This window comes from Hyperolius riggenbachi, chromosome 9 (assembly GCF_040937935.1).
Source record: "Hyperolius riggenbachi isolate aHypRig1 chromosome 9, aHypRig1.pri, whole genome shotgun sequence".
In the NCBI taxonomy this organism is placed as follows: domain Eukaryota; kingdom Metazoa; phylum Chordata; class Amphibia; order Anura; family Hyperoliidae; genus Hyperolius; species Hyperolius riggenbachi.
This window is the reverse complement of record NC_090654.1, coordinates 18,764,754-18,908,932: the sequence shown is the minus strand read 5'-3', so window position 1 is coordinate 18,908,932 and position 144,179 is coordinate 18,764,754. Positions and strand designations below refer to the sequence as shown.

The 144,179-nt window shown below is 46.0% G+C and overlaps 1 protein-coding gene across 5 annotated transcripts; it reads right to left on the bottom strand.

Annotated features, from left to right (window-relative positions):
- Window positions 1-72,120: 72,120 nt before the first annotated feature.
- On the bottom strand, window positions 72,121-119,028 carry GALR3 (galanin receptor 3). Of its 5 annotated transcripts, none has more exons than XM_068251398.1 (3): window positions 118,973-119,028; window positions 114,622-114,990; window positions 72,121-74,519 (listed from the first exon to the last, which is right to left on the bottom strand). In XM_068251398.1, the coding sequence occupies exons 2-3, from the start codon at window positions 114,966-114,968 to the stop codon at window positions 73,712-73,714; spliced, it is 1,155 nt and encodes a 384-aa protein (XP_068107499.1). In that variant the 5' UTR covers window positions 114,969-114,990; window positions 118,973-119,028; the 3' UTR covers window positions 72,121-73,711. The 5 variants fall into 5 exon arrangements, with proteins under 5 accessions (XP_068107499.1, XP_068107498.1, XP_068107500.1 ...); XM_068251397.1 differs by lacking the exon at window positions 118,973-119,028 and adding an exon at window positions 118,721-118,966; XM_068251399.1 differs by lacking the exon at window positions 118,973-119,028 and adding an exon at window positions 118,616-118,703.
- Between the last annotated feature and the right edge of the window lie 25,151 nt (window positions 119,029-144,179).

Here is a 144,179-nt window from a genome sequence, read left to right as displayed (position 1 = left end):
ATGGTAGCAGTAGTGGGTTGTATGGTATTACCATGGTAGCAGTAGTGGGTTGTATGGTCTTACCATGGTAGCAGTAGTGGGTTGTATGGTCTTACCATGGTAGCAGTAGTGGGTTGTATTGTATTACCGTGGTAGCAGTAGTGGGTTGTATGGTATTACCATGGTAGCAGTAGTGGGTTGTATTGTATTACCATGGTAGCAGTAGTGGGTTGTATGGTATTACCATGGTAGCAGTAGTGGGTTGTATTGTATTACCGTGGTAGCAGTAGTGGGTTGTATGGTATTACCGTGGTAGCAGTAGTGGGTTGTATTGTATTACCATGGTAGCAGTAGTGGGTTGTATGGTATTACCGTGGTAGCAGTTGTGGGTTGTATGGTATTACCGTGGTAGCAGTAGTGGGTTGTATGGTATTACTGTGGTAGCAGTAGTGGGTTGTATGGTATTACCATGGTAGCAGTAGTGGGTTGTATGGTATTACCATGGTAGCAGTAGTGGGTTGTATGGTATTACCATGGTAGCAGTAGTGGGTTGTATGGTATTACCCTGGTAGCAGTTGTGGGTTGTATGGTATTACCATGGTAGCAGTAGTGGTTGTATGGTATTACCATGGTAGCAGTTGTGGGTTGTATGGTATTACCATGGTAGCAGTAAGTGGGTTGTATGGTATTACCATGGTAGCAGTAGTGGGTTGTATGGTATTACCATGGTAGCAGTAGTGGGTTGTATGGTATTACTATGGTAGCAGTAGTGGGTTGTATGGTATTACATGGTAGCAGTAGTGGGTTGTATGGTATTACCATGGTAGCAGTAGTGGGTTGTATGGTATTACCATGGTAGCAGTAGTGGGTTGTATGGTATTACCATGGTAGCAGTAGTGGGTTGTATGGTATTACCATGGTAGCAGTAGTGGGTTGTATGGTCTTACCATGGTAGCAGTAGTGGGTTGTATGGTCTTACCATGGTAGCAATAGTGGGTTGTATTGTATTACCGTGGTAGCAGTAGTGGGTTGTATGGTATTACCATGGTAGCAGTAGTGGGTTGTATTGTATTACCATGGTAGCAGTAGTGGGTTGTATGGTATTACCATGGTAGCAGTAGTGGGTTGTATTGTATTACCGTGGTAGCAGTAGTGGGTTGTATGGTATTACCGTGGTAGCAGTAGTGGGTTGTATTGTATTACCATGGTAGCAGTAGTGGGTTGTATGGTATTACCGTGGTAGCAGTTGTGGGTTGTATGGTATTACCGTGGTAGCAGTAGTGGGTTGTATGGTATTACTGTGGTAGCAGTAGTGGGTTGTATGGTATTACCATGGTAGCAGTAGTGGGTTGTATGGTATTACCATGGTAGCAGTAGTGGGTTGTATGGTATTACCATGGTAGCAGTAGTGGGTTGTATGGTATTACCATGGTAGCAGTAGTGGGTTGTATGGTATTACCATGGTAGCAGTAGTGGGTTGTATGGTATTACCCTGGTAGCAGTTGTGGGTTGTATGGTATTACCATGGTAGCAGTAAGTGGGTTGTATGGTATTACCATGGTAGCAGTAAGTGGGTTGTATGGTATTACCATGGTAGCAGTAGTGGTTGTATGGTATTACCATGGTAGCAGTAGTGGGTTGTATGGTATTACCATGGTAGCAGTAGTGGGTTGTATGGTATTACCATGGTAGCAGTAGTGGGTTGTATGGTATTACCATGGTAGCAGTAAGTGGGTTGTATGGTATTACCATGGTAGCAGTAGTGGTTGTATGGTATTACCATGGTAGCAGTAGTGGGTTGTATGGTATTACCATGGTAGCAGTAGTGGGTTGTATGGTATTACCCTTGTAGCAGTTGTGGGTTGTATGGTATTACCATGGTAGCAGTAGTGGTTGTATGGTATTACCATGGTAGCAATAGTGGGTTGTATGGTATTACCATGGTAGCAGTAGTGGGTTGTATGGTATTACTATGGTAGCAGTAGTGGGTTGTATGGTATTACATGGTAGCAGTAGTGGGTTGTATGGTATTACCATGGTAGCAGTAGTGGGTTGTATGGTATTACCATGGTAGCAGTAGTGGGTTGTATGGTATTACCATGGTAGCAGTAGTGGGTTGTATGGTATTACCATGGTAGCAGTAGTGGGTTGTATGGTCTTACCATGGTAGCAGTAGTGGGTTGTATGGTCTTACCCTGGTAGCAGTTGTGGGTTGTATGGTATTACCATGGTAGCAGTAAGTGGGTTGTATGGTATTACCATGGTAGCAGTAGTGGTTGTATGGTATTACCATGGTAGCAGTAAGTGGGTTGTATGGTATTACCATGGTAGCAGTAGTGGTTGTATGGTATTACCATGGTAGCAGTAGTGGGTTGTATGGTATTACCATGGTAGCAGTAGTGGGTTGTATGGTATTACCCTTGTAGCAGTTGTGGGTTGTATGGTATTACCATGGTAGCAGTAGTGGTTGTATGGTATTACCATGGTAGCAATAGTGGGTTGTATGGTATTACCATGGTAGCAGTAGTGGGTTGTATGGTATTACTATGGTAGCAGTAGTGGGTTGTATGGTATTACATGGTAGCAGTAGTGGGTTGTATGGTATTACCATGGTAGCAGTAGTGGGTTGTATGGTATTACCATGGTAGCAGTAGTGGGTTGTATGGTATTACCATGGTAGCAGTAGTGGGTTGTATGGTATTACCATGGTAGCAGTAGTGGGTTGTATGGTCTTACCATGGTAGCAGTAGTGGGTTGTATGGTCTTACCCTGGTAGCAGTTGTGGGTTGTATGGTATTACCATGGTAGCAGTAAGTGGGTTGTATGGTATTACCATGGTAGCAGTAGTGGTTGTATGGTATTACCATGGTAGCAGTAAGTGGGTTGTATGGTATTACCATGGTAGCAGTAGTGGTTGTATGGTATTACCATGGTAGCAGTAGTGGGTTGTATGGTATTACCATGGTAGCAGTAGTGGGTTGTATGGTATTACCCTTGTAGCAGTTGTGGGTTGTATGGTATTACCATGGTAGCAGTAGTGGTTGTATGGTATTACCATGGTAGCAATAGTGGGTTGTATGGTATTACCATGGTAGCAGTAGTGGGTTGTATGGTATTACTATGGTAGCAGTAGTGGGTTGTATGGTATTACATGGTAGCAGTAGTGGGTTGTATGGTATTACCATGGTAGCAGTAGTGGGTTGTATGGTATTACCATGGTAGCAGTAGTGGGTTGTATGGTATTACCATGGTAGCAGTAGTGGGTTGTATGGTATTACCATGGTAGCAGTAGTGGGTTGTATGGTCTTACCATGGTAGCAGTAGTGGGTTGTATGGTCTTACCATCGTAGCAGTAGTGGGTTGTATTGTATTACCGTGGTAGCAGTAGTGGGTTGTATGGTATTACCGTGGTAGCAGTAGTGGGTTGTATTGTATTACCATGGTAGCAGTAGTGGGTTGTATGGTATTACCGTGGTAGCAGTTGTGGGTTGTATGGTATTACCGTGGTAGCAGTAGTGGGTTGTATGGTATTACTGTGGTAGCAGTAGTGGGTTGTATGGTATTACCATGGTAGCAGTAGTGGGTTGTATGGTATTACCATGGTAGCAGTAGTGGGTTGTATGGTATTACCATGGCAGCAGTAGTGGGTTGTATGGTATTACATGGTAGCAGTAGTGGGTTGTATGGTATTACCATGGTAGCAGTAGTGGGTTGTATGGTATTACCATGGCAGCAGTAGTGGGTTGTATGGTATTACCGTGGTAGCAGTAGTGGGTTGTATGGTATTACCGTGGTAGCAGTAGTGGGTTGTATGGTATTACCGTGGTAGCAGTAGTGGGTTGTATGGTATTACCGTGGTAGCAGTAGTGGGTTGTATGGTATTACCATGGTAGCAGTAGCGGTTGTATGGTATTACCGTGGTAGCAGTAGTGGGTTGTGCTATATATACGACTCGCCCTGCTCACCCCGAAAGTAAGCCCTAGCTGCAGTAAGGGGGAAAAGAATGGCAACTTGTGTTATTACTGGAGCCGATGGTCTCACAAGCTGGACCATAGCTCCATCATTGTGCCAATCACTGCACTCCCTGCTACTCAGCCCAATAACAGAACCATGGTCCCGCCTGCGAGACCATCGGCTCCAGTAGAGACACAAGTTGCCATACTCCTTCCCCATAGGCTGAAGATCGGGGACACAGCAGCATGGAGCTGGGGGAAGAGGAGGATGCAGGGGGACATGGGGGACAGACAGTGGTGTAGATAAGGAGCTACGGGCCCCCGGTGCAAGTTCTACATGGGGCCCCCACCAAGTACTCCATACATAACAAATGATACGGCGCACCAAAACCTGCCAAGGACAACCACAGTGTCAGGTGCAAGAAGGGGGTGGGGAACAGCTTGTTAATGATTATTGTCATTCAAAGCATTTTATAGCCGTGATCATTACAAACGCAAGACCAATAAAAATCTAATACTGCGGTTGAGGGAGGGCCCTACGGGGCCCCGGTGCGGTCAAGACCTCTGCAACCCCTGTTGCTACGCCACTGCGGACAGCGTGGCATGGAGCTGGGTGTAAGAGGAAGATTCAGGGGGAGGATGCAGAGGATACAGAGAACTTATGGGAACACGGGCACACAAGAGGTGGAGCTGGAGCCAGCAGAGGTAGAGGCGGCACAGTGGGGTAGGCAGGGGGACACGCAGCACAGGAAGTTGTGTGTTCATAGAAATATAAGACATCCCCTGAAAATAAGCCCTAGCGCATCTTTTGATGCAAACATTTTTGTACAAGACACTGTCTTATTTTCAGGGAAACACAGGGTACTTATAAAATCTAAATGCTCTTGTTGGACTTGATGAACAAATGTCTTTTTTCAACCAAACGAACTATGTAACTATGTAAGACTGACATCTCTAACAGTTCCATCACCGGCTCCACCATAGTCACTGAGTAGTGTGTGGAGTGCTTCGGAGTGTAGCTAATCTGGCAGATACGGTGTGCTGTGGTTGGGCGTCGGGGAACAATGCAATCACCCCCGGAAAATGCTTCAAACTGTGACTCACTGACTTGGCAGAAGCAATCTGAAGACAATTACACTTAATCTGACGTGACGGCATTGGCAGATACGGGCATCACTCCTGTGTCCTATAAGTGGTTCTGCTGGGATTTCGCTATACAGTAATTGGTGCAATGCCTACATTAAGCACGAATATTATGGTCATTTATATGGATTATTTTACCTCCGTCTGTAACTGGCTGTGTTGAGACGCGTAAAAGATTGTTTATCTGCTCAGAAAGTTTTGGTAGAACAAGATTTGTATTCAGAAAAGAAGTCTCTGAAATGCAGTCAGACATATTGATCGTTCTCTCACTCTGTTTCTTTCTCTGCTTATCTTTTTTTTTCTCTTGCTGATTCTCTCTCAAGTCATATCAAAAATGGTTTTATTGGAATGACCAAGATAAATGCAGGCATTGCTGAAGCAGGAATAAATGGGGTACATGAAAGGGGTGGGGGTGGGAATTAGGGTGGCCATCCGTCCGGATTTCCGCCGGACAGTCCGTTTTTTTGACCTGTGGTCCTCCGTCCGGCGGAAGGCAAGGGAGGATAGCCAGAAGTCCTCCTTTTCGGCCAGATCTCCTCCATCTCCCTTAGTTCTAATCTCCCTAACGCTGGCGCTGCCTGTAACGCAGCAGCAGTGATGTCACACGTTACGTGTGACACGTAGACGTCGGTGCAGTGGGATCAGAGGCAGCCCGTCCATCATGCTTGGCGAGGGGAGGAGCCAACCCAGCCACGTGCGACCCAGAGGCAGCCGCACCCATAGCTATGTAGCCACTTGCCACTAGCCACTGCCAGTCGCTCCGCCAGACTACTAGGCCCGCTAGTGCCTAAGCCAGCAGCAGCGAGTAAGAGCCTGCCGTACTGCCGTGGTCACTTCAGGTCAGTCCAGTCCACTCTGGTCAGTTGCATTTGTGAGGAAATCGTCTGCCAATAACAATGCATTTTGTGTGGAAATCTGCCAATTAGATTGCATTTGTGGGGAAATCTGCCAGTGAGATTGCATTTGTGGGGAAATCTGCCAATGAGATTGCATTTGTGGGGAAATCTGCCAATGAGATTGCATTTGTGGGAAAATCTTCTGCCAATAAGATTGCATTTGTGGGGAAATCTTCCAGTAACATTGCATTTGTGGAGAAATCTGCCAATAACATTGCATTTGTGGGGAAATCTGCCAACGAGATTGCATTTTGTGGGGAAATCTTCTGCCAACGAGATTGCATTTTGTGGGGAAATCTTCTGCCAATGAGATTGCATTTTGTGGGGAAATCTGCCAACGAGATTGCATTTGTGGGGAAATCTGCCAACGAGATTGCATTTTGTGGGAAAATCTTCTGCCAATGAGATTGCATTTTGTGGGGAAATCTTCTGCCAACGAGATTGCATTTTGTGGTCGGCCGGCCGGCCCTCCACCATGTGGACTATTGTACGCCACTGTCCTCGGTAAGATGTCCTCCTTTTTAGGGCGTGATGTCCTCCTTTTTTGGGTTCTGCAAGTGGCCACCCTAGGTGGGATAGAGGTGTAATAGGTAAGCAGTCTGGGAACATTTATAGGTTTACAGTTCATTTATACTCATCTCAGTCTGTGGAATGTTGTGACATAGTGTGCAGCGATTGTTGCTGTGGATTCCTCCTCTCAGTCTGTGGCATGCCATGACATAGTGTGCAGCGATTGTCGTTGTCGATTCCTCTCTTTTTTTTTGTTGCTGCGGCTCGCCACATATTGGTTATCCCTTGGTGCCCAGATGTGCCCCGGATCTCCCAGGATCCTAGCAACGCCTCTGATTGTGCAACATGGCTTTGTAGTGGGGTGAGTCGGACCTGCTGCTCTGTAGGTGGGCCCAGTAGGACAGCACTCTCTTCTGTATCTCAAGCAGTAATGGGAATCTTCCCAGCTCGGCAGGCATTGTTTGAGGTATTCTGCTGGATATGCAGATGGTGTTTGCAGAATTCCAGGTGTAATATTTCTGTTGGTCTACATTCCCGTCTCTCTCCCTTGATGATTCTCTCTGCCTTTCTCAGGGTTCATGAAAGTTCAATCATTTCAATTAGCAAGACATACAGGCACAGAACATGCATATTGCCCTTTTCTCCTGGAGGGCTCAAAGCTAATTTGCAGCCATCCTTTTCTCCCTCAGGACACAATTAAAATGTTAGTACATTCCCTAATTATATCTCGCCTGGACTTGTAATATACTACTTTGTGGACTACCAGCTAACAGACTGGCACCGCTCCAATCTGTACTGAACTCTGAGCTGCTCGTCTCACTCATCTCTCCTCTCGCTCTTCCTCTGCTGCTCCTCTCTATCAAGCTCTTCATTGGCTGCCAATTAACCAGAGGATCCAGTTCACACTCCTAACCCTAACCTACAAAGCTCTCCACAATCTCTCTCCCCTGTACATCTCCTCACTAGTTTCCAGATACCAACCCAATCGCAATCTCAGATCTGACCTTTTGTCCTCCTCTAGAACGCTCCCTCAAAACTCACATTTTCCCGGCAAGCATGCGCTCTACCTTAGGGCATTCCCCCTTCGACCTCTTGCCAAGTTGCACTCCTACTAGACGACCTAAAATCACACTGCCTCTAGGTGTATTTTTTGTATACTTCCCCACCTCTTGTTCCCCCCGATTCCTTTAGATTGTAAGCTCACAAGGGCAGGATTCTCTCACCTTTTTGTGTCTTGGATTTTGTCATACATTTTTTTCATCGTATTACTTTTGTCACTGTATTTACCAATTCTGTATTTTTTTACCAACTCATTCTTTTGTATATTGGTGTAAACCATTGTCTGTATAATTACGTACCCTATGTTTGTTTCTTACTTTGTACAACACCAGGGAATATGTTGGTGCTTTACAAAATCAACTATAATAATAAAATGTACGCATATTAGTAACTGTCTGAACTATACAGGTCTCTGACGGCCTATCAACACCTATCCCGAAACATAAATGACATGTTCAGCATTTATTGGTTTATCAATCCCTATACTCCTCCAAGCTTAACTGCTCCAATAAAGTGTTGAATAATTTATTTTTACACAGTGGTACCACAGCTATGGGATTGTTAAAGGAGAAATAGACTACACCATGTTGCTACCTCCGGGAGTCCTACTGTCTGTCGATGGCTTCAACGGCAAAATTAGCTTCCTCTTCTCAGACCAAAGATGATCTCAATATTACTCTTTACTGACAGCCGCTGTCTACAGAATCTATAGATAGCCTAGGCTAAGGTTCCTCGGGTTCATCAGTCTTCCTCTAGTAATTGCATCAGATAGCCCCTCGAGGAGATATTGATTCTGAGCAGAAGGCTTCTCCTCTCAGTAGGGCACCAATAGCTTTTTTAATCATCTTCCAAACCTACATATACCTCTGACAGATGGACAGACGATATGTGTGACCTCGAAGGTCACCTATAGACAATAATACTAACTATATTACATCTGGTAATGGGTAGGATGGAGGTGCTCAATGTGTGTTCTATTTTAGTGTTTTCAAATATAAATGTAAATAAAAAAGAGCTAATCACTTACCTCTCCAGAAGATATAGACTCCAGTTCAACTGGATTAATGTGAAACGCGTTGTCTTTTTCCACTTTAAATGGTGTCTATATATACTGGAGAGGTAAGTGATAACCTCTCTTCTTTATTTTTATTTATATTTGAAAACACTAAAATAGAACGCACATTGGACGCCTCCATCCTACACATTACCAGTCAGACCTCCTTTGGAAGAAATAGCTTTGCAGTTTTTCCGGAAAGTCTATCGTACTACAGGAGAGCGAACCAGCCAGTGTCCAGCAGGACCTGGAGTACCGAGCAGGACTACAGGAGAGCGACCATCCAGTATCCAGCAGGACCTGGAGTACCGAGCAGGGGCTACAGGAGAGCGACCATCCAGTATCCAGCAGGACCTGGAGTACTGAGCAGTGCTACAGGACAGCGACCATCCAGTATCCAGGAGGACCTGGAGTACCGAGCAGGGGCTACAGGAGAGCGACCATCCAGTATCCAGCAGGACCTGGAGTACTGAGCAGTGCTACAGGACAGCGACCATCCAGTATCCAGGAGGACCTGGAGTACCGAGCAGGGGCTACAGGAGAGCGACCATCCAGTATCCAGCAAGACCTGGAGTACCGAGCGGAGCTACAGGAGAGCGACCATCCAATATCCAGCAGGACCTGGAGTACCAAGCAGGACTACAGGAGAGCCACCATCCAGTATCCAGCAGGACCTGGAGTACCGAGCAGGGCTACAGGAGAGCGACTATCCAGTATCCAGCAGGACTTGTAGTACCGAGCAGGGCTACAGGAGAGCGACTATCCAGTATCCAGCAGGACTTGTAGTACCGAGCAGTGCTACAGGACAGCGACCATCCAGTATCCAGCAGGACCTGGAGTACCGAGCGGAGCTACCGGAGAGCGACCATCCAGTATCCAGCAGGACCTGGAGTACCGAGCGGAGCTACCGGAGAGCGACCATCCAGTATCCAGCAGGACCTGGAGTACCGAGCAGGGCTACAGGAGAGCGACTATCCAGTATCCAGCAGGACTTGTAGTACCGAGCAGGACTACAGGAGAGCGACTATCCAGTATCCAGCAGGACCTGGAGTACCGAGCTGGGCTACAGGAGTGCGACCATCAGTATTCAGCAGGGCCTGGAGTACCGAGCAGGGCTACAGGAGAGCCACCATCCAGCATCCAGCAGGACCTGGAGTACCGAGCAGGGGCTACAGGAGAGCCACCATCCAGTATCCAGCAGGACCTGGAGTACCGAGCAGAGCTACAGGAGAGCGAACATCCAGTATCCAGCAGGACCTGGAGTACTGAGCAGGGCTACAGGAGAGCGACCATCAGTATTCAGCAGGACCTGGAGTACCGAGCAGGACTACAGGAGAGCGACTATCCAGTATCCAGCAGGACCTGGAGTACTGAGCAGGGCTACAGGAGAGCGACCATCAGAATTCAGCAGGACCTGGAGTACCGAGCAGGACTACAGGAGAGCGACTATCCAGTATCCAGCAGGACCTGGAGTACTGAGCGGGGCTACAGGAGAGGGACCATCAGTATTCAGCAGGGCCTGGAGTACTGAGCAGGGCTACAGGAGAGCCACCATCCAGTATCCAGCAGGACCTGGAGTACCGAGCAGGACTACAGGAGAGCTACCATCCAGTATCCAGCAGGACCTGGAGTACCGAGCAGGGGCTACAGGAGAGCGACCATCCAGTATCCAGCAGGACCTGGAGTACCGAGCAGGACTACAGGAGAGCCACCATCCAGCAGGACCTGGAGTACTGAGCAGGGCTACAGGAGAGTGACCGTCCAGCATACAGCAGGACCTGGAGTACCGAGCAGGGCTACAGGAGAGCAACCATCCAGTATCCAGCAGGACCTGGAGTACCGAGCAGGACTACAGGAGAGGGACCATCCAGTATCTAGCAGGACCTGGAGTACCGAGCAGGACTACAGGAGAGCGACCATCCAGTATCCAGCAGGACCTGGAGTACCAAGCAGGACTACAGGAGAGCGACTTTCCAGCATCCAGTAGGACCTGGAGTACCGAGTGCTGCCTATTAATTCCCTGCAGGCCTATACTGTGGTTGCAGGAACTGCAACCCACCATTGTGAGTATATGTCTATATAATATTATCCTCCCTATACCTGAGGATACTGCACCATTGGACTCCTGGTCTCTCCCTACTTCCCACCTAGGTATCCTTGGTCCCTACAAGAATCGCCAAAGTAAAAAGCCCTATATATTACATCTGATATATACAGTGGCTTGCAAAAGTATTCAGCCTCCTTGAAGTTTTCCACATTTTGTCATATTACTGCCACAAACATGAATCAATTGTATTGAAATTCCACGTGAAAGACCAATACAAAGTGGTGCACACGTGAGAAGTGGAACGAAAATCATACATGATTCCAAACATTTTTTACAAATAAATAACTGCAAAGTGGGGTGTGCGTAATTATTCAGCCACCTGAGTCAATACTTTGTAGAACCACCTTTTGCTGCAATTACAGCTGCCAGTCTTTTAGGGTATGTCTCTACCAGCTTTGCACATCTAGAGACTGAAATCCTTGCCCATTCTTCTTTGCAAAACAGCTCCAGCTCAGTCAGATTAGATGGACAGCGTTTGTGAACAGCAGTTTTCAGATCTTGCCACAGATTCTCGATTGGATTTAGATCTGGACTTTGACTGGGCCATTCTAACACATAGATATGTTTTGTTTTAAACCATTCCATTGTTGCCCTGGCTTAATGTTTAGGGTCGTTGTCCTGCTGGAAGGTGAACCTCCACCCCAGTCTCAAGTCTTTTGCAGACTCCAAGAGGTTTTCTTCCAAGATTGCCCTGTATTTGGCTCCATCCATCTTCCCATCAACTCTGACCAGCTTCCCTGTCCCTGCTGAAGAGAAGCACTACCAGAGTGTTCAAAGTGATGTGCAGTGTTAGTTTTCCGCCACACATAGCGTTTTGCATTTTGGCCAAAAAGTTCCATTTTGGTCTCATCTGACCAGAGCACCTTCTTCCACATGTTTGCTGTGTTCCCCACATGGCTTGTGGCAAACTGCAAACAGGACTTCTTATGCTTTTCTGTTAACAATGGCTTTCTTCTTGCCACTCTTCCATAAAGGCCAACTTTGTACAGTGCACGACTAATAGTTGTCCCATGGACAGATTCCCCCACCTGAGCTGTAGATCTCTGCAGCTCGCCCAGAGTCACCAACTCACCATAGGCCTCTTGACTGCATTTTTGATCAGCGCTCTCCTTGTTCGGCCTGTGAGTTTAGGTGGACGGCCTTGTCTTGGTAGGTTTACAGTTGTGCCATACTCCTTCCATTTCTGAATGATCACTTTAACAGTGCTCTGTAGGATGTTCAAGGCTTTGGAAATCTTTTTGCAGCCTAAGCCTGCTTTAAGTTTCTCAATAACTTTATCCCTGACCTGTCTGGTGTGTTCTTTGGACTTCATGGTGTTGTTGCTCCCAATATTCTCTTAGACAACCTCTGATGCAGTCACAGAGCAGCTATATTTGTACTGACATTAGATTACACACAGGTGCACTCTATTTAGTCATTAGCACTCATCAGGCAATGTCTATGGGCAACTGACTGCACTCAGACCAAAGGGGGCTGAATAATTACGCACACCCCACTTTGCAGTTCTTTATTTGTAAAAAAATGTTTGGAATGATGTATGATTTTCGCTCCACTTCTCACGTGTACACCACTTTGTATTGGTCTTTCCTCGTAATATGGCAAAATGTGGAAAACTTCAAGGGGGCCGAATACTTTTGCAAGCCACTGTATATGGTACAAAGCAATCCTATGACAGAGGCTGGAAGAACCTGTGTCATGTACGTGTGAAAAAGGCACCTGGAAATTTGGGTGCTGTGATATATATACCCAAAAGAATATCGGTAACAAAATAGATATACCTGAAAGAATATCGGTACTGTTATTCTACTATTTTTGTTTTTTTTATTAGTGAAATGTTCGCAAATATTTCTGATATTTTACTACAGCTAAACCTAACCCTACTCTCACACAGAACCCTCCAATGCCAATGCCCCATTGCCTAACTTTAACCCCCCCCCCCCTTCCTAGTACCTAACCTTTCCTGCCCCCTGCGGAAGCCCACCAGTCACACCAGCGGTTCCGCTGCGGGAATTCTTGCGCTGGTGTCACACTCGGCGGATGGATGAAACTGGTGTCCATCTGCCCGTGTATGCAGACCCGGATTTACATCACAAGAAGCCTATAGGCACAGATGTCCTGGCACCTTAGACTTCACCCTCCATGTACAAACCCCACCGAACTGCACCGCAAGCTGGCTGGCCCAGCTGTCACCTCTCCCTTACATACCTCCCAACTTTTTGAGATGAGAAACCGGGACACTTAAGCCACACCCCCTGACACACCCCCTGACACACCCCTAGTCAAAAAATATATATATATATAACTGGTGGGGAGAAGGGTGGGGGTGCCCATGGCCCTGGGTGTGGAGGTGAAAAAAGGATCGAGGCGCCAGCCGGCGGCTTTGGTGTGTGGGATGCGGTCTGGGATAATAGTGTCCCTCCCTCCCTCCCTCCGAATGTGCCCCCCACAGTGTCCCCCTGTATGCAGAGATACGAGTGCAGCAGAGCGGGCAGTCTTACCATTCCTCATCGCGTACGGGCATCTCGTCTTCTCCGCTTCCTGTGACGTCACAGGAAGTAGATGGAAGCAAGAGATGCCAGGTACGCGAGGAAGATGGTAAGACTGCCGCTCTGCTGCGCTCGTATCTCGCCATACAGGGGGACACTGTGGGGGGCACATTCGGAGGGAGGGGGGGACATTCTTATCCCAGACCCGCATCCCACACACCAAAGCCGCCGGCTGGTGCCTCGATCCTTTTTTTACCTCTGCTGCCTCCCGGCCTGCCGGGACACAAGGGGGGGTATCCCGGGACAGCGGGACCCCTCCCCCAACCTGTGACAGTACCGGCGAAAACGGGACGGTTGGGGCCCCTGCCCTTACTTCCCTTGCCCATCATAGGTAGCTACAGGTGCCCCCATGTATTAGATAGCCAGAGGTAGCCTCAGTATTAAGTAACTAGAAGTGTCCTGAAGTATTACGCAGCTAGAGGAACCTCAGTATTAAATAGCTTAAAGTGCCCCTGACTGTAGGGAGATCTCGTCAGTGGAATGCAGAGAGCTGGGTGAGTAACCTCTCATTTACACTCTCATCAGGACTCTGCATATGGAAGGAGGGAGGGAGGCACTAGGGGAGGGGAGTGAGCCGCCTTTCCTTCATCAGGCGCCTGTAGGCTTGTGCCTACACTGCCTTCTGGTACATCCAGCACTGTGTGTATCGGCACCTTTATTATCATCTACATAAAAAAGAAAGTGTGTACAAATATAGCACAGTAAACAAAGACGCCTCGCTGCTGCTGTGTACATACTCTGTGATTAGGGAAGAAATGAGATTCCCGCCAGCAGAAAATTAAAAGAAAATTGAAAAGCAGTAATTAAGTGGTGCTCATAAAATAATTTAGATCAGTACTGAAAGGTGCCTTTTCTGTGTTCCAAGACACACGTAATTATTCCAGGCGGCAGTCACTCAGCCGATAACAACATTTTAATTGAGTTGAGCTTAAATAAATATAGTCTTTTATATTTGCATCATGCGCAATGGCGCAAATGTGTGAAAAATACATTTCATGTTTCCCCCCTTCCCCCATCTCATGGGGCCCCAATGCAACAAAGAGACTAAAGATCAGAGACGGACAGGAATGCTAATAATTCTGACTTTAATGTTAAAGGGGAACTTCAGCCTAAACAAACATACTGTCATTAAGTTACATTAGTTATGTTGATTAGAATAGATAGGTAATATAATTTTTTACCCACTCTGTTTTAAAAGAGCAGGCAAATGTTCATGATGTCATGGGGGCTGCCATCTTTTTGGTTGAAAGGAGGTGACAGGGAGCAGGAGACACAGTTCCAACTGTCCTGTGTCCTGATTACCCCTCCCAGCTGCACGCGTTAGGCTTCAAATGTTAAATTAAAAATGTAAAAAAACAAAACAAATTGCACCAAAACAGCAGAACGAGAACAACAACATCAGAAATCCCATCATGCTTTGCACAGCATCAGGGGAAAAATGCCCGGGCAGTTTTCTTCTGTGCAGCTAAAAATGAGGCTTGTATAAGAGAAACAAAGTTCTGATGCTGTGAAACTGTTAAAGAAACACCAGGCCTTTTCAGTGCTGCTGAGTAGATTTTTAGTCTGGAGGTTCACTTTAATTTATTTGAACATGGGATTTGGTTCGAGGCAGCGATTCTTGGTGCACGCCGCATGCCACGTAGCACCAATGCTGTAGCAGCAATGCTGCAGACCGCGGCTCCTGCACAGGTAATTCATGGATCTGAGATTGCCGGACCACAAATTACTTCTCCCTCCAAGTTGCTACGATTCAGAGGAGGAGGAGTAGTAGTTGATGCCGGAATCCCATCACACAAGGGATGCAGCTGCAGGGGGGCCCAGAAGCCACAAAAACTTTCTGCTCTCTGCACAATTGTTTGAATGACTGCATCTGCTCGGCTACTGATAAGGAATCATACAAAGTTTTGTAGACATAGATTTGTAGACAGTCTCTATTCAGTGTACAGAAGGGTCTTGTGTACAGCACTGCTCAGCCCCCAGCCACTCTACCCCTCCTCAAGAGCTCTCCTCTGTACTGTAGTGATGCTGGAGAAGTCTGCAGAGCCAGTTCTGCTCCATTAGAGGTGGACAGAGCGCAGGGGCGTAACAATAGGGGATGCAACCTCTGCACCCCCTATTGAAGGGGCGAGGGGCAGGAGGGGTCGCAGCATGAGGGGAGAGCATTGCACATCAGCAGGGAGGGGGAACAGTCCCCCTCTTCCTCACCGCGGGCTCTCCTTTCGGGGCTCCCCCTCCAGCAGCGGGGGCAGGCAAAACACATACCTCCATCCATCGCGGAGGTCCATCTCTAAGTGCTTCATGCTACTTCCTGTTTAAACAGGAAGTAGCGTGAAGCACTTAGAGATCGGAACTTCCGGCGGTAGATGGAGGTATGTGTCCTGCCTGCCACCGTTGCTGCCAGTGATGGATGCTGGAGGGGGAGCGTTGAGGGAAGAGCCCGAGGTGAAGGGGGGGCTGTCCCCCCTCCCCGCTGATGTGCAACGCTCTCCCCTCATGCTGTGACCCCTCCTGCCCCCCCAAAACGGCCCTGAGTGGGCCCCGGGGGGGGGGGCATCCAAATTCTTGCATGGGGGGCCCGGTGACTTCTAGTTACACCCCTGACAGAGTGAGTGTAATAAGCTTGGGGTACACTTGTGTGTCAGTTTTATGCACACCATGTGTGTCTGTATGTGTGATAACATGCATGATCTATCACAGAAGCTAATGTAATTGACAGAAAAAAATGCCTGCAGTGCTTCCCTGCTGTCTGTTTTTATCTGCATGGGGAAAAGACATTCAAGTGTTCACTAACCAATTAAAGTGGGATGAAACCCAGCAATTCTTCTTTGCTCTAAAACATTTTTTACAGCATAGTATATACTACCAGCATTTTTTTCCACTAGAACAGCATTCAAAGGGTTAAACACAAGGCAGAAAAGCTCAACGCCGGGAAAGCTGGACGCATCCGAGCTGGAGATAATGTTATCTTGTGTTTAATTGTATCAAGTGAGGAATGTAAACAAACACTTCTCTGACACTGCAGGCTCCTACTTTCTGCTTATATTTCAAGATGAAAAAAAAAACAGTTATGAATAAAATGCAAAGTCAGCTTTCAGTGCAAAAAAGTGTACTTTGGAAACTTGTATTTTCTAAATGAATAATAATAGTTATGCACAAAAGCAAATATGATAACCGTATGGCATATAAAAAGTAGGAAAACATGTTTTTATTGAATATTATGTCAGGGTTTTATACCACTTTAACCTCCTTGCCGGTTATCCCGAGCTCAGTTCGGGGTAACCTGCGCAGGAGGATTTCTCAGGCCCCGCTGGGCTGATTTGGATAATTTTTTTTTTACATGCAGCTAGCACTTTGCTAGCTGCTTGTAACATTCGATCGCCGCCGCTACCCGCCAATTCGCCGCCGAGCCGCCGCCCCAGACCCCTGCGCAGCCTGGCCAATCAGTGCCAGGCAGCACTGAGGGGTGGATCGGGATTCCCTGTGAAGTCCCGACGTCCATGATGTCAGTGACGTCATCCCGCCCTGTCGCAATGGCGACCGGGGAAGCCCTGCAGGAAATCCCGTTCTCAACGGGATTTCCTGCTTACTCTGATCGCCGAAAGCGATCGGAGTGGGTGGGGGGATGCCGCCGCTCAGCGGCTATCATGTAGCGAGCCCTGGGCTCGCTACATGATTTAAAAAAAGAAATTAAAAAGTTCTACGCTGCCTCCTTGCCGTCTGGAATTAGACCGGCAAGGAGGTTAAATGACATTGGTTTTCAGTTTACCTGTGCAGAAAGCAGAGGGAAGAAGGGTGTTTGGCGGGAGGGGGCCCCATCCAAATTTTTGCAGGGGGGCCCATGCATTTCTAGTTACGCCCCTGGGCTCACCCTGCGCCAAAGTCACTGGCGGTGAAACCAAATGTACACACGTGATTGGTCCAATTTCAAGCTGAATACAATTCCAGGAGGAATCGTTCTGTTGGGCTGGATTCCCATTTTGATTGGTCTGTGTGGGTGATGGAGCCGCATACTGTAACTTAACTTCCATAGAGTAGGATTGAGGTGAGGATGCTGTCCAAGACTTTCAGCCAGACCTTTACCGGTGGTTTGGTGGTGGTACAGCTCCTTCCTGATGGCATACAAAGTTTGGCATGTTTTGGCTTTTAGGGGCTCTAGGGCTGGCTTAAAGTACACCTGAAGTGGAAAAAGTGCCCCCTGGGGGGTACTTACCTCAGGAGGGGGAAGCCTCTGGATCCTAAAGAGGGATTCCCCATCCTCCTCAACAAAGAGGATCCAGCGCTGGCTCCCTCACAAATCCCCTTGTCAGTGCTTGTTGCTGGTGGGTGCAGGCGCCGTTGCGGCTTTCCCCTCAGGCACCGGTGGAAATAGCCGAGCCTAATAAGGTCCACTGTACTGCAGTAAAGCGTACATGGTCGGGCTCAGCTAGCGCTCGGCACAGGCAGTAGACAGGCAGCCACCCCACGTAGTTGCGTTTGAGCACGGCTCAGATGCAACATGAGACCTTTTTTCGCTGCCGGGTTAATCCGCCACATGTTAAACGTGTCACGTGCAATGCTGCCAATCGGTTGCATGTAATTGCAGCTGAACGGCGCTTGTGGCCGGCAACAAGGCAGCTGAACTGCTCGACAAATGAGCAGTTCAGCCATCCGTGTAAGAGAAGCCTTAATCTTTCCATCGCTCTTATTCTCTCCCTCTCTCTTATTCTCTCCCTCTCTCTCATTTTCTCCCTCTCTGTTATTCTCTCCCTTTCTCTTATTCTCTTTCTCTCTCTTTCTCTCTCTTATTCTCTTTATTTCATTCTTTCTCTCTTATTCTCTCCCTCTCTTGTTCTTTCTCTCTCTCTTATTCTCTTCCATTCTCTCTCTCTCTTATTCTCTTCCGTTCTCTCTCTCTCTTATTCTCTCCCTCTCTTGTTTATTCTCTCTCTCTCTTGTTCTTTCTCTCTCTCTTATTTCCCCCCCCCCCCCTCTCTTTCTCTCTTATTCTCTCCCTCTCTTGTTCTTTCTCTCTCTCTTATTCTCTCCCTCTTGTTCTTTCTCTCTCTCTTATTCTCTTCCATTCTCTCTCTCTCTTATTCTCTTCCGTTCTCTCTCTCTCTTATTCTCTCCCTCTCTTGTGCTTTCTCTCTCTCTTATTCTCTTCCGTTCTCTCTCTTATTCTCTTCCGTTCTCTCTCTCTTATTCTCTCCCCCCCCCCCCTCTCTCTCTCTCTCTCTTATTCTCTTCCGTTCTCTCTCTTATTCTCTTCCGTTCTCTCTCTCTTATTCTCTCCCCCCCACCCTCTCTCTCTCTCTCTCTTATTCTCTTTCTCTCGTTCTCTCTTTCTTATTCCAAATCCAAATCCAAAAAGCTTTATTGGCAGGACCAAATACATTTAGCATTGCCAAAGCAAAACATTAACATGGGGGGGGGGGGGGGTTGTGGGAGTAAGGGAACGATATAGGTATACAGTCCATAGGAGTGTGGAGGATGTAAGGGATGGTATGGGGGGGATGAGATATACAGTCCATAGGGGAGGGGAGTATAGATATACAGTCCATGGGGGAGGGGAGTATAGATATACAGTCCATAGGGGAGGGGAGTATAGATATACAGTCCATGGGGGAGGGGAGTATGGGGTTATACAGTCCATGTGGTATCATGTTCCTCTCAGTTGGTGGCAGGCAGTGATATATCGGGCTGCTATTTGCACGGTTGTTTCCTCTTCCCCCAGTAGGATGTAGAGTTTCCTCTCCTCATCTGTGGAGGTGAAATCTGGGATGTGGGCGGAGAGTCTCTGGAAGTGGGCGGTCCTCACAGGTGCGTATTTGCTGAGTGGGCCTCATCCTCCAGGACCTCCAGGACCCCCTGGTCACATTGCCTGCACAGTCTCTCCTCCCGGGGCTTCCATGTCTGTCTGTGTCGTACTGTCTCTATCTCCAGGTTGTGGGCACTCAGACGGTACAGGCTCAAGGCCTGTCTATCTTTGTGGTGGTGTAGCCTCTCCAGATACAGGGTCATTCTCTCTCTCTCTCTTATTCTCTGCCTCTCTTGTTCTTTTTCTCTTTCTTATTCTCTCCCTCTGCTGTTCTTTCTCTCTCTCTTATTCTCTCCCCCCCCCCCCTCTCTCTTATTCTCTTCCTCTTGTTCTCTCTCTCTAGTTCTCCCCATCTCTCTCTCTCTTAAAGCGGTTTAACACCCAGCATTACAACTTTGCTTTAAAAGATTGCTTACAGCTTACAAACTATTATGCCAGATTTTTTTTTAAGCAGAAATTCACTGAATGGGTTAAACATGACATTTTAGTGTTGGATTTAACTAGGAATCCGCATCCCTTCTTATCTTTTAGTTACAAATGCATCTTTATTTGGAATACAAATAGACCTTTGAAAAGCCTGCCGGGGAAGCCCTCTTTGTTCTCTCAGAGCAGTGTTTGTTTGTTACATTGTAGATAGATACATTTGTAACTAAACGAGCAAGCACGAGGAGCATTTCTAGCTAAATGCAGCACTAAAATGTCATGTTTAATCCATTCAGTGAATTTCTGCTGAAAAAAAAAATCTGGCATAATAGTTTATAAGCTGTAAGCAATCTTTTAAAGCAAAGTTGAAATGCTGGGTGTTAGACCACTTTAAGGCCTATACGCACGGCGTACAAATGTCTGTACAGACATGTGTTGCGCGACAGTTCGTACGTGTGTATAGGCTCAGCGACAAAGACAGTCTGCGAACAAAGTCTTGTCTGAGCGATTCAACTGGTGAATCTCTCGTGACTTTTGTCGCACGAACCGTTGCTTAGTCTGTTGGTGTCCTGTCATGTGTAGGAAAGTCTTCTACAGACAGCAGAGTCGCTACCAACAGAAGTCTAACATCCGATGAGGGGGTCAGCTCTACGTAGTCCGTGGCAGACAGCTTCCACCGTGTCTTCACCTTGTTTGTTGGTTGCATGTGTACAATTGTGGCGAGCTTGAATTGTCACTTTAAATGTACACTGTTGTCTCTTGTCTGTTTATCACTACAGGCAAATGTATGCCGTGTGTATTAGACTTTAGCTGTGTTTCTCTTATTCTCTCTCTTTCTTATTCTTTCTCTCTCTCTCTCTCTCTCTCATTCTCTCTCTCTCTCATTCTCTCTCTCTCTCATTCTCTCTCTCTCTCTCTCTCTCTCTCTCTCTCTCGTTCTCTCTCTCTCTCTCTCTCTTTCTCTTCTTTCTCTCTCTCTCTCTCTCTCTCTCATTCTCTCTCTCTCTCATTCTCTCTCTCTCTCATTCTCTCTCTCTCTCTCTCTCTCTCTCTCTCTCTCTCTCTCTCTCTCTCTCTCTCTCTCTTTTTCTCTATCTCTCTCCCTCTCTCTCTCTCTCTCTTTTTCTCTATCTCTCTCCCTCTCTCTCTCTCTCTCTCTCTCTCTCTCTCTCTCTCTCTCTCTCTTTCTCTTTTCCTCTCTCTCTCTCTTTTTTCTCTCTCTTTTTCTCTCTCTCTCTCTCTCCTCTCTCTCTCTCTCTCTCTCTGGGCCATATGCAATTCACATTTTCCTGAGTTTTCTCCCAGGTGATATTTTTACAACTTGAAAATAAAATGCTTTTTAAACTCCCACAAAGCAAACTAATACTCAAAATAATTTTTTATTATTTTATCTCCTAGTAGAAAACTCAGGAGAAAAAGTTAATTGCATACGGGCATCTTTCTCTTGTTTTCTCTCTCTATTTTCTCTCTGTCTCTCTAGGTCTCTCTCTCTCTCTCTCTCTCTCTTATTCTCTCTCTCTCTCTCTCTCTCTCCCTCTCTCTCTTATTCTCTCATTCCCTCTCTCCTCCCTGGTACTCATTGCCAAGCAGGGAACCATTGCACAAGTGCAATTGCTTTTTATGCAACATTAAAGCATGACTGAAGTGAAAGAAAAACTTATGACATAATGAATTGTATGGGTAGTACGGATAATGAATAGAACATTAGTAAGCAAGGTAAAGAGTCTCATATTTTTATTTTCAGTTATATAGCTTTTTTTATAACATCGCATGATTCTGTCATATTTGCAGTTTAGAAACCACACACTGTATTTTTTTAAGCATTAAAACAAAGCAGAAATAATGACCCTTTGAACTTCCCTGCAGTAAAATCTTATCTCAAGCTTTCTTTGCTACTAATGTTCTGTTTCTTACCTGTACTACACATACTACAATTCATTATCTCATACTTTTGTTTTGCTTCAACCACTTCGGTACCAGCAGCCTCTGCCCCCTTAAGGACCAGAGTCTGCTGATACAGTCAAACACCCCTTTCCCAACGAATCGCCGCAAAAGTCCGCCGGTCACACCATTCTGTCCCCGCCGCAGGCTCCTCTCTCTGCCCTCTCTATGACGACAGAGTGCTGTGCAGCGGTCAGGAGCCGCTTTTATTGGCTCCTGACCCTGTCAATCAATGTAAGCCAATGGGAGTGGCTTACAGTGATGACAGGGCCAGGAGCCAATGAAAATTGCTCCTGATCTGCTCACAGAGCTCTGCCGTCATAGAGACAGCAGGAGAACGAATTGCGGTGAGGTCAAAGTGGCGAGATTGGCTGTAACGGTTGGGACACGCAGTCAATGCGACGTAGAGTCTATGTCCAGTCAGGGCCGCAGCACCACCTGCTGGACGTAGATTCGTACTGCGTCAGCCCAGGAAAGGTTAATGAAGGGTGAATTAACATTTTGTTGACATAGTGAGGTTGGCCTTCTTCATGCCTTCGAGGTCTTGGCATGTGCAAGAGGGGCACACATTGCCATCTGCCTAACAACTGAGGGGGCGTCAACAAGAGGAAAACTTGAGAAATCCAGGATTTATCCTTGGCAGATCACCGTAGAGAAGAGGTTCTATTACCAGCTGACAAAAATAGACACAGCATTACCCTACCTTATGCCGCGCTGGCAGGCCTTCAAATAATGCACAGAATATGCAACGTTCACCTCTAGAAATATCTCCTCAATCTGCCCAGATTCTCTTTTACTCAGGGGCGTAGCAATAGGGGGTGCAGAGGTAGCAACCGCATCGGGGCCCTTGGGCCAGAGGGGCCCCGAAGGGCCCTCCCTCAACTACAGTATTAGCTCTCTATTGGTCCTGTGCTCATAATAATCACTTCTATAGATACTTTGAATAGTGGTAATCACTAACAAACTGTTCCCCCATCCCCTTATTACACCTCTGACACTGTAGTTGCCATTGGAAGGTTTTGGTGCGCCGTATTAATTGCTATGTATAGAGGGCTTGGGGGGCCCCATTGTAAAACTTGCATCGGGGCCCAGAGTTCCTTAGCTACGCCACTGCTTTTACTCCTTTAGAAAGAGGAATATCGTTCGACAATAATTCACCTTAATTTCTCTCACTTATTATCACAACTTCAAGGACACTTTGCTTGATTCATAATTTTCTCGCAAGGGATAGAGAAAGAAATGATGGCCGAGCCTTTTCCTAATGTCATGGTAACTCTAAAGGTGGCCACACACGATACAATAAAATGATCAGATTTTACGGCAATTCGATAAAAACAGAAAGCTTTTTTTTTATTCAACTGAAAAATCCAATCGGATTTCCCGTTTTCTTCGATTTTGATCGACCCGGAATGCCAGATATTTTTCTTCAATCTTTCTAAAGATTGTATGGTGTGTGTTAGATTGTCAATTTATTAATATACACACCCTAGCAATTTTGTCAGAGTTTCCAATCATTTTTATCATAATTGGGGAAAAATTGATCACAGGTGTGTGTGGTACATTGGTCATATTTTTGAAATGTTACAATCAGTCAGAAAAATTGATTGCAATTCTTAAATTGAACAGATATTTAAAAATTGTACGGTGTGTGGCCACCTCTAGGCCTAGGACCCACCAGGATTCGCTGCAGCACTTTACAATTACATCAGCACTGTGTGCAGCGATTGCGCTCACGTTTCCCCAGCAATTAGAAGCACCCATAGGCAAACACAGGGGGGGATTACAGCTACCCAGAATCCCCCTCAGACCAGGGCCCGGCGCAGTGTCTGGGGACCGGCACAAGTTGAGATACCAGAGAATCTGCAGGTATCCTGCAGCTCACAGCACCGCCCCCTTTCTTCCCCTGCTACAGTTGCCTTTGGATGGATCAGTAGTGTGTGTACAGAGCATGGAGCAGCAGCATGTGTACAGAGCATGGAGCAGCAGTGTGTGTACAGAGCATGGAGCAGCAGCGTGTGTACAGAGCATGGAGCAGCAGTGTGTATACAGAGCATGGAGCAGCAGAGTGTGTACAGAGCATGGAGCAGCAGTGTGTGTACAGAGCATGGAGCAGCAGTGTGTGTACAGAACATGGAGCAGCAGCGTGTGTACAGAGCATGGAGCGGCAGCGTGTGTACAGAGCATGGAGCGGCAGCGTGTGTACAGAGCATGGAGCAGCAGCGTGTGTACAGAGCATGGAGCAGCAGCATGTGTACAGAGCATGGAGCAGCAGTGTGTGTACAGAGCATGGAGCAGCAGTGTGTGTACAGAGCATGGAGCAGCAGCTTGTGTACAGAGCATGGAGCAGCAGCGTGTGTACAGAGCATGGAGCGGCAGCGTGTGTACAGAGCATGGAGCAGCAGCATGTGTACAGAGCATGGAGCAGCAGTGTGTGTACAGAGCATGGAGCAGCAGTGTGTGTACAGAGCATGGAGCAGCAGCATGTGTACAGAGCATGGAGCGGCAGCGTGTGTACAGAGCATGGAGCAGCAGCGTGTGTACAGAGCATGGAGCAGCAGTGTGTGTACAGAGCATGGAGCAGCAGCATGTGTACAGAGCATGGAGCAGCAGTGTGTGTACAGAGCATGGAGCAGCAGTGTGTGTACCAGAGCATGGAGCAGCAGCATGTGTACAGAGCATGGAGCAGCAGTGTGTGTACAGAGCATGGAGCAGCAGTGTGTGTACAGAGCATGGAGCAGCAGCATGTGTACAGAGCATGGAGCAGCAGTGTGTGTACAGAGCAGGAGCAGCAGTGTGTGTACAGAGCATGGAGCAGCAGCATGTGTACAGAGCATGGAGCGGCAGCATGAGTACAGAGCATGGAGCAGCAGTGTGTGTACAGAGCATGGAGCAGCAGTGTGTGTACAGAGCATGGAGCAGCAGTGTGTGTACAGAGCATGGAGCAGCAGCGTGTGTACAGAGCATGGAGAAGCAGCGTGTGTACAGAGCATGGAGCAGCAGTGTGTGTACATAGCATGGAGCAGCAGTGTGTGTACAGAGCATGGAGCGGCAGCATGAGTACAGAGCATGGAGCAGCAGTGTGTGTACAGAGCATGGAGCAGCAGTGTGTGTACAGAGTATGGAGCAGCAGTGTGTGTACAGAGCATGGAGCAGCAGTGTGTGTACAGAGCATGGAGCAGCAGCGTGTGTACAGAGCATGGAGCAGCAGCGTGTGTACAGAGCATGGAGCAGCAGTGTGTGTACAGAGCATGGAGCAGCAGTGTGTGTAAAGAGCATGGAGCAGCAGTGTGTGTACAGAGCATGGAGCAGCAGCGTGTGTACAGAGCATGGAGCAGCAGTGTGTGTACAGAGCATGGAGCAGCAGTGTGTGTACAGAGCATGGAGCAGCAGTGTGTGTACAGAGGTATGGAGCAGCAGTGTGTGTACAGAGCATGGAGCAGCAGCGTGTGTACAGAGCATGGAGCAGCAGTGTGTGTACAGAGCATGGAGCAGCTCTGGGGTACTTAAAAAGAGTCGGGTAGAAGCACAGCTCTGTGCCCTGCTGTGTGAATGCTTCACTTTCCCCTTCATTACCAATGTCAGCTGTCCTCATTATTATCTGTATTTAAACTGCTCCTGATCGATCCCGTTGTCGATCGGGAGCAAAACAGACAATTAGGAAATAATTGTCAGATCCTGTCATTCGGAGGGGAAATTGCATTATGTGTATCCAGCATGATGTCCTACCATATTATTATAGTGAATAGTGCCTGGCTGAGGGAGACCTTTCAGGAATCCCCCCCCCCCCCCTTGAAAATCCTGGGTTTGCCCCTGGCACTGTACAGTAAACTGTGCAGCGCTTCCGATTAGCGGTTTGCTTTTTTTCTTCAATAAACCTTATTGTACTTACCTGGTGTCCCAATGCTGTACGTAGCCCCACCCCCTAAAGGAAGAGGTCATAGGTGGGTTCGCTCTAGTGGGTTCCAGCCCTCAGATAGATAGATACGGCGGATGCTACGACGCGGGTCGGCTAGTACATAATTATACTAATAATTGTGCAGCCTATAATAGCTGTTTCTTTACTCCTCCCGTTACATCGGTATACATTGCGGTTTGGCTTCAGGCGGTTGCGGTTTGACCTCAGTTTCAGGCGGAGTTGCTCCTATCTTTGTTTGTGTTTTCTTTCTATCACAATATAACGATGTAGAAGGTCTTCTGGGGGGGTCCATGCTGCTGGAACATGAAAAGCTTCATGAATTGAGTGATGAGATGAAGAGATGTTGTTAAGCCACCTCCACACAGAGGATATGAGATTAAAATACCAGATTCAGCGGGATAGTTGAGGATGAAGTGGACTCTACAAGGCAAGCTCCACGTGAAGTAGTATATCTAGCGGGAGGCTTGATGAGAAGGTGTCCGGCATGTGACAGATAACGTCTTTATGAAGAGATGGATGGTCTTGTCAGTACATTAGAGCCTGGAGGGGTTTGGGAGAGATTATCCTGTAGGCCGGAGCTGTTTTCTGCAGTTTAGTATTCTGAGGCGTTCTTGGCAAAGAGAAGAAACCTCTAATTTATTCATGTGGAAGACGCCTGAGAAGAAGGTGGAAGCTCAGTAGCAACTACATAGCCGGGATGTGTTACGAGACGCGACACCTGACAGGACCTCCAACCCGCCGAGTCTGAGACGGGATTAATATAGACAGCAGTGCTTTTTACTCAGAGCATCTGTGTAACCTTGCCGAGTCCCCGAGGACGAAACCAGGCGCTCTGCAGTGTATTGAGTATTCCTTATACTGAATATTCATGCTGTGGGGCCAGTTTATAATGTTTGTTATAGATGTCACGTCACTCTATGTGTGCGGCAGCGAAAGAGTCCCGGGATCAAGAATCCGAAGCAGTGTTTTTCCGGCACACAACACCGAATGTAGGCGCCAACTTGGAAGGGGAATAGTATTTAACACTGCCGAGGATACAACAAGCAAATATTTATTTATTTATTTATTTAAAGAGAATCTGTACTCTAAAATTCTTACAATAAAAAGCATACCATTCTCTTCATTATGTTCTCCTGGGCCCCTCTGTGCTGTTTCTGCCTCTCCCTGCTGCATGATAGGCTGAGAACAGCTCACTGTGTGACTCATGCAGAGCTTGGAGGGGGTGTGTAAAGCTTCTGCCAATGACAAGAGCCGACAGAGGAAAGAAGATAAGATTTATTACAGAGACAGTGCAACTAGGAAAGGCTGCAGTAAGACAGACCACATTAGAACAGGCATAGGAACTTATAGGATAGAAGAAATAAGATTCAAAATTTTGTTACAGAGTCTCTTTAAGTAATTATATAATGCCGACATCTTCCGCAGCTCTGTAGAGTATATTGTCTTGTCACTAACTGTGACTCACAATCTAGTCCCTACCATAGTCATATGTCTATGTATGTATCGTGTAGTGTATGTATTCTAAACTTGGGTCAATTTAGGGGAAGCCAATTAACTTATCTTTATGTTTTTGGGATGTTGCAGGAAACCAGAGTGCCCAGAGGAAACCCACGCAGACACGTGGAGAACATACAAGCTCTGTGCAGATGTTGACCTAGCTGGTATTCGAACTGGGGACCACTGGTGTCACAAGGGTGGGGCAGGAGTAAGAGCAGCACCTGTATGTTATAGCTGAAAGGGTGAAAACCAACAGAGGCATTTTCCGAGTAGCGTGTGAAGGTGCGGAGCTACGACTGAAGGGGCGGAGCTGGGGGAAAGAGGTGGAGCTGTAGGAGAAGGGGCGGAGCTGCAGGTGTGAATGAGATGCAATGGCCAGCCGGGCGAAAAAGCGAAGCAACAGCCGGGAGCGCCTTTGTGCAGGGTGCAGTGCACATCTTAGGGGGAAGTCACTTCTCCAGGATCCACTTCCTCTGGATGATGCAGATGACAGAGGAGAGCCTAGGATGAGGAAGATGGATCCTGGAGAGGTGAATTCTCCCACTGCTGCAAACTCTGGGGTTGGAGGCACCCTCTGTACTTGGTGGGGGTCACCTGGCTAGCTATACTGGGGGGAGGGGGTCATCTGATTACCTATACTAGGACTGGAGGAGGAGTCATCTGGCAAACTATAATGGGGAGGTCATCAAGCTACTTATACTGACACCCAATGTCACCCTCCCCACCCAGTGTCACCCTCCTCCCTCGCAGTGTCACCCTCCTATCACACTTAGTCTCACCCTGCTCCCACTCAGTGTCACCCTCCTCCCACACCCAGAGTCACCCTCCTCACACAGTGTCACTCTCCCGACTCAGTGTCACCCTCCCCCAGTAGTGTCACCCTCCTCCCACCTAGTGTCATCCTCCACACCCACCGTCACCCTTCTCCCACTCAATATCCCTCCACCTAGTGTCACCCTCCCCACTCAGTGTCACCCACCTCCCACCCAGTGCCACTCTCCCCAGTCAGTATCACCCTCCCCACCCAGTGCCACCTTCCACACTCAGTGCCACTCACTCCCTACCAAGTGTCATCATCCCCACCCAGTGTCACCCACCTACCAGCCAGTGTCACCCACCTCCCACCCAGTGTCAACCTCCCACCTCAGTGTCACCTTCCACACTCAGTGTCACCTTCCACTCACCTAGTGTCAACCACCTCCGACCTAGTGTCACACTCCCCACCTAGTGTCACCCTCCTCTCACCAAGTGTCACCCACCTCTCACCCAGTGTCACCTTTCCCACTCAATGTCACCTTCCCCACCCAATGTCATCTTCCCAGCAGCACCCAGTGTCCAACCCCCACCCCATTCAGCAACTCTATCTCACTCCACTAGCACCCAGTGGGGTAAACATTTGATGGATTTTTTTGTCTAAGGTAAAATTTACTGCATTTCATATAAGTGGGGTAAAATATGTGCATTTCATGTGTTGGGTGTAACATTTGCCTCATTGTGTGGGAGGTAAAGTTTGCTGTATTTCATGTAATAGAGGTAGCGTTTGCCTCATTGCATGTATCGGAGGTATCGTGTGCTGAATTTCATGTTTCAGAGGTAACCTTTGCCTCATTGCATGTGTAGGAGGGAAAGTTTGCTGCATTTCATGTGTTGGAGGTATTGGTTGCCTCATTGCATGCGACCGAAGTAACGTTTAGTTCATTGCATGTGTCGGAGGTAACGTTTGCCTCATTGCATGTGTCGGAGGCGAGGTACTGTTGCGCTGTGTGGACAGCTATGAAGAATCCTGATTGGTTGGAGAGGACGCGGGGCATGGTGGGATGGGCGGTTGGTGACGTCAAGACGCAGCGCTTCTATACAAATCTGAGACATGTAATGGCGCAGTCACCGGCCTCCCTGCACCCTCCGTGATGCCTCTGATGAAACAACTGACGTTGTGAAACAGCTGTAAGGTGGGGGGGGGGGGGGGTGGCGAATCCATCTGCCTAGAATTAAAGTTTTATGGTATATACACATTGGTGCCCGCCCTCTCTCTCTTTTTTGCTGTTGTACATGGACACTATGCTTTGGCGGCGGCACAATGACTGTGAAACCATATAATGTGAGTGAAATCCGATCGAATCACTTGCTGATGTGCTGGTCATTCTCTCTTATGATCAGAGGGAATGTTTGCTGCATTTATTATTTGATGGTCATAATGGCTGCATTTGCTACTTTGTAGTTATTGTTGCAGCATTTGGCATTTTGGGGCTCATGATTACTAAATTGTAGGCTAATAAATGAACGAAAAGAGATACATTGACAGGAAAATTGATATATTTTGTTGGCCACTTTATTGGGTGCTTCTTGCTAGTATGGAGTTTGACACCTTTTTTGCCTTTCGAACTGCCTTATTCTTCATGGCATTCCTCAGAGATGTTGGTCCGCATGACGCCGTTTCTGCAGATTTATTGTCTACTCATCCATGATGAGAATCTCCAGCTTCACCACGTAATAGTGGAAACGCCTCTTTCTTATTTGTTTGGGTAACGTTGTCCAGTTACCTTTACGATCACTTTGCCCAACTGTGTTTTGGGCGTTAGCTCCACCCTGTTATGTCATGGCGACACCCATTTTTCCACTGTGGTGTGCTTTATGTGTCGCGTTCACTCCTTTCCCTTTTTTTGGGGGGGGGGGGGGGGGTGGGTGTCTGTAAATGACCCACATCGGGTGTCAAATACCCTAACTACACCACTGCCGGGGACCCAGAGCTGCAAGGCGAAAGCGCTAACCACTACACCACCATGCTGCCTATTCTGCAGTGATGCACCTGTACAGATGTCTCCACCTGTGATACATTTAACAGAAGCATAACAATAGCCCCTGCCATCGCGGAGGAGGAGGGGCCAAAGAGCCCGAATGCAGAGCATGGCAGCGGAAGGCTCAGCAACCCATCCGCTTTATGCCTCTCTGCAGCCACACCGAACAGTGTAACTGCTTGTGGCGCCTAATGATCACATGACATGCGGGAACGTGAGACCAGGGCCAGTTCAAGTAACAATTGGGCCCTAGCGCAAAATTAGCCTGGGGGCCCCCCAACAGACACCACAACCAAAAAGCGTCATTAGAGGCCCTTTGTTGCAGCCAAACTTCCCTCATGGGCCCCTGAGCTGGCTGCTGACCCTCCCCCAATCACCTCCCAACTTAACAGACTCTGCAGAGTCCCTGGGGAGCAACAGTTAAGCTGGGGGAGGGACAACTTGGGGGCCCCTACAGGCTCTGGGGCCCTGGGGCAATTGCCCATTTTTCCTATGGTAGCTCCGGCCCTGCGTGAGACACAAGGAGTTACACTATACGCTGTGGCTTGTACAGGAGGACCGGACACAAATTTGATCCTGGAAAGGGGGGGGGGGGGCAGGGTTTTGTAGGGTGGCCCATTTGGCTCAGTTTTGCTGGGGGCCTACAAAGTCATAGTTTCTCCAGACATTTAAAGGACAACTGACGTGAGAGGGATATGGAGGCTGCAGTGATGGACAAAGTCAAGAGTGGGCTCCTGTGCAGAATAAATGAAGGGGCCCAATGTGATTATCAGATCACGGTTGGAACCAAATAATGTCGATAACATAAAAGTACATGAACCTAGGTCACATTCTGAAGGCACTCCGGGGGACATTTATCAAGAGTGTCTGAGACCTAGTGCAGATTCCTTCTAAAACTGTTGTAGAATAGGAGGAGCTAGGAAGGTCTCTCAGGCAGTGCAGTGTGTGAGGGGAATTGCTGTTGCTGAGGTAACCAACACACCTGCTGTATTGATAGCAGCAGGCTCTAAAAGAAGGAATTCAGCAGGGGGGAGGAGCACCTCACATATCATGCCTAGCCTGCACTATCTGTAGAACTGCTACTAAGCACTTCTTATTCTGCGGCAGTTTAGGGATGGATTTGCACTTTTCTTAACTGTAGTGCAGTTCTAGAAATCCACGCTAAACTGCCACTATTACCTAGGATTTAAGAAGGTTCTTATTATCATGCAGAACTGTTCTCCCTGCTGGTTAGAACAGATTAAGAAGAAAAAACTGTCGGTAATGCTTTGATAAATCTCCCCCTGTGTTTCATACTTGTGTATGACAGGGTCACCAGCAAATATCACTGTTCCTCTGGAGAGAAATACAAAGCGAAGAGCCTACAAAATAATCATACCCTAACTGTGGTGCAGCTGCAGGGGCCCTAGAGGACATGGAGGCCCTGTGCCGCTACACGGCCTTGCTGGGGTTATGTCCACCTCTGGGAGGCTGCCATGTTTATTTCCTTTCCAATACCAGTTGCCTGGCTGTCCTCCTGATCCTCTGCCTCTAATACTTCTAGCCCTAGCCCCTGAACAAGCATGCAGCAGATCAGATGTTTCTGACATTATTGTCAGATCTGAGAAAGTTGCCTGTATACTTGTTTCTGGTGTGATTCAGACACTACTGCAGCCAAATAGATCAGCATGGCTGCCAGGCAACTGGCATTGTTTAAAATGAAATAAATATGGCAGCCTCCATATCCCTCTCACTACAGTTGTCCTTTAAGAATACAACTGTGAAGAAAGATTTTACAATGACCAAACACTGGCTAAATCCTCCCTAAAGCTCTGGGATCTGTGTCCACAGGCTGCATCCGTGTCAGGCGCAAAGTGCGCAGGCGTGGAGTTGCGCTGGCGGTCATTCTAGCGCCCGTTTTTGAAAAAAGGCCTAATAAACTAGTAATCTATAAATGATAATTGGAAAATCTAAGCACTTTTAATCATTACGTTGAAGCGGTCCTTCCTCTCTGCTCTAAAAGATAAGCAACAGCATAAAAACCTTTAGGGCTTTTTCACACTACAAGAGCTTTTCTAAGCGCTTTGTGATTTTAAAAGCTCTTGCTAATGTTATCCTATGTGTGTGTGCACACTGGAGCAATGTGATTTTGTAAAAATACCCCATAACCAGGGGCGTAACAAACAATAAACCCTGCAAGGGATGCCTCCGCAGGGGGGCCCAGAAGCCACAGGGGGCCCATGGGGGGAAAAGTTCGAGAGACTGACAACTAATGGCATGGAGAGAAAAAACTTATTCTGCTCTCACACCATTGTTATATTGACTGCATGTGTCCACCACACAGATAAGGAATTATACACACTTTGGAATTTGTACACTGTCCCTGCTCCCTAGGGTTGTAAAAAAACATCTGTCTCACACTGCAGCAATGTTCTGATGACTTCATGTCCAACATTACAAACAAAGGAGTCACATTTTGAAAAAAAGTTGTAGACTGTCCCTTATTCAGCAATCACTCCGAAGAGATTCCTAGATTCTTATCACACACAGGCTAATGACCTTATGGTCACAATGGAGTGGGTAAGATTGATGTCTGACTGTCTCTGCCTCATTGAGAGCTTGTGTCTCATACTGAGTTTAAGATCCTGTAATAACAGTATCAATCAGTGACATTCTGAATGTTTTGCCAAAGTTACAGATCTTATCTACTATATGAGCATGTAATTGTTGTTCCTCCATATAGCATGTGCTCTCATGTAGTAAAATAATATGGCTGTGTGTGTATGTATGTACTGGGAACAGAGCTGCAACGAGGGACTTGTCGGCTACAAGGGGCTGGAGGAAGCCCCGGGTAAGTAGATCTGGGTGGGGGTAGCATAGATTGCCTGACATTTCCTTTAAAGGGAAGGTTCAGGGAGGGTGGCTAAAAAATAAAAATCAATTTCCACTTACCTGGGGCTTCCTCCAGCCCGTGGCAGGCAGGAGGTGCCCTCGCCGCCGCTCCGCAGGCTCCCGGTGGTCTCCGGTGGCCGACCCGACCTGGCCAGGCCGGCTGCCAGGTCGGGCTCTTCTGCGCTCCAAGGCCCGGCACTTCTGCGTCCCACGCCGGCGCGCTGACGTCATCGGACGTCCGGCGGGCTCTACTGCGCAGGCGCAGAACTACTGCGCTTGCGCAGTACAGCCGGAGGACGTCCGATGACGTCAGCGCGCCCGCGTGGGACGCAGAAGTGCCGGGCCTTGGAGCGCAGAAGAGCCCGACCTGGCAGCCGGCCTGGCCAGGTCGGGTCGGCCACCGGAGACCACCGGGAGCCTGCGGAGCGGCGGCGAGGGCACCTCCTGCCTGCCACGGGCTGGAGGAAGCCCCAGGTAAGTGGAAATTGATTTTTATTTTTTAGCCACCCTCCCTGAACCTTCCCTTTAAGTGTAAGTGTATTTATCTGCATGGGGAAAAAACATTGGTCCTCAGTTTTCCTGTGCAGAAAGCGAGGGGGGTGGGGGCCCCATCCAAAGTTTCGCAGGGGGCCCAGTGATGTCTAGTTATGCCCCTGCCCATAACATTGCATTAGCAAGAGGTTTTTTTTTAAATCACTAGCGCTTAAAAAGCTCTTGTAGTGTGAACAAACCCTTAAAGAAAACATTTATTTGTTATAGTTGATACAAATCCTGCAATAAATCTGCAGTTTGTCTACTTCCTGCTTTCACGGAAGCAGACAAAGGGCTCTGTGTTTACAAATGAGCTGCTCTGCCGAGGCAGCCAGTTGACACAGCTGAGAGATCAAATTACACTGGTGATTAGACACAGATGAGGTAGAATTAGACAAGCTAAACTCTATAAATACATACAAGGTGCATTTCTCTAGGTTTACCTTTTGTCCTATGCGAGAGTTCAGGTCCATGAAGTTCCTCTTTAACTAGTCTTTTGTTTTTTATTATTAGTTCACTCAATACCTTTGTTTTGTGATGTCACATGCGTGTGATAATCAGGGTAATGTTAACGTGAATACAGCGTTTTCTCTGAAGGGCGTCTCGGTTCATCGGTGGCGGCTGTGCTGAGAATTATCCGCGCCGCAGTGAAGAATGGTTAATGGTTTTATGCGCGGGTTCAGGTATCGTTTCCCGTCCACGCCACCCACGCGCTCAGCATCCCCTCTAAGCCTTCATCACTGTAACATTCGGTTTAATCTGCTGAACAGGCTGTGCTTCCCTTGCCGGCCGGCAGAATCCTGTTATACTTCAATGACTCCGCAGCGTCCGCCTGCATTACTGATACCCTCCGTTATTAAAAGCGCAATTCAGCTCTCTGCCCGGATTCATCTAACTGGGGAAACCACCCGCGCTCCACTGCTCCGACAGATCGCCTCGGATTTCAGAGCTCGGCAATTGCCACGTGGCGGTGTGATTACCGCCTGCGCTTTCTCCACTCTGATAAAAGGCTCCGGTAAAGTAAACAAGACCTGCTCCAGGCGATTAGGCACAGAGATGGTTTACACTTTCATGGACTACACTCAGCTTCTCACTACATACCTATATATTAGTGATGATCCAAACAGCTTATTACGATTACGCAACATTTCACGTACATTTTTGCACTCACGCCCATGCGTAATTACGATTTGTAAATTCAATTGATTTTGTGTAATCATCTGTAATTTCGTGCCAAATTTAGTGGTGAATAGCAAAGCAAATATGTTAACCTCCTTGCCTGTTATCCCGAGCTCAGCTCGGGGTAACCTGCGCAGGAGGATTTCTCAGGCCCCGCTGTGCCGATTTGCATACATTTTTTTTGTTACATGCAGCTAGCACTTTGCTAGCTGCTTGTAACATTCGATCGTCGCCGCTATCCGCTGCACCGCCCCCCCCCCCCCTCCAGACCCCTTGCGCAGCCTGGCCTGGTTCTGAACGGGATTTCCTGCTTACTCCGATCGCTTCCGGCTGCTGCTCAGCGACTATCATGTAGCGAACCCTGTGCTCGCTACATGATTTGAACCACTTCAGGATTCTGCATATGCTTAAGTACGCCCCTGAATCCTGAAGTGGATTCCATGGAAACGGCCGCTCGTATGAGCGGACGTTCCATGTCAGTTCACAGAGGGTGTCTCCGTGAACACCCTGCGAGCCGATCGGCTGCTCGCAGGGTAAATGTAAACACACGGGGAAGATCTTCCCCGGTGTTTACATATTTACGGCGCTGCTGCGTAGCAGCGCCGTAGAGGAGATCGGCGATCCCCGGCCTCTGATTGGCCGGGGATCGCCGACATCTGATAGGCAGAAGCCTATCCTATCAGGCGCAGGACGGAATTCCGTCCTGCGCCGCTCACAGGGGGAGGGAGAGGGAGGGAAGGAGGCCAGGAAGCGCTGCGGAGGGGGGCTTTGAAGAGCCCCCCCCCGCAAGCGCAAGCAGCCGGCGGCGATCAGACCCCCCCCCCCCCCCAAGCAGGACATCCCCCTAGTGGGGAAAAAAGGGGGTAAGTCTGATCGCCCTGGCTGCTAGCTGATCGGTGCTGCGGGCTGGAGAGCCCACGCAGCACCGATCAGCAAAATACCCCCCTGGCACAGAAGTGGTTAAAAACATTTTTTTTAAAAAAGTGCTGCGCTGCCCCCTTGCTGGCGGGAATTGGAACGGCAAGGGGGTTAAGGAAAATAGGGGGTACAAGTTAAGTTTTTTGAGAAAAATCGATTTTAGAAATATAAAGGAAAAATGGTTTTCAAACTTTTTCTTTGCATTTTAAAATCGATTTTTCTCAAAAACTACATCATTTAGAAAATGTGTTGGACTTGTATCCACTATTCTTAACACGTGTAGCAATGTTGGTGGCAATAGCATGTATGGGGGACTTGGCTATTAAAGTTGGCACAAAATGACGTTAAGGTTATGCAAAAAATTTTACAGTTACAGACAAAATAAATTACGATTTTTCTCTACATTTTGCATTTTTGATTTCGCATTACAATAGCAGAGTTCAATGTGAAATTACGTCTTTGTGAAATTTGTGCTCATCGCTACTATAATATATGTCATGCAAAGATTCCTGGGGGGTTATATATAGCCAAAATATGGGAAAGGAATAGTCTATTTTCTTTTTTTGAGGAAATCTTTAGAAGATGCAGGTATAGGATACACTATTGCATCAGAGAGATATTTATTATAGCACTGTTGCTGTTTCTTATGGTGTAAAAATTTCCATCCAGCCAGCTGAAAAAAATGTTGAAACCTATCCATTGTGTGGTCACATCTGCAGCTCTCCTCTCTGCTAACCTCCTCCTCACCCCTCCCTTCTGATGAGTCATGCTGTCTGCTCTTCTCTCTGCTAACCTCCTCCTTACCCCTCCCTTCTGATGAGTCATGCTGTCTGCTCTCCTCTCTGCTAACTCTCTCCTCACCCCTCCCTTCTGATGAGTCATGCTGTCTGCTCTCCTCTCTGCTAACTCTCTCCTCACCCCTCCCTTCTGATGAGTCATGCTGTCTGCTCTCCTCTCTGCTAACCTCCTCTTCACCCCTCCCTTCTGATGAGTCGTGCTGTCTGCTCTCCTCTCTGCTAACTCCCTCCTCACCCCTCCCTTCTGATGAGTCATGCTGTCTGCTCTCCTCTCTGCTAACTCCCTCCTCATCCCTCCCTTCTGATGAGTCATGCTGTCTGCTCTTCTCTCTGCTAACCTCCTCCTTACCCCTCCCTTCTGATGAGTCATGCTGTCTGCTCTCCTCTCTGCTAACTCTCTCCTCACCCCTCCCTTCTGATGAGTCATGCTGTCTGCTCTCCTCTCTGCTAACTCTCTCCTCACCCCTCCCTTCTGATGAGTCATGCTGTCTGCTCTCCTCTCTGCTAACCTCCTCTTCACCCCTCCCTTCTGATGAGTCGTGCTGTCTGCTCTCCTCTCTGCTAACTCCCTCCTCACCCCTCCCTTCTGATGAGTCATGCTGTCTGCTCTCCTCTCTGCTAACTCCCTCCTCATCCCTCCCTTCTGATGAGTCATGCTGTCTGCTTTCCTCTCTGCTAACTCTCTCCTCACCCCTCCCTTCTGATGAGTCATGCTGTCTGCTTTCCTCTCTGCTAACTCACTCCTCACCCCTCCCTTCTGATGAGTCATGCTGTCTGCTTTCCTCTCTGCTAACTCCCTCCTCACCCCTCCCTTCTGATGAGTCATGCTGTCTGCTCTCCTGTCTGCTAACTCTCTCCTCACCCCTCCCTTCTGATGAGTCATGCTGTCTGTTCTCCTCTCTGCTAACTCCTTCCTTATAGCCACTCTTCTGATGAGTCATTCTGTCTACTCTTCTCTCTGCTAACATCCTCCTCACCTCCAGCACAATTGCCCCAGTGCCTCAAGAGCTGCTGTGTCCCCCTCAACCCTTCCCATCCTCCCTCTAACTTTATTTTGGTCTCTGGGGCCCCTGCAGAGTTTTTTGCAGCAGAGTGACTCACCTGTCCTAACTTGCATGTGTTCCCGTGGCCCCTGTGACAAATGCAGGTGCATACTCAAAGTGCCATCGCAAGTGCCTACACCAAGTGCCACTGCAAGTGCCTACCCCAAGTGCCACTGCAAGTGCCTACCCCAAGTGCCAGCGCAAGTGCACATCCGAAGTGCAAGTGCATCAGCCCAGTGCTTGTGCAGATACAGGCTCTAGAGCAGGAGTTTGTTCATTTGGACACTGTGCTGGTATGAACACTATGGGAAGATGTTACAGGGGAAACAATGCAGGACATCACCTAATGCCTACTTATTCTGGTGCCTAAAAGCTCTAACTCACACACAGGGATACAGAAACCATTCACCGCCTGGTAACGAGAATCGTGCTGACATTGGCGCGCACATCATTTATCTGCAGCACTTATTAGATGGTGGAATTGTTCACAAAAAATGGCCACTTTGAAACAGCCTTGAAACAATCACAAGCAAATAACAGATAATATGTAAGTTTCCACATAAGCCATTCATAAACTATAAACGATGATAAAATAAGTGGCAATGATGAGAAGTGTTTCCAGGTAGAGGAGGCATATTAGGTGAACGCATTATCGCGTGACCTTCCTGAGCGATAATGCGTCTGACCGCTACAAACGGTAATGCGTTATAATTACTGCATCACATAAATACTTTGTTGCCATGTCTACGAGTCCCACAAAATACATGAATTATCCTCAGCTTGGAGTAATGAGGTGCCAATCAATGCAATTAATGTTTCCTCACTCCCTCCGGCCCGGAGATCATAAATACATTCGTGCAAATCTCTAACTGCTTCTAAACATATGTGAGTATAGAGGGTGTACGAGTGAGCCAGATTGCCAAACTCCATTTCACAGCGCATCAGTCCCAACCTTGCTTAAAGGGAACCCCAGGTGAGAAGGATATGGAGGCTGCCATAATGATTTAGGTCTCTGGGTCCCCTGCAGAGTTTTTGGCAGCAGAGCGACTCACCTGTCCTAACTGGCAGGCTCCTCTGATAGTCCATGCGTTCCCGTGGCAGGTGCATCACCCAAGTGCCAGCACAATGCATCACCCCCCCCCCAGTGGCACCGCAAGTGCATCACCCAAGTGCCAGTGTTAGTGCACACCACACGTGGTCCTGCAGGTACAGGCTATATTAGCTGAACCAGGCTAATAGTGCAGCAGTTTGTTTATTTTAACACTGCACTAGTATGATAACTATGGAAAGAGGATACAGGGAAACAATGCAGAACATCAGATTAAAGATGCCTATTCTGGTGCCTCAAAGGCCTCCAACACACACACAGGGAGATGCAGAAACCGTCCACCGCCCAGTAACGAGAATCGTGCTGACATTGACGAGTGCATTGTGTAACTGCCGCACTTATTAGGCAGTAGAATTGTTCATAGAACATGGGCACTTGGAAACAGCCTTGGAACGATTGCGAGCCGCAAGTTTCACAAGTAAATAAAAGATAATATGTAGGTTTATATAAATAATATGTAAGATTCCACATAAGCCATTCATAAACTATAAACGATGATAAAATAAGTGGCAATGATGAGAAGTGTTTCCAGGTAGAGGAGGCATATTAAGTGAACGCGTTATCGCGTGACCTTCCTGAGCGATAATGCGTCTAACCGCCAAACGGTAAAGCTCTATAATTACTGCATCACACACATACTTTGTTGCCATGTCTACGAGGTCTACAAAATACGTTAATTATCCTCAGATTTGAGTAATGACATTCTAATCAATGCAATTAAAGTTTCCTTACTCCCCCCCGGCCCAGAAATCATAAATACATTCTAAAAATCTCTAACTGCATCTAAACATATGTGACTATAGAGGAGGTATGAGAGAGCGAGATTGTCTTACTCACTTTCACAGTGAATCAGCCCCAGTCTTGCTTAAAGAACAAGTGACACCCATGCTAACCTAGAAATAAAAAAAAAACAGATATATAAATACGTAAAGCGGTCTAACACCCAGCATTTCAACTTTGCTTTAAAAGATTGCTTACAGCTTAGAAACTATCATGCCAGATTTTTTTAAGCAGAAATTCACTGAATGGGTTAAACATGACATTTTAGTTTTTCATTTAGCTAGAAATCAGCATCTGTGCTGAGGTTTAGATACAAATGTATCTTAGTTTGGAATGCAAATAGACCTCTGAAAAGCCTGTAGGGAAGCCCTCTGTGCTCTCTCAGAGAGATGTTTGTTTATTTACATTGTAAATAGATACATTTGTATCTAAACCTCAGCACGCACATGGATTTCTAGCTAAATGCAACACTACAATGTCATGTTTAACCCATTCAGTGAATTTCTGCAAAAAAAAAATCTGGCACAATAGTTCCTAAGCTATAAGCAATCTTTTAAAGCAAAGTTGAAATGCTGGGTGTTAGACCTCTTTAAGTTCTAGTTCTACTGACATAATGTATTGCACTGTCCACGTTATGATTCCTCTGAATTTTAAAAAGGAAAAGCAGAGAATCCTATTCTAGGCAGTTTCCATCTTTGTTACCTTTGGCCTCCTGACATAATTTCCTCTCCTCTTGTGTATTCATTACCTGCCCTCCTCCCAGAGTCTTCACACACTCCCACTGAGGTCTATACTAGGAAGTAGACTGTCTTATGTCATTAGAAGGAGGGAGAACTAAAGGGAAGAGGAGGAATGTATTATAGATAAAAAGACCCCCAGCATGCAACTGTTTGGCAATGGCACTTAAAGGGCCAGTGCTCCGAAGGTATGTGATAACTCCAAACCATAACAGCAGAAACAGTTTTGCAAGTTTTGAATGCAGGATTAGCATCTTTATCACTTAATACACTCAGACCAGTTGCTGTTGAAATGTGATGTTTGTGGTGACAATCCCGCTTTAAAGGGAACCCGAGGTGAGAAGAATATGGAGGCTGCCATATTGATTTCTTCTTAAAGTGGACCTGAACTCTTGCACAGGACAGAAGGAAAACATAGAGAAATGCACCCTGTATGTATTTAGAGAGTTTTGCCTGTCTAATTCCCCCTCATCTGTGACTAATCACAAGTTTTAATTTGATCACTCAGCTGTGCCAGCTGGCTGCCTCGGCAGAGAGCTATTTGGTAAACACAGGATGATAACAATGTGTCTGCTTCCATGAAAGCAGGAAGTAGACACGTTGCAGATTAAGGCTTTGTTCACATCTAAAATCGTTGTGCAGGGCTGGATTTAGCATAAGGCAGTGTAGGCACGTGCCTACAGGCGCCTGATGATGGGAAGGCGGCTCACTGCCCTCCCCAAGCACCTCCCTCCTTCCTTCCCTATGCAGAGTGCTGGTGAGAGTGTAAATAAGAGGTTACTCATCCTGCTCTCAGCATTCCACCGACCAGATCTCCCCTCAGTCAGGGACACCTCTGGCTACTTAATACTGAGGTTCCTCTAGCTAACTAATACTTGGGGGCACCTCTAGCTACCTATGACAGGCAAGGGTAGTAAGGGAGAAGTGACAGATGGGCCAGCCAGCTTGCGGTGCAGTTTGGTGGGGTTTGTAGGCTCATGGAGGGTGAAGTCTAGGGTGCCAGGACATCTGTGCCTATAGGCTCCTCTGATGTAAATCCCAGTGCTGGGCCGAAATTACGCATGAGCGTAATTACGCATCATAATTCAATGTAAATTTACGCGTAACTTACGGTCTTACGCGTAATTATTTACGTGTAAGCAGTCAAGTGGTATTGTAATTACGCTGTCTACCGTAATTGCTAGGTATGCATAATTTTACGAAGACTTACGCGTAATTTTACGTGTAATTACTAACGTAAAAACTCCCCTTTTCTAAGAGTAGCCAATCAGTCAACATCCTAAGCAACCAATAGTATCTTCTCCCGCCCTTCAGCATATAAGCGTACGTTTTGACGCATTCGAATGATGTGTACGCAATAGCTGTCACATTGACGGCTTTTGCGTACACATCGTCCGTATGCGAAAAAAATACGTATTAATGGGTATTACGGCACTACGTGTAACATCGTAGTGTAAGCGCCTACATTACGGTATCCTTACGCGTAACTGCGTAAGTTAACGCGTACTTACAGTGATGAACCGTAGATAATTTCCTACGCCGTAACCGTAATTGCGTAATGCGTAATAGCGTAAAATTACGCGTAATGATCCGTAAGCGTAGATTTTTCCATTACGACCAGCACTGGTAAATCCGGGCCTGCCTAGCCTACGTGTCCTCTGCACCTTCTCTAACACGTCTGCTGAGCGGCCAATCCCCGATATCTGAGCGTTATCTCATTACTAGCTCTCCAGAAATCTCATTTATCACCTCACCTAGCTGCCTGTCTCTCCATCCATCTCAATAAATATCTGTATCCTAAATCAATGCACCTGTACAGAAGGCAATGTCGATGCCAATTCTCGCCGTCCAATAACCTCATCAATCTTCAGGGAATGGAGATAGATCTCGTTTGTAGCTGGTGCTTTGTGTTTATTCTGGCACCAGTCTTTCCGTAAATAGGATTCTGTGTTATATTTATATTCCCACTGGCTCCTTGCTTTACTGACGCGTAAAGTCGAGAATTCAAACTGAAGATTAAAGCTAAGAAATAGGATTGAGATGTACACAGGGCGGTATGTATTTATCAGAGCTATGCTGGCAGCCAAGACTACATCTATCATCAAGGAACTGATGGGCTGATGCCAAAAGCGGCAGAATAAGAGACAGCTACACCGAAAAGCACTAATTACACCTCGATTCCTGGAAAAATCGTTACTTTACTGGGAAAGCGCTGGAGCACCGTTTCGGATTTTTATTATTGTTCTGTATTCCCATCTGTGTAAATTTCCACCGCTTTTTAACTAAAACAGGAAAACCAGAAGGGTCTCTGGGAGTGACAGAGAATGCAACAAAGACAACATTCTTTGTAGGTAGAATCTCTGTCTAGTGAACCACTTCACCCTACAGGCTATTTTACTCTTACCGCCAAGAGCTATTTTCACCTGTCAGCGCTCCTCCCATTTATTTGACCATAACTTTGTCACTGCTTATCACACCTAAATGATGTATATTTTTTTTTTTCTTCCCATGAATTAGCCTTGCCTTGGGCAATACATGTTTTCAGTAATTACTGTATTTTCTATGCATTTTATAGGGAGAAACAAGGAAAAATTAAAAAATACACTATTTCTTCAATTCAACCCTCTATAGCTTTACTAACTTAAAGGGAACCAGAGATCCTGTAAAGAAAAGAAGTTATACATACCTGGGGCTACCTCCAGCCCCATACGCACTGATCGATCTTACGCCGCCGTCCAGCGCTGCCCGAATCTAGGAGAACCGGCTCCCGTCAGTGACGTCACCGGAGCTGCGCTACGCAGGAGGAGTGCGCCCTCTACGTATCTCTCCATACAGTGCTGCAAAGAGCGCACTTCTGCTACGCTAGACTGGCTCCGATTTGCGGCAGAGCGGGGTTCCGGTTCTCATAGCTGCGGGCAGCGTTGGACGGCGGGGTGGGATCGATCAGCGCGTATGGGGCTGGAGGAAGCCCCAGGTATGTATAACTTCTTTTCTTTACAGGATCTCTGGTTCTCTTTAAAGGAGAACTGTCGAGAGAGGTGTATGGAGGCTGCCATAATTATTTCCATTTAAGCTATACCAGTTACCTGGCTATCCTGCTGATCCTCTGCCTCTAATACCTTCAGCCATAGACCCTGAACAAGCATGCAGCAGATCAGGTGTTTCTGACAATTTTAATAGATATGACAAGGTTATCTGCATGCTTGTTTCTGGCGTGATTCAGCCAAATAGATCAGCAGGGCTGCCAAAAAATAAATATGGCAGCCTCCATATACCTCTCACTACAGTTCTCCTTTAAGGACCTTAGTGATTGAAATCTACGCCCTGTTTTGATGGCTATCTGGCTGCTAGAGCGTAGATTTAAATCCACCGACGCCGCACATTCTCGCCGCTCCCGTCGATCTCGCCTCTGTCTCCCCACCGCAGCTCACTCACTCTGCCTGTCTCTATGACGACAGAGCCATGTGAGTCAGTCAGGAGCCGATTTCATTGGCTCCTGGCCGTGTCTATCAATCTAAGCCACTCCCATTGGCTTATATTGATAGGCAGGGTCGGGAGCCAATGAAAGCAGCTCCTGAGCGGCTCACAGGAACTCTGCCGTCATAGAGATGGCAGAGTGGGTGGCCCAGGTTCCCGACGTACGGCGGTGATGGCAATTGCGGCAGGTATGTGCGGCTATTCATCGCTATTCCGCCGTTTCTTGTATCAGTGGTCTCTGGTCCTTAAAGGGACACTTAAGTCAAACAAAAAAAATGAGTTTTACTCACCTGGGGCTCAGGGACGGATCAAGACCAAGTTGTGCCTGGGGCAAGGTCAGGTTTTAGCGCCTAAAGGTCAGGTTTTGGCGCCTAAACTGCTCTTCATTTTGCCGCCTTTTTAATAATTCAGCAAACTGCGCCTGGGGCAAGATACCCGCTTGCCCCCCCCTAGATCCGTCCCTGCTGGGGCTTCCAATAGCCCCCTGCAGCTGTCCGGTGCCCTCGCCATCTCCCTCCGATCCTCCTGGCCCCGCCGGCAGCCACTTCCTGTTTCGGTGACAGGAGCTGACAGGCTGGGGACGCGAGTGATTCTTCGCGTTCCCAGACACATTAGCACCCTCTATGCTGCTATATGGTATATGATATATGCTATAGCAGCATAGATGGCACTATTGTGGCCAGGAACGTGAAGAATCACTCGCGTCCCCAGCCTGTCAGCTCCTGTCACCGAAACAGGAAGTGGCTGCTGGCGGGGCCAGGAGGATAAGAGGGAGACGGCGAGGGCACCGGACAGCTGCAGGGGGCTATTGGAAGCCCTAGGTGAGTAAAACTCATTTTTTTTGTTTGACTTAAGTGTCCCTTTAAGGGGGCAGAGACCGCTGGTACTTAAGTGGTTAAAATAATACTACTATAGATAAAACCTACACATTTTATTTGCCCATTGTCCTGGCTATCACAACATTTAAATCATGTTCCTAGTGAAATGTTAAGAGAGGACCTTATTATTTGTAAATAAAGGTGTATGTTTTCTGGGGTTTTTTGTTGTACCCTATCAATAATTACAAGCCCTTATTTGCTAAAATACAAGTAATATACCCTTATGACATACCGTATTTTTCAGACTATAGGACGCACTTTTTCTCCCCCAAAAGTGGGGAGAAAAAGTTACTGCGTCTTATAGTCCGAATGTGGCAAGTCATTACCTATCCAGGCGCTGAGTGATCTGGAATTCCTGTGCAGCATCTAGTTTGTCCCCGGTAAGGCAGCAGCAGCAGCAGCAGCATTCTGGAATTCCTGTGCAGCATCTAGCTTGTTCCCGCGGTGAGGCAGCAGCAGCTGTGCGATCTGGAATTCCTGTGCAGCATCTAGCTTGTCCCGGTAAGGCAGCAGCAGTGCGATCTTGAATCGCTGTGTGGCATACTTGTCCCCCAGTAAAGGCAGAAGCTTATCTGGAATTCCTGTGCGGCATCCAACTTGTCCCAGCAGTAAGGCAGCAGCGTGATCCAAAGTTTGCCAAACTCCCATCCCCGAGCTGCATAGCAGCAGCCGCTGTAAGATTTGCATTGCTGGTCTCCTCTTCTCATCGGGGTTATGTGTCTACATTAGCCGCGTGACAGTGTTATGTGGGCAGAGTGGGACATCTTCACCCACTATGCTTGCAGCTTACCCCATGACCCCGGCTTACGTGCGCCGCAGGTCATGAGAGGGCGCCAATAGACACGGCAGCACGGAGGCCTCTGGAGGACACAGCGAGGATAGTGGGTCCCGTGCTGCCCGGATAACACTGCCACAGGGCATGCGCTGCTGCCTTTACTGGGGGACAAGTATGCCACATGGGGATTCCACATCGCGCTGCTGCTGCCTTACTGGGGACAAGCTAGATGCTGCACAGGAATTCTAGGTCGCACAGCTGCTGCTGCCTCACCGCGGGGACAAGCTAGATGTCACACTGGAACTTCGGAGAAGCTGCCACCTACGCTGGAGTGTAACTTAGAGACATCTTGGGGGGAGGTTAAAAGACCATAGGACACTCCTGGACCATGGGCACACCTAGATTTAGTTTTTGGTTTTTTTCCCTAGTTTTTGTCCTGTAAACCTAGGTGCGTCTTATAGTCCGAAAAATACGGTACATATTAATTTTACAGGGGAAAAAAAGGAAAAATTAAAAAATACACTGCAGCTGAAACTTGAAAAATTTGAATATTGTGCAAAAGTCCATTTATTTCAGTAATTCAACTTAAAAGGTGAAACTAATATATGAAAAAGACTAATTCCATGCAAAGCGAGATATTTGTTATAAGTTTGATGATTATGGCTTACAGCTTATAAAAACCCCACAATCGAAATCTCAGAAAATTAGAATATTACATGGAATCAATAAATCAAAGATTTGAAATTAAAAATCATGCACATGCATTCAATACATGGTTTGGGTCCCTTTTGTATCAATTACTGCCTCAATTCGTCCAGATTGATTTACCGCGGCTTAAACTAGACACATATATGCGCCAAGTTTGTGTTAAGTGGTTAAATGGGGTTGTAACATCTAAAATAAAAAATTGGCAATAAAATATCCAGTGTACCCAAAGTATGTGAAAACCCTTTTTTAATCTAATATAGGTCCCTATATGTCCCTCAATTTTTTTTTATTATTTTTACCTAATCTGGGTACCCTTGCCTAACTTTCAGGAACTATGCAGTGGCAGCGGGATAGTGTAAAGTTTTTTTTCTCAGCAACAGTATCAAGCTTATCTCATCATGCAAATAATAGAAAGCTTCCTATTTCAGATAAGATAAGGACCAATAGAAGGTAATTGAATCCTCTCTAGACCTTTGAAAGACGAGCTGTCCGCCATACTATCTCAGAAAAAAAAACACATATATAAGTAGATAAACACTTTCTCTACTTACATAACATTTGTATTGCACTGCCCACATTTGATTTTAGTGATTTTTCTACAGTAAAAAAAAAAGAGAAAATCCTTCTTAGCATTTCCCATTTGAACTGGGGCTATCTTGAAGCCAATCCTGATGTCATTTCCTCCCTTACTCTCCTCTGCCTGATTTGCCTGCCCTTCACTATAGAAAGTGCATTGTCTCAGCATGAGAAATATTGGCCAATCAGAGAGGAACAGAGGTGTGGGAGGGGAAAAGAGGAGGGAAAAAGGCTTCAGCCAATCAGGCTGCATTAGTTAAGTCTGAGGGGAAGAAGAGAAGAAAAAAGGACAACCCAGCATGCCCTGCAACTTCCTTTTTGCGTAATAAATGTGTACCAAATAAGAATCAGGTAAACTGGGGAATGATTATTTATCAACAAGAAAAGTAATAGTGATTTTAACTTTTGGATTGCCTGATTAGCATCCTTATTACTTGTTTACTAGATAAAAATAAAGAATAGATTTTGTATTTTATGCCCGACAGTTACACTTGAAAAGCTTACACAGTGATGCAAGCCTGTTGTCTAGGTGATGTTTGCTGGGGAAGGGACAGTAAGCTGTGTTATTAGGGAGGTAAAATTAACACTGAGCTGGGTTGGAAAAATAAAAAGGAAAGAAAAGAAAGGGCAGAATTGATGTCACTTTTGGCATCACAGATAAACAGTAAAGATAGAAACCACCAGAAATATATTTTTCCTTTTTCATATCATATCACATTTATCCTAAATATGACAGTGAATACTAAAAACATCAGGATAGGTAAGATAAATAAGTGATTTCTTATAGGATGATCTCCCATTTCCTGTTTAAGAGACTAATAGTATTCTTACTAAACCTACTGAGGTCCTACTGACAGAATGTGAAAAAAAGTGTCCACTTAGGACATTGAAAGCATGGAAGCTGCTGTACATGGATGTTACACATGGAAGAGGGGGCTGCACATGGAATGGGAGGGGGCTGCTGTACATGGATGATACACATGGAAGAGGGGGCTGCACATGGAATGAGAGGGGCTGCTGTACATGGATGATATACATGGAAGAGGGGGCTGCACATGGAATGGGAGGGGGCTGCAGTACATGGATGATACACATAGGAGAAGGGGCTGCATTTGGAATGGGAGGGGGCTGCAGTACATTGATGATAAACATGGGAGATGAGGCTGCATTTGAAATGGGAGGGGGCTGCAGTACATGGATGATACACATGGAAGAGGGGGCTGTACATGGAATGGGAGGGGGCTGCTGCACATAAATGGTACACATGGAAGAGGGGGCTGCACATGGAATGGGAGGGGGCTGCAGTACATGGATAATACACATGGAAGAGGGGGCTGTACATGGAATGGGAGGGGGCTGCTGCACATAAATGGAACACATGGAAGAGGGGGCTGCTTATAGAGTGGGAAGGGGCTGATGTATATGGATGTTACACATGGAGGAGGGGGGGGGGAGGCTGCACATGGAATGGGAGGGGGCTTCTCTATATGGATGTTATGCATGTAAGAGAGAGCGGCAGCACATTGCACATGAAGGGGGACCACTAGATAGCTAGCCAAGGGTGGAAATGATATGCTTCTGCCTCTGGCTGCTAGTTGGCAATGGTAGAGCTATTCTAGCATTGCCAACTAGCAGCCAGAGGCAGAAGCAGCATAAACTCCTTCTGTGAATGTTTCTCTCAGTGTGAGGTCTCAGAGAGGGCGATAGGGAAGCCACAAGCTGCTTTCAGAGTGAGTGAACACTACAAGTACATAAACTCACTAAAATAATGATGCTGCTGGTAACGCGAACATTTATAAGAAAAGTGTGCAGGAGGCTCAGCTGACTCTGCCTACAAACAAGAGAGAGATCAAAGGAGTGCAAATCTTACTTATCTCAGCCAGCGATGTAGATGTAGCTTAGGAACTGTAAAGGGAATACGTGATGAAGGAGAGGCAGGACACGAAAGCAAATCTCAGCCAACAACTGCACGAAACCCCCTCCTGCGCCAGACTACACACGATGCATCGCAGGAATGATGGAAAGCCTGTGAGATGCACCGCGGCGAAAGGAACAGAACATGGCATGTAACGGCACTGCCATTCACCGGGCTCCAGCCAGCTGTGACAGCCGCGTCACTTGTCCTTGACACTCAGCGAGATGATGTGCGACCGCTGGAAGGCATTCAACAGGAAAAACGCTGCAACAAATAAAATGCTCTGATGCAGATATTTAATGCAAACAAAGCAGTCTAATGAAGAGATTATTATTTTTCTGCGCAGAAATATGGGCCACTAAGGGCTCGTTCCCACTGGCGTCTGCGCGGCGGTAAACGTGACGTTCTCGGCAGGCGGTGAAAATGGCATTTAAAAGTGATCAACCGACGGGTACATCCCGGAACTGATGCCGGACACTTTTCTGCTCGGTAGCAGATAAGGGTTTGCATCGGCTAAATGAGCCACTGCAAGTCGTCCTGCCAGCTGCCTGTTTGAACTGAGCCTTAAAGTGGCTAGAACTCAATAGACCCCCAGGAAATACAACATGTGACCGCTCCCTAGGACCCAACCCCACCCCCCAAGTTATAACACTACCACCCCCCTTCCCGCAAATGTTGTCTGTAAAACACTGCCCCCCCTTTCTACATATCCCCTCCCCCACCATGCAACGCAGTTGCGGCGCAGCAGAACAGTGAGTAGAGTAATATTTCCCTGCTGCAGCCAGGGCCGGGCCAAGGCAGAGGCTGGAGAGGCTCCAGCCTCAGGGCGCAGTGTAGGAGGGGGCGCACAATTCATTCAGCTGTCATTCCCAATTGTGTTTGAAGTAGAAAGAAATAAGAAAAGGGGATACATGACAGTGACTGCAAGCCAGATAACTAGAGATTAAGGTGTTGGGGAGGTTGGGGGCCCTGTGGCGCCTCTTAGTCTAATAGCAATCAGTGTCTGACGGCTGGGGTGGGAGGGATGGGGGGGCGCACTTTGGTGTCTCAGCCTTGGGTGCTGAAGGACCTTGTCCCACCTCTAGCTGCAGCACTGCATTGGGTCTCCTCACTTCTTCCCAGCAGCCTCTGTGTGCATCTCTCAATCACCCAGAAGCGATTTGGATCAGACCCAGCACCGTCATTGAAAAGTTATTTCATTTTACGGTATTTGGCAAAAAGTCCGTAGGTCAAATAAAACAATGAATCAAAGCGGTACATCTTTGTCAATGTCAAGTCTCTTCAGCCTGAACAGGTGAGACCAAGAGAAGATGTACCTCTCGAAATGTTGCTTTGGTCCAACATCGACCTTATAACTGGATGTTATTTGAACTATGGATTTTTTTTTTGTCAAATAAAACAAAATAACTTTTCAATGACAGTGCTGGGTGTGATGCAAGTTGCTTCAATTGGTATTCTCTGTGGTCAAGTAGACCTTTGACCTTTAACACGTCCTTATATCTGGTGGGTGTTGCCAATTCCTTTTCTTGCTATCTCAGGCACAGGATGATAATCAGAGGTGCAGCTAAGTTTTTTGTGGCCCCAAGCGGACTGTAGGAAGTGGCCCTATCCTGCGCCGCGGCAAAAATGGGTGTGGCTATCCCACATAAGTGGGCGTGGCCATGACATGTGGGTGGAGCGGGAGGGTGGATTGGGGTGGGGCTGTTTGCAGGGAAAAATAGATGTGGGAGTGATTGCTGCGCGCGCCGCACGATGGGCGTGGCCATGACATTGTATAGGCGGAGCTTAACCATAGCACAGCAAATATAGCCAACTATGACCATTAAATAATAAATGCAGAAACAGTTACCCCAGACACCAGAAAATAAAAACGCAATTTGTGCAACATTTCAGCAGAAAACAAACGCAATTTGTGCAACATTTCAACAGAAAACAAACGGAATTTGGGCCACATTTCAGCAGAAATCAAATGCAAATTGGCCTACATTTCAGCAGAAATCAAACGCAATTTGGTCCACATTTCAGCAGAAAACAAACGCAATTAGGGCACATTTTCAGCAGAAATCAAAAGCAATTAGGGCACATTTTCAGCAGAAATCAAACGCAATTTGGGCACATTTTCAGCAGAAATCAAATGCAATTTGGGCCACATTTCAGCAGAAATCAAACGCAATTTGGGCCACATTTCAGCAGAAATCAAACGCAATTTGGGCACATTTTCAGCAGAAAACAAATGCAATTAGGGCACAGTTCAGCAGAAATCAAACGCAATTTGGGCACATTTTCAGCAGAAATCAAACGCAATTAGGGCACATTTTCAGCAGAAATCAAATGCAATTTGGGCACATTTTCAGCAGAAATCAAACGCAATTTGGGCCACATTTCAGCAGAAATCAAACGCAATTAGGGCACATTTTCAGCAGAAATCAAACGCAATTAGGGCACATTTTCAGCAGAAATCAAACGCAATTAGGGCACATTTTCAGCAGAAATCAAACGCAATTTGGGCACATTTTCAGCAGATATCAAACGCAATTAGGGCTGCAAAAAGAAAAGAATTTACTCACCTGGCACTGGCAGAAGTCTTCTTTCCCCGTCTCCCGGCCAGCTCCTCAGGCGCGCAGTTCCCATGGAGCTCCCTCCCTCCTCCAGTCTTCCGCGCTGATTGAATGCAGGGCTACGGAAAGATGGCCACCCGAAGCCCTGTACTGGAGACATAAACAGTCTCCAGAGCAGGGCTTCGGCGGCGGCCATCTTCCCGTAGCCCTGCTCTGCTCGGCTCTGCCAGCCCTGCGGGGCTGCGGTAAAACAGTAACGTCACGCCGACGTCATGGAGCCGCCGAGGCCCCTAAGACCTTGTGGCCCCAAGCGGCCGCTTTGTCTGCTTGGTGCCTCGCGGTGCCCCTGATGATAATGATGATAATAATAATAATATTTTTAAAGTGCTTTTCTCCCTGGGGAGTGGGGACTCAAAGCGATGTGACCTGCGTTATGCAGTCTCAAAGTCTCGGGAGAAGTGGTTTTTAGCGTTTTCTTAAAACTGTCCAGAGAAGGAGCCTATCGCACTGAAGGAAGTGAGTTCCATAGAGTAGGGGCTGTGTAGGAAAAGGCAGAGAACTAAATGTTTTTAAGTGAATCCTGGGAATAACCAAATTCATCTTGTGCGGATAGTATGTGGAGAGGCATAAAGTTCCAGTAGATCTGATACGTGGGTCTCATGTGGTGTAGAGCCTTGAATGTCAGCAGGCAGATCAGCTGGTAGCGAGCATCAGCGGCGGGAACTTACTTCCTCCTCGCTCCAAGTGCTGGAAGAAGTTCTGCGTGCCGCTGCCCTGGTCTAGACCAGACCAGACTAGCGCAATTGCAGAGCTCCCTCTCACGCCGGAACAAGGAAGAGGTAAGTCCTCGACTCCTCGCCCGCTGATACCCGCTGCCAGCCGCCCGCAAATTTAAGTTCTGGAGGGGAGAGTGAGGAAGGGGGAGCCCCAAGATGAGGGAAGGGGGGAGGCGTCCCCCCTTCCCTGCCGCTGTGCCCACAGCTCCCCTTTATTGCGCTGCTCCCCTCCTGCTTGGGGACACTGAAGTCCTGGCTACCTATTCAGGGGACATGTAAACACCTCCCTACCTATTCTGGAGACATTTATACACCTGCCTACCTATTCTGGGGACTTCCTTACACCTGCCTACCTATTCTGGGGGACATCTATACACCTGGCCACCTATTCAGGGGACAACTATATACCTATATTCAGGGGACATCTGTACACCTGGCTGGCTGCCTATTCAGCAGACATCTATATGCCTGGCTACCTATTCAGGGGCGGATCAGTGAATAATGGCGCACAGCGCCTATGCATAAGAATGGCGCCACATTAAAAAGATACTCTTATCGCTATTTATCGTTAGTACTGCATAATAATGGCGCACAGGGAAAAAAGAAGAAAAACTGCACACACTAACGTTATTTGTCAATAGTGGCACACACTAACGTTATTTATCAATAGCGCCCTACATAAGCCAAACTGCAGACGTTATTTAACTGCAAAACGATGAATGGATTTAATGTAACACTGTCAAGGTTAGGGTTAGGCACCACCGGGGGTCTTAGGGTTAGGCACCATCAGGGGGGTCTTAGGGTTAGGCACCACCAGGGGGTCTTAGGGTTAGGCAACACCAGGGGGGGGGTCTTAGGGTTAGGCACCACCAGGGGGGTCTTAGGGTTCGGCACCACCAGGGGGTCTTAGGGTTAGGCACCACCAGGGGGGGGGGGTCTTAGGGTTAGGCACCACCAGGGGGGTCTTAGGGTTAGGCACCACCAGGGGGGTCTTAGGGTTAGGCACCACCAGGGGGGGGGTCTTAGGGTTAGGCACCACCAGGGGGGTCTTAGGGTTAGGCACCACCAGGGGGGGTCTTAGGGTTAGGGATGGGTAAAGGGAGGGTTCTGTGTGAGAGTAGGGTTAGGTATAGTTACAGCACAATATTCACCACCGGGGGGTGGTTAGGGTTAGGCACCACCAGGGAGGTGGTTAGGGTTAGACACCACCAGGGGGGTGATTAGGGTTAGGCACCACCAGGGGGGGGTTTATGGGTTAGGGGTATGTACAGAGAGGGTTCTGTGTGTTAACGCTAAATAACGATAAGGCTTTAACGTTAAATAGCGATAAGCGGCAAACGGATTAGCGGCAACACTGTGCGCCAATATTCTCAGGTGCCATTTTCAGATGTAAGCATTCAGGGGACACCTATATACCTATATTCAGGGGACATCTATACGCCTGGCTACTTATACTGGGGACACCTATAGACCTGGCTACCTATACTGGGGGTACCTATTTTAAGGGGAACTGCTGTCAGATTATCTTTTTTTGGGGGGAACTGCTGCTGCCAGATTACGTGTATTTTGGGGAACTGCTGCCAGATTACGTGTATTTTGGGGGACCACTGCTGCCAGATTACATGTATTTTGGGTGTTACATGTATTTTGGGTGATCCGCTGTCAGGTTACGCGTATTTTGGGTAACTGCTTCCAGATTATGTGTATGTTGGGGAAACTGCTGCTGCCAGATTATGTCTATTTTGGGGGAACCACTGCCATATTATCTGTATTTTGGAGGAACCTCTGCCAGATTACATGTATTTTTGGTGAAATGCTGTCAGATTACATCTATTTTGGGGGGATACACTACGGCAGAGCTCAAACTTCCCCTGGCAGACCTTTTACACCACTGCTAAGGTCATGTATATTTGGCCCCACCCACGAGCACGCCAACATTCTGCTGCATGACCATGCCCATTTTTCGGTGCGAGTGAAGCGATGCGCAGGGGATTTTAGGATGAGTCCACTCACCTCTTTTCTCAGGACTAGACCCCTGAATATACCCTCTTAGCCCCAGATCCAATGGCGAGGATTACGGGGGGCTATGGGAGAAAAGCGCTTTACAAATGTCATTGTATTGTATTATAATATTGTTACGCTCCTGGTTATTTCATTATTTCTTTGATGACTTCTTGCTATTGTGTAAAGGAACTGCTTTATAAGATGATGGAGGCCGAACCAGGAAAACAGGGCTCAGGAGGCCTTATGGATAAAATGGCACCACCATAGGTGCCTATTATAACAGATGTGATTACCGACAACAAATGGAAATTTGGGTGCTGAAATTTACATTATTTGCTGCGTATCGCTTCTTTTATAATTGCACCAAGCAAAATAAATTTCAGTCTCCTTCTTATCCTTTCTGCCGTATATCAGGTTAGACGCCTCCGGGCGGAGGGATTAGGCACCCCCGGGGGAGGGGGGGAAGAGCCTTAGGCACCACCAATCAGGGTAGGCCTTAGAGTTAGGCACCATCGGAAGGGGGGGGGGCGTAGGGTTAGGTACAACCAAGGGGGTCTTAGAGTTAGGGATCGGTAGAGGGAGGTTCTGTGTTAGAGTAGGGTTAGGGTTAAAGATTTTTAGCACAAATTTGGCCATATACACTATTACCTCTCAGTTGTAAAAGTGATACTTTATTGAACATACAAATCTGCCTGTAAACACCTTACACGGCCAAAACACAGACAGTAATAAAATCCATTTCTGCGCAGAAATAAAACATAAAACCAAGGAGCCAACCCACACTTCCCCTAGTAGCCTTCTCTAGGCTTCTGTGCATGGAGTCCGTCAATGACTGTCTGCTCCATGCACACAAGCCCAGCCCGCCCACAACTCACACACCGCCTGGCACCATACATTCAGCAGCTGCCTCCCCCTAATGGGGATAAGTCCTTTGTTGTTAAGCAAAAGCAAGCAAGCCTTTAGTAAGCGTGAAGAGGTGCAAGCCAAAACGCTATTATGTGGAGCATTAGCAGCCAGGCATCATTCTCCCATAGCTCATCAATTACATGCAAAGGTTGTAATATACTTGCAGTGCCCCACGACTTGGAGTGGCTCGGGTTCTCCGCTCTGTTCCACTCCTCTCCAATTGTCCACAGTTTCGCCCACCACTAAAGTGATCCGTCAAGCTTAAGTCACTCTCTGGTTCCCTCCACTCCGGGTATCATTCCCGTGTTCCCCGGAGGAGTAGTGTGCAGGACATTCCCATCTACAGTCCTAGGGGGGATGGCTAGACATCTCCAAGCCTCTGCACGTGTAGGAGTCTCTAGGTGCTGCCCCCACGCTGGCTCAACCGCTCAGCTATGGATATGGCAGATATCAGTGCACTTGGTATGTGCCTCCATATCGCCTAGTCGGGTCAGGATGCCGTTAGCAGGCGTTTTTGGGCTGCAATGCCGTGGGCAGTGGGGAACGCTGAATCCGCGTTGTGTGGCGATAGGCTCCTCCCACCGACGTTTCGCGTCACATGACGCTTCCTCAGGGCGTTAGGGTTAACCATGGTAAAATATTGGTGAACATTACCGTTATTTTACTATCGTAATCTAGCAGTAGAATATTGCTAATTTTAGCGATATTCTACTAGCATACATCAAATGTCAGCGCAGGTTTAGAAAGTCATTATATGTAGGGAATGGTACATTCTTCACCACAATACATCATATGCTCAGAGGTAGATATCCGCCAAACATCAAAACTAGAAAAGGCTTACCAGCTCCCAACGAGTCTCCTCTGATGACGCAAGACTGCGAAACCGGTCGGGAAGGTAACAGGCGGCACCATTGTCTATTGATCTACGATTGACCATTACATGCGCACTAATCTTCCGGGGTTCCCTGTTTATGGGCCCTGTATGTGAGTTATCGTTTTTATGTCTACTGCCTTTTAAAGAAATTTTATCTAAATAAACGGGTTACCCTTAGATATTGCCGATTTTGTTTTCCTATATAAATTCCTGAAACTTTACCTCCATACGGATGTCCACTGGATCTTCACAACGTCTGATGTTCCCTGGACGTTATCTGTGACCTGAGCCATTTTACAACCTTATAAGCCTTTTCTAGTTTTGATGTTTGGCGGATATCTACCTCTGAGCATTTGATATATTGTGGTGAAGAATTTACCATTCCCTACATACAATGACTTTCTAAACCTGCGCTGACCTTTGATGTATGCCTGACTTCTGAACTTTTGGACATTGTTCTTCTCAGCGGCGGTTCCATTGTCCCTTGGCGCCGATATATTTGCTACTAGATATTCTACTAGCGTCGATCTCCTGCGACCTTTTTTCCAGGCACCTTTTTTCATGTATTCGATGGAGGGAGTTGATAGGGCCCCCAGCAAATGATTATGTTTACATCTGAAATATCTACCACATGGGTGACTTATCTACATGTCACAATTTAAGGTAGAGCATTATGTATAAAACCTACCGATTGGAACAATTTACTCAGTTATGACAACTTTCACAATTGCAATGTCCTCAGAGCTATTCTGGTGGGGCTCATAACTTCATCTTGCGAGGATTATGAGAACTCAACAGATGAATTATTTAACAGGTTTTTGACTAAAGGTTAGAATTGAATATGATTTATGAAAGGTTGGAAAGTAGACAGTTTTGATGAATTATCATGATTAAGCTGCAAGAAGAACAGAACATAGAATCACATTTTTAATAACGTTCAGTAGGAATTTAAATATCAGAGGAAATGCTGGTCTTATACTTTACCCACTTCCCCACCACAGGTTAAAAACCAGAACATTTTTCACGTTTTATGCTCCTCCCATTCATATGCCAATAATTTTATCGCTACTTATCACTCTTAAATGACCTATATATTGTGGTTTTTTTGCGTGACAAACTAGGATTTCTTTGCGTGGTACTGTTTGCTAAGAATAATTTTATTTTGTAAACATTATAAAGGGAATGAAAAGAAAATGATTGAAAGTAAAAAGTGCTACTGTAGATAAAAACCACTCATTTTATTTGTCTACTTGTCCTGGTTATTACAACATTTATAAGTGTGTCTAGTACAATGTATGGTGGCAATATATATATATATATATATATATATATATATATATATATATATATATATATAGAGCGACAATATATTATTTCAAAATAAAGGTGTTTGGTTTCTGTTTTTTTTGTACTCTCGATAATTACAAGCCCTTATTGGCAAAAATAACAGTACTAAACCCCCATGACATACATATTAACGACTTAACTTAATCTAGAAGTACAGGTACATCCACATTGAGCCTCAGTAACATAAACAGGACTTACAGTACGCTCCCGCTGCTCATTCGGGATTTACACATCGAGGATCAGTGAACGGGAACATGTGTTTCCTGAGTCAATCGAAGTACCTGTGAATGAATGAACATGACTCCAATTAGGAGCCATATTCATTTATTCATAAAAATGAAAATAAAAAGTAGGGTTAATCAAGCACTTCCAGGTAACCCAGTAAAGTGTATAGTGCTATCTTGTGGCCAAAAATAAATATACAATTAAAAAAAAATTATTATAGTTATTAACCACTTCTAACCTGTTCTTCGCCTGACTCGGACTGGATTTCCTCATAATGAACATCTGGTTTATTCTGGACTACGTCTTCTGTCTGTAGTACCTGCACCTCACGTCGGGTCATCCAGTCGCACTCAGCAGTCGCCTTCAGGCACGCACATCTGGTCTCCGGGGCTCCACCCATCCAGCCACACAGAGGATTCACGCTCCCCAGGTACGTGATAAGTGGTAAGCCAACCACTGCCCATTCTTTTTAAACTTTTTTTAGGATTTTTTGGGTACCTCCATCCTCCAGTTGCTCCTCTGAACAGAGGGCTCTGATGTTATACCTGGAATTTGCTGGAAGTCAAGACCCGATTTTGGCAAAGGCCACATCGGCAGGTGTCAAGGGTGGCTTCACCCCAAAGACACAGCTGGTTATGTAAGAAGGGTTGCTGCTTATAGAAGAGGAGGCTTAGAATGTAATAACTGCACATGGGGGATCACCTGATTGGAGAGGGGGGGGGGGGGGTACTGCCACCTGACCAGGGCCGGATTTCTGGAATGGCCACATAAGCCCAGGCCTTGGGTGGCTGCAGCACAAAGGGGCACCTGGACATACAAGGGATTACTACATATGAAAGAAGAGGATGAAAATGGAGAGGAAAACATGTAAAGGGGAAAGTGATGCCAAAGGGAGCTGTTTGTGAAAGAGATGGGCTACAAGTACATGGATGATACACATGGAAGAGGGGGTTGCACATGGAATGGGAGGGGCTGCTGTACATGGATGATACAAATGGAGGAGGGGGCTGCACATGTAATGGGAGGAGTTGCTGTACATGGATGTTACACATGGAAGAGAGGGATGCACATGGAATGGGAGGGCCACTGCTGCACATGACAGGCAATCCACAACATACTTGGCCTAGGGGCACAAAAAGTATAAACCAGGCTTTGCACCTGAAGGAGCTGTACATGAAAGAGAGCAGCTGCTGTGATTGCTACACATGGTAGAGGGGGCTGCACCACAGCAGGATCATCAAAGCAACCTAGGCAACTGCCTGGGGCTTAACGGGAATCAAGGGGCCCAGCTGCCAACTCAACTTACCAAAAAGACTAAGGGAGGAAGCGGAGGCTATTACCTTGCCTAAGGTCCCATTTCATCTAATTCCTTTACTGGGCTGCACATGGAATGGGAGGGGGCTGCCGTACATGTAAGGGTTAAGTGATATATGCAGAAAGAAGACTGCACATGGAATGGGAGCCTCAAGAAAGCTGATCTAGGGGATGAAAAAGTATAAATCCCCTCCTCCTCTCTAGTTAAGGGCTCTGCCTCTGACACAGGAGACCAGGGTTCCAATCTTGGCTCTTCCTGTTCAATATCCCAGCACTTCAGTGTTCTCCCCAGGCTCTTTTAGCCAGGCGCTCCACCCGACTAATTTTAGTGAGCACCCGGCTGTGATTGGCTTGCCTATTCATCATTTTCTTACAGCAGAGTTGCACAGAGAAGCCCCGCCCCCACTTTGTCCCGCCCCACCCGGCCACTTTTTCATGCCACCCAGCTGGAAAAAATTCTGGGTTGGACACCTATTTAATAAGGAGACCTTGGGCAAGACGTCCTAACACTGCTAATGTCTACTAAGCGCGCCCAAATGGCTGAGAAAAGCACAGTATAAATGTTCTGTGCCTTGTCTTCTACCACCGCTGGGTGCTTCTTGTACTCAATCATCCTATTCATACACACACATGCTTCTCTCAGGGACCCATATCTCGTTTTTTAACCACGGCATTGCAGAGAAAGAAACAGCCATTTTATTCACTGTAATTTCAGCATATTATAAACCAAACAAAAGCTGCCCAATCAATACGACAAGGGGGAGTGGAGGAGTGAGAAATAGGTAAACAACATAATCCGATGTTTTCTGGATTTACTTATCCAATGAGGACTCCAGCTGTGATAATAACATGAATTTTCTCAAAGACATCAAGTCGTATCCTCGCTATTGAGAATTGTTATGGGATTGATTATGTCGGAGGTCAGCGGTTACACGTTGTGAAGTAAGACGGTGATTTGGGCTCTCTGAGGGGTGAAGTAGATCATTTGAAAGCGATGCCTCTGGGCAGATGAAACACAACAGAGCTATGAGGGTACGAGGGGGTATTGTTAAAGTGTACCAGAACTGAATGTAATAAAAAGATCTCTTTCCTTCCTCCAGCCGCATCCGCTCAGATCGTTCCCACGCCGCCATCCTCCGCAGCTTCGGGAACCAGTCTATGCAAAAGTGCCCCTCTACGTGTCTCTGCAGCGGATGATGGAGAGATACGCAAAGAGCGCACTTCTCTTACGTCAGACTGGAGGAGACTGATGGAAGTGCGGTTCCTGTAGCTGCGGACAGCGGGGCCGGAGGAAGCCCCAGGTATAGATAAACCTTTTTTATTACATTCAGCTCTGAGTCCCTTTAAGTTCTAATTATTTATCAGCCGGAAGTTATTATGGTATATTGATGACATTTTGTCAGTGTCCTCATTGGTCCCTGAGGGCCTGTTTCTACTAGCGATTCCGTTGCGGAAAATGCAAAAACGAATTTGCATGCAGATGCAAATTCGTATGCGTTTGTATGCAAATTTTAACACGCTTTTGTGTTACAATTCGCATCTGTTTGTAAGTATGCGAATCCAACCATGTCAGTGCCTGTGTGCTTTTACATTGATTTTAAGTGAAAACGTATGCAAATTCGCATGAAAGATTTGCATAACGAAATCGCATGCCTTTTCCTATGAATTACATTACAGGCGAATAGCACACTCACCTTGCGGTGTGCGAATTCTGATGGCTCTGCTGTGCAGATTGTTTCTGCGCAGTCCACCGCACAGAATTTCTGACAAGTGGAAACAAGCCCATTGACTATTATTGGCTATGGGAATCTGCATGCAGATTGGCTCTAGTGGAAAAAGGCCTTGAGTGCATGATGTTGAGAAAATCAGCTTATTGTATCCTTTTATTTCTTTTGCCAGAAGTGACTAAAGTGTGAGATGAAAAAGTCTGAGCCTTGCAGCGTGATAAAGTTCCTGTACTTGAAGGGTAATATAGGAATATATGCATTATTATGTAACTCCTTTCAGCTCACAGTGTCATGAAGCCATACAGGGGTGGAATTGCATTACCGGTAAGTAGGGCTGCTCAAATCCGATCCGGGAGATACCCAGATAGTTGCTATCCGGATATCTCCCAATAAACCTGTACGGGGCGGGGGGTCAATCTTACCTGTCTGACGTCTTCTTCGTCCGTCCCTCGGCGCCTCCCACGATGCGCTCCACGCGCGTCACGTGATTACAAACACTTCCTCCTTCAACCCGGAAGGAGGAAGTGTTTGTAGTCACAGGACCGCCGTGTGGACCGCATCGTGGGAGGCGCCGAGGGACGGAACGAAGAAGACGTCAGACAGGTAAGATTGACCCCCCCGCCCACCCCGCACAGGATATCTGGGAGATATCCGGATAGCAACTATCTGGGTATCTCCCGGATTCGGATTTGAGCAGCCCTACTGGTAAGTTCATGTTGCATTGTTAGATGAAAGGTTTCATTGGGATTTCATGTTTAACTCCATGTCATGTTATTTGCAGATGGCTTTTGTTATCTTTGAAATATTCCTATGCTGTCAGTGTACTCATTTATAACTTTTTTCCATTATAATTAAACAAAGAGTCAAATATGGTCCTGATTCAATAAACTTTATTCCATGTCTTCTCTTTTTTTTTTTTTTAGGGGGGGGGGGGAATCCTCCTCCCTCCCCCCCAAAAAAAACAATGTTGCCCAGAATTGTCTATGATTTTTGTATACTTACATTTTAATATATTTTTAAATTTCCGAGTTGCTGAAAAGGTATTTTGTAAAGTCAAACTAATTTCATAAACTTTTTACACCTATTCAAAAAGATTCATTTTCAGCTCCAAGCAGAGAAAAAGTAATCGGAAACAAGTTGTGTGAATTAAATTTAAATGTTTAATTAATTTTAAATTTACTCAATGTGGCTTTTCTTGACTATGTTATAGTACTTTCTTCACTTGCCATGTGCTGAAAAAAAAGAATTTGTAGATAACAAGAGAAAACATCTCCTGGCTCATATAAATTTACTGTAACTTTTTCACCTGGGTTTTCTCCTAGGTGATATTTCAGACCTTATAAATGAAATGCTTTTTAACTCCCCGCAAACACCTCTCAAGACCCTATTTGGATGTTCTGTTTCAAATATGGAATCTTAATGACATGTATTTATGTTTGCAAAAAAAATCTAGGTATCCCTTTTGATGTTGCATGCATATAGCTGTCTGCCCCAACATCTTGTCAGCATAAAGGAGTCTGAGGAAGGCTGAACAGACAAAAGCTTACTCAGAACGAAACTCAGCATTTCTTTGTTGTAAAAGATGTTTTGCAGCATATCATTTACTACCACAAACACTTTTAGCAGAACAGCATTCAAACAGTTAAACACAGCACTTTGTTCTTCAGTGGAAAACTTCTTGCTTTCTGGCCACATCCGAAGATGAGGTGATAACATTATCTTTTATTGACATTCCTTTGTTAGATACATTTTGTATACAGCCACAGAAGTGTGCTGAAACTGGACTGTGCTGAGCTGCTAAGCAGAGATCTCAGAAATTATCACTAGAAAGATTTTAATATATAAATACAGCAGCTATGCAATAAAATGCAATGGCAGCTTTCAGAGCAGATATACTGTAGTTTTTAACTTATAATTTGTAAGCAGGCAATAATACTTGTGCACACAAGCAAATATGGTAGCTGTATGGGTAATAAAAAGTAGGAAAACACATTTTTATTGAATGCTATGTCAGAGTTTTATCCCATTTTAAGTCAGCCAATAAATGGTATTATCTTGATTCAAATTTTTGCTTATAGTGATGGCTAACACGGTACAATACTCTACTGAACTGAAATATATTCCCGATGAGTTAAGGCTGCCATATATTGGTCGATTGCCACCAGATCGACCAACAGATAGATCCCGCTCCGATCGAATCTGATCAGAGAGGGTTCTATTAGCTGCCCATACACTGCACACAGATTTTGAATCGATTTCAGCATTAAGTCGATTCGCAACCTGTGGAGCTGCCGCTGCCTCTCCTCCCCTGGCCAGCAGCAATACATCACCTGTTCCGCTGGCACGAGTTCCAGGGTCCGTGCTGTCACTTTCTCTGGCTGGCCTTCCTCTCCATCCCCTCTTCACTTCCTGTCTCGAGAGGAAGTTCAAACAGTAGAGGGCGCTCTACTGTTTAAACTTCCCCTTCTCACAGGATGGGACAGGAAGTGAGGAGGTGATGCAGAGGAATCCGCGCGGGGGAAAGGAGGATTGTTTGGTAACTTGGCACAGGATGGCTGCAGAAGTCCCAGGTAAGTGAAACTTTTTTTTTTAATGTCTTCAGGTCTGCTTGAAGCTAAGTGAAAGATCACAGACCAATTTTACCCCCTTCCATGTAGTATGCGAGCGGGGGTGAGCAGAAACTACGCCCAAACGTAATTACGCATCGTAATTCATAATTATGCATCATAATTGTAACGCAAAGTTTGTAAATTACGCTTACGAATGTACACGTAAAAATCTACCGCTATGCGTAATTACGGGTGTTACACTTAGTTCACAAGTATATTTTGCGAAGTCACTTATGAATGTGCTGTATGCGCATATTTTTCCACGTACGTGTGAATAGCACGCAACTGCGTGTGCTTAGAACGTACTTATCAGACGTACGCTTACAAAAATACGCATTGTCGGGGGGGGGGGGGGGGGGGATTTACGCATAGAAACAGTAAATGAATGCGGACAATTTTTTAGCGTACAGACAAAAGCGTCCGCATACAAGTATGTTCAGCTTACGCGTAATTTCATAATTTAATGCGTAATTCCGTTTGACAATCGTAGGCGAAAGCTGGTCACAGAAGCGAAATTCGCCTATGCGTAATTGCGGAAAATTACGCGCAATTAAACGTAATCGTAGTTTGCTCATTACGAGCAACCCTATATGAGAGTGTACTTACACAGTCTATTCTATTATGCTGGGAATCCACAATGAGTTTTTTTGGGGGGTGGGGGGGGGGGGGGGGCAGATTTACTTTGCCATTGATTTTCTGATCATTTTTCCAATCGATTTTCCGATCGCTTTTCCGATCAATTTCCATTCACTTCAATGACAAAATTGATCAGAAAAACCATCAAAATCAGATCTGATTGCGCAGAAGATCACGACTGACGCGACTGAGCCTATTACCAGGGCTGATCGCGGCTGAATGGCGGGAGGACAGCATGGAACTCACACCGGCCTATACTGCTGGAGGAGGCAGGATGATTTTTGCATTGAGTTCAGCTCTGGTACACTTTAAATGTATCTATAACAGAAAGAGCCCTTCAGAATTTCGAGTGACCTTTTTTCGTTCTCTGATTTTCTTTTTAAGATCGTTGTGTCTCATTTTGCTTATTCTACTCTCCTTACCTTTAACCTCCTTAGCGGTAACCCCGTGTGTGACACGGGGTAAGCCGCCGGAGGGTGCCGCTCAGGCCCTGCTTGGCCGATTTACATAATTTTTTTTTGCTGGACGCAGCTAGCACTTTGCTAGCTGCGCCAGCACACTGATCGCTGCCGCCCCGCACCCGATCGATGCTATCCATTGCGGCGCGCGCCCCCCCCCCCCCAGACCCCGTGCGCTGCCTGGCCAATCAGTGCCAGGCAGCACCGAGGGGTGAATCGGAACTCCCAATGACGTCGCTGATGTCGGTGACGTCATGGCGACGGGGAAGCCCTCCAGGAAATCCCGTTGTTTGAACGGGATTTCCTGATCGGAGATCGCCGAAGGCGATCGAAGCGGGCGGGGGGGATGCTGCTGAGCAGCGGCTATCATGTAGCGAGCCCTGGGCTCGCAACATGATATAAATTAAAAAAAAAAACTGCTGCGCTGCCTCCTGGCGGAATTTTTCATACCACCAGGAGGGTTAAAGTGAAAACAAACTGATGTGATAAACAAATTATTTTATAATCTGGAGTCCCATATAATTACCAAGCACCATTTTTATCACCCAGGACAACTCAATAACACATTAAAAATGCATGCTAACAAAGTGGCTCATTAATAAAAAAAACCTTCAATTTTACCTCTTCTTTTTACATTTAGAAGTTTGGCAGAGACTTTAATTACCCTACTTCTTCGGACGGCAGGGCCCTGCCAGACTGCAGACCTTTCAGGCAGATAAGGACTGATGTATTTATTTTATTGCACATATTAGCAAGGAGCAAACAAAAGCTTTAGTCAGCGGGGAGGGTAGGGAGATAAGACACTGTAATTCAAAGAGTTTAGAGAAGTCACACATCCTATCTTCACACCTGTCCATGGATAAATCAGGGCAGCTAGAAGGGCAGGGGGGAACATGACAGCTCCTATAGCTATTATAAACCAGGAGAAACTGCAGGAAAAAAAATGGTGCTTAGTTCCCTTCAAGGGGGGCCCTAGGCAAGATAGCAGTTTTTGCCCACCGTTGATGATTACCTGGCTTTTTTAGTAACATTTGTTGGGGGCCAGCATGCCCAGGCCCTTAGACTCTCTCCAGGCCTTAGGCAACTGCCTAGGTTTGCCTTGTGGATGATCACTAGAGTTGGGCCGAACCTCCGATTTTAGGTTCGCGAACCGGGTTCGCGAACTTTCGCGGAACGTTCGGTTCGCGTTAAAGTTCGCGAACCGCAATAGACTTCAATGGGGATGCGAACTTTGAAAAAAAAAAATAATTATGCTGGCCACAAAAGTGATGGAAAAGATGTTTCAAGGGGTCTAACACCTGGAGGGGGGCATGGCGGAGTGGGATACACGCCAAAAGTCCCCGGGAAAAATCTGGATTTGACGCAAAGCAGCGTTTTAAGGGCAGAAATCACATTGAATGCTAAATGACAGGCCTAAAGTGCTTTAAAACATCTTGCATGTGTATACATCAATCAGGTAGTGTAATTAAGGTACTGCTTCACACTGACACACCAAACTCACCGTGTAACGCACCGCAAACAGCTGTTTGTACTAGTGACGGCCGTGCTGGACTGGTGCGCACCATGGCGAGAGTGCAGGTTTTTGTGGCTTTACAGCCCATATGGTCGGCCTGGCTGATGTAGCTGAATGACAGAACAGTGACTGTCCAGCTGATCAAATTTGGTCTGACCACAATGAAGCAACGACCTTATTATCTTTTGTGTGCCCCCCGAGACACTCATCTAGGCGCCGGTCATTGCTTCATTGTGATACGCAAGCCCCTTCACCACGGCAAGGTAATGATCACGAAGGGGAATGGGCGCATGTACATGCCTTTTCTTTTGTTGTTGCAGCTGCCCTCAGTGCAGCCAGAAAAATTAGGCAGTCATGTACACGCACCATAAAAATTATTACAGCGGCCGCTGCTAGCAGCGGCCTAAAAAATTCAGCAATCCGCCTGGAGTCCCGGACCCTGTTGGTGGTGGCGGAGAAGGTAGTGAAGCGGCCTGCAGGCAGACATGCTGTGTGGAGGGACTGGGAGCGACTTAGTCTTTTTGGGGCAGGCCAGGCAGCCAGTCACACGGCGTGCAGGCAGAGATGCTGTGTGTGCGGGGACTGACTTAGTCTTGGGGCGGGCAGCAGCCCTCCGGGATCCATGCCTCATTCATTTTGATAAAGGTGAGGTACTTAACACTTTTGTGACTTAGGCGACTTCTCTTCTCTGTGACAATGCCTCCAGCTGCGCTGAAGGTCCTTTCTGAGAGGACGCTTGCGGCAGGGCAGGAGAGAAGTTGGATGGCAAATTGGGACAGCTCTGGCCACAGGTCAAGCCTGCGCACCCAGTAGTTCAAGGGTTCCTCATCGCTGTTCACAGCAGTGTCTACATCCACACTTAAGGCCAGGTAGTCGGCTACCTGCCGGTCGAGGCGTTGGTGGAGGGTGGATCCGGAAGGGCTACGGCGAGGCGTTGGACTAAAGAACGTCCGCATGTCCGACATCACCATGAGATCGCTGGAGCGTCCTGTCTTTGACTGCGTGGACACGGGAGGAGGATTAGTGGCAGTGGTACCTTGCTGGCGTTGTGCCGTCACATCACCCTTAAAGGCATTGTAAAGCATAGTTGACAGCTGGTTCTGCATATGCTGCATCCTTTCCACCTTCCGGTGAGTTGGTAACAGGTCCGCCACTTTGTGCCTGTACCGAGGGTCTAGTAGTGTGGCCACCCAGTACAGCTCATTCCCCTTGAGGTTTTTTATACGGGGGTCCCTCAACAGGCAGGACAGCATAAAAGACGACATCTGCACAAAGTCGGATCCAGTACCCTCCATCTCCTCTTGCTCTTCCTCAGTGACGTCAGGTAAGTCAACCTCCTCCCCCCAGCCGCGAACAATACCACGGGAAGGTTGAGCAGCACAAGCCCCCTGCGACGCCTGCTGCGGTTGTTCTCCTGCCGCTGTCCCCTCCTCCTCCTCCTCCTCCTCCACCAAAGAAACACCTTGCTCATCATCCTCTGAGTCTGACTCGTCTTCTGCACACGACCTCTCTTCTTCCTCCTCCTCCCCCCTCTGTGCTGCCGCAGGTGTTGAGGAAACAGCTGGGTCTGATGAAAATTGGTCCCATGCCTGTTCCTGCCGTAACGGTTCCTGGTCACGCTCATTCGCAGCTTCATCCGCCACTCTACGCACAGCACGCTCCAAGAAGTACGCGTAGGGAATTAAGTCGCTGATGGTGCCCTCACTGCGGCTCACCAGGTTGGTCACCTCCTCAAACGGCCGCATGAGCCTGCATGCATTTTTCATCAGTGTCCAGTTGTCGGGCCAGAACATCCCCATCTTCCCAGACTGTTTCGTTCTACTCCAGTTGTAGAGGTACTGGGTGACGGCTTTCTTCTGTTCTAGCAGGCGGGAGAACATGAGCAGGGTCGAGTTCCAGCGAGTGGGGCTATCGCAAATGAGGCGTCTCACCGGCATGTTGTTTTTACGCTGAATTTCTGCAAATCGTGCCATGGCTGTGTAAGAGCGCCTCAAATGCCCACAGAACTTCCTGGCCTGCTTCAGGACATCCGCTAAGCCAGGGTACTTTGCCACAAATCTTTGAACCACTAGATTCATGACATGTGCCATGCAGGGTATGTGTGTCAGCTTCCCCATATGCAAAGCGGCAAGCAGATTGCTGCCGTTGTCGCACACCACGTTGCCTATCTCCAGGTGGTGCGGGGTCAGCCACTCATCCACCTGTTTCTTAAGAGCAGCCAGGAGAGCTGCTCCAGTGTGACTCTCCGCTTTGAGACAAGCCATGTCTAAGATGGCGTGACACCGTCGTACCTGGCATGCAGCATAGGCCCTGCGGAGCTGGGGCTGTGTAGCTGGAGAGGAGAACTGCCACTCAGCCAAGGAGGAGGAGGAGGACAGCGAAGAGCATGTAGCAGGAGGAGAGGAGGTGGCAGGAGGCCTGCCTGCAAGCCGTGGAGGTGTCACAATTTGGTCCGCCGCTTTCTGCTTGCCATCGTTCACCACCAGGTTCACCCAATGGGCTGTGTAGGTAATGTAGCGGCCCTGCCCGTGCTTGGCAGACCAGCCATCCGTGGTCAGGTGTACCCTTGACCCAACGCTCTTCGCAAGAGATGACACCACTTGCCTCTCAACTTCACGGTGCAGTTGGGGTATGGCCTTTCTCGAAAAATAAGTGCGGCCTGGCATCTTCCACTGCGGTGTTCCGATGGCCACAAATTTACGGAAGGCCTCAGAGTCCACCAGCCGGTATGGTAACAGCTGGCGAGCTAACAGTTCCGCCACGCCAGCTGTCAGACGCCGGGCAAGGGGGTGACTGGCCAAAAGTGGCTTCTTCCGCTCAAACATTTCCTTCACGGACACCTGACTGCTGCTGTGGGCAGAGGAGCAGGAACCGCTCAAGGGCAGAGGCGGAGTGGAGGAGGGTGCCTGTGAAGGTGCAAGGGAGAAAGCGGCAGAAGCAGATGATGCACCTGAAGGAGGAAGAGGAGAAGGAGGGTGACTTTTCTTTTGTGTGCTGCTGCTGCTTTTGCTCAGGTGGCCATCCCATTGCTGTTTGTGCCTTTTCTCCAGGTGCCTTCGTAAGGCACTTGTCCCTACGTGAGTGTTGGCCTTTCCACGGCTCAATTTTTGTTGGCAGAGCGAACAGATGGCTTTGGTCCGATCTGAGGCACACACATTAAAAAATTTCCACACCGCTGAGCCACCCTGGGATGTGGGCACTATGGGGACCTCAGCAGCTGATGCTGAAGGGCAAGTTGGCTGGCTGTACATAGGTGGCGATACATGGTGCCGGACTCTGCCACCAGCTGTTTCTGACGAAGAGCTGCCCCAGCTTCTTTCAGCAACTTCTCTCCTCCTACTACTCTCTGACTCCCCCTCTGAACTGTCCCCCTCTTCATCTCCTCTATTGGGAACATACAGAGGATCCCTATTACCGTCATCATCGTAGTCATCCTGCCCAGCTTCGCTTGCCTCAGACAAATCCAAACTTGCACCATCAGTAGGTCCTTCATCCTCCTGACACGTTACATCCATAGTGTTGCCGCGTAACTCAGACATATTAGCTGGTGAAAATTCATCTGGCTGTAACAACAATGGCTGTGCATCAGTGATTTCAACACTAAATAATTCTTGCGAAGTGTCAAATGCAGCGGAAGTGGTGCTAGTAGTAGCGCTGGTGGCTGAGCAAGATGAGGTGTTCTGTGTCGCTAAATACTCAACCACGTCCTGACAATCTTGGGAGGTGATGGGACGTGCCTTCTTCCGAGCACTGTACTGTGGGCCAGGTCCACACGAAATTACATTTACACGACCTCGCGCAGACCTGCCGGGTGGCCTTCCTCTGCCTCTGCCACTACCTCTTCCTCTTCCTCTACCTGTTTTGTCCATATTGGGTATGCACGGAGTGGTATATCACACTGCGTGCACTCACGTAGGTAGGTGGGTTCACTTAACTGCACAGGTATGCGCACTGATGCGGTGGGTTCACTGAACAGAACAGGTATACAGTGGCGGGTTCACAGAACAGGTATGCAGTGGCAGGATCACTGAACACAATAGGTATGCAGTGGCGTGTTCACTAAACAGGTATACAGTGGCGGGTCCACTGAACAGAACAGGTATACAGTGGCGGGTTCACTGAACAGGTATACAGTGGCGGGTCCACTGAACAGAACAGGTATACAGTGGCGGGTTCACAGAACAGGTATGCAGTGGCAGGTTCACTGAACACAACAAGTATGCAGTGGCAGGTTCACTGAACACAACAGGTATGCAGTGGCGGGTCCACTGAACAGAACAGGTATACAGTGGCGGGTCCACTGAACAGAACAGGTATACAGTGGCGGGTCCACTGAACAGAACAGGTATACAGTGGCGGGTTCACAGAACAGGTATGCAGTGGCAGGATCACTGAACACAATAGGTATGCAGTGGCGTGTTCACTAAACAGGTATACAGTGGCGGGTCCACTGAACAGAACAGGTATACAGTGGCGGGTTCACTGAACAGGTATACAGTGGCGGGTCCACTGAACAGAACAGGTATACAGTGGCGGGTTCACAGAACAGGTATGCAGTGGCAGGTTCACTAAACACAACAGGTATGCAGTGGCAGGTTCACTGAACACAACAGGTATGCAGTGGCGGGTTCACTGAACAGGTATACAGTGGCGGGTCCACTGAACAGAACAGGTATACAGTGGCGGGTCCACTGAACAGAACAGGTATACAGTGGCGGGTCCACTGAACAGAACAGGTATACAGTGGCGGGTTCACAGAACAGGTATACAGTGGCGGGTCCACTGAACAGAACAGGTATACAGTGGCGGGTTCACAGAACAGGTATGCAGTGGCAGGATCACTGAACACAATAGGTATGCAGTGGCGTGTTCACTAAACAGGTATACAGTGGCGGGTCCACTGAACAGAACAGGTATACAGTGGCGGGTTCACAGAACAGGTATACAGTGGCGGGTCCACTGAACAGAACAGGTATACAGTGGCGGGTTCACAGAACAGGTATACAGTGGCGGGTCCACTGAACAGAACAGGTATACAGTGGCGGGTTCACAGAACAGGTATGCAGTGGCAGGATCACTGAACACAATAGGTATGCAGTGGCGTGTTCACTAAACAGGTATACAGTGGCGGGTCCACTGAACAGAACAGGTATACAGTGGCGGGTTCACTGAACAGGTATACAGTGGCGGGTCCACTGAACAGAACAGGTATACAGTGGCGGGTTCACAGAACAGGTATGCAGTGGCAGGTTCACTGAACACAACAGGTATGCAGTGGCAGGTTCACTGAACACAACAGGTATGCAGTGGCGGGTTCACTGAACAGGTATACAGTGGCGGGTCCACTGAACAGAACAGGTATACAGTGGCGGGTCCACTGAACAGAACAGGTATACAGTGGCGGGTCCACTGAACAGAACAGGTATACAGTGGCGGGTTCACAGAACAGGTATACAGTGGCGGGTCCACTGAACAGAACAGGTATACAGTGGCGGGTTCACAGAACAGGTATACAGTGGCGGGTCCACTGAACAGAACAGGTATACAGTGGCGGGTTCACAGAACAGGTATGCAGTGGCAGGATCACTGAACACAATAGGTATGCAGTGGCGTGTTCACTAAACAGGTATACAGTGGCGGGTCCACTGAACAGAACAGGTATACAGTGGCGGGTTCACTGAACAGGTATACAGTGGCGGGTCCACTGAACAGAACAGGTATACAGTGGCGGGTTCACAGAACAGGTATGCAGTGGCAGGTTCACTGAACACAACAGGTATGCAGTGGCAGGTTCACTGAACACAACAGGTATGCAGTGGCGGGTTCACTGAACAGGTATACAGTGGCGGGTCCACTGAACAGAACAGGTATACAGTGGCGGGTCCACTGAACAGAACAGGTATACAGTGGCGGGTCCACTGAACAGAACAGGTATACAGTGGCGGGTTCACAGAACAGGTATACAGTGGCGGGTCCACTGAACAGAACAGGTATACAGTGGCGGGTTCACAGAACAGGTATGCAGTGGCAGGATCACTGAACAGGTATGCAGTGGCAGGATCACTGAACAGGTATGGAGTGGCAGGATCACAGTACAGGTATGCAGTGGGCTGAGGGCTCACTGAACAGAACAGGTATGCAGTGGCAGGATCACTGAACAGGTATGGAGTGGCAGGATCACAGTACAGGTATGCAGTGGGCTGAGGGCTCACTGAACAGAACAGGTATGCAGTGGCAGGATCACTGAACAGGTATGCAGTGGCAGGATCACTGAACAGGTATGCAGTGGCAGGATCACAGTACAGGTATGCAGTGGGCTGAGGGCTCACTGAACAGAACAGGTATGCAGTGGCAGGATCACTGAACAGGTATGGAGTGGCAGGATCACAGTACAGGTATGTAGTGGGCTGAGGGCTCACTGAACAGAATAGGTATGCAGTGGCAGGATCACTGAACAGGTATGCACTGGCAGGATCACTGAACAGGTATGCAGTGGCAGGATCACTGAACAGGTATGCAGTGGCAGGATCACAGTACAGGTATGCAGTGGCAGGATCACAGTACAGGTATGCAGTGGGCTGAGGGCTCACTGAACAGAACAGGTATGCAGCCAGGAAGAAGTTAAGCCTAACTAATCTTTCCCTATATGAGAGACTGCAGCAGCTCGCCCTACTCTCACTAATGCAGGCACACGAGTGGCCGTAATGGCCGCCGCTGCCTGCCTTATATAAGGCGGGGTGGGGCTCCAGGGGCTAGTGTAGCCTAATTGGCTACACTGGGCCTGCTGACTGTGATGTAGAGGGTCAAAGTTGACCCTCAGTGCATTATGGGGCGAACCGAACTTCTTCCGCAAAAGGTTCGCGTGCGGTACCCGCACGCGAACCACCTACGTTCGCGCGAACCACGTTCGCCGGCGAACCGTTCGGCCCAACTCTAATGATCACGTGCCTGTTTTTTTATGGCAAGGGTTAATAAATCAGTGTTTTATCTGTGCAATTGTAAAGGCTAAATTGCAGTGGTAGCTCTCCCAAAAAGTAGTTAGAAGTAGAGAAACACTTGTATGTCACTGAACAAGCATTCCTAATAACAGGGTAGTGCTAAAAAGTTCAAAAGGTCAGTATTTCTATGTGGGAGCTGAGTGAACCAGATTTTACGTCACACTGACTTATGTGAACACTTAAAATCAGAATTGCGGCCCTTAAATTGAAAAGATGAATGTGAGAATTCAGAAATATTCTATTTATCATGACTACTACACATACAATTAATTGTCTCTTGAGTTTATTTCCAGTTCAGGTTTGCTTTAAGGGATAGTAAATACTATTCACACTTAAAAGCTTAACTGCGAACTCTAGTTATGTATATCAGAAACATGATTGTGGCTTTCTTGCACATACAACAAAAATTAGCTTAATACAGTGGCAGGTGTTTCAGTTAGCATTTCCTGTTGGTGTCTTATGGTTGCTGTTAGCATCGGGCATTAGCACCCTACAAAATCATCATTAAACCCCTTTTGCTTTAATCGTTATTTTATGTCCATTATTGTCTTCTTCAAGTTATCGCTGGAACTTATAGCAGTTCTCTGGTATCTTGTAGGTGTATGTATGCCATAGATTTTCAGTATAGGTCCTGATTTCTTTCCAACATTGATGAAATCACAGGCAATCAGATATTGGTTGTTTCACGACTTTAGGTACCTTGATTCATTCTATCGCTTCATTTGCCTATTGGGATGTGCATCTCTGGCATATTTAAATGGTCCACAAGGTATCGGACAAATCGGGCGCATGCGGCTTTTGGGTAAATCAGGCGCTGCCATAGACTTACATTGAAAATATCGGCAAGTTGATAATTATAATTTTTGCAGGGTTTTTTCTCTGTTGTTAAGCAGGTGAAGCCGGTGACTACGGGCAAATTTGGGCGCCAAACAGCACCAGATAATTATCATTTTTTTCCTGCTTTTTCTTTTCATTTTTTGCACCACCAGGAAGGGTCTTAGGGTTAGGCACCACCAGGAAGGGTCTTAGGGCTAGGCAGCACCAGGGGGATCTTAGGTGTAAGCACCACCAGGAGGGGTCTTAGGGTTAGGCACCAGTAGGGATAGTCTTAGTTTTAGGTGTCACCGGGAAGGGGGGGGGGTCTTGGGGTTTGGCACCACCAAGGAAGGTTAGGGTTAGGTGCCACCAGAGGGGGTTAGGGCTAGGCACCACCAGGGAAGGTTAGGCTTGGTTAGTGGAGGGTTCTGTGTGAGAGTAGGGTTAGGTTTAGTTATAGTAAAATATTGTTAGCAATTACTGATATTTTAATAACAAAAATTAACACTTTAAGCAGTAGGGTATCTGTAAATTTACAGATATTCTACTATTGGCACTGTTCCTGCACCAGATTTTCCATGGCGCCTGAAATTAATGTACGCGGTCCACAACTTTGGGTAGCACTTGATTAAACCTGGTTGTTTCGGGATTTGTCCATAATGTTAGTTTTCAGAACTGTACACATTATGTAATCCTAGCAGCATTCTCTACAATAAGCAGCACTCATGTTCTTATTCCATGAGATGTAAAAGCCAAAGAAGATAGAGTACAATGTAAATCAAAGGGCAGTTGTCCAGGTTGTTTAAAATTATTCACAATCTCCACTTATACCCGCCTGGTAGATTCTCGATCTCGAGTTTAGCTCAGCAGCTGAAGCCGATATGTCCTCCAAAACCAAAGATGGTTCAATGCATGCAGTGTTGTCTCTAGCAGTGAACTTTTCAGGAGATGATGTTCTAGAGCCAGCCAAAATCAAGTTCCTATCACACCCTCTGAATACTGCTCATGAGATTCTGTTTGGTGGGCTTGTATTTCTCCCTCTTAGGTCGTTTCTGTTAAAAAGCCAACTGTCTTGGGCAGACGCGTTCCCCAGGCAACCCCAACTACCCTGTGATTCGTTGACTGCTCTGGACTCGATTCCTCAATGACGTCTTCCCTCGCTGCTCTTCCACCACGAGCAGATTCCTCCTGAACCTGGGTGACCTCAGTGTTCCCAGCGTAGAAACCAGCAACGGTGTTGGCGGTTTGCACAGCGTGTACCTTGTTGCGTGCCCGTTTCTGGGTAAGCATACACGTGAAGACTTGCTTGAACCTTTTCCGAAAGTGCTTAGAGATAAGAGCGTAAACAATTGGATTGAGGCAAGAATTGGCGTAGGACATGCAATGAGAGACCAAGCGGAAGGCATAAGTGACTCTATTGAAGGGAAAGTGTCCGAACCAGAAGCAAAGAATGAGTAAGTGGTGAGGTAGCCAACAAATGCAAAACAAGACGGCAACGATTATTATCATCTTAGTCACTTTATGCTTAGCTTTTCGGGATTCGGACACCGTCTTTACTGGATCCACTGAAGTCCAGAGAAAGCAGATAGTTCTAGCGTACGCAAGACCCAGAATAAGCACCGGGAGGAGGTAGCCGAAAACAAAAGTAGAAATATCCATGATCTTCCTCTTGCGGTCTTCCCAGTTGGGGATACAGATGGGCACTTGATTGTAGAGAATAATGTGGTAGTAGCTCAGGTAAGGGCCGGCAAACAGAATAGAAAGGGCCCATATAACGGCAATAGCTGCCAAGGCGTTCCTGGAAGTGCGGAGGTCTCTAGATTTCAGAGGGTAGCGAATAGCCAGGTACCTGCAGAAAATCAACAAGAATTTAGTAAAGTTTCAACACATCTGATAACAGTAAAATGAAAATATAGATCCTTTAATGACATACATTGAAGACATTTGAATGCTACAATTGAAAATACAATTCTGCCTCATTGAAAGCAGGAAGTTTTGATTCGGGATGATACCATTTATTGGCTACGTTTAGAAGATTCAAAGAGTAAACTTTCAGTCAGCAGGCCCTCTTTAGAGCCTGAAGAAGTCCTATAGGTGGAAACACAAAAACAAAAGGGGGAAGATGTTCCTAAGGGTATATAAAACGGAGTTAAAAAACAATAAAATCGAAAAAAGGGAGGTGGCTTACCTCAATAACGACAGTGACATATGTCAAAAGTGTTTATGAAGCACAGGCAACGTGTTTCGTGGGTCTGAGCCCACTTCCTCAGGCCAATCACAGTTCCAAAGGATTAATGAGCCGGCGTATTTAGCGCCTCTGTCAGACATCACTCATTACACCCCTCGGAATCTACATATTGCGCTATTTGGGCTCCCGTTGTCTCTGTTCTTTTTTTAAGGTGCTTAGACACCAAACATCCTCCTTGTGGTGGAAAGTTTATACTTTGAATCTTTTAACATTAGCCAATAAATAGTATTATCTTGATTCAAAACTGCCTGCTTTAACTTTTACAATAGTGGCCACAAGAGGGCATCATAGAATTTAGACTGTGCGACTGACCGGGTAACCGGGCTGAAGAGGGAACCGCTGGTGCTGACTAGTGACGGAAGCTCGCTCTGCTCTATCTATGCTGAGAAAGGAGGCTGCTGATACTGGGGGAAGACCTGGCTATCTATACTGGGGGGACCCAGTGGCGTAGCTAAGGAGCTGTGGGCCCCGATGCAAGTTTTACAATGGGGCCCCCCAAGCACTCTATACATAAAAAATTGATACGGCGCACCAAAACCTGCCAATGGCAACTACAGTGTCAGAGGTGCAAGAAGGGGCTGGGGAGAAGTGTGTTAATGATTACCATTATACATAGCATCAATAGAAGTGATTATTATGAGCACAGAACCAAAAGAGAGCTAATACTGTAGTTGAGGGAGGGCCCTTCGGGGCCCCTCTGGCCCAAGGGCCCCGATGCGGTCGCTACCTCTGCACCCCCTATTGCTACGCCCCTGGGGGGACCTAATACACAATAACACAACATGCTACTTAAACTGAGGAGAAGTGGGCTACCAAATACTAGGTGCACACCTGGCTATCTATGCTGGGGAGCAGGACTACCTAATATCGGGGGCACATCAGTCTACCTATACCGGGAAAAGGAGGGCTTCCTAATACTGGGGGCACACCTGCCTATCTATGCTGGGGAGGAGGACTACCTAAAACTGGGGGCACATCAGTCTACCTATACCGGGAAGAGGAGGGCTACCTAATACTGGGGGCACATAAGTCTACCTATACCGGGAAGAGGAGGGCTACCTAATACTGGTGGCACATCAGTCTACCTACACCGGGAAGAGGAGGGCTACCTAATACTGGGGGCACATCAGTCTACCTATACCAAGAAGAGGGGGGCTACCTAATACTGGGGGCACATCAGTCTACCTATATTGGGAAGAGGAGGGCTACCTGATACTGGGGCCACATCAGTCTACCTATACCGGGAAGAGGTGGGCTACCTAATACTGGGGGCACATCAGTCTACCTATACTGGGAAGAGGAGGGCTACCTAATACTGGGGGCACATCAGTCTACCTATACCGGGAAGAGGAGGGCTGCCTAATACTGGGGGCACACCTGTCTATCTATGCTGGGGAGGAGGACTACCTACTACTGGGGGCACATCAGTCTACCTATACCGGGTAGAGGAGGGCTACCTAATACTGGGGGCACATCAGTCTACCTATACCGGGTAGAGGAGGACTACCTAATACTGGGGGCACATCAATCTACCTATACCGGGTAGAGGAGGACTACCTAATACTGGGGGCACATCAGTCTATATATACCGGGTAGAGGAGGGCTACCTAATACTGGGGGCACATCAGTCTACCTATACCGGGAAGAGGAGGACTACCTAATACTTGGGGCACATCAGTCTATATATACCGGGAAGAGGAGGGCTACCTAATACTGGGGGCACATCAGTCGACCTATACCGGGTAGAGAAGGGCTACCTAATACTGGGGGCACATCAGTCTACCTATCCCGGGAAGAGGAGGGCTACCTAATACTGGGGGCACATCAGTCTACCTATACCGGGTAGAGGAGGGCTACCTAATACTGGGGGCACATCAGTCTACCTATACTGGGAAGAGGAGGGCTGCCTAATACTGGGGGCACACCTGTCTATCTATGCTGGGGAGGAGGACTACCTACTACTGGGGGCACATCAGTCTACCTATACCGGGTAGAGGAGGGCTTCCTAATACTGGGGGCACATCAGTCTACCTATACTGGGAAGAGGAGGGCTGCCTAATACTGGGGGCACACCTGTCTATCTATGCTGGGGAGGAGGACTACCTACTACTGGGGGCACATCAGTCTACCTATACCGGGTAGAGGAGGGCTTCCTAATACTGGGGGCAAACCTGCCTTTTTAAGCTAGGGAGGAGGACTACCTAATACTCAAAGCAGGGGCTACGTAATACTGGGGAAACATCTGGGTATGCTGGGGAGAGAGGCTGATAATACTGGGGGCACACCTGGCTATTTATGCTGGAGGGGAGCTGCCTAATACTGGGGGCACATCTGGCTATCTATAGTGGAGAGAAGGGCTACGTAATACTGGGGTACACCTGGCTATCTATACTGGGGAAGGGGGCTGCTAATACTGGGGGCACATCAGTCTATATATACTGGGGAAGAGGGCTGCTAATACTGGGGGCACATCAGTCTATATATACTGGGGAAGGGGGCTGCTAATACTGGGGGCTCATCTGGCTACCTTTGCTAGGGCAGGCAAATTCAGGGGGGGTGCAGTGTTGGAGAACCATGTCCTGGCCCTGAAAATGGTGCGTGACCTCTAAAGGCTTGCTCACGCTTCTTCCTCCACCTTTAATAGCGTTTGCTCACCCCAATGTGGTGTGATATGGGCCATAGAAGAAAGGTCCATGCTTCATTTCTGTGCAGAATGATATGAGGCACCAATCATCAGCCTGAATGAATGCATGTGGCATTTTATAGGTTGCCCAGCAGACACACTGCACGTTTTTGTTGAACTCCATTGCTTCCACCCCAAAATAAATCCATTTAAAATGATTTTTCAGTTTTAATCTAAAATTATTATAGCTAAAAAGTGTCCAACATGTGGTGACAAAAATCAGTTGCAGTTATGGAATCCTGACAACTCTATATTTCCCGATAACCGACAGTTCAAGCATCTCAGTTTAGAAGCCAGGAATAGAAATCACGGAAAGAGAGATAGCGGAAATGAAGAAATAGCACTAGGATTCCCTCGCTAGGATACGTAAAAATAGCAGGAGGCTACGATACCATCTATAATGGGAGTCGGGAGTTTCAGCTGAGCGATGGGAATGGAAAAGCAATTCTTCACAATATTTTTTATTATTCAACTACGATTAAGATCTATTTATTAACTTCCCATAGCTGCAAACTATTTTATTCATGGTTCAAAATCCATCTGTTAAAGTTAAAGAGAATCTGTACTCTAAAATTCTTACAATAAAAAGCATACCATTCTATTCATTATGTTCTCCTGTGCCCCTCTGTGCTGTTTCTGCCACTCTCTGCTGCAATCCTGGCTTGTAATTGCCATTTTTAGGCAGTGTTTACGAACAAAAGACATAGCAAGTGATAGGCTGAGAGTAGCTCAGTGTGTGAGTCATACAGAGTGTGCAGGGGGCCTGGAGAGGGTGTGTATAGCTTATATCCAATCACAAGCAGCACAGCACATTCCAGCCTGACTGCCTCAGCCCGACAGACCCGACAGAGGAGAGAAGATTATTTAACAGAGATAATACAGCCACTGTGCAACTAGAAAAGGCTGCAGTTAGACAGAGCACATTAGAACAGGTATAGGAACTTATAGGGTAGAAGAAATAAGGATAAAAATTTTGTTACAGAGTCTCTTTAAAGAAACACAATAACGATATATAGGAGAATGCAATACTATATTCCGGATACTGCATTTTACGTTAATTATGGGCTTCGACAGAGGTAATATAACAAAGTGATAGAGTGCTCAAAGGTGCTATACAGACATTATAAATACATCAGACACTAAAAACAAAAAACAGCAAGTGTGTCATAGTCTCACGGCTATTATGACATTATGTCATGATAGCCGCGAAGCTATAACACATTTGCTGTTTATTGTTTTCCACGTCTGATGTATTTATAATGTCTGTATAGCACTTTTGAGCACTCTAGCACTTTGTTATAGTACCCCTGACTAAGCCCCTATCTTACAGGGTGAAACATGTTGGATCGTATGGTGGGGTGATTTGCGTTTAGATAAGATACAGTCTTGGAAAGAGGGGTTACCAAGGGTGGGAGGTTTTATATAGCCTCACTCACAGGGCTCTGTGCATTTCCTTCCCCTCTCCCAGTTACGTTATGGGAACAGTTTATCTAATTGTACAGGCTTAACGATTTTAAAGCTATTTATTAAAAATTACGTTTTAAGACATCTCTGTGGAAAGGGTATAAAACTGTATATTTAATAGTTGTGCACCTGACAGGACTAAAGATGTCTCCACCAGTGATAAATCTAAAGTTGGCCACTAACGGTCCAATTTCTGGCAAAAAAATCGTTCAAGTGATCAGAAATTCTGATCGGTTTGTTTGAAAATAATCTCAGTTGATGGGCACAATCGATTATGAGCGAGAAAAAATCATCCGACAATTTTTCTTCTGATCAGAATTTCTGATTGCTCGAACGATTTTTCGCTAGAAATTGGACAGTTAGTGGCCACCTTAAGAATGTAAATCAGGATGAGGAAAGATTTTACAACGATCAGACATTGACTAAGTACAATGGGCAAACATACAGGTAGTTTAATTTATAAATGAATATTGTAAAATAAAAGCAATTTTTATCATGTTACATTGGGTGAGGTTCCTCTTAGATTACATTTACACGTTTGCAGTGTATGAGGTAAACTGAAGTAAACATTCTGCATTTGGGAGTCTACCGGCATTTTCCTAATGAGGTGGTCTTTTGAATGGGGTCACTTACAATTCACACATATCGGTAAATATCAAAAGCTTCTCTCTGGTTTTACTGGTCCGGAGTTTTACCATTATTTTATCCATTATTACAGGTTTTGTTTTGTATATACAAAAATGTAAGCAGTTCAAATGCAGTGACTAACCTGAAATGGTACAAAGGTGAGCAAAGGTACAAAAACAAACAAACAAACAAACAAACAAACAATTACTAGTACTAAAACCTGAAAGACAATGTTAATTTTATACAAAATACACTAAGATGCCTGCTCAAATTAACACATATTGGGTTAACAATTTACAACTTTTCTTTCTGCGTGAATGGAAGCGAATTAAATTGTGTAAGTTGTTTTACTTACCTAACTCTCTGTCATTATTATGTATTTATGAAGCACTGACATCTTCTGCAGCACATTACAGAGTACATAGCCATGTCACTGACTGTCCTCAGAGGAGCTCACAGTCTAATCCTACCATAGCCATAGTCTAATGTCCTACCATATTATTATTATGTATTTATGTAGCACTGACATCTCCTGCAGCACTTTACAGAGTACATAGTCATGTCACTGACTGTCCTCAGAGGAGCTCACAATCTAATCCTACCATAGTCATAGTCTAATGTCCTTCCATATTATTATTATGTATTTATATAGCACTGGCATCTTCTGCAGCACTTTACAGAGTACATAGTCATGTCACTTACTGTCCTCAGAGGAGCTCACAATCTAATCCTACCATAGTCATAGTCTAATGCCCTACCATATTATTATTATCTATTTATATAGCACTAACATCTTCTGCAGCACATTACAGAGTACATAGTCATGTCACTGACTGTCCTCAGAGGAGCTCATAATCTAATCCCTACCATAGTCATAGTCTGATGTCCTACCATATTATTATTATGTATTTATATAGCACTGACATCTTCTGCAGCACATTACAGAGTACATAGTCATGTCACTGACTGTCCTCAGAGGAGCTCACAATCTAATCCTACCATAGTCATAGTGTAATGTCCTACCATATTATTATTATGTATTTATATAGCACTGACATCTCCTGCAGCACATTACAGAGTACATAGTCATGTCACTGACTGTCCTCAGAGGAGCTCACAGTCTAATCCTACCATAGTCATAGCATAATGTCCTACCATATTATTATTATGTATTTATATAGCACTGACATCTTCTGCAGCACATTACAGAGTACATAGTCATGTCACTGACTGTCCTCAGAGGAGCTCACAATCTAATCCTACCATAGTCAGTCTAATGTCCTACCATATTATTATTATGCTTTTATATAGCACTGACATCTTCTGCAGCACATTACAGAGTGCATAGTCATGTCACTGACTGTCCTCGAGGAGCTCGCAATCTAATCCTATCATAATCATAATCTAATGTCCAACCATTATTATTATTAATATGTATTTATATAGCACTGATACCTTCTGCAGCACTTTACAGACTACATACGGTAGTCATATCACTGACTGTCCTCAGAGGAGCTCATAGTCTTATGCTACCATAGTCCTAATAAGCCCAATTTCTACCAAAATTTGAAGTTAGGACATCACTACAAGGCAAGAGTTTCAACGTATAATTTTGCAAAAAATATATGGCATTTAGTAAAATATTGTATTTTTCTTCAGTTTTTCTTTATTATTTCAGCGTAAGTAAGTAGTTTACTTCCTGCCTGGGAACTCTGCCAGATTCATCTGCATGCAGAATGACCTCAAAAGCTCTTCTCATTAGCTAGTCATTGAAACTGAAGTGGATGTACTCACCTCCTCGCAAATAAGGGCAAATAAAATACAATAGCACTGAAGTGGGCAATTTACTGTGCTAAAAGACAAACAAGGACTGAGATCTGGATATAACAAAGCAATTGTGAGAGTGGCAGTATGGCATAAAATCCTATTAAAAACTTGCCCCCCCTTCCCCACACACACACTTCTTATCCTACCTAATAATCCTCAAGTGTCCCTGTGTCCTGTCCGTGTGTCAGTGCTTTTGCGCTACTGCGCATGTCAAGCGCTGACAGCCATTAGGACAGGACGCAGAGCGGGCGGGCTAGGGAGCGTGCGACCAGCGGGTACGCGCGTGGCTGGTGCATTACTGGCGGCGCGCAGTAATGACAGACCTAGAGCCCGTTTTCAAACGGGCTTAGGTCACTAGTAATCTATAGTTATCCTACCTGCCAATGTCTAAAAGTAATGTCACCTGTGAAAAGAAATCACAACACCCTCCCCCAAACACACTCTCAGGTCATGATGAGTTAATGGCGGAGGCAGCCATCTTGTATAATTATGCAATGTTTACTGTCAGAAATCTGACCCATTAGTAAAATAGCAGATTTCTTATTACAATCAGTGTAGATTGCACCTAGAAGCTCCCTCTTATGAAAAAAGATCAAAGAAGAATCTCCTGGCAACCTGGGGAGCTCAGCATAGCACAGCCGCCTGTAGCCTCACTTAGTGACTGGTAGACCTCCAGGGAAAAACAAAAAATAAACCAACAAACATTAATCACTAATAATCACAAACAACAAAAATGACTGTTTTAATATAAGAACTGTAGATAACGGCATAGCTTACATGCAGAGTTAATTTGCATTATTTGACTCTTTTTTTTTAAAGCGATAGCCCTAAAATGTACTATTTCCTCTGAGAAGAAAAACTATTAAAACAAAAACATGGATTACAGCACTGGATTTTAATAAAGTAATTTAAAAACTTGCGTCTTTATTCATTATTTTTAATACTTAAACTTCTATGGTAAATAGGGTAGGACTCATAAATTACCCATTTTTCCTATTTACCTGGCTGATACTGGGAGCTATTTGTTCATCATTTTATTAGTAAATGGTCATATTGTACCATAAGCACTGTACTATAACCCTCTCCTCCTTGTTGGGCCACACAGAAGATGGAAAAAGTCCATTGTCTTTAACATTAAGACACTGGGGCTTTGCAATGGAAGGGGGGGAATGGGAGTGAAATATTTTGGTTGGTATTAGTCAAGGGGTGGACCTCCATACTTGATGGACCCATCTTCAAACCCATCCAACATGGTGAATTAAAGGGTTAACATGGTTTGGAGAAGACCACAATTTCTTTAGGAAGTTTTTTGGAAAAAAAAAACATTTTATTTTTTTAAAGAAAAGAACACTTTTAAACTACTTTTAAAAATGTGAGATGTCCAGCAAAAACTGTTTGCTGGACATCTCGCTGCATGGGCACATCGTCTACATAAGTGGTGTTTCAGACCAGTTAGCCGCCCCTCCTGGCGGAGTTTCAAATTTTTGTTTTAGTAAATCAGACATTTTTATTAACCCATTAGCAATTTCAATAGAGATATCTCGTTTGAGTTGTAAATTCTTGGAATGGCTTGATCTCTCTCTACTAGCAGAAATTACAGAAACTGAAAGCAGAAATCCTCTGCTATTGTCTAACACTGCCCCCTAGTGACAAGAGGCCATAAATACACATTACAGCAGTACTAATTAGAAGCTGGGAAATGTAACAAATAAGAAAAAAGTGCTAAAATAAATTGGCCTGGAGCATTTGCAAGCCTCTAAATAAATTGGCTGCTAAAGGATTAATATCTTTTACATACATTTGGAGGGTGGTCATTTGAAAGCGTGTTGTAATTAATGTAGAGCATTTTTCAAAAATCAACATTCAGTTGGTTTTACCCTAACAAAATTTAGAATATACTTTCTTTCTCAGCTTTGCTCTTTCATCGTTTAAAACTTTGGAGCCTGAGATGAATTTTGTTTTCCCTGCGGGACTTGTTTGTAGCCTCCAGGCTATGGTGTCAGCGGTCACTGAAGAAAGGACGTACGCTTCTTTAATAAACGCTTTTAAGTTCTACACGCCCAACAAATCCGAGGAGTTCTGTGAGCCTGACATTCTGACACCTGCAGCACTGCGGATGAATGTCAGAATTATTTGTGCATTAAGCAAGTCTCTGAGAACAAGTCCGCTGTAGGTCAGATTGTGGCAGCGTAATCCACTTATATCCCGCTCCTGACACTGGCAAAGACTAAGCCCGACTGGTACTGAGCAAAGGTCGATTACCCACCGGCACACGGAGCAACTTTGAAATGTAAAAGCTAAAATAACCAGAGATGTAGCTGTGTTTTCATGCATTCATTTCCATAAGCCTCCTTTCGCAAAGCACGTAAAAATGTTCCGTTTATTGGAACTGAATGGGATAGATCCTATTAGGGATGAGCTCTCGGAATTTTCACATCTGAAAATGCAACTATTCTGAGTAAAATCATGAAAATTGGAAATTACACTGTTTCGAGTACCACGTTCTGTTCTGCCAATGTGAAAATTGGCTTTGAAATCAAGAATTTTCAGCAAACACGGCTTTAACACAATGGTTTGGAAAGTGAAAATTGTCTTTGAAAGCAAGAATTTTCAGCAAACACGGCTTTAACACAATGGTTCGGAAAGTGAAAATTGGCTTCTGAAACAAGAATTTTAGGGCCAATAGGGATGTCAACAAAATGGCCACTGGGGATTTCCTGGCCCCCCGAGACCACATTAAGTGGCAGAATTAGCGTTTTTTCACATTAATGGGGGATCCAGAGGGCTAGGGAATCCCCCACCCTGGACCCCCTGATCCATGTGTAAACCGCTCATTTTGGCACTCTATCATGGCCTAAGGGGACCACGGATTCCCTGGTGGCCATTTTGTTGGTTTAACTGTGTGCTGAAAACTCTTGTTCCAGAAGCCAGTTTTCACTTTCCTAGCCATTGTGTTCACACAGTGTTTGCTAAAAACCCTTGTTTCCAAATCCAATTTTCAAATCCGCAGAACGATTGACTTCAATATAAAATGCCTTCGGAACACCGTATTTACCTTCAGAATGCTGAATTTTGACAAAATCGGAATTCGTCTTTTCCAATCAACCCTAGATCCTATGCAAAGTAATAACAGTTTTCACATCTGTCCGTTTGGAATCTGTTCATTCTATTCTGACAAGTAAAAAGCAAGTTTGGGTCCTGCATGATTTTTCCAGATCGACAGATGAAGTGGAACGCGACAGAGGCCGACGGAATCAATGCTAGCCTATGCCGCTTGCCGCATACATTTTGCAAAATACTCGCTTGCCGCCATCCATTCAAATCACCAGGGAGAACACTCATTCCCCGTTTACAGCACTTAGCATGAGTGATTTTACCACGATTAGAGCAGTAAAAATCAATGGACACTTCCACAATTCAGAACGATTGTGCTTTACTAAGAACAAAAATGCAGCAAAAATACTGCAGGTAACGCGTTTTGCAATTGGCGCTATTCGCAGCAGTGAGAACTGTAACGATCGGTGAAGCACAGAGAGGATTTGATTACCGGTGATCTGCAGTATCACTGGGAATACAGATATATACCAGATTATAAGTGAGCTGCAGTATCACCGATAATCCGATATACCAGCTAACCTCTGTTCACCTGAGTAGAGTGTAGTGTTTGGTGTAACAGTAACACTTTGAGGACTAAGCCTCAGCGCAGTAAGGTATACTGCATGGATTCCTTCCGCAGACCTGGACTCTACAAGACGGGAGGAGTCAGGCTGCGAGTAGGAAGGATTGTCTAAAAGTAACACTCTGGAGGAAGTGTCACTGATAGAACGGGGAACCGCCTCCAACAGTGAGATCGGTTCTCGAGGTCGGACAAGCCAGGTCGTACACACACGGACAGATAAAGTACAATATCAAGAGGCAAAGGCGGAGTCAGGTACAGGCAGGGTTCGGCAACAGGGTATCAGAAATATCGAGGTACAAGATCAGTAGGCAGAAGCAGAGTCTAAGGACGAGCCGGGGTTCGGCAACAGAGTATCAGAAATATCGAGGTACAAAATCAGAGTTCAGGAGGATAGTCAGACAGGCAAAAGGTAAAAACAGATAATCACAATCAAACTAGTACTTTAAGCTATCAACAGAATCTAGCTAAGTGTAGGATTACAGCTCCAGCTGGTCCCGGCACACTTGCGGATCTGACTACGGATCTGGGTGCTCCCACGTATGTGATCGCACGCCAGACAACCAGCAACTGAATAAGCAGCAGAATATATAGTTGCTGGACTCTGCTGCCCCGCCCGAACCATTCAGCCAATCATGAGTCCTGCAGGAATCAGCTGACCTTCCTGATCAGCTGACACTTCCTCTGCAGGTATAAAGGTCCTGAATTCAGGCCCGCGCGAGCATAGCTCTCCATCTGCCTAGGTGCACCAACAGACCCAGCCACACCAAGCACACGCTGCTGCATGCAAACAGCCGCTTTGCTGTCAGGACATGCGGCGGCTTTTCCGCGTTCCACCACACAACCGGACGCGTGCAAACCGCCGCGTAGGACGCGGAGTCAGCCGCCTAGCTCTTGGCACACGCGGCGGCTTTTCCGCGTTTCCTCACAAGAACACTGCCATAGGTTAGAATAGCACTAGTGCTTTGGCAATTAGCAGGAATCGCCCGCTAATCGCCCTACTGTGAATGAGCCCTCATTGTTTATTTTCCAAAAGGCAGCAAACAATTGACAGCGCTTCTAAGCTGCAAATGAAATGAAACCTACAGAAGTGTGCAGATCCCCACAGGGGCTAAAATACACACCTTGAATTGAGGACTCTTATTGGTTCACTGAGTAGTGGACCATTGAACATCCTCCCTGGTGCACATAGAGGATTCCCATTGGTCTTTTGTAAACCAATGGGAGCCTGATGCTTCTGATGGGGCTCTGAGATCGGTATACCGGCGTTTCTAGTGTGCAGAAGATTTGAATGCTGGAGGAGGAACATGACAGCAGGTGGTACCGAGCGGGCTCCACACTATCATTTGATCTTTTTTCTTTAGATCTTCTAATCTATTCTACAACTTGCGCAAAGCCCAATGGGCATAAATCTACATCTTATCAATAAAATGCATTTTTAAGTCAATGGGAACCTGAAAAAAAAAATTCAAACATTTTACCTAAAGCATCAGCTAATTCATCACAAACACCTGCAAAGGGTACTTATTTCATATATTAGTTTCACCTTTTAAGTTGATTTACTGAAATACAGTAAATGGACTTTTGCACAATATTCTAATTTTTTGAGCTTCGCCTGTACTGCTATCACGAAAAAAAATAATCAAAAAAAATCAGAACCCAAATTGTCCTCCTGCTGCTACACGGATGTAGGTGTACCCTGCTGTAACAGGTCCATCAATCTCGATCTCTGGAGCGCAAAGGGCAGAAGGGAAATGGGGGGGGGGGGGGGGATGTACACCAGACATAGAGGCAACAGAACGCAATTGTGGGATTTGAACTTTCTGTCAATTTCAGGAATTCTCTGCCAATTGAAATAGATTGACTGATATATGTTATAGCAAATTATGTTAAAAGTTGAATTATGATTTCCTTCTGCAAATACCGAATGTGCCATTCTGTGACTGTCAGCCTTGTCAGAGGGAAACTTTGCCAGAATTTACTCAGCACTGCTCATATTGCTTAAAGGGGCACTACAGCGAAAAATTGTAAAATGTAAAATATGTGCAAACCTAAACAAATAAGAAGTATATTTTTTCGAGAGTAAAATGAGCCATACATTACTTTTCTCCTATGTTGCTGTCATCTACAGTAGGTAGTAGAAATCTGACATAAGTGACAGGTTTTGGACTAGTCCAGCTCTTCATAGGGGATTCTCAGCAAGGCTTTTTTTCTTTATAAAGATATTCCCTAAAAAGGATTTATACATAGATGCTGTCCAGCTTCCCTGCTCCCGACACAGTTTTTTGGCAGTTGGACAGAGCAACTGCCATTCACTAAGTGCTTTTGAAAATAAATATATCCCTGAGAATCCCCTATAAAGAGATGGACTAGTCCAAAACCTGTCACTTCTGTCAGATTTCTACTACCTACTGTAAGTGACAGCAACATAGGAGAAAAGTAATTTATGGCTCATTTTACTCTGGAAAAAATCTACTTCTTATTTGTGCAGCACGGTGGCGTAGTTGTTAGCTCTCTCGCCTTGCAGCGCTGGGTCCCTGGTTCGAATCCCAGCCAGGGCACTATCTGCAAAGAGTTTGTATGTTCTCTCCGTGTCTGCGTGGGTTTCCTCCGGGCACTCCGGTTTCCTCCCACATTCCAAAAACATACAGATAAGTTAATTGGCTCCCCCTAAATTGGCCCTAGACTACAGTACTTACACTACATAATATAGACATATGGCAATGGTAGGGATTAGATTGTGAGATTGTGAGCTCCTTTGAGGGACAGTTAGTGACAAGACAATATATATATATATATATATATATATATATATACACACACTGTACAGCACTGCGTAATATGTCGGCGCTATATAAATACTAAATAATAATAATTTGTGTATGTTTGTACATATTTTTAATTTTACAGATTTTCACTGTAGTGCCCCTTTAACATAAATATCAGGTAAAAATAAGTATTTTAAATGGCTTCAGACTCTCTTTAATGAATAAAATTGCTTATTTTTTTTTTTTACAATATTACTGTATTACAATTTATACTAAATGATTTAGTCAGTGTTTGCCCATTGTATAATATTTCCTCTCCCTGATTTACACTCTGACATGTATCCCTTGTGGTGACATCATTAGTCCTGGTAGGTGATCTGTATGGAAAATTCGTTATTAAGAGTTCTATGCACACAGGGAGATGCTGCTTGCTTGGCAGTTGGAAAGAGCCGTTATTTCCCACAATGCAACGAGGTTCACAGAAAGGGAGATGTCATGGCCCTGGCCCTGACTTCACACTGTGGGAGGGCTTACACCACAATATCAGCCATACAGAGCCCCCTGATGATCTAGGTAAATATTTATCATGAGAAAGGGGGTATCAGCTACTGATTGGAATGATGTTCAGTCCTGGTCTCCCAGAGTGCTCTGGGAGCAGAATTCTGCATAGCTAAACAGCCTAGGCTAAGCCTCATTTGGAGGGTGGGGCTACATACAATATACCTGCATATACATATGCAGCTATAGGAAGTGTTTCTGAAGCTGAAACCAGGATAATTACCATAAAAGTGGGTATCCTGGATAATTGACTACATTCTACTATGTGCCACTTCTGCATATTTCTGTATTTATGCAGAACGTTGGCTTTACAAGAATATTTAGCGACTGTGTTATTCAGTTTGCTAAGTCCTTCCGGTTTCTAAATAATATTCGGAACATTTGTATAGTGCTTTTCTACTGTTGGACTCAAAGCTCACAAAAGCTGCGGCCACTGGGAGGCGCTCAAGAGGCCACCCTGCAGTGTTAGGGATGGAAACCACTAAAGCGATTTTTTGAGCGTTTAGGGAGCGTGAGAAATCGCTAGTGATTCCTCTAAACGCTCTGCCAATGTAAATGGATGGTGTAAATTCCAGAAGCGATTGCAATTAGCAAAATCACAAACGCAGGACATGCAGCATTTTGTTAGCGTTTGAGCTTCAATGTAAAGTATATAATCACTGGCGTAATCGCTCATCAAAACCTGCATGGAGCGATTTTGCTAGCGTTTTAAATTTACTGTAAACTGTAATAAAATTAAAAAATAATTGAAAGGACCAATCAGATTTTAAATCGCTAATCGCTACACAACCGCTGGCAAATTGATACACTTTTTAAAATCGCTCCCTAAAACGCTCATGAAATCGCTTACAAACTGCTCATACAAAACGCTAGCGATTGCGATTAGCGATAGCGTTTTGTAGTGGGTTCCAGGCCTCAGGGAGTCTTGCCTTGAACTCCTTACTGAAAAAGTACTGACCCTAGCCAGGATTTGAACCCTGGTCTCCCATGTCAAAGGCCCTTAACCAGTATGACACTAAATTACCAAGTACAGCAGGTGCTGAGTCCCAGGAGGCACCTTCTTTAACCTTCTGGGGGCCGCGAGTAGTAAATCCTACGCCACACTTGTGGCTGCCTAAGCCTGATGCGGTGTAGGATTTACCCCACCAGCTTTTACCGCTCCCGTAGCGATCGTGCGCACCAAAGAGGGGAGATTAAGCCGACATCTCCCCTCACTGTTCAGGAGCCATCGCGATTGGCTCCTGATCATGAGATCAATGCAATCGCCGGCTGATCGTAGTGATCACCGTAAGCAGCGGTGATCAGTGGCGTAGCTAAGGTGCTGTGGGCCCTGATGCAAGTTTTACAGTAGGACCCCCCAAGCACTCTATACATAACAATTGCCACTGCGCACCAAAACCTGCCAATGGCAACTACAGTGTCAGAGGTGCAAGAAGAGGATGGGGAACAGTTTGTTAGTGCTTACCACCATTCAAAGTATCTATAGAAGTGATAATTATGAGCACAGGACCAATAGAGAGCTAATACTGTAGTTGAGGGAGAGCCCTTCGGGGCCCCTCTGGCCCAAGGGCCCCGATGGGGTCGCTACCTCTGCACCCCCTATTGCTACGCCCCTGGCGGTGATAGGGGGGAAGAAGAGAACCAGGACTCACCTTCCCCAGGCGTTTGTCACTCCCCTGTGCTCTGCCCGCAATCCCTGCTCGCTCTGCCTCTAAAGTCGGGTCCCGGCTTGATGACGTCATCAAGCCGCAACTTGGAATGTAACGGCAGTGCGAGCGAGGATTCTGGCCAGAGTGGAGGGGGGTAGAGCTGCTCATCGCTGGAGCTTGGGAGGTGAGTAATGGCTGCTGACTATATGGGGGACACCCGGCTACACTGGGGACACCATGGCTAGCTATCTACACTGGGGATACCACTGCCTGGCTATCTAAACACCTCCCCCTCCCTGGACAAATTACTTTGGTTTTCTTAATCAAACTATCTGACTTTATGGAAAACATTCATTTCTGAATGCATTGGCTTAGATGCTGGATTGTTTAGAGCGCCATCTGCTGGTGTCACATGCTATATATGTAATTTTAATTTCTAATATTTTACATCAACATTTTTAAAGCTAATGGGAACCTGGGGATAAAATAAAAAGCCAGAAACTTACTTAAGGAGGGGAAAGGCTCTAGGTCCTATACAACCTTCCCTCTCCTCTCCCGGTGCCCTCAGTGCAGCGCAGGATCCCTCGTTTAAATCCCCCGTCACGGGAGACTTTGGGAGCCCAAAGACAGGCGGCTCCTTCGGCCCAGTGCACACCAAAAACCTCTAGCAGATCTGCAAAACGCTAGAGGTTTTTGGAGCAGATTTCAGAGCGATTCTAGCCATGTTTAGAGAGGTTTTCTAAACATGCCTAGCGTTTGTTGCAGCGTTTTTGTGTAGCAGATTTCATATATTGTTACAGTAAAGCTGTTACTGAACAGCTTCTGTAACAAAAACGCCTGGAAAACCGCTCTGATCTGGCGTTTTTCACAGCGGTTTTCCACTTTCCTATACTTTAACATTGAGGCAGAAACGCCTCAGAAATCTAAAAAATGCTGCCGCCCCCGAGTTTGCGTTTGTGGAAAATTCATTCACTTTCATCAGCCAAGCGGTTTTCCCCCGGAAAGCGTTTTAAAAAACGCTCCAGAACCGCTTCAGTGTGCACCAGCCCTTTAGGAGCACTCGGGCTCCAGAAGACTTTACAAAGTCACCTTCGCCAGCAGAGCAAGCAGTAGTTGACCAAATGAGTAAAATACTGCTCCCGGGACAGCGCTGCATCGAGGGCTCATTAGGACCCAGAGCCTTCCCTCTCCATAGGTGAGTATGGGGTTTTTATTTTAAACTGTGGTTCCCATTAGCTTTAAAAATACATTTATAGTGCTGTAAATCTAAATAAAAACAAAGTACTAAAAACATATGGAATAAACATGTCGGCGTGCAGCGTGCAGGAATTTTCATCGGAAAAATAGAAGATTTTTTTGAATGAGTGTTGGAGAAAAACAGATAGAAAAATACTAAAACTGATTGTTGCATTACATTTTTTTTGCAGGGGGGAAGGGGGGGGGGGGGATAAATTGATCATAAGTATATGGTATATTGATATAATTAACAAATCCATTTGATCAAGCGGAATCAATCAGATCAATCAGATTTCTCTAGGTGGAAAAAAAAAAACAAGCAAAAAAATAAAATTGTGTGCGGTCACCTAAAAGTGAACAAAACAGCATTTTTAGCCCCCAGATCATCTCAAAAGCACATTAAAAATGCATGTTAAGAATGTGTCTCATTACTAAAAATAATCCCTCTTCTTTATGCATTTAAATATTTGTTAAATGGGCAGGGCCCCAAGCCGGCTGATGCACCCTCCACCCTCCCCCTCCCAAGGCACGCTCCTCTGTCAGTACATGGCTCCTTGCGTTGTCATCTTTGCATCTATGCAAAAAGGGTGTTGGGAAAAAAGGGCATCAGGAAAAAAGTAAACGATAAGCGGTAATAGCGTTTATAAAAATATTGTGTTGTATTTCGTTTACAACAATGATTTACAGATTAAAAAACATTTAATAGTGTGTATGAAATCGCAAATTGTGAAAACGATTATCTTCCCTGTTTTAAAAGTAAAACTTATAATTACGTTTGTTAAAAAACGATAATATACGTATAGTTGTTATAATTGTGTAATATTGTGTATAACCTTCATTTATCATTTCTTCATGTACTAAAATCTGAAAATGTTTATAACGATGAAAAAAAATATATAAGTACGTTCGTAATAACTGTTGTAAAACATTAGTAAATATTACTTTTACTACAACTAAACCTAACTCTACTCTCACACAGAACCCTACCTCTACCTATCCCTAACCCTTAGACCTCTGGTTTTGCCTAACCCTAAATCCCCACTGGTGGTGCCTAACCCCTATACCCCCTGGTGGTGCCTAACCCTAAATCCACACTGGTGGTGCCTAACCCTAAATCCCTACTGGTGGTGCCTAACCCCTATACCCCCTGGTGGTGTCTAACCTTAAGACCCCCCTGGTGGTGCCTAACCCTAAGACCCCCCTAGTGGTGCCTAACCCTAAGACCCCCCTGGTGGTGCCTAACCCTAAATCCCTACTGGTGGTGCCTAACCCTAACCACCCCCCTGGTGGTGCCTAACCCTAAATCCCTACTGGTGGTGCCTGACCTTAAGACCCCCCCCCCCCCTGGTGGTGCCTAACCCCTAAATCCCCACTGGTGGTGCCTAACCCTAAATCCCCACTGGTGGTGCCTAACCCCTATACCCCCTGGTGGTGCCTAACCCTAAATCCCCACTGGTGGTGCCTAACCCTAAATCCCTACTGGTGGTGCCTAACCCCTATACCCCCTGGTGGTGTCTAACCTTAAGACCCCCCTGGTGGTGCCTAACCCTAAGACCCCCCTAGTGGTGCCTAACCCTAAGACCCCCCTGGTGGTGCCTAACCCTAAATCCCTACTGGTGGTGCCTAACCCTAACCACCCCCCTGGTGGTGCCTAACCCTAAATCCCTACTGGTGGTGCCTGACCTTAAGACCCCCCCCCCCCCCCTGGTGGTGCCTAACCCCTAAATCCCCACTGGTGGTGCCTAACCCTAAATCCTTACTGGTGGTGCCTAACTCTAAAACTTCTCTAGTGGTCCCTAACCCTAAATCCCCCCTGGTGGTGCCTAACCCTAAATCCCTACTGGTGGTGCCTGACCTTAAGACCCCCCCTGGTGGTGCCTAACCCCTAAATCCCCACTGGTGGGGCCTAACCCTAAATCCCTACTGGTGGTGCCTAACTCTAAAACTTCTCTAGTGGTCCCTAACCCTAAATCCCCCCTGGTGGTGCCTAACCCTAAATCCCTACTGGTGGTGCCTAACCCTAAATCCCTACTGGTGGTGCCTAACCCTAACCACCCCCCTGGTGGTGCCTAACCTTAAGACCCCCCTGGTGGTGCCTAACCCTAAATCCCTACTGGTGGTGCCTAACTCTAAAACCTCTCTAGTGGTCCCTAACCCTAAATCCCCCCTGGTGGTGCCTAACCCTATGACCCCCCTTAGTGATCGCTTTATTGTGTGGTTAACAATGTTTTACAAATAGTGACTGTAAGGTCCCATTCATACTTGCAATCGCCGGCATTTGCAGGAGTGATTTTTAAAGCGGAAAAAAATCAGTAAACACTGCGGCACCGCGATCGCGTTTAGCGCTTCTATAGCACTGAAACGCGATCGCCGGGAAATCGCCTGAAAATGGTGCAGGCGACGCGTTTCACATTTTTGGGCGATTTGCGGCGATTAGCGCAAATAGCCCAAGTAAAAACGGGCCCATAGGGTTTTATTACACTAGTGCTTTTAAAAAGCGCTAGCGTTTGAGCGTTTTGCCGAATTCGCTGCAAAACGCTCTAGTGTGAATGGGCCCTCAAAAATATATTACAATTTACTTACAGATCGTTTTATTAGTGATAACATTTTAAATAACGTTTTAGTTAAATATGATACATATGTTTAGTGTTTTTGTAAACGTTTTGTCACGGGCGCATTTTGTAAACGTAAATCATCACAAGCGCAGTTTGAAAACGTTAACCTCTGGCGCCCTTTTTTCCTGTTCAGTGCCCATCAAGCGATATTTATTATGGGAGTGAATGGCGGCGCCCTTTTTGTCCACTTGCCTCATGCGCTCAAATTTCCTCAAAAGGTTCCACAAATCTCAAGCTCTGTGCTAGTAGAGTACTTTTTATTTCTAAATATGCAGACAAAAAAAAAAAAGAGAAAAAAATCAAGTGAATACCTTATGTGCTGAATGGCACAATGCCCCACTTTATCATAACAATCACAGCAGGAATACTATTCTGTTTCCAGAAGGACCGTTTCAATGGCCCGAAGCATTCACTCTCAGAAGTGCCATGTCCTCCTCAGGCCGTGACTGGGAGAGAGATCTGGATGTACCGAGCTGCCAATCTCCTACGGCATCCAGTCTTACAGCTTCTAATCCATTAATTAAAATTACAGCAAACAAATATGCACAAAAACCGCCTTATTATAAGCATCTGTGGACATTCCTGGAATCTAGGCCAAGCTGTTTCATTCTGAATAACCAAAAATCCCAAGAGATGTTCTAGTGTGAGCGCCAAGCTGGATTGAAGACCGGAAAGAGGATTTATAGTGTTTTTCTTCGAGAACCTGATGCCTGGTGCCCAATGCCAATATCATGAATTAGCCAAATGGCTTAAAGGGACTCCAAGCACCTCTCATGGGCATGCCTTTAACCCATTCAGGTTCCGTGGTTTTCACGAGAGAAATGTTCACCTCCCATTCATTAGCCTATAACTTTATCACTACTTATCACAATGAACTGATCTATATCTTGTTTTTTCAGCCACCAATTAGGCTTTCTTTGGGGGGGTACATTTTGCTAAGAGCCACTTTACTGTAAACGCATTTTAACAGGAAGAATAAGAAAAAAATGGAAAAATTCATTATTTCTCACTTTTCAGCCATTATAGTTTTAAAATAATACATGCCTCCATAATTAAAACTCACGTATTGTATATGCCCATATGTCCCGGTTATTACACTGTTAAAATTATGTCCCTATCACAATGTATGGCGACAATATTTTATTTGGAAATAAAGGTGCATTTTTTCCATTTTGCATCTATCACTATTAACAAGTTTAAAATAAAAAAAATATAGAAATATTTCATCTTTACATTGATATTTAAAAAGTTTAGACCCTTAGGTAAATATTTACATGTTTTTTTTTATTGTAATGTTTTGTTTTTTTATAGTAAACATTTTGTTTGGGTAGTTTTGGGAGGGTGGGGGGTAAACAATAGATTTATAATGTAAATGTGTGTTCATTTTAATTTATTTTTATTTTCAGTTGTAGTATTACTTTTTGGCCACAAGATGGGGGCCATGAGTTTGTTTACATGGTGTCACTCTAAGCGTAACACATGCTTAGAGTGGCGCATCGGGGAGGAAACGGCCAGAAAAGGCGCAGCTTCTGAGAGAAGCTGTCGCTTTTTCAGCCGGGGAGAGGAATCAGTGATCGGGCACCATAGCCCGATACATTAATTCCCTGGCTACCGAATCCGCGGCCGGGAGTGCGCGTGCACGCGCGCGATCGGCCGCGGGGGGGCGCGCGGTAGCGCACATGGTTCCTGGACGTAGTTTTTACATCCAGGAACCAAAATAGGTTAAAGAGGAACTCCAGTGAAAATAATGTACTAAAAAAAGTGCTTCATTTTTACAGTAATGATGTAAAAATGATTTAGTCAGTGTTTGCCCATTGTAAAATCTTTTAAATCCCTGATTTACATTCTGACATTTATTACATGGTGACATTTCACAGACAGGAAACTGCCAGGAGTACCATGGTCCTCAGAGTTTCTTGTGGGAGGGGTTTCACCACAATATCAGTCATACAGCACCCCCCTGATGGTCTGTTTGTGAAAAGGAATAGATTTATCATGTAAAAGGGGGTATCAGCTACTGATTGGGATAAAGTTCAATTTTTGGGCGGAATTTCTCTTTAAGCCAGACGACTTCCAACAAAGTCGTGCTTTGACCCTTCTGGAGGAGCCTCTTGCAATGGTCATGCGTGTCACTTCCTCTTCCTGCAGCATGCTGTGCGTTATACACGTATTTGGCTGCGTTAGACTGTTCGATCCATCTGCATCAAAAAGTACGCATCACGTACGCATCAAGAGACGCATAACGCAATGCAATGTAACGTCCAACTTCAAAGCTCACATGCGTTGCGTTAGGGGCACGTTATGCGACCTTAATGTCGCATCAAACGCAACGTCCAAGTGTGAAAGAGCCCTTAAATTGGACCGGCTGAACGCGTAGAAACCGCCGCATGCCTTGACAGCGGTGCGGCTGGCTCCGCATCCAGCGCTGCGGGTGGTACGCAAGACATGTCTGGTGTGGCTGGGACTGATAGTCCACACAGGTTCAGAAGGACGTGTGCGCGCGCTGAGAGGCAGAACTTTTATGACAGCCAGAAGAGAGTCAGCTGACCAAGACGGTCAGCTGACGATTGTACCAGTTCCCATTGGTCCAGCACTTAGGGGAGGCGCTGGAGAGCGCTGGGCTATATATACTGGGTGCTGGTCATTCGCTGGTTGTCTGCCGTTGCGATCACTACATGGAAGCACTCAGACCTTATTGTCAGAATCTGTGTTATCATTCTGTTATACTTCAGACTAGTTCCAGGGTGTTGATGATCAAGGACCTCACACCCAAGATTAGGGACTTGTGTTATCATTCTGTTATTATTATTTTTTATTATTATTATTATTTAGTATTTATATAGCGCCGACATATTACGCAGCGCTGTACAATGTATATATATATCTTTTCTAACTGTCCCTCAAAGGAGCTCACAATCTAATCCCTACCATTGCCATATGTCTATATTATGTAGTGTAAGTACTGTAGTCTAGGGCCAATTTTTTTTTTTAGGGGGAGCCAATTAACTTATCTGTATGTTTTTGGAATGTGGGAGGAAACCGGAGTGCCCGGAGGAAACCCACGCAGACTCGGAGAGAACATACAAACTCTTTGCAGATAGTGCCCTGGCTGGGATTCGAACCAGGGACCCAGCGCTGCAAGGCGAGAGAGCTAACCACTAAGCCACCGTGCTGCCCTGCTATATTTCAGACTAGTTCCAGGGTGTTGATGATCAAGGACCTCACACCCAAGATTAGGGACTTGTGTTATCATTCTGTTATACTTCAGACTAGTTCCAGGGTGTTGATGATCAAGGACCTCACACCCAAGATTAGGGACTTGTGTTATCATTCTGTTATACTTCAGACTAGTTCCAGGGTGTTGATGATCACAGAGCTCACACCCAAGACTAGGCATTGTTTATTATCTGTTATGACTTTCTGCTTTCCTGACCACTCTTCTGTTCACTGATTTGGTACTTCGCATATCTGATACTCTGTTGCCAAACCCTGCTTGCCTTAGGATTACCGAATCAGCCTCCTGTCTTTGTACTTTGTATGTCCGTGTGTTGCCGACCTGGCTTGTCCAACCTTGAGAGCTATCTCCCCAGTTAAGAGATAGTTCACAGATCAGTCAGTGACATCCTCCTTTTGGTGTCGCTCACGCTCTGGTCCTTCCTCTCCCAGTCTGACTCCTCCCTGCGGGAGAGTCTCAGGCTGCTGAAAGGTACTCATACTCTAGCAGTATTCCTTACTGCCTTTGTACCTGTACTCCTTATATTGTTCTCAAAGTATTACTGTTGCACCAAACACTCATATCCCTCAGGAGTCCAGAGGTTAGTAATATATCTGATTATCGGTGATACTGCAGATCATCAATAATCAGGTATATATCTGTATTCTTGGTGATACTGCAGATCACCAATAATCAGATCCTCTCTGTGTTACACCGATTGTTACACACATGCAGGGGAATGCACGTGCACCCGCTGGAGCGCGCGCGTGCACGTGCGCACATGCACAGCGGCAGCAGCACTGTCTGACTTATAAAAACGTCCTGGAGCCATTAAAAAGCTCTAGCAGGACGTTTTTATAAGTCAGCATGTCATTAAATAGAGTCTGAAGCGAGAATAAATCTCGCTTCAGACCTCATAGATAGCAGGGGCATGGGTCTGCCGCTGCTAAACCGCAGCTATCCCGCGGCTTAACGGTGGTCCCTTCACCCCCAAATCCCCCTCTGTGCAGTGGGGGATCTCTTCCGCATAGAGGCAGGGCTAACCGCCGCAGCCCTGCCTCATGCGCGTCTATCAGACGCGTACCTCCGCCTCTCCCCCGCCCCTCTCAGTCTTCCTTCACTGAGAGGGGCGGGGGAGAGGCGGCGATGCGCGTCTGATAGACTTGCTGAGAGGCAGGGCTGCAGCCATTAGCCCTGCCTCCAGGAAGAGAAAATGTTCTGACCAAGTTTACGACCAAGGTTTGCAGGGGTGGGTTTGGGGGTGAAGGGACCCCCGTTTAGCCGCGGGATAGCGGCGGTTTAGCAGGGGCACACATGCCCATGCTAACTATGAGCTCTGAAGCGAGATTTATTCTCGCTTCAGACTCTCTTTAAGTGGTTAAAGGCATACCCATGAGAGGTGCTCGGAGCACATTTAATTAAGAAAAGAAAAGGCATACATGGAAATGCACAGTAATGAGTTGTTGGGCTATCTATCCCAGGGCCGCGCCTGGGCAGGTGCTGCGGGTGCTTTGCACCCAGGTGCCTGTCTCCGACAGGCGCCGTCCACCCGGCCGCCGCTCACCCTCTCTGGCCGCCTCTCCCTCCCTCCCTCCCTCCCTCTAGCCACTGCCGCGTCAGACCTCGATCAGGCGGCGACCAATAGTGCGGGCGCTAGGACCAAGCGCACCGCACTGATATGCGGAAGTGACATCACTTCCGCATATAGAGCGGGTGCGTCCGGCGCCCGCTCTTACTGGTCGGGTCGCCGCTGATCCTGAGGTCTGACTAGTGACTACACTGAAAGGTGAGGGGGGAGCGGCAGCGGCGGCTAGAGGGCTCCCTGTCACTCACTGCCTAAACAGGGGTCCCTGTCTGTCACTCACTAGCTAAAGGGGCTCCCTGTCACTCACTAGCTAAAGGGGCTCCCTGTCACTCACTAGCTAAAGGGGCTCCCTGTCACTCACTGCCTAAACAGGGGTCCCTGTCACTCACTAGCTATACGGGGGTCCCTGTCACTCACTGCCTAAACAGGGGTCCCTGTCTGTCACTCGCTGCCTAAAGGGGTCCCTGTCACTCACTACCTAAAGGGCTCCCTGTCACTCACTGCCTAAAGGGCTCCCTGTCACTCACTGCCTAAAGGGGTCCCTGTCACTCACTGCCTAAAAGGGGTCCCTGTCTGTCACTGTCTAAAGGGGGTCCCTGTCACTCACTGCCTAAAGGGGGTCCCTGTCACTCACTGCCTAAAGGGGCTCCCTGTCACTCACTGCCTAAAGGGCTCCCTGTCACTCACTGCCTAAAGGGCTCCCTGTCACTCACTGCCTAAAGGGCTCCCTGTCACTCATTACCTAAAGGGGTCTCTGTCACTCACTGCCTAAAGGGGGTCCCTGTCACTCACTGCCTAAAGGGGCTCCCTGTCACTCACTGCCTAAAGGGCTCTCTGTCACTCACTGCCTAAAGGGGGTCCCTGTCACTCACTGCCTAAAGGAGGCCCCTGTCACTCACTGCCTAAAGGGGGTTGGTGTCACTCACTGCCTAAAGGGCTCCCTGTCACTCACTACCTAAAGGGGTCCCTGTCACTCACTACCTAAACGGGGTCCCTGTCACTCACTGCCTAAACGGGGCTCCCTGTCACTACCTAAAGGGGTCCCTGTCACTCACTACCTAAAGGGCTCCCTGTCACTCACTGCCTAAAGGGCTCCCTGTCACTCACTGCCTAAAGGGCTCCCTGTCACTCACTTCCTAAAGGGGTCCCTGTCACTCACTACCTAAGGGGTCCCTGTCACTTACTACCTAAGGGGGTCCCTGTCACTCACTACCTAAAGGGGTCCCTGTCACTCACTACCTAAACGGGGCTCCCTGTCGCTCACTACCTAAAGGGGGTCCAGGCTGGCTACATATACTGGGGACACTGGCTGTTTGTCATTATGTGCATTTACTGGTGAAAAGCTGTCTCTTATGTGCATTTACTGGTGAAAAGCTGTCTCTTATTATGTGCATTTACTGGTGAAAAGCTGTCTCTTATTATGTGCATTTGCTGGTGAAAAGCTGTCTCTTATTATGTGCATTTACTGGTGAAAAGCGGTTTCTTATTATGTGCATTTACTGGTGAAAAGCGGTTTCTTATTATGTGCATTTACTGGTGAAAAGCGGTCTCTTATTATGTGCATTTACTGGTGAAAAACGGTCTCTTATGTGCATTTACTGGTGAAAAGCAGTCTCTTATTATGTGCATTTACTGGTGAAAAGCGGTCTCTTAATATGTGCATCTACTGGTGAAAAGCGGTCTCTTATTATGTGCATTTACTGGGGAAAAGCTGTCTCTTATTATGTGCATTTACTGGGGAAAAGCTGTCTCTCATTATGTGCATTTACTGATGAAAGGCTGTCTGTCATTATGTGCATTTACTGGTGAAACGCTGTCTCTTATGTGCATTTAGTGGGGAAATTTTGTCAGTAAAAATCTTTTGTCAGTAAATTTTAGGTATTTGTCAGTAAAAAATAACGTGAAAGGTTGGCAACACTGGCAGGCTGCGTGGCGCAACGGGAAAGATACAGGCAGCCCACCTCACGCTTGGGCTTATCGGGGGGAGGAGCCGACGACAGCGAGCGAGAGTAGGGTGGCCGCAGGCAGCCATAAATACGCAGTGCGTGACTGCGTTGCATTCACAGAACCTCTCAGCCTGAGTCAGTCCAGAGACTAACAGACTCGCAGGCAGCCAAAGCCAGCCAGGAGCAAGCCCATGGAAGAGGGGTAGGAGTGGGGTATCACATGCATGCGTAAAGAGGTGGAAGGTGTGGGTGTGATTAGGCAGGACATGGGTGTGGTTATGTGGTTGGGTTAATTTAACCACTCCCATAGGCGCCAGAGAAAATCTTGCACCCAGGTGCCAGGCACCCCAGACTCACCCCTGATCTATCCATACTATAAAACTGGTATACACATTGTGATAAATCAACTAGCAGCTAAGACACCTCCTCTATAAGGTATTATCTGCATGTTTATCTGTCTCGGGTGCAGCTGTAATCCCTAAATTAATCAGATTTGCCATGAGATATATAATTAGCAGCTGTTTAATCTGGTGAAGTACACTACTATTACAGCCTTGAAATGCTATGAATATTTCAGACACACCTGAATATGCATGAAAAGGCTGTTACACCTGGGAATGAACTAAATGTTGATATATTGCATCTGTAAAAAAAAACAAAAAAAACCCACAATTCTGCAAACGGTGGCGGCGTGGGTGTAATTGGTGTTGCTTCATTCAATTTTAGTGAAATTTCACAGTGTATAAAGATGTGTTGTTTAGTGTATTTTTCCCCGAGAAAGATAAGCTTCTTGTTTTCATGTTTCTTTTTTAGAAATATTATTATTGCATATTTTTACTCAGGGCCGTTTTTAGGCATAGACAGACCTGGCAAATACCTGGAGTGACACTTCCTGGCGGGGGCACCATAGAGCTACTATTAGCACACTATGGTTTATAGAATTCTTATACACAACTTCTAGTTTCATTAAAGAAATCATCAGTCAAATAAATTGCAAATCTGATTTACTTACCCGGGGCTTTCCTGCCCCTCGCAGCAGACTGTCCCACGCTGACAGCTCCATTCACATGCCACCGGCCCCGCTCAGTGCAGAGGATGACCTCGAGGTCGTCCTTACTGCGCCTGCATGACGCGCCGCTGTCAATCAATCCCATGTTGTCAGCAGCATACTGCGCAGGTGGAGTAGTTCTGGGACAGAAAGCTGCGAGAGGCTGGAGAAAGCCCCAGGTAAGCAAATATATTTGACTGATGATTCCTTTAGGAAAGGCATAGATAGTAATTTTAATATCTAAATCGGCACTGATTTGCCTTACAAATGAGGCCTGAATAGTGTATTAATGACATGGCAGAAGCGGTTACTGCGCTAATATTAAGCTGTAATTGTTTCGCTACCACGGCACCCATGTCGGGCACGTGTATGGACAGAGGACAGACCCCGCAGCCAGCAGTGTCACACGTCACATTCCAAGCCACTCCCATGCTTCCTCCTTCAAGCCGGAAGGAGGAAGCATGGGAGTGGCTTGGGATGCGACGTGTGACGCGACTGGAACGCATAGGTTCTGCCGGGCATCTCCCGGGGTCACAGCTGTATCATTTGCATTTCGATCTGGGTAGTTACGAGCTCGTAGCTACTCAGAAAAGCATCCCTGCAGGTTAAGTAAAGTGCATGGGGGGCACATTTGATATTAAGGGGGAAAGCGTCGGGGACGGCGAGGCGGCGGATGCAGCATCACAGGGCCGATTCCGATCGATTTCAGCATGTAATCGATCGGGAATTAACCTGCAGTGTACGGGCAGCCAACACATCTCTCTCTAATCAGATTCGATTAGAGAGAGATTTGTCTCTTGGTCGAATCCATGCTAGATGCATGGCTACCTTAAGGCAAATTTTTTTGGGGAGTTGTGTTGTTTTTTTGGGATAGTGCAGATTTTTATGTTTTTGGGATGGTGCAGATTTGCATGTTTTTGGGATGGTGCAGATTTGTATGTATTTGTATGTTTTTGGGATGATGCAGATTTGTATGTATTTGTATGTTTTTGGGATGGTGCAGATTTGTATGTATTTGTATGTTTTTGGGATGGTGCAGATTTGTATGTATTTGTATGTTTTTGGGATGGTGCAGATTTGTATGTATTTGTATGTTTTTGGGATGGTGCAGATTTGTATGTATTTGTATGTTTTTGGGATGGTGCAGATTTGTATGTATCTGTATGTTTTTGTATGTATTTGTATGTTTTTGGGATGGTGCAGATTTGTATGTATTTGTATGTTTTTGGGATGGTGCAGATTTGTATGTATCTGTATGTTTTTGGGGTGGTGCAGATTTGGCTACTATTCCGTTAGCCGAGCATAACTGAGCTAAGTAATGTACCGATTCATGTTTGTACCGTCCGTCTCGCTGTGGCCAAATGTATCAAAAGAGAGTTAATTTAATTAAATTAAGCCGGCGGCAATGTAACAGATGAAGCCGCCGGCTTCGGCTCTGACTCCTGTCCTCCCCCTGCCTCTCTCCTATAGAACACTGGCAGCTGGGGGACACGCGTGTCCCCGAGAGTCGTTCGTCGCAAGAAACAAGCAGAGCGGGGAGGCTGCAGACATTGCTTCTGCCAGCACCCGCTCTGCAAGAACAAATGGCAGGATTTCCTGCCGCGACGAACGACTCTGGGGGGACACGCGTGTCCCCACCGGCTGCCAGTATTGTATAGGAGAGAGGCAAGGGGGAGGAGAGGAGGCAGAGCTGAAGCCGGCGGCTTCATCTGTTACATTGCCGCCGGCTTAATTTAACTAAATTAACTTACTTTTGATACATTTGGCCGCAGCGAGATGGCCAGTAAAAACATGAATCGATTACTTAGCTCAGTTGCGCCCGGATAACAGAGTAGTACCCAGATTTGTATGTGTTTGGGATGGTGCAGATTTGTATGTTTTTGGGATGATGCAGATTTGTATGTATTTGTATGTTTTTGGGATGGTGCAGATTTGTATGTATTTGTATGTTTTTGGGATGTTGCAGATTTGTATGTATGTGTATGTTTTTGGGATGGTGCAGATTTGTATGTATTTGTATGTTTTTGGGATGTTGCAGATTTGTATGTATTTGAATGTTTTTGGGATGGTGCAGATTTGTATGTTTTTGGGATGGTGCAGATTTGTATGTATTTGTATGTTTTTGGGATGGTGCAGATTTGTATGTATTTGTATGTTTTTGGGATGGTGCAGGTTTGTATGTTTTTGGGATGGTGCAGATTTGTATGTATTTGTATGTTTTTGGGATGGTGCAGGTTTGTATGTTTTTGGGATGGTGCAGATTTGTATGTATTTGTATGTTTTTGGGATGGTGCAGGTTTGTATGTTTTTGGGATGGTGCAGATTTGTATGTATTTGTATGTTTTTGGGATGGTGCAGGTTTGTATGTTTTTGGGATGGTGCAGATTTGTATGTATTTGTATGTTTTTGGGATGGTGCAGGTTTGTATGTTTTTGGGATGGTGCAGATTTGTATGTATTTGTATGTTTTTGGGATGGTGCAGGTTTGTATGTTTTTGGGATGGTGCAGATTTGTATGTATTTGTATGTTTTTGGGATGGTGCAGGTTTGTATGTTTTTGGGATGGTGCAGATTTGTATGTATTTGTATGTTTTTGGGATGGTGCAGGTTTGTATGTTTTTGGGATGGTGCAGATTTGTATGTATTTGTATGTTTTTGGGATGGTGCAGGTTTGTATGTTTTTGGGATGGTGCAGATTTGTATGTATTTGTATGTTTTTGGGATGGTGCAGGTTTGTATGTTTTTGGGATGGTGCAGATTTGTATGTATTTGTATGTTTTTGGGATGGTGCAGGTTTGTATGTTTTTGGGATGGTGCAGATTTGTATGTATTTGTATGTTTTTGGGATGGTGCAGATTGTGTCGCAGCCCAGATTTAACCTTTTTCCGGAGATTTTGACAAAATGCTCAAGCACTGGCGCTTTTTAAAGTGCTAGTGCCATAATACCCTACGGGCCCGTTCTCACTTGGGTGATTTGCGTTAATCGCCGGTGATTAACGCAAATCGCCAAACACAAATTTGTATCCTGCACCATTTTCAGGCAATTACCCGGCGATCACCTTTTTACTGCTATAGAAGCGCTAATCGCAAAAAATCGCCATAAATCACCAGAGCAAAACGCTAGCAAAAGCACTAGCGTTTTGCAAGTGTGAATGGGGCCTTAATGAAGGAAACTCAGAACATGATTCCAAATTAGCAAAGAGAAGTTCTTCCTCTCTCCAACACCAAGATTAGTGAATCAAGCCCCGTTTTCGTTTTTTTTTTAAGCACCGGCGATTTTTCAATCACCCTAAAACCGCTTCCCTATGAGCGGTTCACATATGAGCGGTTAGATCCTGATTCTCTCCAAAAAGCGCTGCCTGCACCATTTTCAGGGGGCGATTTTCCTCAATGAAAGTATAGGGAAATCGCAAAGCACTTGAAAAAGCGATTTGTATAGCGATTTCCCCAGCGCTTTTATGAATAAATACATTATATTTATTATTTTTCGGGTGAAAGAGTCCACTTTCTGACTGATATAAAGAAGTGAAAAAATAAATGTTTTACAAAAGCGCTTAGAAAACGTAGGGAAAGGCGCTTTTAAAAATCGCAAAACAATTGCTCAGCGCTTGAAAAAAGCGCTGACGATTTATAATGTGAACAGGGCCTCACAGATTCCCCAGCAACAGCAAGCTCATGGGGAACCAGAACTCCTTTTTAGCCCTTTACACACTCCTAGGAGTTATTATTATTATTTAGTATTTATATAGCGCCGACATCTTCCGCAGCGCTGTACAGAGTATATATAGTCTTGTCACTAACTGCATGGGGGGCACATTTGATATTTAGGGGGAAAGCGTCGAGGCGGCGGATGCAGCATCACAGGGCCGATTCCGACTCAAAAAGTCGCAATGCAGCGTTACCAACTCATGCAGCATATACAGTAGAAAATACAGGCAATGAAGAGTATGCTTCCAAGTCAGTACTGAGCATGTGCAAACAGTCCAACGCAGCTAATACCGTGTATAACGCACTGCATGCAGTACTTTCACTTAACGTGCAGCGTTAGTCACCAACGCAACGTGTGCACTGTGAACGGGGCATTGATTTTTCATTGCAGTGCGTTATTCTGCGTTAATAAGAAATCAGAATTCTTCTTAAAATACAGAATCCTAGATACATTTACATTCACGCATTTAGACCAATATCCACCTTACATGTAAAACAGAATGCAGCTGTACAGAACATCTAGACAGGAACATAAGAAGGCCAGTTAAAGCGGACCTGAACTCAGAACTTCCTCTCTGTTCTAAAAGATAAGTAACAGCATAATAACCTATAAAGAAAAACATTTCTTTTTCACAGCTGATACACATCCTGCAATAAATCAGCAGTGTGTCTACTTCCTGCTTTCATGGAAGCAGACATAAGGTTAACATCCTGTGTTTACAAATTAGTTGCTCTGCCGAGGCAGCCAGCTAACACAGTTGTGAGATCAATTTATGGTGGTGATTATTAGACACAGATGAGGGGGAATTAGACTAAATTAGGAATTAGGCTAAACCAGGCATGAGCAAACTCGGCCCTCCAGCTGTTATGGAACACAATGCATTTGCCTTTATGAGTGATGACTGTGGCTGTCAGACTCCTGCAATGCATTGTGGGACTTGTAGTTCCGTAACAGCTGAAGGGCCGAGTTTGCCCATGCCTGGGCTAAACTCTCTAATAACATACAGGGTGCATTTCTCTCTGTTTTTCTTCTTTCCTTTGTGTGCAAGAGTTTAGGTCCACGTTAAACAGTAAACAACAATCGCAAACACAAACGGAATGCAGGAGTACATAGCTCCCAACTGTCCCTCTTTCCTCCTCATTTGTCCCTCTTTCTATGTAAATATATATATTTCTCTACTAATAAATGTGTTTGACTGTAAACTTTATTCCCATCCTTTAAATTGATATATTTTTAATTTTAAAATATTACTATGAAAGAAAATGAACCAGGATAGTAAGGCCCAGTGTGGTCTGAATTATAAAACACCTTATTTTTCTTATGAAATCTTTATGGTATGTGTGACTAGGGGTGTGATGGGGCATGGTCAGGGGTGTGGCAGGGGCGTGGCTTAAAGTGTACCTGAAGCGACATGTGACATGATGAGATAAACATGTCTATGTACAGTACTAAACATTTTAATAACTAGGGTGTTTTACTTGTTTTATTTTGCTGCCTGAAAGAGTTAATTTTTAAGGATGGAAGTGGCAGCTTTTGTCTTGTCAGTAGTTTGTCAGGAATATAGTAAACATCACTGATAAGCAAATTACAGCCATAAATGTTTTCCTGGCAGAATACATTTTTCTACATATTTCTGAGAGCAGAGGGAGAGAGAAAGGGTCAATATAGCTCATGTATTTTCCTTTAGGGACACTTAAAAGACTGCAACTGAGCAGGGACAACAAAACATTCAATCTACTTTTAAAATGTTTAAATATAAAATGAAATCCTGGGATGTCTAAAAAAGTCATTTTTAGGAGTAGGAAGATAAATATAATTGTTTATTTTCACCTCAGGTTCACTTTAAGGCTGCTTCCACACAGGGACGTTACAGGCGCACGTTAGTGCAGCCTGTAACGCTCCCCCAACGCACAGCAATGTAACACAAGTGGGCTGTTCACACTGCCCACGTTGCGTTACATGTAACGCTGCACGTTGTAGTGAAAGTGCAGCATGCTGTGCGTTCTAGCGGCTTTAGCCGCGTTAGACTGTTTGCACATGCTCAGTGGGGGGCAGAGAGGAGGCGGGGAGATGCCGCTACAGTAGCCGCGCACATGGCTACTTAATATGCACTGCACTGTGTGTCTCCGCATCACGTGGTCCCGCCGGCCAATCAGCGTCACCCTGGGAGACCTTATGCGGATAGAGCCGCCTAACGCGGCTCACTCTAACGTCCTCTCCCGCACCACCATATGTTGCGTTAGGGGCACGTTATGCGACCATAACTTCCCCTAAAACGCAACGTCTTGGTGTGTAAGTAGCCTGAGTGTCCCTCTTTCTCATCTCAAAAAGCTGGGAGGTATGGGAGTATAAAAAAGCAAAGAGTGATGTCCCAGTTGAAACAACTTGGGAATCCTCGTTCTTCTCAATAAGGTTCTAACCAAAGACGTTTGGAGAAATGTCACCAGCAGGAAACTAAATGAATAAGAAGGATGTTGTTGAAATCCACAAAAAAAAAAAATAGATTTCATTAAAATGCACCAAACACGCCTTAGAAGTGATCTAATTAGTAGGTATAAATTGGTTGAACGTCAATATAAAGATTTTGCAATTCATTATATATTGCAAGGCCTACACAAAGGTCAAGAGTACATTAGCTGAGTGCAGAGGAAATTACATTCTACAATCAGTTTAGATCAGGACAAGTGTGATTGAAACCCGCCTGTGGTTATATATAGAGTGGTAATTCTAATGTACGCCTGTGAGAGTCGGTACCATACAGTCGAGGCACATATATCAAACACTCTGAGCTGTTATCTGCTGCAGATCACGTACGTGGACTCTAAGGCCACTGACAGCAAAACACAATTTTACCTATCTAAAAAAACATTAAAACCTAACTTTTAATAGATTTGATTAAAATGCCTGTCTCTGCAGATATCTCGATACTATTCTGGGGAGGGTAACTGGAAATTTCCTGAAAACCATGCATAGCCTTTATTTGGCTCTAATCAGTATTATGGTCTACCTCTTTTCTCCAGACTGATATAACAATACTATACACCCATCACCCCACCACATCCAACATGTTTCGCCCTTTCAAAAGAGGGGCTTCATCAGGGGCAAATATAAAAGTGCAAGCTGCTAGCAGTGTTAATACATAAAGTGAAACATCAATAAAAATAAAAAACAGATGCAAATCTGCAGCTTAGCTTGCCAGCTATCTGTGCAGGCCAAACCTGTGGAGTGGCCTGTCTACTGCTTATATACCATGATTAACTCCCTGATGCCCATGGGGCCAGGGACGGATCTAGACCAAGTTTCCCCAAGTTGCGCCTGGGGCAAGGTCAGGTTTTGGCGCCTAAACTGTCATTCCCTATCCAAATTTTGCCGCCTTTTTAAGAATTAAGAAAACTGCGCCTGGGGCAAGATACCCGCTTGCCCCCCCCCCCCCCCTAGATCCGTCCCTGCATGGGGCATGGTCAACTGATTACCTAGAGAGTTACATTCATCTTTTCTGCACTCTGCCCATCTTCCTACTTCCAATATAGCGTTAATTCTCTTGCGTGCTGCACTCTCTTTTGGTCCTGCTCACCTCCTGGATGGTGGGGGTGGGGAGAGCACTTACTATATTAGAATCTTTCGACTCGGCGGCCGATCAATCATCCAATTCAATAAAAATTATCAAATCAATTGAAAATCAGTACTGCCAAGAGCATGTCTGTTTGACGATGCAAGGAATTCCAGGCCAAAATTGGTTACAAGTTTTGTTCGGACATGCTGCTGTCATGGTCGATCATATACACAGCTGTAATGGTGTGCGTTATCGGGACAAGAGACGAATGCAACGAAACCCCCGGCGCTGTTCCCCCTAGTTTGTAAATGTGCCCCCCCCCATGTGCGCATTTATACATTACCTGTCCTGTGTAGCCCACCCGTTTTCCGAACCTCCTGCTTTTTAATTAGTGGTATACTCGCCAGTGACGCCTAGCATGCGACACGTGTGTGATGTCACTACACACCCTATGCGCCGTGTATACCGCTAATGGAAGAGCGGGGGATCTGAAGACGGATGGGCACTGCGCGGTGGGTGACACAGGGCAAGTAATGTACTGTATAAATGCACACAGGGGGTACAATTATACAATAGGGGGCAGCAGCAAGGCGGTGGACGTGGTGGACCATGCTGAAATTAATCGTAATTCGACCTGCGGTGTATCGGCAGCAGACAGATCTCTCTCTAATTGGATTCGATTAGAGAGAGATTTGTTTTTTGGTTGATGTACACGCAAATTTAGAAGACCTGTTCATTTGATAGGGTGTGGATGGGTATGAATCTACCCTGGTGGGCATAAGCAGATTTCCAGAGTGATGTCAGGCAGCATGGTTTTCTCTTTGGTTGCCTCTGTGGCATCTGTTTGCTAGTGTTTGCTAGTCTTTGATTTTTATTGGAATTGGCTTTGGGGGGGAAGGGGGAATGAGGGGAAACTGAGAGCCCAAGAAAAGAAAAGACTGGGTCTCGACCTGGGTTTGGGGCGATTGGCCAATTTATTACAGGTGCCACAGTATAAAGCATGACATTTTCGACCTGCATGGTCTTTTTCAAGTGCTCACTTGAGAGAGTACATACAGGTCAAGATGTTGTGCTTTACACTCTGTCAAATCCTTAGCAAATCCAGGTCAAGACCCAGTCTTTCCTTTTCTTTGGCTTGAAGTTATACCTTTAGTGGATACGGGTGTGGACTGGTTGACTCCCTGGCCCTGCATAACCTGGGTTGCAGTACTGAGACTTTCTGTATTGCTTTGGGAAACTGAGAGCCCACTATACTGTAGTATGCAATTTATATAATTGATCAAAAATTATTCACTGTACATAGAATAGAGTGATACAACCGTGGGTCACCTCTAAGGCAACCACTGTATGAGCAGGTGGGGAGAGCAAACCCGAGGCAGCGCTGGACTTACCTCCTAAAGAAGGACACTAATGGTCTCATTCAAAGAAGAAATAACTTTATTTTGGTACTCAACTTCGCAATACGTTTCGCAGGAAAGAGATTGCTTCTTCAGGCAGTAATATGTGGGAGTGTCTGAGAACAGGTCTCTGTGTGCCTTTGTCTATTTGCCTATCCTCGCTCTACCTGATAACTCTTACTGACCATGCCCACCTAGAGTGTCAGTTGTGTGTGGAAAGCATTTTTTACGATAGTGGTCCTTTTAATGATCCTGCAATTTTCCAGGATTTTATAAATCATGTTTTTTTAACCTTCTTGGGGAGGATTGTATTCATTTATTTGGATGACCTCTCATCTCCTCTGAGATTTTAGCTGAACAGAGATGCTTCAAAGCCTTCCAGACAACCACTTATGAGGAGAAGAAAAAAAGAGAGAGAAGAGAATGCTCGTGAGAAAGGCTACCACAACCGTAATTAACCAGAAACACAGAAATACTGGAATTCAATCCAGGTAGCCCATGTGACAATAATTAGCTCAATGCAGTTGTGAAAGATGGAGACCACATCTTCTAAGTCATATAAACAGGCAGCATGGTTTTCTCTTTGGTTGCCACTGTGGCATCTGTTTGCTAGTGGGTGCGCTCAAGAGTAGTCATTTAGCAGGACGTTTGCTACTGTATTGACCATGGCTAGTTTGTCTTTGATTTTTATTGGAATTGGATTTGGGGGGAAGGGGTAATGAGGGAAAACTGAGAGCCAAAGAAAAGAGAAGACTGGGTCTTGACCTGGGTTTGGGGCGATTGGCCAATTTACTACAGGTGCCACAGTATAAAGCATGACATTTCGACCTGCATGGTCTTTTTGCAAGTGCTCACTTGAGAAGAAAAAAAGAGGGAGAAGAGAATGCTCGTGAGAAAGGCTACCACACCCGTAATTAACCAGAAACACAGAAATACTGGAATTCAATCCAGGTAGCCCGTGTGACAATATTCAGTTCAATGCGGTTGTGAAAGATGGAGACCACATCTTCTAAGTCAGCATGATAATTCAACCTTTTGAACCAAGCATCCAGGGAAGGTGCCGAGGGAACCTTCTTGAGATTGGCATAACATTTCCACCGTATTCCGATTTCTTTGGAACAATGCTGATCTTCTGATTAGCCCAATACTTCCAAGTCTTCTGATCGGCCTAAAATTCCTGAGTCTTGGCAATGCCGTATTCCACAGCATTCCGACACCGCGGTAAGCCACGAAATACGGAAGCTCATCCTTAGTTTTGAAAGGAGATTACAGAGAATGGCTGAGGCTCATGTCATGAGAAATCTTGTATATGTAGTAGATTTAAATTTGGAATGAAAGTGGGTCAGCTGCTCAAAACCACCAATCACAATCCTTGAATCTACCCCACTGTGACATTTGGGGGAAAGGTTCATCAAAACCCATGTTAGGAAAACTGGAGCAGAACTGATGCAAAAATTGACCAGATGTCCAGATCCTGGATTTTCATTGGTCAACTGCTCCACTCCTGTGTTTTGCACCAAACTAGCCTCTGCTCTCCATGCTTTGGTCTTGATAGGTCTGCCCGTCTGTATCAGTAAAATGCAAATGTGATAGATGCACTCATAATGATTGAGATGCCACTTACGTCACGAAAATTCGCACCTAACTATCGCTAACAAAACTCCTGGTCCATGCTCTGGTCATCTCCCATCTGGGCTACAACATCCTTTCTGGGCTTCCTGAGACTAGACTCCGCCCCTGAAATCCGTTATGAATGCAGCTGCCGGGCTCAATAACTCCTCCCAGTGCTCCTCTTCAGCTGCCCCTCTTCCCAAGTCCCCTCTCTGGCTCCCTGACCCCCCTTAAAATTACACTTACACTCCTCTACCTGGTGTACAAATCCATCCAACATACCTCTCCTTCATACATCTCCAATCTTGTCCAGACATACTCCCCAACCTGCTCTCTCTGCTCCTCCAGCACTCTACGGATGTCACCCATCCAGAACTTCTCCAGAGCAGCGCCTACTCTATGGAACTCCTTCCCCCCATCAAGCTTGCGCCCACATTCAACTCAAACAGGCCTTGCAGACCCAGTGCCTGTGAACAATGATCACCAGCATCAATGAGATGCCGGGGGTCATTGACAAACATGAGAGTAAAGCATACTTCCTGTAACGTGTATATGCAGTACACAGTAAACACAAGAAATAAAGTGGGGGGACATCTAATGGCCAAATAGTAAAATTACACCTACATACATCCCATTAAATAAAAATACATAAAATACTCCATTAATTAACCCTTTACCTCCCATCCCATAGTTACTAAAATAAAACTCTTTTATAAAAAAAAAATTGACATTTAAAAAAAATGCATAAATAGTTACCTTAGGGACTTTTTTTTAATATGTATGTCATGAGGGTATATTACTGTTATTTTTGCAAATTAGGGCTTGTAATTAGTGACGGATGCAAAACTGAAAAAAATACACCTGTCAAATCATATATTGTCACCATACTTTGTGATAGTTTCAATACTGCTTCATCAGGCAGTAATTGGAGCAAACTTGGCTCTTGGCTTTCTGACGTATCCACAATAGTTTTCTCCAATTACTGCCTGATGAAGCAGGCTTGAAACTGTGAAACGCGTTGCACTGTGGAGTATATGAGTAAAGATACTTGTTGATAATAATCAACAGAATTGTGCCTACTGTAGGGAGGTAAGTCCTCCCCTACCTCCCCCTTTTAAATGTTTTTTATTATATTGTATACTTGTACTGGCGCCTTTGTTCCAAAGTACAGTTCATGAATACACAGGGCAGTTTTGTTGTCTCTGGACACAGAGAGCAGACAGCATGACTCATCAGAAAGGAGAGGATAAGGGTGGCGTTACCAAAGAGGTTGGGCATGACTGCAGATCCAGCAATGCTGTGATCAAAAACAGTTTTTTTCAGCTGTCTGGATAATGAAGAGGAAAATCTTTACAGAGTAAGAACAACAGTAACGATACTTTTTGCAAGCACTCCTCTGCATAGAGTAATGGATTCACATACTTAGATCCTCTATGGAGTACCTTCAAAATGACTAGTTCATTGATGTGAACATAAGCCCATTCTATCTCACTTCCTTAAAGGATACCCGAACTGACATGTGACATGAGATAGACATGTGAGTGTACAGTGCCTAGCACACAAATAACTATGCTGTGTTCCTGTTTTTCTTTCTCTGCCTGAAAGAGTTAAATATCAGGTATGTAAGTGGCTGACTCAGTCCTGACTCAGACAGGAAGTGACTACAGTGTGACCCTTACTGATAAGAAATTCCAACTATAAAACACTTTCCTAGCAGAAAATGGCTTCTGAGAGCAAGAAAGAGGTAAAAAGAGGAATTTCTTATCAGTGAGGGTCACACTGTAGTCACTTCCTGTCTGAGTCAGGACTGAGTCAGGACTGAGTCAGCCAATTACATACCTGATATTTAACTCTTTCAGGCAGAGAAAGAAAAAAAGGAACACAGCATAGGTATTTGTGTGCTAGGCACTGTACATACACATGTCTATCTCACCTTGTCACATGTCAGTTCAGGTATCCTTTAAACCTCTATAAAAATCCAAGCAAGTCAACTGAGTGATAAATAAACCTACATGCCAGGCTAATAACTCCACATATAATAGTTACACAAACTTCTCCACCATCATGCTATGTATGACACAACGGAGACTCTGATAACGAGGGTTCCATTGTGGGAGAACGATGACGGTGCATCCACGACAGAAAACCGATGAGCTGTGCACCAAGTCTAACACGAGGTATTCTCATTGGTCCACTCCTTGGGGACTACCACACATAGACTGATTGAAGCCTATTTTATCGAGCTGTATGACTAAGAAGGTTCTCTTTATATTGAAGCGGGAAGGGTGACTGTAGGTGGTGAAGAAGAATGAGAGTGGGATTCCAGAAGACACATGCTAAGAAACCGAATGACAAATGAGATGAGACAGATGCTGTGACCAGCGGTGCGGTGAGACAGAAAGATGGTAGGACCAGGAGGTGAAGCAGAATCTGCCAAAGTAGAGACAACCATGACAACAAGGAAGGTGTAGAGAAGTGAGGAACGCTGCCCGAAGAAACATTACGCAACACAATAAAAATGCAAAGTGATCTGTTCACCTGTCGACTGAGACGGCGGCCAGGGTGAAGCTGCTGGCGTACATCGACAAGTAGATGGAGAAGTGAACGGCTTTGCAGAGGAACGCTCCAAATAACCATCCGTCCAGCGTGTATATGGTGGCCTGGAAGGGGACACACAGCAGGATGAAGCACAGGTCGGCCACCCCGAGGTTCAGGATGAACAGATTGGTAGTGTTGTACTTGGTTTGCCCGTTTCTCAACAGCACGACCAAAACTAATCCATTTCCCACGGTGCCAAGAGCGAATATAAGGGAAAAGACCACCGGCACAATGATTCCCCCGGGGGGCAATTCCGAGGAGGCCGAGCTATTCCAAACTTGAGACATTGTTGCGGTGCAGTCACCAGCCCTGCAGAGGATAGAGGGGGGGGGGGGGGAAACAATATCATGAATGTAAATAAATACTATGTGAACACCTCAATGCATGCCCAACGTAAAATAAAACAAAAGCCAACGTCTACACCTCGTCCTGCAGGGGGCAAATTGACCCCCCACCAGTTAAATGGTTTTCCGAAATAGAAGAATAGAATAGCCCACAGTTCTGGCTTGCTTTTTGTACACCGACTCCGCAGGACGGCGATTCCATTGCTGGAAGGTATTTGATGCTTTCAAAGCATGAAGCCGTCAGCGAGCTGAACGGCGCACAATATACATTGATTTAGAATAGCGAGAAATTAACAGGTGAACGTCTGGCGTCGGTTTAAATCTTGTCATTTTATATGAAACGCAGTTCTTTGCCGGCATCAGTGAAAACGTGTGAAGTCGAGTAGAATTAAACAAAATATATCCTTATATCCAAATCTAAGCCTATACATAGTTAAAAAACAAATCATACAAAAAAACAACAAATGATAACAACAGACTATACTTTTCTAGACTTAAAGGACAACTGCAGTGAGTCGGATATGGAGGCTGCCATATGTATTACCTTTTAAGTAATACCAGTTGCCAGGATCTCCTGCTGATCCTGTGTCTCTAATACTTTTAGCCACAGCCCCTCAACAAGCATGCAGCAGATCAGGTGTATCTGACATTATTGAAAGATCTGACAAGATTAGCTGCATGCTTGTTTCTGGTGTGATTGAGACACTACTGCAGCCAAATAGATCAGCAGGGCTGCCAGGCAACTGGTATTGTTTAAAAGGAAATAAATATGACAGCCTCCATATACTTCTCAGTTCAGGTGTGCTTTAAGCAAGGATGCTTGAATGTTAGTCTGCAGGTGAAAAAATACATTGCACAAACAAGCAAATGGCATGAAAATATGAAAATATGCATTTGCGTAGAAGTCGTTATAACTTTTTTAGGGATGATCAATGAGATGCAAATACTTCCGAAATTATGCCATTTGTTTATGGAACTATATGCAACTTGAAAAAGGACCAATCAATTTAAAGAGACTCTGTAACATCAAAAACATCCCCTGGGGGGTTTTCACCTCGGGTGGGGGAAGCCTCCGGATCCTAATGAGGCTTCCCACGCCATCCTCTGTCCACGGGGTCTCGCTGCAGCCCTCCGAACAGCCGGCAACAGACCCGACTGTCAGTTCAATATTTATCTTTGCTGGCTCCAGCGGGGGCGCTGTGGCTGCTTTCGGCTCCGAACTACACAGAAATACCCGATCTCCGTCGGGTCCGCTCTACTGCGCAGGCGCCGGAAACTTGCGCCTGCGCAGTAGAGCGGACCCGACGGCGATCAGGTATTTCCGCCTACTTCGGCGCCGACAGCCGTCAGAGCGCCTGCGCAGGAGCCGGGAAGGTAAATATTGACGTCATCTTTCACGGAGGGCTGCAGCGAGACCCCTGAGGGACGGAGGACAGCGTGGGAAGCCTCATTAGGATCCGGAGGCTTCCCCCACCCGAGGTGAGTACCCTGCAGGGGATGTTTTTATGTTACAGATCCTCTTTAAACCTGGGTTTAAGTTGATTGGTCCATTTTCAAACTGCATACATTTGCATAATAAATGTGCTTACATTTGCATCAACTCAGAAGAATGTACATATATTTGATCAAACCTAGTACTGAGCTGATAGGCAGAGGAGGAGATTTAATAAAAACGATTGCAAGTCAAATTTTAACTAAAGTGTTCATGCATGAAAGTTGGGAATTCTTTCACTTTACTTTTGCAACTCAACATTATGGAGAGATTGGCCTCAATTCACTAAGCTTATCTCCTGTCTTTAATAACTTTTCTATAGTTATCACCATGGTGATAAGGCATGTATTATTCAGGAAACATTTTACCTCAGGCAAACCTAAAGTTAATTCTTCTTCTGTCTTTAAGTTAACTCTTCAATCCTTAAAATAACTCCAGAATTCTAAAATTAAAGACAGGCTGTTAATTAACTGCGTGTGAAAATAACTACATAGGAGGTAACTTAACTACAAAGGAGGTAACTTAACTACAGAGGAGGTAACGTAACTACAGAGGAGGTAACGTAACTACAGAGGAGGTAACTTAAGTAATGAAGAGATAAGATAACTCTCTCACTGTTCCGTGGTAAGTTTTCTCTTGCCTTATCTCCAGCATGATCTTAGTGAATTGAGGCCAATGTGTGAGATGACCAGTTAAGCAGAGATAAATAAAGAGTTGAGACAGGTAAGTGATATTGTGGCTGATTTACAAAGTTTTCCTGTTGAATTATCTCACCTTAGTTATTAACTCACAATTTATTTCTCCTTTACTGACTTAACTTATGATTTATCTCTCCTTATCTAACTTAAGTCATGATTTTTCTCCTGTAATCTAACTTAACTCATGATATATCTCCCCTAATCTAACTTAACTCATGGTTTATCTCTCCTTTTCTGACTTGCAGTAAACCTGAAGCAAAAATAAACTTATGACATAATGAATTGTATGTGTAGTACAGCTAATACATAGAACATTAGTAGCAAAGAAAAGAATCTCATATTATTTTCCAGTACAATAAGAGTTGAAAAACGACATTTGTTATCTATGCATAAGAACTTCTCTGAGCTATTCCGCCCACTGGGTGGAATACAGTCCTGTTTTCTGAAGCACTTAAAGCGGACCCAAACCAAACATTTTTTGTAATTCAAAATATTTAGTTGCACCACTCTGACACCTACAAAGATAAATAAACACTCCTTCAAGCCTATGAGCATTTCAGTGCATGCTTTTCATACTTCTCTTTTCATAACTAGAGTTATACAGGTGGCAGCCATTAGCAATTCCTCCTTTGCTGGACACCATCTCCTCCACCAGTTTGCCGGATTCTGTCCCGGCATTATGAAAGGAAGGGAGGGGTTCCTCCAATAAATGTAAAATATTGTATATTTGTCATCATGCAGCTGAAAAAAGGCTGCTATTTATTATTATAATTTAGAAAATAGATTTTATTTCTGAAATCTTGTATTCTTAATCCACTTTAAACAGCCAAGAAACAATGAGACACAGTTTGAGATAAGGTTATACTGCAGGGAAGTTCAAAGGGTCATTAGTTCTGCTTTGTTTTATAGCTTAAACAACAGTGTGGTTTATAAGCTTGCAAATGTGACAGAATGATGCACTGGTATAAAAATAAGCTATATAACTGAAAACTAACAATATAACACTCTTTTCTTTGCTGCTAATGTTTTATTCATTAACAGATAAGTAGATGAGTCATGGCATAAAATAGGTAAGGGAAGTTAAAGTGTGAGTTAATGCAGAGAAGAAAAGATAATGCAATAAGTTTTATGAATCATCTGCCGCAGAAGCGGATCCCCAGATGCAGGATTCTGATTGGACGCTCTCAGCACCTCGATTTTTCATGATCTGCTTCTGATAACCCTCTCCAGTAGAATTTATACCCATCTTCTCTTACCTGTGCTACAGACAGAGCATTGCCTCTCCCTCCATCAGACTGCCGCCCTGCAGAGGAATCTCACACAGCTGCTCGCCCCCTTCATACAAATATATACCCAACATCTGTAAACATCAGATAATAATCAGCATGCCTGATCCTCACCCAGGCGGCTCTGAAGCTGCGAGAAGTCGTTACATTCCCCAGAGTCCCAGCCACTGAGATGTCAGCATACAGACTGGTGCAGGTAGATGAGATGGAGCACATTACCTGCCTGCTGTTGGCTGTCACTCCATCTGGGAGAAGAGCTGGAATAGGTCTATAGAATAAGTCTAGTATGCAGCAATGCATGTCTCAGTGTGTGTCCTCCTGAATTAGCATTAGGGGACCTGCAGTCTACTCTCCATGTCCGCCAGGCTGCGTAGAAGTATCTATGAGCCTCCCATGGCTACTTATGTGTGTTGTATCCATAAAGCTTCCATAATGCGCGGCTGCTATAGAGAAGATCTCTTTTATCCTTACCTCCTGCCTCTGCTGCTGCACTTGTTTCATCTCCCTCTCTCTATCCAGCTCTCCCTCCTCCTCTCTCCTTCCCTCCCTCGCCCACTGCCTCATTCCCCCCTCTACATGGGCTGCCTTGCTGCATGACAACTCTCTGTATCTCTATCATCTGCTATCTGCACTTGTGTTGTTGCATTTCTCATATTCCCTGGTCAGGCTGGATATATTGTATTATTCCTGCGCTACCTGTCATAGCATTTCATGGCATTTCACTCAGTTGGATATTGAATATACTGTAAAGGTGGTAACATTGCATGAAACACGGCAGATAGAATCAGCAGTTGTGAGGATAACACGTCTCTGTCTGTGTCTCGCTTTGTGTCTGTGTCTCTCTATTTCTCTTTCTCTCTCGCAGCCTCTCTTTCTCTGTCACACTCTGTCTTTCTCCCTCTGCCACTCTTTCTGTCTCTCTCTCTCCTTGTCTTTCTCTGTCTTTCTTTCTCTGTCTCTCTCTCTCTGCCTCTCTCCTTGTCTTTCTCTTTCTCTGTCTCTCTCTCTCTCTCGTCTTTCTCTCTCTCTCGTCTTTCTTTGCCTCTCTCTCTCTCTCTCTCTCTCTCTCTCGTCTTTCTCTGTCTCTCTCCTTTTCTCTTTCTCTGTCTCTCTATCTCCTTGTCTTTCTCTGTCTGTCTCTCTCGCTCTCTCTCTTCTTTCTCTGTCTCTCTCCTTTTCTCTCTCTCTTTCTCTGTCTCTCTCTCTCCTTGTCTTTCTCTGTCTCTCTCTCTCTCTCTTCTTTCTCTATCTCTCTCCTTTTCTCTCTCTCTTTCTCTGTCTCTCTCCTTGTCTTTTTCTGTCTCTCTTCTTTCTCTGTCTCTCTCCTTTTATCTCTCTCTTTCTCTGTCTCTCTCTCTCCTTGTCTTTTTCTGTCTCTCATCTTTCTCTGTCTCTCTCCCTTTCTCTCTCTTTCTCTGTCTCTCTCCTTGTCTTTCTCTGTCTCTCTCTCTCTCATCTTTCTCTGTCTCTCTCTCTGTAACTCTCACTCTGTCACTCGCCCTCCCTCTGCCTCTGTCTCTCTCATAAGTCTTCATTATGCTGTCTCTCCATTCTTTTCTGATCTATCTATAGCACAATTCAAGGCTGTTAATGAACAGCAGCTCTCAGTATCTCCTTACATCTCATAATGGTGAACTCTGGGCTGAATTTAGGGCTCACAAGCTGGTAGGTGCAGAGCCTCTTAGTGGAAGGTGGTGATGGTGGGGTCCTTAGGGAAGGTTCTAGAGTTCTAGGTTTTAGAGTTTTTGCCACCTGGAACAAGCCCTTACCTCCCCCCCCCTCCTCCCCACCACCCCCACTCTCAACAGCAGGGGTCCCCATACTTTTTTGGTCAAGGGCCAGGTCAACATACTTCAGATTGCTGGGGGGCCAGAGCATACATGAAATTTTGTAAAAAACAAAATATAACATTCAGCCTAGGTACTGTACCATAAGGCACTGTAGGCGCGTGCCTATGGGCACCTGATGATAGAAAGGCGGCTCACTCTGCTCCTCAAGTGCCTCCCTCCCTCCTTCCCTATGCAACTTTATACTGAGGGTACCTCTGGCCAACCAATACTAAAGATCACCTGTAGCCACCTATGATGGGCAAGGGAAGTAAGGGAGAGATGACAGCTGGGCCAGCCAGCACACTTGTGGTGCAGTTTGGTGGCGGTTTTTAGGTACATGGCGGGCGAGGTCTAGGGTGCCAGGACATCTGTGCCTATAGGCTCCTGTGAGGTAAATCTGGGCCTGGACACCCTGGAACAAGGCAAGTGTAAAAAAGGCCCAATTTCCCAAGGGCCTGGACCACTCCAGGGGCCCCTGCGCCACCAGACACCCCCAAGGTGGCCTCCCCCTGACTGCTCCCCGCGGCTCCCGCATGTTCGGTAGTTCAGCTGCCTTGCAATATCTCACCTGTCCTGGTGGTGGCTCCGTCCAGATGTCTGTCCTCAGCACCATTGCCTGTGTCTTGTCCATCCGGCGCAGCACGGGGGCACCAAGAGCTGACAATGATGATTCGGGGGGGGGGGAGGGGAGGTATAGGGCCCCCAAGTTACTCTTGCCATGGGGCCCCAGTGGCTTAAACTGGCCCTGTCCTAAGGATTGGAAAAACTCCAACAAAGGCCAAATTGTGAGGGTTCGAGGTCTGGGTCGGTGCATCTCCCAAATGCAGTTGTTATTATCTACCAAAAACGGTCCAAGAAAGGACAACAGGGGACCTGCTGATGAGGATCATGTGCACCCAACACTCGTTGATGTGTCGGGAGTGTAGCCAGCCCGTCTGGGCCACAACCACAGGAGAGCTGCTGCGGCACACATTGCTGAAAAATATATAGTTGGCCCTGAGAGAGAGAGTTGTCAGAGGCTTCCGTCTGCCGAGGTGAGTATCGAACTTCTCCTCCTGAGGATCTCGCAGGTTTGCTTTAAAGGGATACTGTAGGGGGGTCGGGGGAAAATGAGCTGAACTTACCCGGGGCTTCTAATGGTCCCCCGCAAACATCCTGTGTTGGCACAGCCACTCCCCAATGCTCCGGCCCCGCCTCCGGTTCACTTCTGGAATTTTTGACTTTAAAGTCAGAAAACCACTGCGCCTGCGTTGCCGTGTCCTCGCTCCCGCTGATGTCACCAGGAGTGTACTGCGCAGACACAGACCATACTGGGCCTGCGCTGTGCGCTCTTGATGACATCAGCGGGATCGAGGACACGGCAACGCAGGCGCAGTGGTTTTCTGACTTTAAAGTCAGAAATTCCAGAGGTGAACAGGAGGCGGGGCCGGAGCATCGGTGAGTGGCTGGGCGGGCACAGGATGTCTGTGGGGGACCATTAGAAGCCCCGGGCAAGTTCAGCTCATTTTCCCCCCACCCCCCTACAGTATCCCTTTAAAGTCAGTAGAAACAGATGATGAAGATCACCAAGTGATTTTCTCTTATCTGCCTCAGAACAGGAGAGGACCTCACTGGTCTCCATGTGTTTGTGTTTTGTCTCTCCTCCAGGAACTGACAATTTTATTAGCTGTACACGGCATGAACGCAATGGATAATGTAGTCTGCTGGTCGAGATAAAAGAGAATCGTTCCGACAATTTCTCTCTTTTAACAGCTGAACAATGTGGGGTTTTCTGTACCAGATACTGGGCTTGATTCACTGAACCGTGATATGACAAATAGCACACCTTATCAAAGATATCACACCTTATCAGAGTTAACACGCCTTATCAAAGTAGCATAGCAAGCGCTACAAACTTATGCCTGCTAACAGTGGCGTAGCTAAGGAGCAGTGGGCCCCATGCAAGCTTTACAATGGGGTCCCCCAAGCACTCTATACATAACAATTGATACGGCGCACCAAAACCTGCCAATGGCAACTACAGTGTCAGAGGTGCAAGAAGGGGATGGGGAGCAGCTTGTTACTGATTACCCCCCCAGCACTCTATACATAGCAATCCCTGCCAATGGCAACTACAGTGTCAGAGGTGCAAGAAGGGGATGGGGACAGCTTGTTACTGATTACCCCCAAGCACTGTATACATAGCAATCCCTGCCAATGGCCACTACAGTGTCAGAGGTGCAAGAAGGGGATGGGGAGCAGCTTGTTACAGAAGCGGGAAAAAAGGGCGCATGCCGCTAGTGGACAAAAAGGGCGCCGCCATTCACTCTCATAATAAATAGCGTTTAATGGGCGCCGAGCAGGAAAAAAGGGCGCAGGACATAAATAACGTTTACAAACGGCGCCAGGAGATTTTTAATGATTTATAAGTGTGCTTGTGGTGATTTACGTTTATAAAATGCACCCGTGCCGAATAACGTTTATAAAAATACTAAACATATTTATCTTATTTAACTAATTAAAACATTATTTAAAGTTTTATCCCTTACTGTTTGTAAAACATTATTATTCACAAAATAAAGCGATCAGTACGAAACGTAAATTGCAAAATATTTTTTGCATCCACAATGAGTAAAACATTATTATCCACATAATAAAGGGGGGTCTTAGGTTTAGGCACCACCAGGGGATCTTAGGTTTAGGCACCAACAGGGGGGTCTAGGGGTTAGGGGTAGGTACAGGGAGGGTTACTTAGGCACCAACAGGGGGGGTCTTAGGTTTAGGCACCAACAGGGGGGTCTTAGGTTTAGGCACCAACAGGGGGGTCTTAGGTTTAGGCACCAACAGGGGCTCTAGGGGTTAGGGGTAGGTACAGGGAGGGTTACTTAGGCACCAACAGGGGGGTCTTAGGTTTAGGCACCAACAGGGGGGTCTTAGGTTTAGGCACCAACAGGGGGGTCTTAGGTTTAGGCACCAACAGGGGGTCTTAGGTTTAGGCACCAACAGGGGGGTCTTAGGTTTAGGCACCAACAGGGGGGTCTAGGGGTTAGGGGTAGGTACAGGGAGGGTTACTTAGGCACCAACAGGGGGGTCTTAGGTTTAGGCACCAACAGGGGGGTCTTAGGTTTAGGCACCAACAGGGGGGTCTTAGGTTTAGGCACCAACAGGGGGGTCTTAGGTTTAGGCACCAACAGGGGGGTCTTAGGTTTAGGCACCAACAGGGGGGTCTAGGGGTTAGGGGTAGGTACAGGGAGGGTTACTTAGGCACCAACAGGGGGGTCTTAGGTTTAGGCACCAACAGGGGGGTCTTAGGTTTAGGCACCAACAGGGGGGTCTTAGATTTAGGCACCAACAGGGGGTCTTAGGTTTAGGCACCAACAGGGGGTCTTAGGTTTAGGCACCAACAGGGGGGTCTTAGGTTTAGGCACCAACAGGGGGGTCTTAGCTTTAGGCACCAACAGGGGGGTCTTAGGTTTAGGCACCAACAGGGGGGTCTTAGGTTTAGGCACCAACAGGGGGGTCTTAGGTTTAGCCACCAACAGGGGGGTCTTAGGTTTAGGCACCAACAGGGGGGTCTTAGGTTTAGGCACCAACAGGGGGGTCTAGGGGTTAGGGATAGGTACAGGGAGGGTTCTGTGTAAGAGTAGGCTTAGGTATAGTTTTACTACAATTTTAGTAATACTTACTAATCTTTTACAACACTTATTACGAACGTAGTTATATTTATATCATCGTTATAAAGAATATTTTCAGATTTTATTATAAGAACAAACCGTAAATGAAGGTTATTCACAATAATATAGAATTATAACAATTAAACATATATTATTGTTTTATTCATAAACGTAATTATAAGTTTAACTTTAGAAACAGGGAAGATTAACGTTTTCACAATTTCCGACTTCATAAACATTATTTAATGATTTATAATTTTGTTAAACCTTATTTGTAAACTAAATATAGTACACTATTTTTATAAACCCTATTAATGATTAATTATTATTTAGAGTTTGCACCCCGCGCCCTTTTTGTCCGGGCGCCCATTTTGTACGTACGCGCTTGTTACTGATTACCCCCAAGCATTCTATACATAGCAATCCCTGCCAATGGCAATTACAGTGTCAGAGGTGCAAGAAGGGGATGGGGAGCAGCTTGTTACTGATTACCCCTAAGCACTCTATACATAGCAATCCCTGCCAATGGCAACTACAGTGTCAGAGGTGCAAGAAGGGGATGGGGAGCAGCTTGTTACTGATTACCCCCAAGCACTCTATACATAGCAATCCCTGCCAATGGCAACTACAGTGTCAGAGGTGCAAGAAGGGGATGGGGAGCAGCTTGTTAATGAATCCCACTATTCAAAGTATCTATAGTAGTGATTATTACCAGCACAGGGCCAATAGAGAGCTAATACTGAGGGAGGGCCCTTCGGGGCCCTTCTGGCTTAAGGGCCCCGATGCGGTCACTACCCCTGCAACCCTCTGCCTGCTAATTGGCAATGGCACTTGTCCTGCCCTGAGCCCCTGTGGGTTCATAGCGCTTGCTGTGCTACTCTGATAAGGCATGTTAACTTTGATAAGGTGTGATATCTTTGATAAGGTGTGCTATTTGTCATATCACGGTTTAGTGAATCAAGCCCACTGTACGGTCCATCATATCACGTAGGTGGTGGTGGTGGAGGGGGGGGCCTAGGGGAGAAGAGGGGGAGTAGGAAGTCAGGTCTTGGCTCTCTGACATCTACAGACACAGCCCTAAAGTGCTTACTTCTAAATCTTGCCCTGGATAGCAAATACACTATAGGCTTCCATGGAGAAGAGGGGCGCGTGTTTTACCACTGACACGAAAACAGATTTCTCTTTTATAAATACGGCAATTGGCTAAAAAGTGACAATGAAAGCAATGATTTAATACCGCACTGCTGTTTCTTGAAAAGTAGGCCCCTTACGGTTGTGATTGGCTGTAGCAAGTACCGACTCTGAAAGGGGGAGGCGGGTAGGTTATGGGATGGACCAAGCAGCCAATATCTTTTGTCAGTACATGTAATGGGGGGCACCCTTGGCAGTGTTAGGAACAGAAGGTTCGCTGACCTGCTCAAAGTTGGCAATGCTAAAAGGAATTAATGGACCATCATACTCAGTGCATTTCGCCGGTCACAGACAGCTTCCTCGGGTGAAAAGTTTAGATTGTAGGTGGCTGAGAGCTGAGTGCCTCTTATATAAACCCAAAGCACTAATAGTGGTTGCCTTATGTGGCATCAAGGTTGTAATTATCCATATCTCGCCCTTCTTCCTTCCCTACAGACCTGAGAATAATACAAAAGGTCAGGCTCCCCGAGATCTTGTTTCTTTTTTTCTTTAGTTGCCTTTTGAACAGCTTAGCTTACAACAAACAATATTTTCGTCCTTTGATGTGTGTTAATAGCTCTGTATTATAAATTAAATTAATATGACAGCATGGTGAAAAAAAAAGCATGCCACAAGCAAGAAAAAGAGGATCCGGTTCTTCTGCCAAATAAATAAGGCATAATCTTCAAAATACTTCACTTTCATCAATTATTAAGCCTTTATTTATTTCATAACTCTGTGTTGAATATAGTTTTAGTAGCGTTATCAGTGATGCTTGTGTTATTACTATTTTATGGCTGTTATTATTATGGATACAAACATTAGTATGTCCGTTAGGGAGCTGTGAATATATGATAGCAATATGGCTTTAGGGATTAGTTGTAGGCCAATGGCAGGTAGGTTAATCTTTTGGAAATGAAGTTGAGTTTTTAATCTTGTTGGTTTGGTGTAGTTCTGTTATGCGCGGCACAGTAAAAAAGTTACTTACCTGGGGCTTTTTCCGGGATCAGTGAATAATGGCGCACAGCGCCTATGCATAAAAATGGCGCCGCATTAAAAAGATACGCTTATCGCTATTTATCGTTAGTACTGCATAATAATGGCGCACAGGGAAAAAAGAAGAGAAAACGGCACACACTAACGTTATTTATCAATAGCGCCCTACATAAGCCAAACTGCAGACGTTATTTAACTGCAAAACGGGGAATGGATTTAATGTAACACTGTCAAGGTTAGGGTTAGGCACCACTGGGGGGGGGGGGGGGGTCTTAGGGCTAGGCACCACCAGGGGGGTCTTAGGGTTAGGCACCGCCAGGGGGGTCTTAGGGTTAGGCACCACCAGGGGGGTCTTAGGGTTAGGCACCACCAGGGGGGTCTTAGGGTTAGGCACCACCAGGGGGGTCTTAGGGTTAGGCACCACCAGGAGTGGTCTTAGGGTTAGGCACCACCAGGGGGGTGGTTAGGGTTAGGCACCACCAGGGGGGTCTTAGGGTTAGGCACCACCAGGGGGGTCTTAGGGTTAGGCACCACCAGGGGGGTCTTAGGGTTAGGCACCAACCGGGGGGTCTTAGTGTTAGGCACCAACCAGGGGGGTCTTAGGGTCAGGCACCACCAGGGGCAAACGGATTAGCGGCAACACCGTGCGCCATTATTTGCAGGCGCCATTTTCAGATGGATGCCTTTTTCCAGCCCCCCTGCTGTGTAACAGGTCTCTCGCAGTGCTTTCGATCCAGAGGAAGCATCCTCAGCATCAGCAGTTCATAAAGACCCAAACTGTACAGGCACAGAACACCCCCGTCTATAGCAGCGCGATCAAGGATGTGCGTGGCCGGGGCCCCACCTGGTCGACTAACCACGACCATCATATCTTTTGGCTGGGGTAGTGTGCCACTCAGGGGCGTAACAGTAGACCCTGCAAGGGATGCAGCCGCAGGGGTTGCCCAGAAGGGGAGAAGTTTCTTTTCACCGGTCCTGTGAGACTGAAAACTAAGGTGCATAGAGAGAAAAAATCACGTTCTGCTCTCTGCACAATTGTTCTAATGACTGCATCTGCTCAGCCACTGATAAGGAATCATGCAAAGATTTGCAGACAGTCCCTATTCAGTGTGCAGCAGGCTCTTGTGTACAGCGCCCTTCCCCCAACCTCTCTACCCCTCCCCAAGTGCTTTGTACTGTAGTGATGCTGGAGGAGTCTGCAGAGCCCCGCCCCCAGCCTCTGCACCCCTCCCCAAGTGCTGTGTACTGTAGTGATGCTGGAGGAGTCTGCAGAGCCATTTCTGCTCCATCAGAGGAGGACAGTGTGAGTGTAATAAGCTGAGGCTGGGAGCACACTTGTCAGTCTGTATGCGTTTTCTGTACACCATGGGATTGATTCACTATAGCAAATAGCGTGCCTTATCAGAGTTAACATGCCTTATCAGAGTTTGTGTGCCTTATCAGAGTTAGCATGCATTATCAGAGTTGGCGTGCCTTATCAGAGTAGCATAGCGAGTCCTACGAACATATGCCTGCTAATTGGAAATGTTGAGAGCTCCACTCGTCCTGCCCTGAGCCCCTGTGGGACCAATCACTTTAAAGAACATTTTCCCCGCACTTTGATTGGCCCAATAGGCTGCCTGTCAAGTTTCTTGTCAAGTGACAGGCAGCCTACTGGGCCAATCAAAGTGCAGGGCCTTTACATTTTTTTTCCCTAATACATTTTTTTCTGGTTGGAAAAAATACGTTTTTAGCCTGTGGCATTCGTAATCGATGAATGTATGAAATTGTCCAGTTTTGTTTCTCAGTTTGTGTGAAACTCTTTTTTTACAGACGATGAACACTTATTTCCCTGGAGAAAAGTCATTAGAAACCACTTGAATAAAGGCCCCTGGCTGTATTCAGCTAAATTTTCTTCTGAGGTATCTCAAAGGACATTTTGCTGCGTCATCAATAAAACGTCTTTTAACCCTTTTCAATCCATTTACGAGACCACCCATGTCCCCCCCAGCTACTTTTTGGTGCCAGATACCCAACAGGCATGTGGGTTAAGCCCCTCAGCCGACGTCAAGGCCAATCTCCTAGAGGTGGAAATAACAGTGGATGCTTCTGCATCCTACACATACAATGGGCGTACACACGATTGGACACGTCTGATATAGAATAACAAGCCAAAGTGCACATTTACCTAACCTCGTAGGGCGCAGTCTGACATCGGGAAGGATGGGGGGGAAGGACCACCAGCAGATTCCACCTGTGCCTCTGTACACAAACAATACACAGCAAAAAGTTGGTTGTCACTCAATCAGACACCAAGTAACATAATATTTATGTTACGTGGCGAGTTGTGGTGCCAGAGGGGTTCAAAGTGTTGGACTAGTCAGTCAGTTTGATCAGAAGGGCTTGAAGTTGTGTCCGATCGTGATGGCGCCAGTGGCAGCCATATTGCTCCTTGTCCAAACATAGTCCGACATCAGGAGCTGAGGAACGCGGTTCACTGCCGGACCAAGTCCCACAGTGGCATAGGCAGCGCTACACTGGGGCACGCGCCCCCACCCCCCACCCTTCAAGAATCACTGTGCCCCCCTGAGTGACCACCCTGCTCAGTAGTCTGCAGTTAACTGCTTCCAGGCTCCAACAACATACAGTAAACAGGATAGGGTCTGTAAAAAAACTCTCCATGTCAGCCTGAGTCTGTATAGGCATTGAGTAAATTAAGGGTCTTATATACTTGCCATAAATACCTCATAATCCTTGCAAGATCCCCTGTAATTAATGTATCTGGATGCCGCTTATATTTGCAATAAATATATATATATATATATATATATATATCTACTATCCTTCTGATTGTATGTTCTAACATTATCAGTCAACAGGAATAGAGTCTGAAGAAGGCTTACAAACTGAAAGCTTACCAATTTTATTTTAAATTAGCCAAAAAACTAGAGCTTGCATTTTACAGACAGAAAGTTTTAAATCAGGATAATACTAATATAGTAAAATACAAGCTTTAGTCTCCAACAATGCTTAGCTGCCAAGATCAGGAATTGGAATTACACACACAGTGTTTCTTTCCCTTCTGCCTCTTCCCCCTCCCCTTGCTTGTAGAGTCATGAGACACAGACTGGGGGCTGGAATGATTTGTCTGTCATCTGTCCACACAGGAGCAGCTTTCTAGCAAGTAAGGATTAAAGCATGCCAGCCAACTAGCCAAGTACATCTGTAGGTAACGTTTCTTCAATAATAGGACCATCATTTGGACAATTTGCTCTGCTCAATAGGCTCTGAGTTCTTCTGTTTGTGATGTTTACATTTGGTTCTTATCATTGCTGAACTAGTTAGCCTTCATTTTATTAGAAAAAAGGAGAGAGAAGAGAGCGCCTCTATGGCGCAATACCTTTAATTCAGTTTGCAAATTACAAAAGAAATGCCCGTACAAGATCGCATAAATTTGCAAGCATATCTCACATGCTGAATGTTCCAGTCCTGGGACATCGACCGTGGCCAGCGGGGGACATCAACAAGGGTCTGTGGTGGGTTATAATGACGACACATTTCGACACACCAGTGTGTCTTTGTCAAGTCAGGACTAGAGATGGCCCGAACAGTTCGTCGGCGAACGGTTCCAGGCGAACTTCCTGTGGTTCGCGTTCGCCATCTAAGGCAAACTTTTCCGGAAGTTCGGTTCATCCCCATAGTGCACCATTAGGGTCAACTTTGACCTTCTACATCGCAGTCAGCAGGCACATTGTAGCCAATCAGGCTACACTCTCTCCTGGAGCCACTCCCCCCCCCCCCCCCTTATATATTACACTCACTCATGTGCCTGCAATAGTGAGAGAAGGGACAGTTGTTGGCAGACTCTCATAGGGAAAGATTAGTTAGGCTGTTATAGGCTTGTTAGCTTGCTCCTGGCTAATTCTTATTGCTAAAATAGCACCCCACAACAGCTCTTATGAGAGCTAATCTTGTTGTTGTGATCTATTTTTTTTCTGTGTGTCCCACTAACACTTGCGTTGCATAGACAGCCTTGCTAATTCATACTGTGTGTGTGCCACTGCCAGCCAGGCCCAGCACATTCAGTGAGGTGTGTGACAGGTGCACATTGTAATACCCATCACTGCAAATACCTAGTACCTGTTTGTGTTTAGTGAACCCACCTCATCATTGCATATACCTACCTGTTGTGTTCAGTGAACCCACCTCATCACTGCATATACCTACCTGTTGTGTTGAGTGCACCCACCTCATCACTGCATATACCTACCTGTTGTGTTCAGTGAACCAACCTCATCACTGCATATACCTACCTGTTGTGTTGAGTGCACCCACCTCATCACTGCATATACCTACCTGTTGTGTTGAGTGCACCCACCTCATCACTGCATATACCTACCTGTTGTGTTCAGTGAACCCACCTCATCACTGCATATACCTACCTGTTTTGTTCAGTGAACCCACCTCATCACTGCATATACCTACCTGTTTTGTTGAGTGAACCCACCTCATCACTGCATATACCTACCCGTGTTGTTGAGTGCACCCACCTCATCACTGCATATACCTACCTATTGTGTTGAGTGCACCCACCTCATCACTGCATATACCTACCTGTTGTGTTTAGTGAACCCACCTTTACAGCGGCGGGATGCGGCGGTTTAGTTAGGGATAAAGTATTAAACATATTTATGACATAAAAAGACTATTTTCAGGTACTTCAGAGTCTCTTTAAAGCCATTTTTTCTTTGAGTTTTTTTAAAATAGATTTTCTCAAAAACTACAAGTCCAATTTGAAAATTTTTTTTGACTTGTTCCCATGGAAACACAGAATCTATGCCGTTCATATCGGCGGTTCGTTCGTAAGTCGGGCGTTTGTAAGTCGGGGACTACTTGTACACTATATTGGGCTCTCGGTGTCCCATCCTTTGTATCAATAATTTCTTGATCTCTGTTCTAATTTTTAACTTCTCACTTTGCAATGATATTGATTTACATTGGTTCCCCTCTTCTCTATATATACTCTTTAAGGCTTCATAGGCCGAGAAATGATTGTCTCACCGCCGTGGAGGGAAGAATATATGTTAAGTAAAATGTAATATAACTTTCAGGTCGGCGGCGTGTGCGTGGAAGCAGCAGATCAGCTGTGATTCAATCCAGCGGCAATAACCGCTTCATTCTGAATAATTTAACAGTGACAAAGCCAATCTTGGACAGCGCAGACGTAAATTGCGCGGCGTGATCCTTACCCTGCATTAGCTGTAAACATCCCGCGCTGTTTACCCACCTGGGAGAAAGCGCGGCATTAGCTGTAATCCAATTCCGCGTGTAAAATGCAAACGCCAGCGCCATTGTCATACTCCTGCTAGGAGGGCGGTTAAGGCGGCGCAGTTGGGCCTTCGCTAGAAACCAACTAGCTAAATCGTCTGGAGAATAATTACTTTTTTTTATCACAGGAATTAAAAAGCGCAAACATTATACAATGGCTGTTGGGCGACACAGCGAGGCTTTATAGAATAGTGGAAGCAGAGGGAATACAGAGCGCTCCAATAGTGTAAAATTGCTTTTATTGTTTCTCTTAAAACATTAAAATGTGCTAAAGAACACTAGGGACAATGCAAGTCATGGTGACAGGTCCTCACTACGCTGCCTGAGCTTGGCCACAGCGCCAGCGTGATGTTTATCCTGGACTGGGGAACAGATGTGAAGCAAGGCACTTTCTTACTTTCTTTGTTTTTTGCGGGTGCATCTGGTGGCGGCGATACACTGGTGTACTGGCCCCTCCTGATGGCCCATACTCACGAGGGACTTTTGTCGCCTCAACACGCGGCGCGCGCATGTTGCGGCGACAGGTCGCCCGTGAGTATGGGCCGTTGCCCGCGCGCGCACCCCGAACTGTCGCCCGTCGCTCATGTCGCCATGCGATTGAAAGTTTCAATCGCATGGCAACAGTCGCCGCCGCAACTGTCGCTAGTCCGCGTGAGTACGCGGACTAGCGACAGCAACATGATAGTAAATAAACGGCGCTTCCGGCGGGGGGAGGGACAACGGCGACAGCTTCCGTCGCATCAGTTGCCAGGTCCCTCCGCCGTGTGTATGCGGAGGGACCTGGCGACTAGCTGTCGCCAGCATGTCGCAAGCACGCTCCCGTGTGCTTGCGACATGCAAAAAAGTTGCCCGTGAGTATGGGCCATAAGAATCACTGTCCCTCCCCCCTCCCCCGCTCAGTAACATACAGTTAACTGTTTTCAGGCTACAGAATCTGTGAAAAACTCTCCATGTCAGCCTGAGTCTATGTAGACGTTAAGTAAACTAAGGGTCTTACAGTATCTATTTGCCATAAATACCTCACAATCATTGCTAGATCCTTTGTAATTAATTAATGTATCTGGATGACACTTATATTTGCAAAAACAAAAACAAAAACAAAAAAAACAACCTCTGTACCACCTTCTGATTGTATGTTCTAACATTGTCAGTCAACAGGAATACAGTGTGATGAAGTCTTATGCTGGCCATACACGGATAGATTCTACGGCTCGATTAGCCGCCAGATCGACTCCCGCCGCGTCCCTGCTCGTCCCCGCACGCACCTGGATCGATTTCCGCTCGTCCCCGCGGGCGCTTCCTTATCTTCTGCTCGTTTTCCGCTATTGTCCGCCCGCGGGTATCGAGCGGGGAACTGATCCGGCGGGCAATCGGACCTGTCGGAAATTATCAATCGAGCCATCAGCGGCTCGATTGATAAGAAGATTCTATCCGTGTATGCCCAGCATTACTAGCTGAAAGCTGACTGTTTTTCTTTTAAATTAGCCAATAAATGCTCTTGTCTGCACAACGCTTAGCTACCAGTACTTAGAAAAAAACTCAGGAGAAAAAGTAAATTGCCTTTGAGTGTTATTCCTCATCTAAGTGATATTTTCAAACTTGTCAATAAACTGCCTTTTAAAACACCAGCAAGCAAGGAAAAATATAGTTTTGACAGCACTTTTCCACCTATGTTATGGTTCTTTTTCCATTGCAAAGTGCTGAAAAGTTATTCTGAATAGAAGTTGAAAAATGATCTACAAGGAGAAAACTCTGAGGCTGGGAACACACTTAGCAGAAAAGCTAGCGTTGCGGAAAACGCTGCGTTTTTGCCTGCAATGGTAGTCAATGGGCCGCATCGAAAAACGCGTATGTGTTCTGTATGCGTTTTCTAACATGCGTTTTTAAAAAACGCTGGTTTTGTTGCATAATTTTCAAAAACGTATAAAAAACGCACATGATAAAAGTCAATGGTAACGCAATGTAATACGTTTTTCATGCGTTTTTATATGCTTTATTTAAAAAAAAATTGTTTTCTGATGTATTTCCACTTCCTGTTGTCTTCGTAGTGATTTGCATAAAACACAATAGAAAAACGCATAGAAAACGCATACAAAACGCATATGCCTTTTGTATATGCTAATCGCAATTGCGTTAAAACCCACGCAAAACACTAGGAAACCGCGTATGTGGGGAAAAAATGCATAAAAACGCACTACAAACACAAAAACACACATGACAGAAAACGAGACCTTTCAAGCCTGAAGAGAAAGTTAATTGCAGATGGGCCACAGTGTTTCTCTCCCTCCTGCCTCTTCTGAAATAATTTGTCTGCGATATGTCCATACAGGAGCAGCTTGCTAGCAAGTAAGGATTAAAGCATGCCAGCCAACTAGCCAAGTACATCTGTAAGTAACTTTCCTTCAATAATAGCACCGTCACCTTGGACAATCTGCTTTGCTCAAAAGCCTCTGAGTTCTGCTTGTGATGTTTACATTTGGTTCCTATCATTGCTGAACTAGTTAGCCTTCATTTTATCACCGAGTCAGGCAAAAAATATCTAATGCTGGCCATACAAACATTGACTTTGATCACCCAAATGGGCCCCACCAGCCAGCCATTGTGTCCCCCTTGTGCCCCCCCCCCCCCCCCCCCCCAAAAAAAAAATTTAAGCTAAAGCTGCCACTAGGTCCATCACTCATGACATGTTTTGGTGGCACTTCAGCCTTCATCGGGAAGCATTGTCATCCATAGTCAGGAATAATCCTTACCTTTCCCAAAAATGGAACTACTTTGCCATGGGCCCCATTTTGTTTCATTCCTTCTTTGCCTGCATGCAAATGTAATGCAAACTGTATGCAGCTTGGAATTGGCCCAATCAGAATAGACAGGAAGTACGTTTGATTGGCTCAGATCAGAGCATTACACAATTTGTATTTGCATGGAATCTACAATTGTTATTAGACTGTCATTCTCCATCCGTACTGCCCACATACACCGCTATTTTCCAGTGCGTTCTGCAGTCCAATTGCAATCCGAATACACTGCAATCTAATTGAAATAATGTTTCCATTAGTGCTCTGTGTTTGCATTGCAAGCGCGCCTCTATGCGATTTATCTGCGATTCGGGCAAAATATTTTCCCCGATTTCTTTCACTCCCCGATAAATCGTGTCAGGGTTAGGAATGCTTATTCAGATTTTGTGGAATTGAAATTTCCTAATTTCTCAGAAAACGGATTTCCACGGAAATACCGCATTACAACAATTTGGTAATTTTCGGCCAATCATCGAATTCAGAGGCATTGGACCAATCAGAGACTGGAGAGTCAACTCGGAAGTATTTGGCCAATCAGAGAATGCAAAAAATGAGCAAAAAAAAGTCTCCTCTCTAGTGAAGATCGTAGTGAGCATTCTACGCTACGCTGGGATTACGCATAGTTTTCCGCAATTACGCATAGCTAAACTACGACTACGAAATCAGATTTGAACTACGGAGGCAAATCATAACTACGCATAAAAATACGAAATTACATGTAGAGCGTAATATAGTTTATGCGGCCGAATATGCCCTTATACGCAAAAAATTTCTTCATTAATCCAACTAAATGCGCATGCGTGGAACTCTCACGTGCGTATATTCCCATTCCCAATGCAGAATTATATACGCATAGAATGGGCAATTACACTTCTGGGCATGCGCAAGCAACAATTTAATCCATACGCGTAAAAATTGACGCGTTTATTGCATTCGTAGTTGACTTCGCAATACACATGTATACTACGCCTAGAAGACCGTAACTCTTGCATAGCGGTACTTGGCTACACGAAAATTCGTAAACGTATTTTTTAAACTACGCATTCACACTACAATGTATAGTTTGCAAACTACGACGCGTAATTACGCATATGCGTAGATTACGATCATCCCTGCTCCTCTCGGAAATTGGAAACAGAAATCGGAAATTGGAAATCCGCAGACTCTGTAATCGGTATTGGCAGATATCGGCGTTTCCAACCATCCCCAGTCAGAATCATGGCGGAAACGTGATAGTGGAAGACAGAAGAAAAGCGATCACAGCGGAATCGTGTTTCTTAGTGGAAAACAGCCATGACAAGAAGTGCGTTGTACTGATAATCTGCTGTCTTTTATTTATTCTCAGCATAACTCGTTCAATGTGTTACTTGTCCGCATCTCCCCCCGGCCGGCACAGATCGGTGTATTGGGGGGAATAACAAGCGATTTTACATCTTCGCCAGATGGGCGGTTGTTCCCGCCGGTATTAATCTGCTCAGCTACTGTCTTAATAACACAAGGAAATTACCCGCGGCCCATGCAAAGGCCATACGCGACCCCTGATGGCGTGATTAATTATCTCGGCCGCCGCTGCAGACACGTATTCCATCGCAGTCAGCAGACTCTAATCACGCGCGGAATACGCTCTTCTGTATCAGATCAGACGATTTCCTTCATCGATCCCATCGCTGCTGACATTTCAGATTTTCAAAATATTGCATTGATTTGTGTCTGCTTGAATTAAAAGACCACTACTGCGAAAAAATTTAAGATTTCAAATGCATACATATTAAATGTACAAATCTCCTGGAGCATACATGTCAAACTCCGGCCCGCGGGCCAAATCTGGCCCTCAGAGATATCAAATTTGGCCCACAAGTGGTTTCCTCACCTAGCATTATGTTTGGCCCACTCTAGACCACCAGGGAAGCTATATTGGAGGGTAAACCCTAGATCACCAGGGAAGCCATATGGGGGAGGGGAAAACACTAGATACCAGGGAACTGTATAGGAGAGGGAAGGGGGCCACTACACACCAGGGAACTGTATAGGAGAGGGAAGGGGGCCACTAGACACCAGGGAACTGTATAGGGGAGGGAGAACCACTAAACACCAGGAAACTGTATAGGGGAGGAATTGCTCAGTCCAACTGCAAAAAATAGTGTACAAACAAGTAGGGAGGCTGGCCGGATTCTTTGTATAGATTTATTTTTTCCAGGGAATGCTTTTGTAAAGAATAAAGGTAATCCTGAGAATTTCTCAGTAGGAGATGGACTAGTCTAAAATCTATCAGATCTGTCAGATTTTTACTACGTACTGTAAGTGACAGCAACAGAAAAAAAAAGTAATTTTTAGTACATTTTACTTGGTGAGAAGTGTATAATTTATACAAAAGTATTTTAAAGTTTACAATTTTTTGTGATAGTTTTCCTTTAGGCTGGTTTCACAGTGGGACGTTACAGGCGCACGTTAGAGCAGCCTGTAACGCACCCCACCGCACAGCAATGAAAAATCAATGGGGCTGTTCACAGTGCGGACGTTGCGTTACATTGTAACGCTGCGTCACAAGGCAACGTACTGCATGCAGTACTTTGGACGCGGCTGAGCCGCGTTAGACTGTTTGCACATGCTCAGTAATGTTGGGGAGGAGCGGAGAGCGGCCGGGCACATGGCTAATTAATATTCACTGCACGTTGTGACGTGCAGTGTTTACTTCCTGGAGCAGCCGCTCTGTGCGGCGATTGGCCGGCGGGACCACGTGATGCCGCATGCGCACAAGAGTGCGCATCACGGCATCACTGACGCCAGAGTGAGCTGCACAACGCGGCTCACTCTGACGTCCAGATCCAGCACCACCAGGCGTTGAGTTAGGGGGACGTTATGCGACCTTAACGCCCCCTCTAACGCAACGTCCTGGTGTGAAATTAGCCTTAACAAAAGCACTTATTGGATGACAGTTGCTCAGTCTAACTGCCAAAATACAGCACAAACAAGTGGGGAGGCTGGCCGGATTCTTTGTATACATTTATTTTTTTCAGGGAATGCTTTTGTAAAGAATAAAGGAAATACTGAGAATTTCTCAGTAGGAGATGGACTGGTCTAAAACCTGTCAGATCTGTCAGATTTTTACTACATACCGTAAGTGACAGCAACATAGGAAAAGAGTAATTTGTAGTGCATTTTACTCAGTGAGAAATGTACAATTTATACACATCTATTAAAGTTTACAATTTTTCATGTTAGTCGTCCTTTAACTTGTTAATGCAGCAGTAATTAGGCGTTACGTTATAATATATTTAGACCGCTTTCTCCCTCGATACTGAAGATGAGTAAGACCTGCCCGGGGTGCGAATGTGAGCTATGAGATAATGATGGGAAAATCACAGGTCATCACGGGCGTCTGATGGGAGCTGAGATCACAAACTCTGCAATTTACAGCGCTAAACTATTTATAAAACCAAGATAAGTACGTAGCTTCTGCATGGAGCACAAAGCATGCAAAATCACTGTGATTAAAACCCAGGATACACACTGCAGGGTCATTCATAGAGTTTGTTTACTGATACTCAAGTGTGCTTAAAATAACTTCAAGCGAGGCTCTCTTTAATGATGCACTAGTATTTCTGATTCACAAGCTTATTAACCCTTTGTGTACCAGCAGTCTCTGGCCCCTTAAAGAGACTCTGTTACAAAATGTTCAGCCTTATTTCTTCTATCCTATAAGTTCCTATAGCTGTTCTAATGTGGTTTGGCTTACTGCAGCCTTTCCTAGTTGCACTGTCTCTGTAATATATCTAATCTTTTTTTTGTCAACCTTTGTCGACTCAGAGAGGAATGCACTGCCTCTGCTGTGATAGGGAGAAGTTATGCACGCCCCCTCCAGGCTCTGTGTGTGTGCTTTGTTTATCCCTCACAGACAGGTCTTTGCTCTCAATTTTAGCTTGTCTTAGGGGGGAGGGAGCTGCCCGTGCTGAGAAACTATGAGAATCCCTGACTGGAGTGCAGAAAATTCACTATGTAATAAAAACTTGTAGCATACTGTAACATGATTTATATACACACAAACATCACTTCCTGATTAGCGGCCATGTTTTTTGTTTGTAAACACTGCCTAAAACTGGTGATTAAAGGTCAGGATTACGGCGGGAAGCGGCGGAAACGGCAAAGGGGGATCCAGGAGATCACAGTGACTCAATTGGTATGTTTTTTTATTGTACAAATCGGACAGTACAGATCCTCTTTAAGGACCAGAGACCGCTGGTACCTGAAAATGGTGCCTTCTGATGAATCGCTGCGCGTACCCGCCACGCTCAACACTTTCCAATCCCCACCGGCCCCTCTCTATGATGACAGAGCGCTGTCATCTGGTTACAAGGCCGCTTTCATTGGCTCCTGACGCTGTCTATCAATGTAAGCTAATGTGATTGGCTCACAGTGATCACGTGGTCAGGAGCCAATCAAAGCGTCTCCTGACCTGCTCACAGAGCTTTGCCGTATAGACCGCAGGGAGAGGGATTTGCGGCAGGTACGGAGCAGCGAGATCGACGGTAGTGATGGGAGGGCGGGGCAGGGAAGGTGAAATCTACGTCCTGTCAGAGCCATGCAGCCACCTACAGGACGTACCAATGTAGTCCAGAAACGGTATTAGTAAAGCAACTCCAGACACAGCCAGCACCACTGAGGGTAGGGAACTCAGACCGTACTCCTTACTGGCTCCCACAATGTACGCAGCCTGGGTTTACTGATTGATGGGAATTAAACTTCAGGAATCAAATCTCAGCTGTTGAGAAACATTCCTTCTTTCACCTAAGGAATATTGCAAAAATTAAGCACCTCATTCCTCCAGCGGATCTTCCAACCCTAGTTCATGCCTTCATCTCATCACGGCTGGACTATTGCAATGCCCTCTATGCAGGCCTTCCAAATAAAGACCTACACCGCCTGCAGCTAGTACAGAATGCTGCCGCAAGACTGTTAACAAGCCAACCCCACATAACACCAATCCTCTGCTCACTACACTGGCTACCCATAAAATGGAGAATCCTTTTCAAAATTGGCATGCTAACATTCAAGTCCCTAAAGGACCTGGGCCCTGTATACCTGAAGGATTTGTTGCAACTGCATTACACGGTTTACAGCACCCGCAACCTCAAATCAATAGGATCCAATAACTTGAACACCCCCAAGAGTTCAACTAAACACCTTAGGAGCCAGAGCTTTCTGTCATGCTGACCCTACCCTGTGGAATGCCTTGCCAAACTTTAGCTCCAACACTGGGCATGTTTAAATCAAATCTGAAAAGCCACCTGTTTAGCCTGCCAGTTTTATGATCACATAACATTTCCCCTGTACACATCACTATGTACTGATCTGAGACAAGCTTATGCATTTTGGGTCCTACTGGAGAAAAGCGCTTTACAAATGTTTTGTTGTTGTTGTTGAACATAGGGATGTTTCTGAAGTAGTCTAGCCAGTAAGGGCGGCTATTCAGCTGTACCTTTCATATCACTCTGGCATAGACATCTAGTGATGGACGTAATACCGTACATGCAGGTTACAGCTTTTATCGGAGTAGCAGCGAGGACGGCTATTCAGCTGTACCTCTCACCTCACTCTGGCATAGACTTCTAGTGATGGACACAATACATGCACGTTACAGCTTTTATCGGAGTAGCAGTGAGGTCAGCTATTCAGCTGTACCTTTCATATCACTCTGGCATAGACTTCTAGTGATGGACACAATACATGCAGGTTACAGCTTTTATCGGAGTAGCAGTGAGGTCAGCTATTCAGCTGTACCTTTCATATCACTCTGGCATAGACATCTAGTGATGGACACAATACATGCACGTTACAGCTTTTATCGGAGTAGCAGTGAGGTCGGCTATTCAGCTGTACCTTTCATATCACTCTGGCATAGACTTCTGGTGATGGACATGATACATGAAGGTTACAGCTTTTATCGGAGTAGCAGCGAGGACAGCTATTCAGCTGTACCTTTCATATCACTCTGGCATAGACTTCTAGTGATGGACACAATACATGAAGGTTACAGCTTTTATCGGAGTAGCAGCGAGGACAGCTATTCAGCTGTACCTTTCATATCACTCTGGCATAGACTTCTAGTGATGGACACAATACATGCAGGTTACAGCTTTTATCGGAGTAGCAGCGAGGACGGCTATTCAGCTGTACCTTTCATATCACTCTGGCATAGACTTCTAGTGATGGACACAATACATGCAGGATATACAGCTTTTATCGGAGTAGCAGCGAGGACGGCTATTCAGCTGTACCTCTCACATCACTCTGGCATAGACTTCTGGTGATGGACATGATACATGAAGGTTACAGCTTTTATCGGAGTAGCAGCGAGGACGGCTATTCAGCTGTACCTCTCACCTCACTCTGGCATAGACTTCTAGTGATGGACACAATACATGCAGGTTACAGCTTTTATCGGAGTAGCAGTGAGGACGGCTATTCAGCTGTACCTTTCATATCACTCTGGCATAGACTTCTAGTGATGGACACAATACATGCAGGATATACAGCTTTTATCGGAGTAGCAGCGAGGACGGCTATTCAGCTGTACCTTTCACATCACTCTGGCATAGACATCTAGTGATGGACACGATACATGCAGGTTACAGCTTTTATCGGAGTAGCAGCGAGGACGGCTATTCAGCTGTACCTTTCACATCACTCTGGCATAGACTTCTGGTGATGGATACGATACATGCAGGTTACAGCTTTTAGCAAAATAGCAGCGAGGACGGCTATTCAGCTGTACCTTTCATATCACTCTGTCATATGCTTCTGGTGATGGACACGATGCATGCAGGTTACAGCTTTTATTGGAGTAGCAGCGAGGGCAGCTATTCAGCTGTACCTCTCACCTCACTCTGGCATAGACATCTAGTGATGGACACAATACATGCAGGTTACAGCTTTTAGCAAAGTAGCAGCGAGGTCGGCTTTTGGGCTGCACCTTTCACATCACTCTGTCATATGCTTCTGGTGATGGACACGATGCATGCACGTTACAGCTTGTATCTGAGTAGCAGTGAGGACGGCTATTCAGCTGTACCTCTCACCTCACTCTGGCACAGGCTTCTAGTGATGGACACAATACACACAGTTTACAGCTTTTATCTGAGTAGCAGCGAGGACGGCTTTTCAGCTGTACCTTTCATATCACTCTGGCATAGACATCTAGTGATGGACACAATACATGCACGTTACAGCTTTTATCGGAGTAGCAGCGAGGACGGCTTTTCAGCTGTACCTTTCACAATATGTTGGCATAGACTTCTGGTGATGGATGCCATACATGCAGGTTACAGCTTTTATCAGAGTAGCAGCGAGGACGGCTTTTCAGCTGCCCTCTCACATCACTCTGGCATAGACTTCTGGTGATGGGCGTGATCCATGGAGGCTACAGCTTTTATCGGAGAAGTAGCAAAGGCAGGTATTCAGCTGTACCTTTCACATCACTCTGGCATACACTTCTGGTGATGGACACAATATATGCAGGTTACAGCTTCTATTTGAAGCAGCAGCGAGGGCGGCTTTTAAGCTGTATCTTATACATCACTCTGGCATAGGCTTCTAGTGATGGACACAATACATGCAGGTTACAGCTTTTATCGGAGTAGCAGCGAGGACGGCTATTCAGCTGTACCTTTCACCTCACTCTGGCATATGCTTCTGGTGATGGGCACGACACACGTCGTTCCCTGTGTTCTATTACAGCCTGTGACAGGCGGCACAGTGACAATCAGCCGACATGTCTCTTCAGAAGTAAGTCTGCATAAAATGTTTGGATCTTTCTGAGAACATTCCTAGATGAATAGCTCCTTTTCTGTGATTTGATATGCACAATCCCTAGCTGCTATGTTCTCTGTATGAAAAATCTTTATAATGTGGCAAAGGATGTAACGAAAATACTTTCTGACTCCCGACTCTGATCTAACCGCGTACATGAAACAGAGGCGCAAGGAAAAATGGGCGCGGGGTGAAGTGGATATTGTAATAAACGATTAACATTGTATTCAACTCGGCGCGGGGTAAAGTCAAAAACTAGTGAACGATAATAAGTACCGTTTTAAAACAGATGGCAAATGAATACAAAAATATGTCGTAATAGTATTGCCGAAAGAAAATGATAATAAAACAGGAGAAAATCTTACCGATATTTTACTACAGCTCAACCTAACTGTTTACACACATAGAACCCTCCACCAATGCCTAACCTTAACCCCCCTGATGGTACCTAACCCTAACCACCTCCCCTGCTAATGCCTAACCCCAAAACCTCCCCTAGTGGTGGCTTATCCTAAGACCTCCCTGGTGGTGCCTAACCCTAAACCCCCACCTGCAGTTGTCTAAGCCTGAAACCTCCCCTGGTGGAGCCTAACGTTAAGATCTCCCATAGTGGTGGCTTACCCTAAAACCCCCTGGTGGTGCCTAAACCTAAGACCCCCTCTTGTGGTGCCTAACCCTAAGACTCCCCTGGTGGTGCCTAACCCTAAGACCCCCTCTTGTGGTGCCTAACCCTAAGACTCCCCTGGTGGTGCCTAACCCTAAGACCCCTCTGGTGGTGCCTAAACCTAAGACCCCCTCTGGTGGTCCCTAATCCTAAGACCCCTCTGGTGGTGCCTAACCCTAAGACCTCCCCTGGTGGTGCCTAACCCTAAGACCCCCTCTGGTGGTGCCTAACCCTAAGACCCCCCTGGTGGTGCCTAACCCTAAGACCCCCTCTGATGGTCCCTAATCCTAAGACCTCCCCTGGTGGTGCCTAACCCTAAGACCCCCTCTGGTGGTGCCTAACCCTAAGACTCCCCTGGTGGTGCCTAACCCTAAGGCCTCCTCTGGTGGGGCCCAACCCTAAGACCCCCTCTGGTGGTGCCTAACCCTAAGACTCCCCTGGTGGTGCCTAACCCTAATCGTGCACCAGGCTCAGCTACAGCAGGGCAGGCTATCTGGACGAATATATCCATCCAGATAGATCTAAGTGGTTAATTTGTTGAAGGATGTGGAAAATCAGATTGCTCTTCAGCAAGATAAATTGAGGGGTTTTAATGATAAATGGGATAGAAACTCTCTTGAGTATGGAAATATAATGAGGATGTCGGGAGGACTCTCTTGAATAAGAAAATATGTATTGCTATTCCAATTAGGAGGAATGTTGGAAGTTGTAGGCGGGGTGATTTCTCTTGTCGGTTTATTTGTTATCATATGAGATTCTTTATGTTTAGGATTGTGGGGGGAGGAGGGGAGGGGAAGCTTTTGTGTTTTCTGGAGTTAAATTTGTGGGAGAAAAATGGGGAAGAAGGTTGTATTCTACTCTTTTTTTGTTTTGTTTTTTTGTTAATTAGTTGCTGTATCTTTTTTGCATTATATGTGAATGCACTTTTTTTTCCTTTAATAAATTATAAACAGTTGTTTTTGCATCATTCTAACCAGGGCCGCTATCAGAATTTTCTGGGCCCCATACATGGCAAAACTACAGGGCCCCCCTCACTCCAAATAACAATCTGATAGGTAGATCGTGTGGGGGCAGAGCCACGGTATGTGGGGTAGAGTCAAAGCAACTTGCTTGTCGCCCATAACTCCCTGCCCCCCCCCGCCCCCGCATTCATGCAAGTTCACCAATCACACAGCAGGAAAGAGGAAGATGACCACACAACTCCTGTTATGCCACGATAGACTTGCCAGCTCAGGCTAGAGTGGCACTACCACTGTTTGGGCCCCAGATCCTTCCTGGGCCCCACACTACTGTCCCTCTTGTACCCCCTGATGGCTGCCCTGATTCTAACTACTTAGTTTATGTTGCTGCTCATTTCTGTGTAGTTGCTGGTTTTCTTATGTGAACTGTATCCACTTTGCAGAAAGTTGTTATCACAAAAAATATAGAACTCTTAATGAAAAAAAGCCTTGCTTACAG

Bases quoted from the DNA above. Each gene is read 5' to 3' on its own strand.
- GALR3 (XM_068251396.1), bottom strand. From the start codon at position 116,126: ATGGCGTGGGAAGCCTCATTAGGATCCGGAGGCTTCCCCCACCCGAG. The intron at 114,991-116,079 runs GTGAAAACCCCC...TATCCTCTGCAG, and splicing joins GGAGGCTTCCCCCACCCGAG to GGCTGGTGACTGCACCGCAA. The intron at 74,520-114,621 runs GTGAACAGATCA...GATTTTCTGCAG, and splicing joins GCCGCCGTCTCAGTCGACAG to GTACCTGGCTATTCGCTACC.